General features: G+C 39.0%; 2 protein-coding genes across 2 annotated transcripts; one reads left to right on the forward strand and one right to left on the reverse strand.

Annotated features, from left to right (window-relative positions):
- Window positions 1-22946: 22946 nt before the first annotated feature.
- Window positions 22947-39891, forward strand: Zswim2 (zinc finger SWIM-type containing 2). The gene is made up of 9 exons (XM_027420046.1): window positions 22947-23111; window positions 24263-24339; window positions 25992-26032; window positions 30719-30929; window positions 32184-32435; window positions 34997-35081; window positions 36865-36974; window positions 37862-38015; window positions 39085-39891. Exons 1-9 carry the CDS (start codon window positions 22947-22949, stop codon window positions 39889-39891), a joined length of 1902 nt encoding a protein of 633 aa, XP_027275847.1.
- A 22483-nt stretch (window positions 39892-62374) lies between these two features.
- Window positions 62375-120147, reverse strand: Fam171b (family with sequence similarity 171 member B). The gene is made up of 8 exons (XM_027420063.2): window positions 119928-120147; window positions 78478-78711; window positions 76089-76181; window positions 73199-73357; window positions 70545-70715; window positions 67191-67307; window positions 64535-64658; window positions 62375-63722 (listed from the first exon to the last, which is right to left on the reverse strand). Exons 1-8 carry the CDS (start codon window positions 120145-120147, stop codon window positions 62375-62377), a joined length of 2466 nt encoding a protein of 821 aa, XP_027275864.1.
- Between the last annotated feature and the right edge of the window lie 1749 nt (window positions 120148-121896).

Raw genomic sequence — 121896 nt, forward strand, 5'->3', positions numbered from 1 at the left:
TCTATCTAGCCTGATTCAAGATGCTAGGAAGACCCTGCATGTTCTAGAGGCCTGAAAGCCACCGAGAACAACAGAGTTGGATGGCATGCCACTTCCTGAGGGTACCTGTGGTAAAGCAAACCAATGCAAGAGAAGAAGTCATTGAGAACATCTAAGAAAACCAGGCAGATAGCTCCAGTGAGCAATATACATGAGCAAATTCTGAGGGAGGGACAGAGATCTGAAGGCCATCTACACAAACTAGTAAAAGGCATTGTGTTTTCAAATGAACAAATGTCAACACAAAATTACAAGGAACATGAATAAAAAGGGTAAATGGCTGGTCAAAAATGTAGAATACTGTAAATATTCAGAAACAATATAAAAGATTTTGAGAATTTTAATTACCAGCAAACAATTCAAAAGAAGCTGGATAAGGCTGCTCAGTGAAGGCTGGTGACATAGCTCATCAGTGAAAAGCAATTGCCATGCCACACAGCCTGGGTGTGTTGGCCTGGATCTATACTATAAGAAGAGAACCTATTCCTGAAAACCATTCTCTAAGCTTCAGACATGAATGTGGCACTAGAGTAAAATACACACACCCACACCCACACCCACCCACCCACACACACACACACACACACACACACACACACACACACAGAGGCACATGCCCCAAAAGATTCTCAGTGAGAGCTGAACTCTGGAATCCAGTTGCAGAGGAGGAGGAGTGATGATCAAAGGGGTCAAGACCAGGCTGGAGAAACCCACAGAAACAGCTGGCCTGAACAAAGGGGAGCTCATGTACCCCAGACTGATAGCTGGAAAACCTGCATAGTATTGTTCCAGACCCTCTGAAGGAAGAAGTCAGTTTGGAGGTCTAGACAATCTACAGGGCCATGGTAGTGAATCAGTATTTATCCCTAGTATGCAAATGAACTTTGGGGGCCCTCTCTTTATAGAGGGATACTCTTACAGGCTAGACATACTGGGTAGGGTCCAGGGCCTGCTCCAAATGATATCCCCAAGGAAGGCCTCATCCTCCCTGGGGAGCAGAAAGGGGTTGGGATAGGGGGGTCTGTGGGAGGCAGGGGAGGAGGTGAGGGAGAGGGAACTGAGATTGACATGTAAAAGAAGCTTGTTTCTAATTTAAATTAAAAAAAGAAAAAAAGATTCTCAGTGAGATGAAGAAAATTAGTCAGACAAATGAGAATTTTAGCAGAGAAAATGTTTTTTGTTTGTTTGTTTCTCTGTGTAGCTTTGGAGCCTCTTCTGGCACTCTGTAGACTAGGCTGGCCTCGAACTCACAGAGGAGAATGCTTTATTTTTTAATAGGAGCAGCAGAATGTAGTAAATGAATAGGAATTTCTCTAAAGAATCCCAGCAGGAAACCTGGTAAAGCACTTTTTAAATAACAAACAAACAATAAATAAACAAAAATACAAGCAAATTCAGGATGAGCCATTTTAAATTACCCTGTCAATGAAACAAAGCAAAAACAAAACAGTGAAGAAGACCTAAGGGGATTATGAAAGTCCATCATATGGACAACATATGCACCACAGAGGTCGCAGAGGAAGAAAGAGAAAAAATGAGCATGAAGTTCTGTTTGTTTATTATTAATGCCTGAAAACTTTCCAAATCTAGGGGAAGGAATGATTATTCAAGTTCAATAAGCTCCCTGTGCCCACATTAAGATGACACAAACAGATTCACACCAAACCACACAATACCCGAACTGGAAAATCCAAAGATAAAGGGAACAGCAGTTTATCACGTGAAGTGAGAACTCAGATTGTGAGGGCATTTCTCTATGAAACCCCTGCAGAGCTGCCAGAGTGTAATGATTTATACAAGTGGAGGTGGGGGCTACCAGCTCATGTAGTATCTGCAGGATGAGTTCTAAGAACTAAAGGAGACATAAGAGACTTTCTCAGAAAAACAAAAGCAGAGCATACACAGTTGCATCAGATCTGCTTTGTAAGATGTGGTAAAAAAGAGTCCTTCAGGTGGAGATAGATGAAAATGATGAGAAAGCGTATGAAAGGGTGAAATCCAAAAAAAAAAAAAAAATCCAAAAAACATCCAAAATAAATAAATAAATAAATAAATAAATAAATAAAATAAAGGGTGAAATCCATCAACATGAAAAGCTTACTGGCATTTGCGAAGGACAGGAGAGCAGAGATCAATGCAGAGTTGCTACTTATGGATGCAAGTTTTCAGTCATGCAACATGGAAATGCTCTGGAAATCAACTTCCAACCAGAGTTGGATGTATACCGGAGAAGGTGAACATAGCTACAATGATAACATAGTACTTGTATCCAACAAGAGTTGAGTGTGTACTGGAGAGGATGAATACAGCTACAGTGGTTACACAACATGTGCATCACAACTTTCAACAAGAGTTGAGTGTGACTGGAGAAGGTGAACCCAACTACAATAGTTACATAGTACATACATCACAACTTCCAATGAGAGTTGAATATATACTGCGAAAATAAACACAAGCCACAGTGGTTACATAGCATGTGCATCACTTGGATGATTTAGTCACAAGGCCACAACATAATTTTAAAAAACTAATCTTTGGAACATTTGTGTGAACTGTCTAGTTTTCTTAGAGTCAGATAAAATGCTGTTCTTCCTGTGACATGTAACCTGTAGTACTTAATGTATTTTGACATCTTACACGCAACCAATTAGAAGACAGCACCTTTTTTTCCGGAATCTCCCAGCAACTGACACTCCACTCCCAACTCTTGGGTTCTAGAATAGCTTTAAAATTCTGAGCATAAATCTAGCACTATCTTCCAAATTTCTGGATTTATACATGATTGTACTTTTAGATCTCCATTCTCTGCCTTTTTTCATTTTTCCCCATAAACCATCTGTTCAATATCTAACAAAGTGCTACCCTGTCAGTTACTTCACAGCTTCAATAACCTGCTATAAAAACTTTTCTGCAGTCTCTACTCTTGGTACCAATATCCCAACCTTTAATAAAAATTCTTTTTGTTTAAAGAAAATACTTTTTAATATATTTTTATTCATTTTACATACTAACCACAGTCCCCCTGCCTCCTTCTACTCTTCCCACCTCTCCCCAACCCACCCCCATCCACTCCTCAGAAAGGGTAAGGTCAACAAAGCCTGGCACATTCGGTGGAAGCAGGACCAAGGCCCCCATCACCACCACTGCATCAAGGCTGAGAAGTGCATTCACCATATGGAATGGGCTTCAAAAAGCCAACATAAGGGAGAAGGGAACTGGAATTGTCATGTAAATCAATCTTGTTTCTAATTCAAATTAAAAAATGGTAAAAAAAAAAAAGCCAACATAAGACACATACTTAATTCATGCAAAAAGGTGCAGAGAGTCTATGGTAAACTACATAGAAACTACAAATACAAAAAATGTACTCTTCTAGAAAACCAAACCTAGATGCTGGCAGCTGGCAGCATTAGCCACTTCTCTTACTTTTAGGAGATATGAGTCCAGGTTTGACTACCAAAGTCCAAGTAAATTGTTATTTTATCCCTTTTGAACTATGCAACTTTATAAATTAACTGTTTAATTTAGCTAGGCTGTATTTTGCCCAAATGAAAAACATGACAAAATTTTACCTCCAAATAATGCTGTTAGGATATTGGAGACACAAAGCACTTATAAGGGTGTCTGTAAGTAGTAAGTATCCAAAGATATAAGCTACTGGAATGGCCTCTGCTTCTATTTTGTCTGTATACCCAGTCTCCAGCTGTACATGCCTTCCATCCCATATTTTAGGATCACAATTATTCAGCTCTCCTCCTTGAGAGGCTCCCGCTATTTGCACCATGAAAAAATAATAATATAGATGGCAATGGATTAGCTTTCCTTAATGGCAAAAATGATCAATGGCTGCAGCAAGGATTATGAGGCATAAGGTATGAACCACTTCTACATACTAGAACTTAGGAACACAAAGTTCTGAATCTATACACTAAATATTTGTGATCAGTTACTAGATGCAGTTACTGTCATTTCCTGCTGATGTTTCCAACAATTTGGTGGCAGAGACAGGGCTAGATACTCATTTCTGTTTGATAGCCCATTTTGCTTATACATCAATGCAACTAGATATTCTACATTAGGCATTGGTTTATCTCATCTGTAATGTAATATTATATAAATCAGTGTTTATCAAACAATTTCTTCATATACCAGACACATATACCAGAGACCCAGCAGACATTCTCTCGTGAACTGTAGAAAACAATAAGGACAAAAGAATATCTGAAAATTCCTTTTTTTGTTTGTTTCTGATTGATATGATCTGGAAGGCTTCTTTTATTCAGACAGAACTCAAGTTCTAGGGGAATCCTTCAGGTGTGTTTAACCTTTGACATTATAACACTTGGCCATATAAACAATGCATACTCAAGAACCTGCAATTATGTCACCAAAAAATGAAAAAAAATTCATCTTTTAAATAAGTTTATGATTTGGTATCATGCTAGCTATCTTCAGTCCCATGAGGTTGCATCTGTCATCTGGCTCTAGGTTGAATACTCCTGCTAGACAATCTAACCACAGGCATCTACTGCAATTCTCCAGTGAAAAAATACCCTTTCACATTGAGGAAGCAAAGATCTGGAATAAGTACTCTCAAGAATGAGCCTTTCATATATACTAGAAAGAAGCATGGTGACTGTCTTATGGGCTATTTGAAGGACTAACAATACAAAACTATTCCTTAGTTGTTTGCTGAATATGTTGACAAAGATATGTGGAGGTAATTACTCAATCCCAAACTCAATCCCAAATAGTGCTATATTTGCACTATTAACAATGGCAACTTTTAAAATACCGTGAATATCTCAATTATAGAACAAAAATTAATTTCTGAGAGCATTTAAGTTCACTTCGGGACAATAGCTGAATATGGACCCTTCTTGAATTAAAAAAAAAAAAAAGAAAGAAACACCTTTCAATCTCTCTACAATGATTTAGCATAAATCAGACTTAACTCTAAAGTTATTTTCAATCTAAACTATTAGGATAAAAATGTTTTTATTAACAAAAACATTCCATGTCTTATCTTATTCCAGTACTTTCATAGGGCCACTTGCCCCCCTGGACTATCCCCAGGGGACACATCCCTGCATTAATGGCAAAGAGTATGAATCTTTAAGCACAAGATTTCCTGCTGAGTGGCTGCAAAGTCACAAGGAGCTTGATCTGGAATAACTTTGAGCCAAATACCAAATAACAGGTAATAATAGCATATATTTGAAAGACTACAAATAAAAATGCAGGCCTACCTACAAAGAGTTTTCATTCATTTCTATTTGTTTTAAATGCATTCTCTTGTTTTTCCTGAGTTCTACAAAGTAAGCGATACATCATACTCTTTTTAAAGTGTATTTTCCTTGTATTTTCCTTCTTTCTTTCTTTCTTTCTTTCTTTCTTTTTTCTTTTCTTTCTTTCCCTTCCTTCCTTCCTTCCTTCCTTCCTTTCTTCCTTTCTTCTTTCAAGTATCAGGAACCAAATCTGGGGCCTTTTTCCCCACATAAGCATTTGTGATCAAATTTCTTGATGACAGCCTTTCTGACTGGGTGAGGTGGTATCTCCAACTAGCTTTAATTTGCATTTCTCTAGTGACTAAGAATGTTAAACACTTCTGTAAACATTCATCAACTATTTTTTGTGTTTATTCTTTTGAATTCAGTTCATTGGCCGATTTGTCAATTGGCAGTTTCGGGGATTTTGGTGTTGAATTTTAACAATTCTTGGTGAATTCTTATATTAGCCCCTCTGTATGAAGTACAGCTGGTAAAGATTCTCTCCCATCCCTTGGGAAAGAAATACCAAGGACAAAGAACACACATATGTATCAAAATACCTGAACACAAAATAAACTAGAGCTGTTGTGACAAAGACAACCTGGTGTTGGCCTAGAAACAGGCAGAAAAACCATTGAAACAGAATACAAGATCCAGAGATAAATCAACAGAGCTATGGCCATTTAATTTTATTTTTAAGTAGCAAAACCATATGGTGGAGCTTGAGAGATGATTTGGGGGCTAAGAACACTTGCTGCTCTTCCATAGTTCCTGAGTTAAGTTACCAGCAACCACATGATCATCTATATTGGGACCCAATGCTCCCTTCTGCAGATTTACACACAGAAAGAGCACTTATACATCAAAACAAAACCATATGATGGGGAAAAAAGACAGCCTACTTAATAAATAGTGCTGGCAAAACTGGATATCCACCTATAGAATAAAATTAGATCCATATCTTCCACCCTGTACAAAGTCAATATGAATAGATTGAAATCTTTAATTTAAAACTAGAGATTCTGAAGCTTCTAGAGGTGCATATATGGAATGCACTTAAAGATGTAGGCTTAGACAAGAACTTTCCCAGCAGAACCCAGCAGCACAAGAGCAGGCCATGGGGATCAACAGGTGTGAGTACATGAAGTTTAAAAAACGTTCTGCACAGCCAAAGAAACTATCCTTTGAGCAAACAAAGTGTGTGTGTGTGTGTGTGTGTGTGTGTGTGTGTGTGTGTGTGTGTGTGTGTGCATGTGCATGCTCATGTGTGTGCATGTGTTTGTGCATGTGTGTGCATGTGTGCTTGTGCGTGTACATACATGGAAGTCAAAGTACAGCTGATGGGAGTCAGCTTCTCCCTTCCATCATGTGGGTCTCAGGTCACCAAACTTGGCAGCAAAGGATTTTGACATAAACTTAACTCTAAAATAATTTTCAGTCTAAATTAGTAGAATATACTGCTTTATTAGCAAAGTATTCCCTGCTTTATCTTATTCCACTATTTGTGTCTGGCCAGTGGCCCTCTGAGGCTATCCCAGAGGGTGTATCCCAGCACTAGTGGCAAAGAGAACAAGTCTTTCGGTACAGGCTTCCCCTTGAGTATATGCTGAGCCATCCAGCTGGACTTCCATCATTCTCTTGACAGTTTCGGGGATTTTTCCTCTGTGGTTGCAATAGGGCATCCTTATTTCCAGATGCCACTCATTTAAAGGTAGGAATCTGGATGTGAGCAATTAGAGGGAACATAATTTGTGTCCACCTCCAGCCTCTCTACAGCAGACAAAAACCTCCTTGCTAAATATTCTCCAACAAAATCCCCTTTCCTTCATACTTGTTTGAACAAGTATGGCTATTTCTGGGTGTATAGGAATAAAAGAAATGGACTACTTGCCTAAGGAAAGTAACACTGCCCTGAGTGGCTCAGAACACTTTTAAGTCTGCACAAATGAATTTTGGGTCCTGTAAGCATTAAAAGAGTGATTCTCTGCAAAAAGGGGGAAAAACTACTAATACACACAATAACATGTATGATACTCAAAAGCACCATGCTATGTGAAAGAAGCTAGACATAAAGACCTCTGACTATATAATCCAAGTTAGGGCATTCAGAGAAAGGCAAATCTAGAGGTCTTGCTATCTGACAACCCACTGGGTTTGGGGAAGGAGGCTGACCTCAAGAGATGTGGAGGTGAATATTTCTGATTCTATAAGGGCCTTCCATCTTGATTAATCATAGTTACCTGCTACAAACTTCCCAACAGTCATAAAACTGCACCCCTAGAAAACTGTACCCTATATGTATGTCACACTTAAATATATTAAAACAACAATTGAGGTCTCTCTTGCTAAGTTAAGCAGCAGCATGTTATAGCTCCCTCTTTCTCCCTGGTAGCCTCACTTCATCTATTTTGAAACTCTGTATTGGGATCTAGAATGAAGTCTTTTGCTTAAAGACCCTCCCAGAAAAGTAGCCTCATTCTGGAAAATCATGTCAGCAGAGACCAGTTAGTTTAGAAGACATCCAGGTGCTCCAGAAAGCTCCTGGAATAATCTTAGCATTTGTGTCAGCCAAAATCTGTTTCCCATGGCCAGCAGCAAAGTGCAGAGCCAGAGTTGGCCAGAAAATGGTCCCCTGGCTGTGCTTTCTGTACAGAGCATCCAGAATCCTGTGTGCCTGTGGAGGATGGCTAATTAATACAAAATGATCTAATGTGTATAATAGCAGTCGTATTTCAGTAAGAAACCCTTCAGAAATGTTAGCCTTACATAATTGTACTGCATCGAAGTTTCTTGCATAAAATACTGTATTTTAATTCCAAGTTCTGAGCCTTTTTATGCTGCTTTAATTATATTAATATTCTAGATTCAGAAAGTAGAATACTGTGTTTTCTTGTAATGCAGACATCCCACTGCTTGCTCTCATTGACACAGAGATTTCCTTGTTGGTATAAAGAATGCCTCCTCATGGACACCTAAGACACTACTGGATAAGTTTTATGTGTATTTCTAGATGGGCATAGCCACTGGTCTAGTGTTTAAATGAAAGCCGTGTTGGCTAGATGAGAAATGTACAAAGTAATCACTGAAATCAGACCACGGTTGTATGGGCTGATGTATAAATGTCTCTGCAACATGGAATATTTGTTTTCTCATTTGGTTTCTTTTCATTTTTTTTTTATTTTAAAAAGCAAGTAACATGCTAGGAAGCCACTATAGCGAATCTGAACAGTCAGAACTTTAATCCTCTTTTCAATCTCAAAACTCTTAAACAATTGGTTTGTAAATTTTTTTCTTTGTTACTTTATCCAAATGGTTTGAAATGGTAGAGGGAAACTAGGGAGGAGAAATAATGAGACCAAAATAATCTGAGTGGAATTTTTATTTTAAGGCGATTTTGAGACAGTCATTAGACATTTGAATGAGTATTTGTCCTTATTGAAACAATGGACAATCTCCATATCTACTTCCACAATTTAAGTAGTGATTTGCTACTAGCATCCACCCGTTCTTTAAATGCAGTCAATCTTGAGAGGTCAGAGGGAGAGCACTCAGTGGGTGCTTTCTTGGAAGGTCAGATAGAGAGCACTCAGAGGGTGCTTTGACTTAAGAAGTGTGCAGCGGCTCCCATGTCTTACCAGCTTCCCTTGTGAAACTCCACATGGAACCCTGGGAAACATGAAACCCTGGTTGTTCTGCTGAGCAACCAAACTTCACCTCTCAAAACCAAGCATTTCTATTCAAATAACTTGTTTGGCACATCATTCGGGTTGTGCTATTATTAGTTTTAGCAAACAGATGTCTTCCTGGATAAAATCCAACCCAAGATTTTTTTTTTTTTTTTGGCAAGTGTGTAACATGTTAAATAATACTTTTTCCAGAACTTACTTTTTAGCAAAAAAAAAAAAAAAAAGTTACAAAGAGGTTAAAGAGACACATTTGCAGACAAAACAATTTCAGAAAAGTATTAAGCTTACTAATGTTACAAAAAACTATTAATCTATTAATATTTATGCTTATGCTTTTGATTTAAAAATACAATAAAAGTAATTTTAATCTAAAAAGAAATGCAACCTTGCAATTCCGTTGAAATCAAATTTTTCATATACCCCTTTGTAACAGAAGTCATTATAATTTAATTCTTCATAAAAGCAGGACGGAAAATAGCAACTTTTCTTAATAGTTAGACAAACTATTTATAATCATTTAATAACATTATTTTTATACTTTAAAAACTGACTAAATAAACTGGGTGGTAGTGGCTCGTGCCTTTAATCCCAGAACTGGGGAGGCAGAGCCAGGTGGATCTCTCTGAATTCAAGGCCAGCCTGATCTACAAAGCAAGTTCCAGGACATCCAGGACTATTACACAGAGAAATTCTGTCTCAAAAACAAACAAACAAACAAAAACTGGCAAATATATGTTCACAATTTAACATGTTTTCCAAAGTAAAAGTAATTTTCAACATTTACTTGTTAAATGTTTATGAAACTAAGGAAGTGTAGAGACTGCTGTACCCTCCTCCTCCTTCCTTTTGATAAGAGTGTTTCTAAGTTTACATCAATACCTGATTGCCCAAATAAATGTCATTTTCCCATCAGCAGCAGCCATGTGACCACACAACAGCCTGTGGAATACAAAAGGAAGGATGGGGGCACATTCTAGATCATTTCCTTAAATGGAATCAAAAAGATCCTCTGTTTCCCTTCCTTCCCCCAGGGCTCCTGCCCATGAGCCAGCTTTCCTTTGGCAGATAGGAAAGACAAAGTAGAAGGGACTTTAAATACTAATTGGCCTTAAAAAGAAGAGCCATTTAATTCCCCTAAACAGCTTGCCTACATCTAGAGAGTTCCTGTGGAGACAGACTAATCCCAGTCACTGTGAATTTTATTGCATTTTTTTAACATCTGCCTCATCTATATGATGCATCAGGTCTGACAGTGTGGTTAATTCACATACAGAGTATGTGAAATGCTTTGGATGTCATGTTATTTGCATATTAATCAACTGGGAAGGATTTTTAATCCATGTAGTTTAGCTACAAATACCTCTATCACCATGTCTATGGTTTAGAAGGGTGCACTCCATAATTCATGTTGTACCTTAATTCCCAAAACCATAGTAGTGAAGGGTACAGGCCTTGGGAGATAGCTATTTCATAAACTCCACTCTTGTGAGTAGGATCAGCATCTTTATAGAGGTTCAAGGTAGAAGAAATCATGGACTTGCAGTTTCCTCCCTTCTGAGAAATGAACACATACATTCTTCCCTTCCGGATGACACAGAAACTAAGAACTGTTTAGGAAGCATAGATAATGAGCAGTCCTTACAAGATAGCAAAACTGTCAACACTTGATCTTGGTCTTCCAGTCTCCATACCCATGAGACGTACTTCTATCACTTATAAGTTATTCTTCTGTAGGCATCGTATGGCAGTACCAATGGACTAGCACACTAAGCTTTTCCACAGAAATGAAAAGAATCTCATTATATCAACTTAGCAAGTCTATTTTGTGATTTGTGGTGTGTGTGTGTGTGTGTGTGTGTGTGTGTGTGTGTGTGTGTGTGTGTGTGTGTGTGTGTTACTTGGTATCAAATCCAATGCTCTACATATTTCATATAGAAGATTCTACCTCCAAACTGCACCCCAGCCCCTAAGCTTCTCGGCTAAAATAACTGTGAATTATAATCACTTAGAAAAAATATTAAACTAAAAATAGTTCTTTGCTTCAACATCGTCCCCATGTTTCCAAGGATAGCAACTGACTATTGATACTCTCATTATGGTACAGGATCTTTCAGGTCTACTCCAAAGGCTAAATCCATGACAATTTCATCTGTCATGCCAAGTCACATTAACACCTTTTAACATCTATGTTGTTATTCAAAAAAATACTTTTTTCTTTTATACATGGTTTAATTCCAGTGTATAAACATGTAATTCCACATATTATCAAAAAATAAAATTATAATTCAATTAATAATTTTATTTTTTGATAATATGTGGAAACTTTCAAATGAAATAATCCTCAACAAAAATTAGCCAGATGAGCTGAGGATGTATTTCAGGTTGGCAAAGTGCCTTCCTACTGCATTAGCCCCTGGGTTTGATCCCCAGCTCTTGATAAACAGGCATGGCAGTGCACACCTATAATCCAAAAAACTGCAGACACAAAAACAGGAGGATCAGAAGTTCAAGGTCATCCCCAACTATATGACAAGTTCTATGTCACCTGAGTTACATAAGACCCTGTTTCAAAAATAACAACAATAATTAGCCAACCTACTTCTACTAAGTGAAGACTTGGAAACCTTGTCTTCAGTCTACCTACTTCCATCACTGTCAATTCGTTCAACAGAAAACATTGAAGTACCCTGGGCCATTCAAAGTTCTCAGCAAAGATAATGATACATTGAAGAAATCAAACAAGATGGTATCCCCCAAGAATCATGTACTGATATCTGCCAACACTGCAACTCTGTAGTAGCAGGGTTCTGTAGGATCCATCTATCACATATATTATGACTTCCCTCAAGTTTTCATTCTTACAGGAAAACTAGTCACAGATATTTGGCCTCTCCGGACAGTTGACATCACCTGAGGACTCAATCTATCTATATCATTAGAGTTCTCAGTTCCTGAAGACATTAATTCCATTCTGTCATGATTTGACCATTTCAGCACAACAGTCTTGCTTCTTCTGTGTTCTCATTCTCATAACTCTCAACGCATTCAACTGCTTAGCTCTTCCTTTGCATTTTCCCTTGTACTCCATGGGATTCTTTTTCTCATCTGTTTTGTATTTATTTTATGTAAAAACGAATAATCCTTATAGTGTGTGGCCAGAATTTAATGACTAGACTAGACATGGTAATGCTTGCTCTATGAGTCAAATCCAGCCTAGTCTACTTTGAGAGTTCCAAGCCACCCATGTCTAAATAGTGAGACTCTTTTTTTTTTTCAAAACAATTGAATTAATTATTATTTTCTTGTTTTATGCAACTGAGGAAAGTGTAATAGTCTAGGATGGGACAGATGGGTATCAAAGTTTGGGCACTATCAACTGGGCACAATCCATCAGAGTGACAACATAGATTAATCATCACAACACCTAATTTCACTTTCAGAAAGACTTATTTTTGAATACTTGGTGGAATTCACTTTATTATAATTATTACAAGTTTTTCTTTTGATTGATGTCCCTGGAGTATATTGTACCAGTAACTTTTGAATCGTTGTGACAAAACACCAGCATTTGTGTAATATGGGGACAGATTTATTTGGCTCAAAGTTTCAGAGGCTTGGGTCAATAAGTTGCCTGGCTCTACTGTGTTTGGTCCCGTATAAGGAATAATATCACTGTGGATAGCTCGTGATGGACAAAGCTCCTCACCTCATGATGCTTGTAACGTGTCAAAGGATGGAAGAGATAGTGAGGTTCCCAGAGTGACCCCACTTCCCTCCACTAGGTCCCACATTCAAAGATTCCACCTGCTGTAAATAGTGTCTTCCATAATCTGGGAGCCAAGCTCTTAAACCCTGTGCAGAACTGAAAGTCCAAACTGTAAGAAATATGAAATCTAATTTTGCTTCATGAAATAATAGAACTGTGATGGCTAATCAAAGTGTGAGAAAAAATTAAAGTTTTTAACTTGAGTTCTCAGGCTGATTCGTTTTAGGAAGGAGTGTGTATGGAAGCTGAGGAGCTAGACCCTTAACCTTTCTATGTTAGTGAAGGTGGTGCATTTGGTAAAATCTTCCTGGACCTCAGCAGTGCACATATGCATGTAAGAGGGTTGCTGAGACATTATCCCATTAAATGCCAGTTTGAGCCACCTTGTTCCTCTGCTTCCCTTCTTTCACTACCCAGAATCCAACAAGTCATAATGCACAGTTTATATTCACTATCTTTGCTTTCTCAGCTCTACTTGGTTCTTCATCATCCCCTTAACTTCATAGAACCTGCTCATGTTTGTATCTCTGACAGTCTCTCAATTCAAAAATCCATTCATGTATTTATCTTGTAAGGCTGAGCTTCTTTGTGGCATAGGATGCTGGTGACCATTTCACTTTCCTTAAAACACTCTACTCTGCGGCTACTGCTTCACTCCTTCCTTTTGATTCTGTTTTCTAAGACCTTTTGTTTCACTTCTAAATGTTCTTTTGCCTTTATCCCTTTTCTCTCCTTACTGAAAAAACCCTGGGATTATGCTGTTTAAACTTCAGTGCCAACCTGACTATATTTAGAACCACCTACTACAATTCTGAGTGTATCTATGAAGGGGTTTCTAGGAAGGTTTAAGCAGGGTTGGCAGCACCCAGTTATTTCATCCACTGTCTTACTAAATTACTGTCTACTGTTGTGAAAGACACCATGGCCATGGCAACTCTTATAAAGGAAAACATTTAACTGAGGCTTGATTACAGGTTCAGAGGTTTAGTCCATTGTCATCATGGTAGGAAGCATGGCAGCCTGCTAGCAGCCATGGTGCTGGAGAACAGCCAACAGTTCCACATCTGGATCTGCAGGCAGCTGGAAGAAAGAGTGAGCCACTGGGCCTGGCCTGAACTTTTGGTACCTAAAAGCCCACCCCCAGTGACACACTTCCTCCAACAAGGCCACATGTCCTAATCCTTTCAAATAATGGCCCTCCCTGTGAACCACTTTCATTCAAACCACCACCATCACCATTTCCACCTCCACTTTCCCACTCAAAGCACGTGTTGGCAGTCAGCTCCTGTCAGAAAGTATGCTGTGTCCGTCTCTGTGCCACCTCACAATCCCCAAATCTGAATTTACTGTCTTTCCTGACAAAGTTGAATCTCTTCTTGAAGTTCCAACTGATTGCAAATATTACCACCAAGGCTTCTAAATTAGAAAGCACCAAAAGTTTTTCTCAATTCCTCAATTTTCTCCTATAATTTTTCTATAATTTTCTTATAGAAGTAATCAAATTTTACTAGCATTCAAATAAAATTTTCTCTTCAGGGGCCTTTGATTCATCCTTTTAGCTAATATTTATTTTCTCTAATCTATAAATTAATTTGATATTCCAAATTGCTGTGATTTCTGTTGGTTGATTTGTATTAAATATTGGCAATTATTATGCAATTATTATTGTGGGTATAATAAAATTCTTTTACTATGAAAAATATGGCATTGTACAGTAGATTTTTCTCACAATCTTAAGAAAATTTAAAAGAAAAATTGTAAACACATACCTAACAATCATTGTTTAAAGTACCTAATGAAAATAAGAATACTTATTTTAATTAAATATAGATATAAATATTAGATACTCATATCTCAAAACTTAGTAAAATGTTGACTACATTAAAAGAAAATACCCTAAACTGTACCTTTTAATGCATTTTTAAGTCTTGTTATTTGAAAAAAACTTATGCACGATTTTTTTTTATTTAAATACAGTGAGGTGAGCATGATGGTGTGCCCTTTAATCCCAGAACTTAGGAGGCAGAGATGGGTGGATCTCTGTGAGTTTAAAGCCAGTCTGGTCTATGTAGTGAGTTCAAAGACAGCCAGGGCTACATAGTGAGACCCTATCTCAAAATACGATTGTAATAAGAGTTATACCATCAAAACAACAAATCTCTTACACATGAAGAAGGTGGAAATAAAGGATTTTCACACATGTCCAGACCCTGAATTTCCACATATTTTCTGTACTTAATAGAAGATGAAGCTTTACATTGGGATGAGTCAGGGTCAAGCCAACACAAAACTAACACAAATGATGCTGCTTTAGTAGCCAGTGGGGGAAAAGTTAAATACATCTCTCTTATACAGTGTGTCTTCTAAGGAGCAAGTGGACCAACCCCCATGTCATTAAGTTACTCAATTATGGCCCATATCCTTTAAAGCATATTTATAAACCAGACAACAGAGAGAGGAAACGGTACGTGTTTGATCTTCCCATAGTTCAAATGTCTTTCATAACCTTCTGAAGAGAAAAGCCACCAACTGGAAACCCTGAGCGCAGAGACAGGAAGTGCAGGCATTACTGTCTTTCCCCGGCTGTGTTTTCTTTCCCAGTTAGTTCCCTTGTTGGGAATCGGCACCAAACTTTAATTTTCACAGCTGACTCTAATCGGAATGGTTTTAAAAAATTAGGCAAAGGATGATTACACTGCATAAGATAATGACATTGCTGAGTTTCAGTTTCATAACTCATCATTCAGGAGGTAAGAATTAAAAGCTGTTTACAGACAAGCAATGACTGATGACCTTTTGCCGAGACAACATTCAGTGCAGTGCTCTGCTACCACCTAGTGGAAAAAACACCGGATCCCAGTGCTGCCGAGAAATCTTTGTTTTCATCCTATGTTATCACAAAAACACATTCACATTCCCACATGAATATCTGCAAGGCAGCATCAATGTCGATTTAATTTAAATTACTGGGAAGAAATTGAAAACAGAGCCCACTGGATTTCAAACAATATGTCAACAAATTTCCTGCAAATGAAAAATTAAAATTAGCCTACTTAAAAAACAATTAGATTTTATTTTCATCAAAATTCTAGCCAAGACAAAATGGCCCCTTCTTTTCCATATAGTCATCTATTCTTCAAAAACACATGCCAATTAATTAGCTGTGTTTTATTTTCATGTCTGTACCCTATAATAACTCCTTAAATTGTTTTATTTGCTTCCCACCAGTAAGTTCAGGATTTAACTTTTTCTTTTCAGCCCTGTGACATATTGCTTCATATTTTTGGTACCTTGTCACTGACAAACATGTCAATAGTATTCGGAGAGTGCTATGTGGTAACCTGTAGTTCCATTTTGCACCTCTCAACAACATTCTATCTTATAGATCTATTGCTGTTGAAGACATAGTCTGTTTCCCTCTAAGCCCAGTTCTCTGGATAAGAGTCTAGAGTAAAACTTCAATGGCAATATTTTAGGGGAAGGTATATGTGTGTGGAATCCCAGGAAAGGGGAGTGAAGAAAGGGGAGGAGGGATGGAGGAGACAGAGAATGCAAGAAAACATAAGGGCATGCATTGATGAACTGATCTTTTGATATCAAGCAGGACTTGCACTTCATGCAGCAGGGCCATATTCAGAGCTGTATTCTGGGACAGTCGGGGTGGGGCATTAAGGCCACAACCCTTCAACTGTGCCCCAAATTAGTACTGAAAATTCTACTTCCTGGCTACCAGTTTCAGTCCAAAGACATTACAGTCATTGATCCTCTGAACCTCAGCCTTCTAGTAACTGGTTAGCCCAGAAAACAACAGCCCAGGGACATGACCAGATGTAAAATAAGGACCTGTTAGGTTGGGCTCTCACGAACTCCTTTGATCATACTGCTACTGAGTTGACACTATGACCCAAAGATCACCAAAAGAGTTGCATCCAACACAGGCCGAGCTGGTGTCCCACGCTTGGGCAGGAAGGAGTCACTACAATGAACAGGTATGTGGTGGAGAAATGGCAAAGTAGTAGAATCGGAGTGGTTCATGCACTGTGGAGAAAAGTGTAACTGAAGACAAAACAGCAGTGAGAAACAGGCTGATATGAGTGGCCCATGCTGCCATCTAGGGCCATATAATATCCGGGCCTGGGCTGCCACTGAGGGCCATGTCTGGGTCAGTCAGTGGCCCTACCAAAGTTGGGGTCTGTGGATCATGTTACCTTGAGGAGGGGTGATAGCATGGGACAGCTGGCCCCAGTGGCCTGGGCCCAGGAGAACTGGTCCTGCCACTTGCCAGCTGCCTCTGCAGGAGGGTTCCCTCACCCATTACCCCCAGTGGCATGGGAACAGGAGAGATGGCCCTGGCCCTGGGAGAAATGTCCCCTATCACTGGCCACTGCAATGGGAGAGATGGTCCCACCCCTTACCATACAAGTGGTAGAATTGACCCTATGGTATAGGTGCAGGAGAGATGGCCCTGACCCTCACCTGAGTGGAGCAGTCCCAGTGAGGCTCAGACTGGTCAGCTCAGCTATCACCCAAGCCCACATCCAGGGCTTTGAGTTGGCCCACTCCAACATCTACTCCATCTGTGATCTGCTGGAGCGTGTAAAGGGAGTAGTTCTGTGGAATCATAGCCTTGGGATCTCCATGACTCAGGGCAACAGCAGGATACTGGAGAAGACTTTCTGTGAGGGCCCGGTATTGATGATGTACTTGAAGCCAGAGGCCTTGAACCACACCAACAAGCCATTGCGATGGGCATTTGCAAGTAAAGCTGTTTGGGTAAATGGGTATATACTGTGTGACACACTACACCTCCCAAGGTCACTATGACAAAAGAATATATGATGGAGGGGTAGGAAAGATGGAAGAATGAAATGTTTTTCATTGTGGTTGTTTTTGTTTTGTATTGTATTGGTTTTGTTATTGTTTCCTTTGAGGGAGGCTATAGGGGTGAAGGTAGACATGGAAGGACTGGAAAATGAGTAGAATTGGGGTGCATGATGTGAAACTCCCAAAGAATGATAAAAACATTTTTTAAAAAAGCAACTGACCAAAAAAAAAAAAGTTTCATATAAGACCCCTCCATTTGTTTCTTAACTTTCTGTCTCTATTACTGTTTTAACAAGAAGCTCTGGAACTGTCTTAAAAGGAAGTCTACTCAATACTTTGGAGGCATCCTCTTTTCTACCAACATGTTCTACTTGAAAATAACAAGTCTAGAGATTTCTGAACTGTTTCAGTCTTAGACACTTGTGTACCAGACACCCTGGACACTGTTATCTTCCTGGATTCCTTGTGGCTGGGACACTCTCTTCATTTGTTTGCTTCTATGATTACAGCTATCGCATACTCTAGTAGCTTCCAGAGCAGAAACAAATACTAATAATAATAATAATGTAGGAGATACATAGTCAGAATTTATACATAGGGTACACCAATCAACACAGGGCAAGCCTGGAGGCACACCAATCCTGAGCCTGTGTGTACCCCTAGACACTCCTCTATAAGTTCACTATAAGAGCCAGTGCCCTTAACTTCTGACCCATCTCTCCAGCCCCCTCAGTGTGGCATCTTGAATTAAAAGTTCTAATAATACATTGAATTTCAAATTTATTTCTATTGTATCTTGATTGTGAAACATGGGAATAGATTTTACCCTATGAATGACTCAGTCACCTTTGCTAGCTTCCATTTGTAAGACCCCGGGAGGCTAGGGCCCCAGGGTCTTGGTTCAGGACTGAGGCCACCCCAATCACTGAGTGGAGGCGAAAGTTTGATGCAAACAGCATGAGGCTTTATTGTAGTTGTTTAAGGAGCTAACTCCATGTTAGCTAGGGCCTTTTACCCATCCACCATGGTGGATGGCTAGGAAAGATGCTGCAAATCCAATGCATATAAATCTTATAGGGCAACATAAGGGGAGTGTCTAGGGGTACACACAGGCTCAGGATTGGTGTGCCTCCAGGCTTGCCCTGTGTTGATTGGTCAACTGGTTGTTATGGCCCATAGGCCCTCCCAGGGCGATTGCTATGCTCTGCAATTCATTGCTGTGCACTTGCCTGTAAAGCACACCCAGAGCTGTAAAGCATAGCACCACCAGCTAACTTCTGATTGGTTCCTTGCCACGAGGCAGGCATCTGACCTCCTAGTGACCAAGGCAAGGTCAGGCAAGCACGTGCTAGGCTGTTATGGCTGCTGAAATGGGGAGCTGATCCCTTCACATTCTCCTTAATTACAACAAGAAGAAAAATCCTTGCTAAATGTAATTTAGTGATTAACAATTAAACAATCTTAGCTAAATAATATCAATTGTCAAAGAAAAATTGTGCTGGGTAGAGTTAAGTAGGCATATAAGACTTCATGAAATGCTATTTCAATAAGGAGAGAGACAAAACTCAATTGCACTGAGATAAAAAGGAATTTTTGACCATTTGGATGAGCTAGTGGAAAAGCCTCATTATGTGAGAAGAGGGAAGTTAGTCACTGGGACTCTGCTATTGTGGCTATTACTTGACATTTTAGTAAATAGGGATTGCACTGCCACAGAGGGTGGCGTTAGGAGTCTCTCTTTCTGGATAATCCTTTACTAAAAAGGTAGTGCCCATATTCTTCAGGAGAATTTTACTGGGTTTTGATACCATCAAGAGGCTAGAAGAATGCTTGCATCTCAAAGAAGTGAGGATTTTCCATTGGAAAACTTTTAAAGTATTGCTCCAAGGAAAGGCAAGGAAAATCAGGGACCTGAATCCAGCAGGGAAAATGGTCTAAGGTTTAGGTGAGTTAAGTGGAGTGCTAAGGCCATCTTAATCAATAGAGAAAAAAAGTTTAGAATTTATTTTTTTAATCCATTCTATTTTTCGTTTCTTTTGCCGTGATTAAAATACCCAGACAAAGAGCAATGAAAGAGAAAGCTATTTTAGGTCAGAATTCCAAATTAGATTCCATCATAGCAGGGACAGAAAGCTGTTAGTCACACCACATCTACCATCAAGGAAAGGGAATAGATGCATGCCTTATCACTCAGCTTGACTGTTTCACTTTCACTGGCATGTCTACAGGCCAACTTTATCTGGAAATTCCTTGTTGACATTCTCACTCCCTGTGATTATAGATTGTGTCAAGTTGACAGTTAAAACTATCAAACATGCCACTCTGTATTCTCCAAGAAGGTATAAAGGGCATAAGGAGATTAAAGTGGGTGGAAATTTGAGTCTAATAACTAAGTTAAGGGTCTTAAATTCATAAATGTCTTCTAGATCCTTACTAGTCACTTCTGCAGTGGGTGTTCCCTGTTGGTGTCCACTATGGTTACACAGTTACACGGTGTAACTTACACAGTTACACTGTAACAAACTATTTTACTTTTCTAAATATATCATGTGGGTACCTTCTATTGGAGTCCTTGGTTCTGCTGGTTCTGTCTTGAGCTTAATGAATTCTGTATCTCCTCTTTTCTTTTGTGCATATTTACTAGAGGAAAACAAACTCTAATAGTTTCTGTAAGCCTTTAATCATTCTAAGCTGGCCTTGTCAAGATTACTATTGTTGTAATGAAACACCATGATCAAAGCAGCTTGAGATGAAAAGGTTTCTTTGACTTACTATTCCACATCACTGTTCATCATTGGAGAAAGTCAGGACAGGAACTCAAACAGTGCAGGAAGCTGGAGGCAGGAGCTGATGCAGAGGCTTGCTTCCTATGGCTTGCTCAGCCTGCTTTCTTCTGAAACCCAGGACCACCAGTTGAGGGATAGCACTAACCACAGTGGGCTGGGCCCTCCTCTGTCAATCACTAATTAAGAAAATGCACTACAGCTGAATCTTATAGAAGCCTCTTTTCTATGATTGAGGTTCCCTCCTTTCAGAAGACTCTAGCTTATGTCAAGGTGACACAAAATCAGCCAGGACAGAAGCCAAGCATTATACCCAGTTCACTTACCTTTCTTCCTTCAATACCTCAGCATATTCCTATATGTAAGGCAAAGCAAAAAAAAATGAAGATTTTTAGTAGATTAGCCCCGCCAGCTCTGTTCCTAAAGTATTTCCCCACAAACATCAGTCCCAGGTGTGCTCAGTCATTGCCAACCTATCTCAGTGGTCATCACTCGTAGGCTATTTACACACATCCATGTTGAGATAGCAACTGCCTTCTCGCTCTGCCTTCAATTACTATTATTCCTTCTATGCTAACACTGCAAGTCTAGCTTTTTCCAGTCTCAATTGGAGATACAGAAATTTATTAACCTGTCTTCTATAGTCAATTGTATTAATAATTCATTCATTAAACAGATTTATCAATCCATGAAGCTCAAACAATTTCCCTGGGGGAAAATATGCCTTGACATATAACATAAAGGATAATAGTGTAAATTTAAGGAGAAAGTTTAATTGTCCAAGTTAAAACATTTGCAAAAATATTACTCCTGTCATCAAAATTTCAAAAGATGAAGAAAACATATGGGACCTGATTCTAAAGCTGTTTCTAAAGTTTTAACTGTCAGATACAAAAACAAATGTCATCCAGCTAGACTACAGTTCTGTTTAGCAATCTGTACTTTCTCTTTTTAACTCCCATGAGAACATGAATATTGTTACTTTTGCCATTCCTCAAAATGGAATTAAGGAACTATAGTCAATTTATACAATTTATAATTTAAACACGTGACCCTTTCAAAAATAGTATTTATCACATGTGAAACAAATATCATTCTAAATAAAATTCAACAGCTTAAATATTTATTGATGTTTGATTTTTAAATTCCTAAATAACTTTATACATACACACACATTCAGGCACATGGAGGATGATGGGTGAACAGTGACTACATAAACTATCTTCAATATGAAACCTGCCTCATTCTGTTACATAGAAAATATGAATTGACATTCATTTATTCTGAGTTTTTAAATAATAAATGCTATTATATAAAATGAATTTACAATTTATCTTGTTCTCTTAACAAACTTAAAAGGGTTTTCTTAATATATAATGTTTTTCTTTGCTGATGTGTTTGATGGATGCTAATGTTGCAAGTATGGTAGTGTAACTGTTAGTCCTTCATTACTTACTAAGAAAGCCTTAGACCTGAGGTCCCATGGTGTTTATGCAGACAGCTCACATCTTGTCAAGCAGCCCTAACCAGCATTTTTACACTGGGGTGGGATTTCTACCATTTTCTTTTGGGGGATTTGACTTGATCTAGTTGCTGTTTCCTCCCCTGATAAGACTGAGTTGATGCCTTCCTTGTTCCTGTAACCCAGCTACCAAGCAGAGCTCTCTCCTGCTTTCAGTTTCTTGAAGAGAATCCAGCAACATGGTTTCTCGTTCAGTAACCATGGCTCAAACTGTTGATTAATATCTCAACTCAGAAGATAGAAACAAAGTTCAGAAACAACTTGTAGATTGTTGGGTCAACCTTACATACCTTGAAATAACATCTTACACCTTAAAATAGAGATTTCTAAGTTTTAGAGGCTGTAGATACACATCAAATATCCAACCCCAACAAGTAACTTAAGTTTCTCCTAGCTTTAAGACCAACGCACCCACACACAGTCACACACACACACACACACACACACACACACACACACACAGAGTCACACACACACAGTCACACACACACACACGCACACACAGTCACACACAGTCACACACGCACACACAGTCACACACAGTCACACACACACACACACACACACACACACACACACACACACCCCTAGCTGAGCTGGCTAAGGCTAGCCCTATTTAGCCCTATTTTTTTTCAATCTTCCCTCAGCGACTTACTCATTGTATGCTGTTGTGAGCCACTGGAAAACGTTTGTGGAATTCTAAACGTCAGCCATCATGCTGATTTTTTTGGTTATGGATGAAAAACACGCTGAGTGTAACTTTCGCCTCGGGAGCCCACACTGTAACAGGGTTTGCGACGGCGCTAACGAACTTATCTCACCAGTTCTGTGAGCAAATCAGCAAAAAGAACAAGGGGTTTGCAACTGTGCCTGTGGCCCCAGGTGTTGAAAGTCTGTGGGTGGACTTCAGGAATTTCTCCCACCCCAACTACAGCAAGGCACACTGTGGCGCCTAGGACAGAGCTACCGTCACCAAGGCAACAACCCGCTGCACGCTGTTACCATAGAGACCCAAGGCGCCTTAGAAAGCCTAGCTCAGGGCGCCTCAGGCCAGGGATGCTTCGGAGAGGCTGTAAAGCCTCCGAAAGGCGAAGACACTTGAATGATAGCCTCAGCTGGCAGCAAGACCAAGCGCTGAGTAGCAGCATCTATCTCCTGAGACAGATCGGCCCCATCGGCTTTCTATTGAGGGAGGAGGAGCCAGAAAAGGGGGATTTCCGAGTAACGACCTCACCACCCATCTTCCTTGGGGACTTGGGGGATGGGGAGGAGGGGAGAGGCATAGAGGAGGCGAGTTAAGCCAACTTCCACAACCATGAACACACATGGGCCTCACCAGAGGACTCATTCCAACAAGTGCTCCCCAGACTTTAAAACTATGCAAAAGGAAATAGTATTTACCAGAAAAGATTTTTCTTAAGATTATTCTTGATAGTCCGGAGCTTGAATTGCCTCCAACTCCTGTAAGATGATGGACCTTGAATCTTGATTTCAAAAACAAATATAGGAGAGGGTTACATGAATATTTCGTTTGTAGTATATGCATTCCTGAAGCCTGTGAGTGGTCACTAGCCCTGTAAATCAAATGAAAATCCTACTATCTTTTAAAAATTAAAGTCAGATTCTCTCTAATACTCTTTTTACTCGCTTTTAAAACCCTAACAGTTCATCAAAGGGTAGTTTAAATGTTAATACTTTGAAAACCTGTGAATGAATAAGAGCTCCCTTTCATTTTGCGGAAAGGGAACACACGCTTCATATTTACATGTACTCTTGTCTGTCAAAGATGAGCCACTGAACACTTCCCAGTTGCTTTAGAAATTCGAACTCGTCTCATAATTGAGTACTGGATGCAGTTTGTCATTCTGTACTTTGTTCAAAGCGAGCTCTTTTACTTCGCTAATTACACAGTTTATTGAGTTTAACGAACAGTTTTTAGACTACATAGTCTTAATAAATCTAATATTCTCCAATGAAAATAAAGTTCAGATCCCCTTCCCCCCACCAGAGTGAGCAAACACCATCTTACAAGAGGCAAACGCCTTTAACTCTATCCCTTAAAGCGATGGTTTGGAGCGAAAGCTTTTCATTTTAGATTTAATATCACCTCAGTACAGATGTTCTTAAAAAAAAAGTGTTAATTCATAGTGCCAGTTGTTGACCAAGGTAAAGAATACAGAACTGGAAACCCAGGCTAGAATGTCAAGAAAGAGTGTTTCTCAGGTCCTAGTCAATCACAGATGCAGTTCGGAATTACTAAACCGAATTAATGCTTTAAATCTCTTTTAATCTAGTTATTTATCAACTTAGATTTATCCTAACTCTATATAATTAGCTGGGATATTTTTATTTTTCTGTCTTTTATTTTAAAGGTTTTGCTAGGGAACCCTCATGAATGCAACTGTCCGGCGTTTCTGAAGAGGGGGGAACTGTGTAAGCACATATGCTGGTGAGTGACTGCTAGCAACGGTCTTCCACAAAGAAACATGTCTTACCATTTTTCAGGGTTTGAATTCAGCAAGAATAAGGAAGTTTGGTATTGGGATTAAAAGTTAAAGTGGCCATACTTTACCAATGTGTTTCTTAATATTCCAAGTATTCCATTTCAGTCTGAAAAGTGAGTAAATCAATAAAGAAACCTTTAGTAATACAAAGTAGAGCAAATATTGATACATTTTATTGCACAAATGTGAGATCTGCTGATAAAAATCTAGATTACTCTTGAGATATTACTTTCTTCAACAACTTCCTGCCTCCTGAATACCACTATCATGAAAATCGTGTTGCTTTCTATACAACAGGTTTCAGGCAATTTTCACTTTCATTTTGAATACTTTGAGATAAAAATGAGGACTCTAATTGAAGGTTTTCTCTCAAATTTGAAACTTCTACAGTGTTAGGGAAAACTATGTATTGGGTAATCATTTTCCTCACGTAGAAGACAATCTCACCATTTAATAGACTCTACTTAAGTTTGATTTGCTTTCCTATATGAACAAATCAGTTAATACACCCTTTTAAAATTGTTTTTCAAATTTTAGATGGTTTTGTGTGTGTGTTTGTGTGTGTGTGTGTGTGTGTGTGTGTGTGTGTGTGTGTCCCCTATCTGTATGTATGTTTATGTACCACGTGTGTACCTGGTACCCACAGAGGTCAGAAGAGGATGTTGTATCCCCTGGAACTGAAGTTACAGATGGTTGTGAACTGTGATGTGGGTGTGGAGAACTGAACCTAGGTCTTCTGTAAGAATAAGTGTTAGTTACCACTGAGTTGTCTCTGCAGACCCAGGAAATACATTCTTATAACTTATAACCAGGCATGACAGCACACACCTGTACATCTTGTTTTCTAATGCCTTTAATTACCAGGTTTGGGACTGTTCCATTTTGGTCACCTATTATTGAACCTCTGTTATCACAGGTTATTGGCTGTATCTGAAAGAAAGATAAAGGTATTGTCCTTTCAAATATACAATGTTTCACTATAATACTCATGGTAGGTGTCTCTAATAACATTTTATGACAATGCAGCGTATGGTCATTCTTTTTCTGATTTTAATATGCCACAACTCATTCCATATAATATTTTAACCACAAACTAAACACAAATATTATCTAAGTATATAGTGCCTGTTAATATTAATGTAATTAATGCTGAAGCACATTTGTTATATATATTTTTAAATTATGTATTTCCTCCCTCTTCTAAAGTCATAATTTTAGTTAGTGAGAGTTGAAAGTTTTCTGCTGTGCACTAAAATGGTAGATGTGGAAATGCAATTACTTGGTACTCACTTGCTATGAAGTTAAAGTATTGTGAATATCTGGATTTCTTTACTATCGTTAGAAGGACTGTGTCGTGAGAAGTAAATGCATTGTCTCTCTCTCATCAAACTCTTTGGCACAGACATAATTTGCTTGTCAATTTCAGCATCAACTTATTTTCAAACACAACTATGATTAGCATAAAATTAATTTGTTTATTCCTAACATTTTTGCATTGCAAATCAAAGAAATCTCCTTATAGTCTACATGTTTAAGTAGTATGTATTAAGATCATATCAAAATAAATGTTTTAATTTTTTCTACTTGTGAATATTAGGGTGTTGTTGAAAAAATTCAAGCTTCCAAGGGATCATGAATGTAAGTTTTTCTGGCTTTTTATTTCTAATCCTTTACTAATTTGAAATTTTTTTAAAAGGGTTTATTACATAAGCATATTCTAAACTCAAATGCTTATTTTCCTAAAAAATCTAGTAACTATTTCTCCCCAAACTTCTTACACTTCAAGTTGAAACGGTTTCTTCTTAAATTAAAATGCAAACATATATCACATTAAAATTCAGTTTCTTAATAAAAACAAGGATGAGGACCACAGAGATGGCTCAGCAGGTAGAATTGCTTGCATTGCAAGCCCCAGGGCTTGAATTCAGTCCTTGAACCCACATGGTGAGAAGAAAGACAGGACTCCTGAAATGTCCTCTGGACCCCACATGTAAACTGTGGTACATGCTCACCTGAAGGCGCATGCACACATTAATAATGAAAGTTCACAAAAACTGACATGAAATAACAAATGTTTCCTGAAAGTTTGCACAAAATTTAAATTAGAAAAGCAGAGATGAAACAATGGCATTATCTGGAAGAAAATAATTTACCTTATCCTAAGCAAAGGTCTATAGTGGTTTCATATACAAATTTTTTGTAAAATAAATAGAATTTTTCAGATACCAGAATTACTATGACACATATTACATTTAAAACTACTTTGGCTAAACCAGGCATAGTGGTGCACTCCTTTAATCCCAGCAGTCAGGAGGGCACCTGGTGATGAAGCCTATGAGGACCATTCTTCTTTGAACACCACACATACTGACTTCCCCTGTGATTTCCTCTCTAAACCTAGAAATCATGCAAATCTTTATTTGTTCTCTCATACTCTTCTTCCATGTCTAGTCATTCTACAGATCCTGTTTCTTCCTACCTGTGGTGTTCCTACCGATGTTCAACCATCTTAAGTCCTTGTTCCTATTCTCCACAGCTTCACCGGTGTTCACAGCCTGCACTTTGTACCTCCTTGGTCATCATTTCAAATCCTTTCTTGCATGATAGCAAGGTTGTATGATCTCATACATATTTTCTTTTCTACTTCAACCTTAAGTTAAATGTTGATCCTCTGAAAGTTTCATTCTTAATATTGTTTTTCCTTATCATTTCACAAGCTTCCATATTTCAGTTGAAGAACAGAAATACAAGATGAGCCATATGTGCCATTTTGTAACTGCAGTTTTATAAAATTAATAAGTAACAGAAATAATTTTAACAACATATTTCAAGTTAGCCCCATACAGCAAAATAAAATGCCATTATGCAATTGGAATAGAAATTAGAAGCACTTATTCTTTCATTTTTGTTCTGTCTTCAAAATCTAGTATATGCGTTTTAACTTCTCAGGATCTGTACTGGAACACTATATTTCCATTGCTAACATTTGATTTGCCTGTAGTTTAGTGTATGAAAATGTCATTGCTTTGTATGCTAATTTAAAAATAAACAACAAAAAGAAAAATAGACCTACATAATACTCAAGTCATCACAAACATAGTCATAAAACTTTTGTTAACTACAGATCATCAGCTATAAAAGTAATTCACTTTTTTTTAGCCACATTGACTAAATCCAGGCATGTAACAGTTCCTATGGCCAGTGGCTAATATTCAACAGCATAGCTTTAAGTATGTGTGTTAAACACATATTATGAATTGAATCATGTGAATTGCTAATATTTCAATGTTTTCACTTCAAAACAGCATTTATATATGGATCATTCTAATAATTCATGTGGGCTTTTTTTTTTACTTCTTAAAGGTAGAAGCTATTGCTTTTCTAACTATTAATACAGAAAGTATAAGATTATTTAGATTGTCTATGTATTAATTTTGAAATTTTGTTCTTCCTAATGAAATAATTTTAAACATCAGACCTGTTTCTCCCAAAAGTATATTCCTAATCAAACTTAAATATATCATCTAGTGGTTTCTTTTGAATGAAATGATATATAAAGTCATCTGTTCTTTTATTAAATTATTTATAGATGAAATCAAAACCACATTAAAAAAGAAACTTTCAAATTACCACCATAAGAATATATAGAACCTTATTTTCTATGTTGCTTTTATAATTTTATAAAAGTATGCATAAACATAAATATATATGTGTATACATACAGAAACATGTTTTGTTGGAATTCTGTATTCTGCTTTTCTCACACAATTTCCTATTTTCAATTCTATGTATTTGTCATAAATTTACCAAATGACTAATATTCCACTGAATATGGCATATCAAAATTAACCTTCTATTATTCAATACTTAGTTCATTTCTACTTTGTATATTTTAGATGAAACTTTCTTGTTTCAACAGATCACTAATTTTTCAATAGACATGTTAAAATTTTTGCTAGCTTCTCATGCAAATTGCTCTTTCAAATACTTTTTCTGATTTACAATGAGTTCAGAAATGTATAAATGTTTTTCTGTGTTCATGTTTAATAGAATGTAAAGATACTAACTACATATTTAAATCTCTAGTACAAATAAGGATATGTAAAAACATTTTGATGTGTTAATATTACTAACTTTAGGACAAAGCAGACTAAGTCATGCAAAATGTAAAGAATGGCAGATGCAAGTTCATAGTCATTTATTCATGCCTACTAAATTAAGCAGGGGAATTGTTTCCACTCTTCCACATGGCAGACATTCGATACATAAATCCAAAATGCCTCCAATAACTTTTTAAATTTAGAAAGCTTATATGTTCATTTGTTATTATTTATTTAATAGATTTCATCTAATGTCTCTGCCTTATTCTTAGTTTAATTCACTTGAAGGAAGGATAAAATAATCTTTTCTCGATAATTTACTGAGGCAACTGTGTGGTGATGCAGAGATGATTAATTCAAGCCAAACACCGTCCTCCGACCTGAACCAACACAGACACATGTGGATGCCATCAAAACAACAGAAGAGCCAGCAATTTTTTTCAAAGACTATTACCATTATATAAAAAAGATAGGTTTGAAAGGATTGAAACAATCCACATGAAAAGAAAAAAGAAATAGAATTTAACAGTACCAACAAGCCATACGTTTAAAACAATTAATAGAGCCATGGAAGAAACATAAGGAACACATTTGTAAAGAAGTGTAGTCTCTGAAATGTTTTAAAAGAATTTTCAGTTTCATTCCAATAAACAGTCAAAGGATAATTTGAGGAAATCCAAATAACAAATGAGGATATGGGTGATAGCCTTGCAAGTAGGGAGACGCACACACTAAATAAAACTTAATAAATATGCAAATGTTCTGTTTGCCTCATGTTCACAAGAGCATAGGAACATTCAGTAAGTAATGCTTTATTTGTGTGATGGATTGAGGTTGTTTGACAAGGCTAGCTGCCTTGTTAGTATCCTGCAGAATATTCTCGTTGGTCTCATACATTACCTTTTCCATATGATCTCAAGTGCTTCTTGTACTTTCTAATTAATACTATACACACAGAACAGTTCCTGGACAGCTTCTTCTATGAAATTCCTTTTTTTTTTCTTTTTAAGAGGGCAGATGTTGCTGTTTCTTTATGACAAATAACCCTCCTCCTCCAAGTACTGGGTAATTAAAGTGTGATTTCCTCCCACAGTCCACCTGCACCTGACACGTAAACTCAGATAAGAAACAAAGCCTCCTTTATTGAAACGAAAATAACATTTTTTGTTTGCTGTTCCTTTTCAGTGTTTAGTTGGAAGGGAGACTTTCCAGGAAAACAGGGCTTTCACACTCTTGCATATAATATTTAACTTACATGTATTTAAAATATACAAAATAAACAGAACTCGGGGGAGTACTAACAACTAAAATTTAAATTATGCTGTGTCAGGGAGAGGGGGGTGAGCAGGGGAGGAGCCACGGATGGGGAGAAGTCTACAAACTACATACATCCAAAACTACATACAACCCAGTTGATTGTAAGAATAGCAGGATGGAGAAAATTCATAACTCGAGAATGTACAGCCCCAGGGGCAGGCAATTCGGTGCCTAATAGGCTGTCCTGTAAAACACTGTTCAAGTCTGACATGACCTAGATGACCAGAGCACTCTTCTCTATGGATACAAAGCTAAAACAGGAAAGTAGGCACAAATAATCTACCTCTGCATCATCCACCCATTTCACAAACACAGCCTTATGTACCTATTCACTCGCCCCTATTTCCCCTTTATGTCTTCTTACTTACGGTTTATTTTAATTCATTTAAATGTGTATGTGTCTCTGTGTGTATGCCCAAGATGGGGGTGTTCATGTAGTCCAGAAAAGGGTATTGGAATCCCTGGAGCTGTAATTGCAAGGGTGCTGGGAACCAAACCTGTGCCCTCTGCAAGTACAATATGTGCTCTTAATTAATGAGCCATTTTTCCAGCCCTTGTTTTAATACTGTTGTATATTGATGAGGTATTTGCCTACTGACACATGAAAAGACCAAAATGTTACCATGTCAAACCCAGGGTTAACATTATCACATCTCAAGCCTGTGATGGATGCATCCGGCCCTATTTTTAGTAACAAAATGGGAGAGGGGGGTGCATTATTTTTTATAAATCACTCTTTTCTAACCTTTTTCTTCCAAATAGAGTACAAAGCAGTGGTCAGTGTGACTCTAATAATCCAACCAGGACTATCTTTTTGATATTTGAAAGAAAATCATAACTCATCCTATTATATCTTCGTGTTTCCTTTCTTGCCACCACATTCTTAAGCTTTGATATCTTTCGCTAGCTGCTTTCCAGTTGGGTCTTGTGGAAGGAGAAATCAATGACTTGCTACGGGGGATACATCAGGTTCAAAGCCCCAAGCTTGGGGCAAGTGATAAGACTGCACATGTGAAAGAAGATGGCTGCCTTAAACAGAAAGCCATCAGTGCAGAGGACATCTGCCCTATCTGCCAAGAGGTGATGCTGGAGAAGAAACTCCCTGTCACCTTCTGCAGGTGATCAGTTTGTCTTTGGATTCTAAAGTCTTAAGAAAATTCTAGTCTAATATTCTTATTTTTAGAGATTTTTATTTATTTATCATGTATGCAGTGTTCTGCCTGCATAGATACCTGCAGGCCAAATGACCGATCCAGAGCTCATCAGAGATGGTTGTGAGCCACCATGTGGTTGCTGGGAATTGAACTCAGGGCCCCTGGAAGAGCAGCCAGTGCTCTTAACCACTGAGCCATCTCTCCAGCCCTGTGGTCTGATAATCTTCCAAAGTTACATTGTGAGATTACTTGAGAGACAAAATGAAAGCTTCCACTGTGTCTAATCCTATTTCTTTTGTGTTCTTTTGTTTCCTAATACGTGTCTTATGGGATGCCTTGTTCAGAGGACACCTTGTAGAGGTTTATTTTCTCCTCCTGCCTCAGGTGTTTCAGTGACCAGTGTGAACTCAGATCCATGGGTACCAAGAGCCTTTACTCACTTGGCCATTTCACCAGCCCTTGATTTTTCTTTATAGAGGGTGAAAATGATACGATTGCAACAATATTTTCTGAATGTAACGATTGTTTTAGTTTGAAGTTATAAACAATGTTTTCAATTTTTAAGAACTTCTATCTTCTAACTTAAATGGTTGAAATTTTTACTTAGTAAAAGTCCTCACTGAGAGAATCTCATTCATACTATTTTCCACGGCACTCAGAAGTTGGACTTTAAAAATTGGAGTAGCCATTTGCTGCTGGAATTCTCTTCATTTTCTCTCTTGTATACGTCCAAATAGTTGACTCCTATTTTGCAAGTTTCTATGTGTCTGCTTTTATTGAGTATTGAAAAACTACTAACTACTTCCCCAATGTAATTTTTCCCAGTAAATGATTTGATTGCTCAAATGATTAAGATGCTACATGATTTCTCAAAGAGAGAAAGGGGGGTAGGACTCACTCCACCCTCTATTTAAAGAATTGCCGTTTTCATTTTCCTTTGTGCTGAAGCTACTCTCATTCAGGCCTTATGAATGAAACATAATTTTATGATGAAATTTTTTTTACCATTTCCTTTAAATGGAGAGAATTTTATATTTGGAATTCTGGTAAAGATGGCAAAGTATATTTTGTTTATTTGTAATCCAGCTATATCTAGAAATGAGTTCACAGTGCATTTTCATAAGGAATAAAGATGGTCCCAAAGAGATTTTTAATTTAAATAAGCATTTCTAACAAATACATACAATGAGTGATAGACTTGAATTTTATTTCTGATAGATTTGGCTGTGGCAATAACGTTCATATAAAATGCATGAAGATCTTGTCTAGTTATCAAGCTACAGTGTCAAACAGCTCCATGGTGAAATGCCCACTGTGTAGGGAGGAGTTTGCACCATTGAAACTTATCTTGGAGGAATTCCGAAACTCTAACAAACTTATGACCATATCTGAGAAAGAACGACTAGACAAGCACCTCGGAATTCCCTGCAATAACTGCAAACAACTGCCGATCGAGGGGAGATGCTACAAGTAAGTCTCCCACAAAGTCCTAACTCTGCACAGCAGGGCATCTGGCTTTAAGCTGCCCTCTCTCGCCTTCATACTTGCTTTGTGTGATGGCAGCTTGTTTGGGATTTCTTTGTATTTTCCTCACTTTAGCAAGAGCATTAGCTTTGCATTCTCGTGTGGGCTGGCTGTGAAGCAGTATCTGGAAGCTCCGACATTAGGCTTACTTTGTGAGTTTCCATGTTCAGAGTCCTGCTAGAAATCTCACATCTTATAATACTGTGGACTATGGATGAGGGGTCATTGCCAAATTCTCCTACTAGTATTGAAATTGGCTGAATTTTTTACCCATTCCCAATCACCCCAGATTACAGACTGTGTTCCATCTACTTTGAGCATTGGTTTTGTTTTCATTCATATTTATCTCAGTGATAACAAAAGCAATACTATTAGTAGAGGAAACAGTTTGACTATTTTATGTGTAACCCCTACACCTACCTATGACTACCACAACTACACAAGTGCTATGCTTTGGTAACTACATTTTCTTAAGTAAAAATTTAATTTGCTTATATACTTTTAAATGTTTTGTTAAAATCTTCATTACAATTTTCTTGAAATATATCAATCTACTTTTCTGTTTTCTGAAGTTAGACTATGATGAGCCAAATTAAATATGTTTTGTAACTTTCTGATAAAACAAGAATGTTTTTTAAAAATTCCAATAGTACTTTATACCTGTGTTCTTCAATTTTAAGACTGCTTTCTGTGCTATACAGAAGAAAATATCATTAACAGAAATGGCTGGCCTGAGAGGATGCTAAGGAGCCATTTAACTCGAGCAAGACAGAAGTTGTACAGACATTTAGGATGAGGTAGGCTAGCTCAGGAATGTTGGTTCTAGAACGGTGGTCTTTCGGTAGCTGTTGTGTGGACAGTTTAATCATTTTCATGACAGTGGATTGGAACAGTTAAGCACCAAATACAATCTGTGAGAGAGAAGACTGGGAAGAGGAGCCATGGGACACAGCAGAAAATTCCTGGCCCTTTACTCGTGTATTTCTACAGGTTTAATGTGCATGCGGCTCAGCTGATTCAACGAGAGCTGGTCAACCACTGTTGGCTTGGATTTGTTGAGGATGGTCAGCTCCTTTGCAGAGTCTTGTCTGTTTTCTGTCTTCCAGAAATGGCTAAGTTGATTCTTTCTGTGCCATGCTCCCCTGCTCCAGGCTCAGTCTCGTCTTATTTTTCAATTACAAATCAAAGCTATATCTGTGACATTTGTGACTCCATCTTCCACTCTTTCCTTCAAGTATCAGACATTTCTGTAAGCCCCAAAAGCTGATTTGGCAGTTTCCTCTTCATTAGTGTGTCACGATGCACTGATTCATCTTTTAGGTTAGTTCATAAAACATCAGATGTATGTTAAAGTGCAGTTACTTAGGTTTTTATCCCAGCCTACTCTGATGTACCAAGAGAATTGCAGCACTGCTGGTTTGTGATATGAATTGCCAAGGATCCATACATATGGACAGTAGTAATAAATAAATTAATACTTGCATCTTCTGAGATGTCTGAGGACATATTTTTCTTATTTCTCAGGGGAATTGCTTTCTAAGCATTAGAAAATTTGAATTTAAAAATAAACTCATTTGACTAATGCTCACAATATTTATTTGGTGAATTTTGTGACAAGTAAACTAAAATCTTATATGGTAAAACTTTTGCTAATAACATAAGCTTGAAATGGGATTCTAAGAAAAGTTATATTTTAAGATTGTATTTGTACTTGTTGAGACTCCATACATTTATCTTTTGTGGGGAGGAAAAAAAGAATATGATTCTGTGGGCAAAGAACCTGCCAAGTGCAATCCTTCATGTGACAAATCATAAGTCTATGGGCTTAGGTCCCATGGAATGCTAGAGAAAGAAATCACTGGGGATTAAATAGACCTGGAAAAGCCTCACAGAAAGGACATGGAGGAGGCAAAATAACAACAGTCTCCAAATAAATCCACAAGCTTATTACAGAACCTGAATACCTGGTTCCAAGTTAAGGGGAAATAAGGTTGCAATAGAGTTAACGTTTCTTGTCAATTGACCTTTAAATAAGATGACTACAACCTAGATAAATCCAGAATGATTGCAAGGGCTCTTGAAAGTAGAAGAGGGAGGGGAAACAGACAAGGAAATATGGTTATGGAAGAAAGGCAGATAGTGCTGTTAATTACAATAAAGATGGGGTCTTACCACAAGCTAGGAAGTGTAAGCTGCCTTTAGAATGTGGTACAGCCAAGGAAACTGCTGTTCCTCTGCAGCCTCAGAAAGTGACACAGCCAGGACAACACCTTATTTTTAACCTTTTGAGACTCATCAAGCTGCCTTTGGGCAGAACTGTCTGATAACTGTGTGTTATTTTAGCTAACAAATTTATAGGAAATTCTGCAGAAGCAATAGAACACTAATTCACAATGCGGCCAGAGTGAGCTTTGCCATGTGTGGATCATTCATTAGAGGGATACTGAGTCAACACCAAGGCAATGATTGGATTTCTCTCTCCTGTGTTTTAATGTGTTGTGTTTCAGGTGCACTGAGTGTGTAGAGTATCACTTATGCCAGGAATGCTTTGACAGCTGTTGCCATCTTGCCCACACCTTTGCATTTCGTGAGGTAAGGTGCCCACCTTAAACTGAATGTGGCATCCGTCATGTTGTAAAATCAGTCAGCCTAAGAGCATGAAACGTAGACAGCACTCTGGAATAAACTAACTGATTTTTATTTTAAAAATTACTTCAGCAATTCTCCTACAAGTGTGTACAAAGCAACCAATTTTCACACTGGTGCTTTATAGGATCCATCACAATAACAAGCCCTGTGTATCACCAGGAAACTTTGAGAACAGGTACTGTAGTCCTCAGCCTGAAAATGAGTGATAGAGTCCCTAGCCGGTGGGCAAGCTTATTATAACATTTCTGACAATCATTATAGTTTTCTATTATAATTTTCTCTTGCCCGCAGTAATAATACCTAGAACTTTTAGGCATTCACTGAATTATGCTTTTTTTTCTTAGTTTTTTTGAGACAGGGTTTCTCTGTGTAGCTTTGGAGCCTATCCTTACACTCGCTCGGTAGACCAGGCTGTCCTCAAACTCACAGAGAGCCGCCTGCCTCTGCCTCCCAAGTGCTGAACTGTGCATTTTAAAAGTATCTCCTGAAACAGAAAGGGTATGGTATAGGTAGGGTGTTAGTTGAGGGGCAGGGGAGGAGGGGAAGGAGAGGGAATTGGAATTGACATGTAAAACAATCTTGTTTCTAATACAAATAAAAAAAATGGAGAAAAAAATAGTTGATAAAAAAGTATCTCCTGAAGCCAGATGTGGTGACAGAGACCTGTCATCTCAGCACTTGGGAGGCTAAGGCAGGACAGTCCCACATTTGAAGCCAGTCTGAGTTACTTAGTGAAACCTAGCATTAAATGTATAAATTTATATTATACATATACATCCTGAAGCTGAATAACCTTTTTCTTACCATAACAATCAAACGCCTATCATTATAATTAAAATATTCTTAACATTAAGAGGAACTGGACAAGCCAGCAAGACAGCTCAGTGGGTAAAGGTGTTTGTTGTTAAGCCTAGTGATCCAAGTTCAATTCCTGGGACCTACATGGTACAGAAAGGACCTATTCCTGTAATTTAATTTCTGTCTTCAATGCAAGTGCCATTGCATGTACACACATACTCCCAGAGAGCATGGGAGCAGGAGAGAGGAAGGGAGGGAAAAGAAGAGGGAGAGAGAAAGAGGGATGGGGAGACAGAACCAGAGAGAACACTAAATAAAATAATGGAAATAGGAGAGGAGAAATAGTAATGTTGGGCATAGTGGTACATGCCTATAATCCCAGCTGCTCAGAAGACTGGGGATTGCAAAGACAGTCTGGACAACTTAGGAAATCCTACCTCTGAGTTTACAAAAGAATAGGATAGAGAGATTTTTCATCTGGATATTTGCTGCTCTTCTGGAGGACCCACATGGTGACTCAGAACACTACTGTAACTCCAGTTCCAAGGGATCTGGTGTTGTCCTCTGTCCTCTGTAGGTACCAAGCATGCACGTGGTACACAGATACATATGTAGGAAAAACACTCATACACATAAAATAAGAAACATTTTTTAAAATAAAAAATAAATTAATGAATTCAAAGTAGTGGGTATAGCTCAGTCTGTTGATTAAACCCTCAGTGTTGATTCTAGCAGCCTCACAGTAGGACATGAGAGCCACTAGTAATTAATAATTTTAATGTCATAAAGTAGATACTCCTACAATGAGCATTTTACAATATTATATTACCTATATATAATATTACCTATATATAACCTTGATAATCTAATCAGAAATAATTTTTATGAATTACAAAATAACATCTGCTCATTTTTCCACCTATTTCAGAAGAGAAACCAAAGATGGCGATCAGTAGGAAAAAGATCAGATGTTGTAAAATATTTAGATATTAAAAACGAGGAAGAAACAAATACTCCATATCTTCAAGAAAAGCAAGGGTGAGGGTCTCAGCAAAGATTACACTTCTTGTGTTACAGGATCTTTGAATAATTTTGTACTTGCATGGGTTATATGTGTTCCTGGGTTTCATATTTATTGAAAAATTGTATATGTATGCCAAGTAATATTTCATATCCTGTGGAAGAGCAAGGGTATTGAGCAAGTCTACTCAAATCCAGTCCTGGTAAAGCATGGTCAAGTGGTTTGGGGATACAAACTTCACTTCTTTCTGCACATTTTCTCATCTTTGAAACAAGGAATAATTTTATACCATTATGGACATATATCTGTAGAATAACACAAAGTGTTAACTTTTCTGTGACTATATGAATATGATCCAAAATAGCTCCTTTAGCTAAGCTTGTATTTTTAAAATATATTTTGTCAGCATTAGCACTTGCTAATGGCACTGAATACCTTTATGTTAATCGTCAATGTTTAAAGTTATACTGTTACTCTAACAATATTGGAGTAAGTAAAATAAATTATCTCACAAATTGTCATCAACTAATTGACATCAATACCCTTGTGTGTTTGAGCTTACAATTGACAAGTAAATTAGTTTTTGTTTTATAAATGTATGTCTAACTACTTGCTCCAAGTGAAATAATTTCAGCTTGTGACTGAGAATTTTTCCTTTTACTGACTTTAAAGTATAAACAAAAATTTCATTAATATTCCTACTACTTGATGTGGCTAAATTGAAATGTGTTTCTTATGAAGTCATCTCTACCAGATTCAAGATCTGTACAACAGACTTATCTCTGACTCAAGAAAACCTCAGTTCCATTGTATTGTGTACGTAGAAATTTGTGCTTGCCCTGTGTTACTGTCTCATCTGTAATCCCACATGGGCACTCAGGTCTCTCTGTTTATCTTTATTCAGTGAGTTTTGCACACCAAAGCATGCTATAAAAGCCCTGCCTCTTCTGCTGATAACAAAGAACAGCAAGCTGCTTGCTCCGGGGTACCAGTGTCGACTTTGTTTGAAGTCATTTTGTCTTGGTCAATATACAAGACTGCTACCGTGTACTCACAAGGTAAAAGCCATGTCGTTTTCATCTCACTTTTTCTAAAGGACCACTTCTCATGAGTGAAATGGCAGTCGAAGTTTCCCCTTTCATTTTTGGTTGTGCTCCGTGCAGACGCTTGCTCACTGGCACTGCGTGTGTGGACAAGATGCTGCAGTGATCATAGCTTGCCCCTCATGACAAATTTACACTGAGGAGGACTTGCTTCTTTATACACTGTCTAGTTAGGATAAATGACACTTTAACTGAATTCTTTTATGTACTTTTGTTACCTGTGACATGACAAAAGCCTATAAAATTCTAGAGTTGTGGCATGTGTTTTTACAGTTCTCTAGGTGAGACAGAAATACATACCGTAATTGAAAATTATTCATAAGGACTCACTAGAAACAAAGTTCAATGTCACTTGTCAGCCATAGTTAATAATCATATTTTTTCCTGAAATAACATTACTTAGATAAACATGTCAAACTTTAAAGTCACACTTAAATGGTCTGATAGTATTTTTTTATGATAAAATGTATGTGAAATTTTACATCTCATGATTTGCTTTCAATTCTAGTTGATTATTACTTTTTGATTTTTATTTGTTTTCTTTCATTGGAAGTAATTAGTATGAAAATTACCTTTAATGGTAAGTTTCTAACCAAGTTTTGGAGGTGATGTATTTAAAGGGCTTAGCATTTCACTGTGGAAAATAGAAATCAGTCAGTATAGGCATAGTGTTTATAAGGGAACTTCTTCAAAATATTTTCATAAAACTTGATAAATTGACATTCTCATCCTGGGCTGGAGAGATGGCTCAGTGGTTAAGAGCACTAGGTGCTCTCTTCCAGAGGTTTGAGTCCAATTCCCAGCAACCACATGGTAGCTCACAACCCTCCTTAATGAGATCTGGAGCCCTCTTCAGGCATGCAGGCATATATGCAGACAGAACATGGTATACATAATAAATAAATAAATCTTAAAATAATTCCTTCTCCTATGCTCAATAGTTTCAATATACAACTAGGCTGGCAATTTTTAGGCAAGTTGTGTTACTGTAGGTCTGATTAACTTACAACATTTTTGTTTCAAGTTTCACAGGAAATGTATTGACAATTGGTTATTCCACGAGTGCAATGCATGCCCTATTGACAGACAAGTCATATACAACCCACTGCTCTGGAAAGGCACCACCTTGGATGGACAAACACATCAGTTGGCTTCAAACAAAGACATCACCCATTTGTCAAAGCAGCAAGAGCCAAAATTTTTTGTTCCCGGCACTGGGTTAGTTTTAAAACAAAATAGAACTGGAGTTTTACCTAGCGTTCCTCAGTGTAATTCTAAAACATTGACTACATTGCAAAATCCATCAGACGACTATCAGAATATCACAATAGATGACCTATGTTCAGTCAAATTAGATAATTCAGATTCAAGAAAATTAGTCTATGGGTATAAAGTTAGTCAGCACTTTCCCCCATATCTAGAGGATCCAGCCACTGGATCATTTGGGCAAACACCATCTCAAACATTCCTTCCCTCCCTTGTTCCTAAGAGTATTATTTGTCTTCCTGGAAGGGAAAGCCCACAAGTCTATGAAAAATACCACACTGGCCAGAGTCAAAAGACGAGAGGTTGTGACCATGTGAGCTCTAATGGAAAGAAATCTCTCGGTGCTAAAGAAAGACAAGACAAGAGATCAAGTACCTTACCTACAGAAGGTTTCAATCTTCCTATCAACTGGGGAACAGCAAGACTTAGTTTGTCTAAAAGACATCCCAATTCCACAGGGAAAGTTAGAAAAAAATATAGTCGTCCACCCAGACGACCTGCACACCCTGCTTCACAAACACAAAGTGCTGCTCTGTCTTTAATAATGGAAGGAATTCAATTATGAAAAAAGCCTTCTTATTACATCAGAAATTTTCAAATTTTTAATATACAAAATATTTTACTTGTAGAACATAAGAGTTGATGTATGCTCATGACAGATGTATATAAAATAATCTATTGTCATTTTTGCCTGCCTGTCTCTGAACATGTTACTGAGCTTACCGAGGTCACCTTGCTACATGGGAGACTAAGCCATAAGTGTTTTAATGAGAATACTCAAGATTTATGAATTGTGAATAAGTAATAGAGCATTCATATCTTATTTTATGATTACTAATTTTTTTCACTAAGAAATTAGATTTTTGCTTGCTTTGAGTCACTGAACTAGACATTGGATAACATTGCATGCAGGATTACTTCTGGGGAGCTACATAGATTTCTCATTTTTCTTGCACGAACAATCACTGAAAGCTATACAAAAATCCTAATAGTGATTTTTTATTATGTTTCCTTAGAGAACTTTTATTACATATGAAATGAAACATAATACAAAGCATAATGTAATAAACTATGACATTTATAGTGATTTTGCCATTTTTCCTTTAAGAAATATGCATTTTTATTTCTTTTTAAATCTGAGCTATTTTAAAATAATCATTACTTCTGAAAAAGATAACCCTTAGATGCTTATTTTATTTTTATGTTGCATGACTTGTTGGGTTTTCAAGTATTGTTGAAACTTCAGAATTGAGAGGGAGGGTACACATGTGGACAGCAGAGGCCAAGTCAGTAGACATTGACTTTATCTTTTTGGTCAGGGTCTCTCACTAGGACTGGGGCTCACCAATTCAATTACACTTGGCTGTCCACTGAGCCCCCAGGATTCCATGGTGCTGGGATTATGGCCAGTTTTTTTCTTTTTTCTTTTTTTTTTGTGTAGGTGCTGAGGTTCTAGCTTCAGTTCTTATACTGATGTGGCAAGCGCTTTGTTAACTGAGCCATCCACCCCCCCCCAGCCTCTCAAATAATATTCTTTATTTTATATGTATATGTATATGAATGCACACATACAATGCTGTGCTCATGGAGATCAGAACTTGTGGATGTTCTTTCCTTCCAGCATGTGGGTTCCAGGGATCTAACTTAAATCGTCAAATTTGTCAGCAAATGCTTTAACCCACCAGTCAACCTTGAAAGACCTCAAATACTACTTTTTTGTTTGTTTGTTTGTTTTCGTTTTTTGAGACAGGGTTTCTCTGTGGCTTTGGAGGATGCCCTGGAACTAGCTCTTGTAGACCAGGCTGGTCTCGAACTCACAGAGATCCATCTGCCTCTGCCTCCCAAGTGCTGGGACTAAAGGCGTGAGCCACCACTGCCCGGCTGAAATATTACTTTTTAGACATCATAATATCATTGATTTTTATTATCTGTATGATGGAGGGAAACCTCCCATATTTTTGTCATAATGGAACACATGGTTTTGTGAAATAGTTCTAAAAGTATGAATGTTCTTGAAAGTAGTGCTTGAAGACTAATATTTAATGTCATAAGTGAATAATTGTGCTTTCTTTAAAAAGTTTAGAATTAAAATCATTTTTTTGCACTCAAAAAGAAGAAAATGGCATGCTTTTATTGAAAATAGATTCTTCTCTCATACAATTTATCTTTACCACAGTTTCCCCTTCTTCCACTCCTCCCAACTCCCCACCCACAGCTCCCCTCTCCCCCAGATCCACTCCTCTTCCATTTCCTCTTCAGAAAAAAGCAGACCTCCAGGAGAAGACAAGCAAACACAACAAAACAAGACAAGGCAAAAGCCCTTATATCGAGGCTAGACAAGGCAACCCAATAAGAGAAGAGTTCCAAGAGCAGGCAAATGAGTCAAATATGACCTGTCTACAAGATGTGCTGGGGCATTCATTGGTGGTGCAGAACATGTGGGAGTAGACAAATAACTTGGTTTAACTTGAGGCCCATGGCAACAGAGGGAGCCCATGACCTATACTGCCTGCATGGCAAGGAAGCAAAGGCTGGAAAGCCCAGAGTCCTAGGGTAGACCCAAACACAACTGGAAAAAAAAATCAATGAAATGATTCCTAGTGATATTCTACTATACTCATTTATCAGTGCCTTGTCCAGTCATCAAAAAGAGGCTTCCTCTAGCAGCAGATAGGAGCAGATGCAGAGACCCACAGCCAAACATTATGCAGAGAGAGAGTCTAAATTGAAAGTCTCTGTTAGGTCCCTCTCTGGGAGACCAGGAAACCCTACTGGAAGAGGGAGAGGAAAGACTGTAGGAAGCATTTGAATTTTTTAAAAGGTATGAATTAACTTGAGACTAATCAAAAAGAGAAACTAATAACAAAAATGTAGCAACAATGAATTTAAGCATGAGCTGCATTTCAAAGCTGAATAAGTTTGTCTTGTTTCTGATATTCAAATGGATAGTCAGATCTATTTGTCTGCAAACCCAGAATTTATCAAACTAGTTGTTTGGAATGTAAGTTAAGGAAATGCCAAACTAATTTTTCAGTTAGCCAAAACTATTTATTTTACAACAAATATTTCAGTCTTTTCAAAATCATCCTTAAGTATAAGATGTTTTAGAAAGCATAACTGTGTAAGAGTTATGAAAGAACAAAATGACATCCAGATGCTAGTCAAGAGAAATGATGCTGGAAAAATAGTTTTGTAAGAAAAACAGAATCAAACTTGTTTATGAAGGTTATTATTATATATGACTTTGGGTTTTATTTTTGCAATAGTGTGCTACATATAAAATAACCCCTAATCTAATTCCATAACAAGCACAAGAATTAATCACAGTTTAGGATATGAATTTTGGTGGCTCAAAAAGAGTTAGCTAATTTTGTTGTTACTTTGTTAGACAAATTTCAAGCAGAGTATCTTCTTGCTTATTACAGGGAATGTCCCCATTAACAGAGTATAGTCTCATAGGCAGTGACTTTCCTACCAGACTGGCCAGGTCCAAGAAGAATAGATAAGCTAGGATGTAATGAAGGCATGTGAATGACACGTTGTTGAAGGCACTGCCTTAACTCCACCCACAGGCAGAAAAAATATCCCTTTTTGTTACCACTGCTAAGACCATAACTAGTAACGAGTCACCATCCACTTTCATTTTAACCTTCCTACTCACCTGACCCATTCAGAAACCAAGCACAGGGCTTTTGTTCCTCATAGTCAACTCACAGTTGTAAAGCTAAAGAATGGTCAGTGGTCCAAAACTGGAGGATAACATGGCACTCTGAGCTCTTTGCCCAAGCATTTATCTTTTGACATGGCTAATGGCCAACACTGTATGGGTCAAGTTCATGTTGTGATATATTGCAAATGATACCAACCCATTTCACAATTCTATAACAGGGAAGTGTAAGCCAAGTAAACCTTTTCATACCCAAGATGTTTTGGGTAATAATGTTCATCACAGCAACAGAAAGCAACACAGGATAAATGATCTCTTAAATCAGACATACATATTCTCTACCAACACCTAATAATACATAATAATAGAATTATTTCTTCTTGAAGATATTAGGCCATATGGGGGCCAGCACATTCCTGGCTGGGTGTATTAGTTAGGAGTTAGCTCTAATTATAAACCTACTGACCATAATAAAAGGAAAGAAAAATCCTGAGGGAGCATATGAAGTCTTATGGAGAAAAACTTTGCTCTTCAACAAGGAGATGATCTGCTTCTGCATTTTCAGAGAGAGTTGGGGCCAAAAAACTTAAAGGGAGATCATTAAGATAGTCTCTGTCCATGTGTCTGGGTGCTTTATTTTTCTTAGCCATGCTATGAGCATGGCATAACCTGCCTGCACTGGTTGAACATACAACCTTTTCTGGAGCTCGGCCACACCACTAAGGTTGTGTCTTCTGCCTTCCTGACACACAGGGGTGTTTATCAGAAAAGTCTTCTGGCTTCCACATTTGGTGTTCAGTCACCCGCAGCATTTCATTTATTGCTTTGCTTTCCAGGGTAGCTGTGAGCTTTACAGTACCCATCCATTCTCAATGCCATTAGAGTTCCTGTTTTTTGGTTTTTTTAGGACTCTCACCAATGAGTGAATACCAGTCTAATTCAACAGCTTACTTTCAGTGACTGACCAGTGAAGAGCTTCAATAACTGGTCACCTACCCGATATCAAATGATACCCACATTCCATTTACTAGAGACAGGGCCCTCACTGCCAATATGCTGAGAGAGATCCAGCTCACAAACCCTGAAGTCTCAACTGCTCTTCTCAGATCTCTCCCCATTATGTTTCCAAAAACAATTCTTTAAATAGAATTTGGTAGGCAGGCAAATGTGATCACCAGTAACACCAACAAAAGGAAAGTGTCTGATTTCTGCCTGTGGTGGTTAATTTTAATCGTCAACTTGAAACAACCTGAGATGATAGTCTCAGTGAGGGGCTGACTACATTGGGCTGACCTGTGGAGTTGGCTATGGAGATTGTCTTCATCGCTTTAATTGATATGGTAAGGTCTATCCTAAATATGTGTATCACCTTCTGGTAGTGGCCCAAAAGTATATGAAAGACATGGAAGGCTTTTGCTCTCTCTGGCAAGTTCATCTATGCTGTTGCTGCTGCTGCTCCTGCTAATTCCTTTGCTTCTGTAGACTCTGAACTTACTGATTTTATTTCAACTTGACACAAGCTAAAGTCATTTGGAAAGAGGGAAACTTAACTGAGAAAATATACCCACCATAGTAGCCTGTGGGCAAGCCAATGTTGCATTTTCTTGATGACTGATGTTGGAGGGCCCAGTTCACTGTTGACAGTGCCACGTTGGTTGGCGGTCCTTGGTGCTAAAAGCACACTGAGAAAGCTTTGTGACACAAATGGTAAGCAGCACTGCTCCGTGATGTCTTCTTCATTTCCTGCCTCCAGGTTCCTGTCTTGAGTTATGCCCTGACTTACCTTCAAGGTGGATTGTGATGGGGATATAAAAGCTGAAATAAACTCTTTCCTATTTTCTCTAAGTTGCTTTTGGCCAGAGTGTTCTATCATGGCTATAAAAACCCAACTAAGAGAGACTATAATGACCAGAATAAAGACCAGAGGCTCCACAGGAGCCCTCCAGGCCTTCAGTGCCAGACTGGGACTGCTAAGGCACCTAGCCTCATGGACTGAGTAACTACCAGAGTCTCAGCTCCTCCAAGGGTAAGTTAGCCATGGTTGGAGCAGTCCAACCCTTTTGGATAAGCCAATTTAATAAATCTGCTTTTAGTACATACATTCTATGAATTATGTTTCTCTGGAGAACCCTGACAAGCACAGAATCTACTTAAAATGTTGATACTTTGTTTATCTTTCTTCACCTTTTCACCTGTAAACAAGATTTGGCAGTGAGAAGAGTAATACTGTTAAGTCCTGACCATACCCTTCCACAATCAATTATGGGCTCACCACTGTTAGGTAGGCTCTTCACCTGAGACAGAGCCTGAATAAATAAAACCTTCCATTGATACCATTTTAAAAAAAATGCTCTACTATAAGCAGCAATGGAGAAAATTAGACCAAAATACAATTTAGGATATTTTTGATAAGTTTGGGAGAAGAAAGACCCACAGTAATATCTTTCTGCCGTATACAGTTTGTGCTCACTGATACCTGGCTCACTAGCTTCTTCCTTCCTGACTCCGCTGTAGTTACAGTCATGTAAGTAGCTCTGATCGATGCTAGAGGGAGAAGGTAAAAACTGTTTCTTCCTGTCACAGATGATACAAAGCTCCTGCGTGTTCCAGTCTTTCCTCTGCAGCCAGAGTAGCTAGGAAGCCATGTTTTCCAGACAGTACTGGAGCAAACAGCCTCTGTCAGCCTCATCCTTGAAGTTATCAAGTTTACAGCTTAAAATTGAGGTTTGAGATGTGAATTTAAAATTATGGGTAATGGGGATGCAGTATAAAATTATATAAATGGGTAATATCAACAAAGAGTAGGTATTGAGTAAACAGGGCTTTTGATAGTGCTCTCAAGAATACCAACATTTTAAAATCAGTAATTGATGCTTGCTAAAGAGGCTGAGAGACAGGAATATTCTAATTTGAAAGTGAAGAATGGATATTCCTACTGTGTGATAGGAAATACTAGAGGTTTTAGTGAGGACAGTTTAAGTGGACTGACGTGAGCAAAGGCCAAACTGAATAGGTTTGAAGAAAGAATGGCTGGTAGGGACTTGGAAACAGGGTATACACACAACTCAAGAGTGAAGATCATGGCTTAGAGGAGAAAAATAGTCCACCTGGAAGGGGGTATCTGGTTTCTTCAAGCTGAGACTTGGCAATGTTTACAAGTATATGAAGTCAAAGCTAACAGGTGTCATAACTGATGTCCTTACATTCCCGAGGGAGAAATCTAGAGGTGTGTCATACTGTCCTGTTGTCCTTTTAATTTTATATAGTCCAGGTTTCTCCCATCAGATTTGTAAAGCTTAATACTTAAGGAAACATCAGAGGTTCTTTTTTCTTTATAAGGGAAATAAGTATTTTAATGCCTCGTTTGAAATTGTAAGTTGAGAAAATGAAAAAAAAATAGTTCTATTCCCTTCCCTGTGGTGGGACAAGCTAAAGCATTCCTAACTTTTTCATTGGCAGAGTATTATCTCATTTATGAGTTTTGTTAAGAGTTTTGCTACAGTGCTCTCTGGGGCTCATATGAGAAAATCACTCTAGTAGGAGTAGATTAGCTTGTTTCTTACCTGTGATACAGTGAGCAAGTATCTTCAGGACTATTATAATTAGTAGTGTATATATGGCAAAAAATCTTTCTTCAAAGAAACCATTATAATGAAATATTCAGAAAAGTATATTGTAGGGAGACACCCTAGCTCTGCCCCAGGCAACCCAGACAGGTGCCAGGTGTACCGGGACTCACCCATGAGGGCAGGGTGAAGGGAAGTCGGGGTGACGTAAGGGAAGGTTCTTAAGGGCTGCACGTGGAGACCACGGCCCATCTCTCTGGCCGCGCTAGCTTGCTTCCTGTGAGCTTGCTCTGGCTTGCGTTTTTGGACTGGTGTTTACCTGAATAAAGAAGTCTTTCCATCACGGACTACAGTTCATCTTTGAGCGCACTCGGTAACCCTTAACAGTTGGCTCCCAATGTGGGGCTCTAACCCACGACCCTGAGATTAAGAGTTTCATGCTCTACCGACAATTCTCATTGTGCTTATGGATTTTACAGAACCTCTTAATATAGTTACTGATTCCCAATATGCAGAGAGAGTCGTCTTGCACATAGAGACTGCAGAATTTGTCCCTGATAATACTAAACTAACCTCGTTGTTCTTGCAGTTACAGGAAACAATCAGAAACAGAAGTAACCCACTGTACATTATGCATAACAGATCCCATATGGGTCTGCCAGGCCCACTGGCACAAGGCAATGACGAGATTGATCGTTTATTGATTGGCACTGTGCTAGAAGCCTCAGAATTTCATAAAAAGCATCATGTAAATAGCAAGGGTTTAAAGAAGGACTTCTCCATCACTTGGCAACAAGCCAAGGAGATAGTGAGAAACTGTCCTACTTGTTCCTTTTGTAACCAAACTCCGCTGCCAGTAGGATGTAATCCTAAAGGCCTTCGGAGGAATGAGATCTGGCAAATGGATGTCTTTCACTTTACCGAATTTGGAAATTTGAAATATGTGCATCATACCATTGACACATTCACAGGTTTCCAATGGGCTACTGCTCTCAACTCTGAAAAAGCTGATTCCATTATTACACACCTACTGGAGGTGATGGCAGTTATGGGAATACCAGCGCAGATAAAAACTGACAATGCTCCAGCATATGTCTCCACAAAAATGGAACAGTTCTTCAAATATTATAACATTAAGCATGTCACAGGTATACCACACAACCCTACAGGACCAACAGTTGTTGAAAGGTCTAATAGGACACTTAAGGAGATGCTCCACAGGCAAGCTGGTAAGTCGAAACTCCCCAAACATAGATTGCATAATGCTTTATTAACGCTAAACTTTCTTAATGACAGTGACAATGGACAAACAACTTCGGAAAGACACTGAACTATGGAAAAAACTGCTAAACTGAACCAACCAGTGTATTTCAAAGATGTACTGACCTCGGTATGGAAACCCGGACATGTGTTACGTTGGGGTAGGGGTTTTGCATTTGTTTCCACAGGAGAAGAAAATCTTTGGATACCATCAAAATTGATCAAGATTCGAGTTGAAAAAGACAACCCTCTCAACAAAGTTGACTGGCAGGTATTTACTGAGATATATCTCATGAACTAAATAAAAGCCTCCCAAAGGATGGGAAGTGCTTTGTTTTCATCCTCACAGGAAAACCCACCTCTGGAAGTCAAAGGACACTACATGTGTAGATACTTAAGGACAGAATGTAGCTATAACCATCGAACAAAAGGAATATGTCATATGGTAAAATTTACAGCTGTCTCTCAAATAACTATATTTCTCTTCATTTCCTAGTCCCTATTCAATTAAATCGATGCTGGATTTAGAGTTGGATTTGGCTTTTCTACCCTAAAATCCAAGCATGTTATTTAACAAAATTTTAAAGTTTCTGTGTTATATCAAGAAGCCAATTGCTGTAATACAGAATAAATGAAGAATAAGAGGACTATCTTTGTCTTTTCTTGGCTCTTTCTTTCAAGGCCTACACCCTCTCATAATTGTTGTTTTTCAAGGATTGCCTTTCCCAGTACACATACATGTACAAGAGAACATTTCTCTGATGACACTTATGTTTGAGTCCCATGCAGCCAATGAGAACCAGGCTGACAACAATTCTTGCATGCTTCGGAAAAAGAATTGGACTACACCTCCCCAGCTGCACTGGATTCAACTCACTCCGTTTTGACTGACACTCCAACCAGAACCTCAAGCAATTACTTCAATCAAGTTGAGGATTTCAACGTAGATCTTCAATCAAGCAAATCTCATCTAACATGGACTAGACATAACTCATTAGAGACTTTCCCTGTACTAGCATTTTTTTTTCCACAGGACCCCACATAGCTACCATCGTCCCATTTCAACTGTAAGTAACTTAGAAGATGCTACGCCCCCGTTCCCCATTATTGTTTATTAGGGTAGTGTAAGCCTAGTTAAGAATGACCTTCTTATTGTTTAGAGTTGGGATTGGTAGGAGGTGTTCAAGTTAGACACCCTTTCCACATGACTTTAAGACTTAGCTGGAATAGACATAGGAGGTACAATAGCAGATTATTGTATCTTCTTATACTTCACCTTAATGATTGCTAATTTTAGACGTTTTACACTATTAAGTTTTAATCCTCTTTTAGACTAAAAGGGGAATTGTAGGGAGACACCCTAGCCCCGCCCCAGGCAACCCGGACAGGTGCCAGGTGTACGGGGACTCACCCATGAGGACCAGGTGAAGGGAAGTCAGGGTGACGTAAGGGAAGGTTCTTAAAGGCTGCACATGGAGACCCCGACCCTTCTCCACCCTAGCTTGCTTTCTGTGAGCTTGCTCTGGCTTGCGTTTCGGACTAGTGTTTACCTGAATAAAGAAGTCTTTCCATCATGGACTACAGTTCATCTATAGAGTTACATGCTTGCAGGATTGAAGGGTCCAGTTGCCAATTAGAGTGTTAAAAAGTAAAGGTACCACCTTTAAAGTGGTAACTGTTGTGAAACAAGTTCTGTCTCTGCTTTCCTTTCATAAGATGACCTTTCCTTCATGGTTAAAATGTCATTAATGGATAAATAATAAGTTTGCTGGTGTTGCAGATTATTCAACCCCTGTCAGTTTTTAGATTAATTTATTTTTATTTTATGTGTATAAGTATATTGTCTGTATGTATGTAATTATGAGCATGCCTGGTGCTGGTGAGAGCCAGAAGAGGTCATCAGATTCCTTTGAACCAGAACTAAACTTAGGTCCTCTGCAAGAGCAACAAGGGTTCTTAACAGATGAACAATGTCTCCAGTCCCTTGTCATTCTTGTGGGTTGAAAAAACTCTTCTTCCAAGAAAATGGGTTTAGAGCAACTACTGGTAGGCTCTTACTCAGAATCCAGGGTTACTTCCTTCTCTTGCTGGACCTCAAACCCAGCTCAGTTGTCTCAGCAGCCTCCATTCCCAAGATGATTGCATCTCAAGTAGACAATATAAAAAAGATGTTGCAATTAAATTTGAAGGGTAATGAGAAAATCATGGAGTAACAGCAAGACATCCCCTCCCTATTCTTACAGCATGGCTGAGACATCCAGTTAGCAACCAGTAGTACTAATACTCTGGAGTCCATTCAATACTGCTGTTCAAAGTTGCTGGCAAATGACAACCATTGAGTGATTTCCAATGGGATGGCTGAGTCTGCAGCAACTGCCTATGAGCATGAAAAAAGTCTCTACTTCCAGGACCAGCTCTCTTTGAGCAAGAAGCTCTAAAGGCAGTCTATAGCTGAAATACTGAGTATAGAGCAGGCCACTGAAAACCTGATGGCTGCAACCCTAACAGGAGATACCTTCTCAAACCTAGTATCACCCCTAAACTGTCAAAATGCAATCATAGAGAGACAAACTCAGACTGGGCAAGAAGAGTGTTTATCTGAAATCCCTAAGCCACAAATATAGGTGGGTATGTGTGGTAGTTTGGAAGAAAATGGCCCCTAAAGGGAGTGGTGGTATTAGGAGTAAGTGTGGCCTTGCTGGAGGAAGTTTTTCATTGTGGTGGTGGGCTTCGATGTCTCTTTTGCTCAAGCTTTACTCAGTGTAACACACCACTTCCTGTTGCCTTCAAATCAAGATGTAGGACTCTCAGCTACTTTTCTAACACCATGTCTTGGTGGGGTCACAGACAAGAATCTTAGTTACCATCATGCTCTGCATTTGAGAAGATTCTAGTATTCATGCAATGTTTTAGTATGTGATTTTTTCCTCAATAATCTTCTATATATGCTATAGAAAGCTGTGTAATATGCTGCTGTTGGAAGCAATGATCCGTTTGTCAATGTTTATAACCATTTGGTCTATAATGTCATTAAGTCCACTGTTTCCATGTTGATCTAATTGTTTTTAGAGATACTGGTCTGTTTTACCTATGCATTATTGAGAATGAGTTATTGGTGTCTTTAAATATTTTTGTATTCATCTAAAATTTTCCATGCAGCTCTGTCAATATTTGGGGCATAGTAAATAGTCTAATATTCAGAACACACTTGTTTATAAATATTTAATTCTCTTGATAGACTCATTGTCAATGACTTTAACATTGTTACATAGTTACTAACTTGAAGGCTATCTTGTCTGATACCCTCCCAGGCAGTCCTGCTACAATGATCTCTTGTGTGAAACATATTTTTTTATTTTGAGATAATAGTAAAGCATGGTGATCATTTTAATTGAAGGCACTGTGCATCATTTGGTTAGAGAATTTATTATTTTGCATTTAAAGTAATGATTGATTTAAAGGACTTCTTGTTGAAATTTTAACTTGTTTACTGGTTATTTTGCAATTCCTTTGTTTTTTCCAACATTTCCATCTTTATGATTTGCTAAAAATTACAGTAAAATGTTTTGATGCTTTTGTTCTGATCTTTTGTGCATACTGGAGAAATTTTTTCCTTTAATCATAAGACTTACATAAGACACACTTATAACAGTCTATTTTAAGCAAATAATAATTTAAATTCAGGCACATGCAAAACTCCAGACTATACTTCCCTCCTCCAACATCTTTTATGCTCTAGATGTTATACATTACAGGCTTTTGTTTATAAATTAACATTATTTGAACCACATTTTTAAATAATTTTGCTTTTAACTTTTGTAATATAAGCAGGTAATTTATGTACTATTTCTGTATTAACCTGACTGTGTATTTACTTTAGCCAGTGAGCTTTATATTTTCACATCTTTTTCCCATCCATTTATTTAGCTCATAAATATAGTCATGCACAATTATGATACATAATACAGTATGTTCACAATGGCATGGCTAAATTAAACCAATTAACATGTTATATCACACATATTCATCAGTTTTGTTTTGAGAACACTTAAAGTATACTATCTCACAACCTTTAAAGTATAGCATATTGTTATCAACCATATTTATCATGCTCTCAGTAGACCTCAAGACATCACAGAGTCCATGCCTCTTGTCCAACTGCAGTTTTATATCCTTAAACCAATCATTTCCCACAATTCTGCTCTCTGCTCCCATAAGTTTATCATTTTTAGGTTACACATAAAATGTATTTTCACATCTTATGTTGCTTCACTCAGAGAATCCCTTGAACATTCCCCTTGAGGAAGATCTAATAGCAATGGATTCCATCAGCATTAGTTCATCTGGGAACATTTCTCTCATTTTAGGGGAGCAGCTTTTCTGTGTCGAGTAGTCCTTATAGTTGTAGAACTTATAAGCATTTTGAATATATTGTCCCACTCCCCTCTCAGCTCGAAAGGTTCTTTTGAGAAGCCCACTGATGGCACCATAGAAGCTCCTTGGTAGAGGTCATCATTTTTCTCTTATTGCTATAAAAATGTCTTTATCTTCTCTTGATCATTTATTTATCATTAAGTATAGTATGTTGTTTCAATGTTGCTTAAAATCCTTCTATTAATCTAGGTGTCTAGATTATCGCCCAATATTTGTGGATTTCTCACATAATATTTCTTTGGATAGAGTTCCCCTCCCAGTCTCTCCCTCCTTCTCTTTCCCTCTCGTCCTTGTTTCCCTTCTTCCCTCTCCTTTCATTTTCCCTGTCTTCCTGTATATTCCTTCTAAAATACCATAATTACTCATACATTCAATGTTATCACATCAGTCCTTTGCTTCTTCATTATTTTGTATTTCTTATCATTAATTAGTACACTAACCTTTAACACACTGTATTTGATCTCACTACTTACCTCTTCTACAAGATGGACTCTGTTGGTGAAGGTCCTTATTGGGTTTTTCAGTTCTGCTGTTTCCTTCTTCAGCTCTGGGATTTCAGTTTAGTTCTGTTGTACTCTTTCTATTTCTTTACTAATCTCTAGTTTCTTCATTCATTGTTATCCTTATCTTGTGAAGTTTTCTATTGGTATTTTCTTGCTATTTACTGAGCCTTAATGTAATTACTGTGAATGAATTTTCAAGAGCTTGGTGGGCCTCCTTTTCCTCTGGAGTTGTTCCTGAATCTTTAATTTCCTCTGGTGTTTCATGTTTGCTAAATAGTCCATACCTTTCAAAACCTTGAATGACAGCATTTGAAAGTGAAAACACTTCTTCTAGTAATTATTAACTGGTTTTATTAAGTCTTTGTCCTTTTTGGTCTCTGGATTTATAGAAATGCCTCCAGGATTATGGTTAAGTAGGGCTGAAACAAGGTCATGCTACCATGTCCATATTTGGTCTGAATGTTATTGCTAGGTGATGCATTCTTAGGAGTGGAGCTCTACTGGGACGAGGGCTTACATTAAGGTCCTCAGATAACAGATCAGTCACTGTATGTGCTAACTGGTGTGTGGCTTCCTCTGGGTCCCTAGGACAGCTCCCACTAGGCTCCTGGGTGAGTCTCTGGGCAAGAATATTGGTCCTTGTCCATAGATGAGATGTACTGGAACCAAAGTGAGTTCCACAGCTGAGACCATGGTCTGCAGTCCTGCCATTAGGAATTAACAAGTATGTTTCTACCCTCTGTGTTTCTAAAAGAGGACAACACTGCTTTCTATTGATAGCTAAGCTAGGTTGCAGTCACATATCAGAAGCACTCCAGGGTCAACAACTATGGTATGGTATGCCTGTTATCTGAGACTCGGCCATGACTCTTTCTTCCTGGTTCCCTTGTTTGATGTTTTTAAATATGAGATTTAAGTCAAACATATCAGTAGCCATTTCTGAACCTAAGGTGAGGTTGACATAGTCTTTCAGCCTAACATCTGAAACTAAACCCTTCCTCTCCAACATCCCTTTTCCTCTGCTTCTTGAAAAGCTATCACTCTCTGCATTCACCACTGTTTACTGTAGAGAAAAACCTCTCTGGTTATGGCTGAAAGCATCTTTTACCTACCAGCATGTGGTAGTTCGAATGAAAATGTCCCCACAGGCTCATAGGAACTAGCACCATTGGGAAGTATGACCTTTTGGAGTAGGTGTGACATTGTTGGAGTCACTGGGAATGCGCTTTGAGGTCTCAGAAGATCAACCCTGGCCTAATGTGTCTCAGCCTCTTGCTGCTGCCTTTGGATTCAGATGTAGAACGCTGAGCTCCTTCTCCAGCACCTTGTCTGCCTGTGTGCCATTGTGCTTCCCGCCATGATGATAATGGACTGAATTTCTGAAACTGTAAGCCAGCCCCAATTAGTTTTCCTTTATAAGAGTTTGCCATGGTCATGGTGTCCCTTCACAGCAATAGAAACCCCAAGACACAATCTATGCACAGATATTTAAGTTAAATATCAGTAGTAAATGACTGGCCTGAGTCTGTGACCTCACAAGCCCTCAGTTGTTAACTAGACTTAGAGTACCAAGCATGAGTCATGCAACTGATGATCTCTTCTGACCAGCCTCATGGACCCGGCCCCAACAAGACATTCATACACTGTCCTAAAGCTTGGGGAACATTGTGGAAGACAGAGCAGGAAGTATGTAAGAGTGAAAGATAGGATAAAGGCCTCAAAATGTCATTCTCTTGACTCATACAGCAATTATAGTCATTAACTAACAACAGTAGCTGTTCTGAGTCTACATAAGACCTAGTATTAAAGCAAGGATGGGTCGGTCCTATGCTGGTTTCCCAGCTATCAGTCTAGGGTCCATGAGCTCCCCATTGTTCAGGTCATTTGTTTCTGTGTGTTTCTCCAGCCTGGTCTTGACCCCTTTGTTCATCACTCCTCCCTCTCTGTAAGTGGATTTCCGAAGTTCAGTTCAGTGTTTAGCTGTGGGTCTCGGCTTCTGCTTCCATCAGCTACTCGTTGAAGACTCTAGGATGGCATATAAGGTAGTCATCAATCTCACTATAGGAGAAGGGCATTTAAGGTTGCCTCTCCACTATAGCTTAGATTCATAGTTGGTGTCATCCTTGTAGATCTCTGGATATTTCCCTAGTGCCATATTTCTCTTTAGACCTACAGTGGTGGATCTGTATTTACCCCTAGTGTACAAATGGACTTTGGGAGCCCATTCCACATAGAGGGATACTCTCTCAGCCTAGACACACAGGAGAGGGCCTAGGCCCTGCTCCAAATGATGTGATAGACTTTAAGGATCCCCCATGGAAGACCTCACTCTCCCTGGGGAGCAGAAAAGGGATGGGATAGGGAGGTAGGTGAGGAGCAGGGGAGGGAGAGGGAACTGGGACTGACATGTAATACAAGATTGTTTCTAATTTAAATAAAGATCATAAATAATAATAAAAAAGAAAAATATGAGGAAAAAAGATGGGCCAGGCAGTGGTGGTGCACACCTTTAATTCCAGCACTTGGGAGGCAGAGGCAGGTGGATCTCCGTGAGTTCAAAACCAGCCTTGTCTACAGAGCGAATGTCAGGAGAGGCTCCTAAGCTACACAGAGAAACCCTGTCTTGAAATAAAATAAAATAAAAATAAAACAAGGATGGGTGGTGCTCAAGGGAGCCTATTATTTATATCTGAAGTATGAAATATTGGTAGATTCTGGCAGGAGCACCACTGTCTTTAGCTTTATACCAACTGCTGAGTCTACCAGGCTCCAATGAATAGTTCCAGGAGATCATATAAAAAAAAAACTAGATACGTGAGGGAGATTTGTGGAGAGGATAGTGTGTGGCTAGAGGATAGTAAAGGGGACAGTATGTGTTGCATACATGTGTGAAATTGTCTAAAAACAACTTAATTTTTAAATATTAACAATAAAAATAGACCTTTAAAGTTTGGACCCTCAGCAGTGTTTTACAACCCCAAACCTATGTCGCAATGCTGCTATGAAGACTCTGGTTTGTGGAGAGGTACTAAGTTATTGCTGCTATAGCTGCAAGCGAGGAGGCTGTGTGTATATATGTGTGTGTTATACGCACATGTGTATGTCATACTCACATGTGTATGTCATATGCACATGGGTTGATGAGTGTTGCATGTACACATGTATATGTGGCATAGCACAAATGTGTGTCTGACTTATACACATGTCTCTGGGAACACACACAAAGGCCAAGGGAGTACATTGGGTATCCTGTTTTATGATTTTGTCTTATTCAATATAGGATCTCTTACTAAACCTGGGCCTAGGTGGCAGTCAGTGAGCACCTCTCACTTCTGGTTCCCTGCTACAGCACAGGGGTCTCAGGAACTGCCCCCAGCTTTTTATGTTAGTGCTGAAATTCAAACTCAGATCTTCATGCTTGTGCAGCAAGCACTGTGATCCCCTAGTCTGTCTCTCCAGACTACAGGAGCTCTCTTTCTTTCTTTCTTTCTTTTTCTTTTTTTCTGGTTTTTTGAGACAGGGTTTCTCTGTGTAGCTTTAGAGCCTATCCTGGCACTCGCTCTGGAGACTAGGCTGGCCTCGAACTCACAGAGATCCGCCTGCCTCTGCCTCCCGAGTGCTGGGATTAAAGGCATGCACCACCAACGCCCGGCCAGGAGCTCTTTTTCTACCATCTTGCTGATACTCTCCCTACTTCTCAAAGCACTTTAGATGTTTCCATTGAACAAAATCCATTATCATGTACTCACTAGTCAATATTTATTAAGTATATCACAAAAATATTATTGGAAGTTAAGGATATTAAAGCATAGTTCTCATCCATAGGGATCCTTTGATTGTAGCAGACAAACATAAGCAAAAGATAAATTATCAGTACAACGTAAGAATCTAGAACATCTCATACAGTGGGTATACATAATTAACATGCCAGCTTTCTTTTCTTTAGAAGTGAATTGAGGAGTATGTTTTAGACAGATGGGATTTTAGAAAATATCTGATTTACATTGAAATTGTTTTAAAAAATTGATTTTAATAGTATTAAATTTCACCTTGACTTCTAAAAGGAAGGAGGATGAGATATGTCTCAATAAGAAGAGGGACAACTACAGTTCTGTTGTAAATAATCCTCAACTTGTTCTTTAGTTGTAAAGGAAAGTAACAGACCACAAGCAGGAATATTTTTTGAGAAACGAGGGTTTAGAAAATGAGTATGTGTATTAGTAATCATAAGTATAAAACTGATTTTTAGAATCTTATTAAAATTAATTTACCATTCTTATCAACACACAAAGAAAGCAAAATATATAACTAGGCAAGTAATTGTTTGCCCTACTCTTCCTTTGTTATTATAGCTATAAGTGCTCTCTAGAAAAAAGAAAGTCTTGAGTTACAAACCTTATGGGCTCACCATTGGCATCTACCTTAACAGTTAGTATTCAAATAAATGACATTTATTAAATAGTTCAAAATACATCATATAAGTGTATAGAGTATTTAAAGAATAAATAAAATAGTTAATAAATCATTCATGGAATTAAAACATTTTAAAATTAGAGATAAACACTTAATGGGAAAAATGAGCAACAAGAAAAATTGTAGAGGTCCACATTAACAATTAAATTTTTTTCTATTTAATGAATACAACTATTGTAGAGATTATCTAAGTTAGAAAATAAGGTTTAAAAATCCTCTTAATACAAAGTGCTAATTAGTAGGGATGAATTTGAGTATAACTTTTTAACAAGCACTTTTGTATATGACAAAGATATATTTTCCAAGCTAAGATGGAAATATAAAATAAAAGTCTTCTAAGATGCTCTTTCACCTTTTCTGGTAGGCACAATTGTCCTCTCAGTGCCATAGTTTTGAAATGTTTTTAATGAAGTCATCAATGTATAACAAGCTGAGGGACTCCTGGGGCTGTAATTATCTGGTTTGTTTTGAATCACTGTCTGTAGTTACTCTAGTATTTTAATAAGGTCTACAAGGATTAGAAACAGTGAACACATGAGTTATGAAACCAACTGACAACCCAAACAAAAGAAGGAAAAGAGCCAACTCAAGAAAAAAATTAGGCTTTCCCTACAAAGTTATTAAATATTATGTAGCAAGACACCCACTTTAGCTATAAAGACCAGGAAAGGCAGGTTTTCAACTAAGAAAATTTCCATCAGCAGATACTTCATCATTTGCTATAGCTGGCAAAGAAGAGAGACATGCCATTGCAATATTTTGAAGTATTACAGGCAGTAAAAATGTGATCATTAAACATAGCTATTTCAGGAAGGAAAGTTATTCCCCCTCCCAGACATTTTCTATGCATGTATGTTAATGAATATTTATTAATATTACCAAAATATTTTACATTTAGCATTGTAAACTATTACTGAATTCTTGGCTACCTTTCTGGCACTTAACCATAAAGATGTCTTTAAGAATCTAAATTCAATAAAGATAAAAATATCAAGGGAAAAAAGAATCTTCATTTTGGTGGAGAGGAAATCCAAGTCTCATGTATACAGTAAAGACGTTTCCCCTACCCTTCCCTTGGTGTGACAGTGCACTCCTGAAAGTAAGCTATCTTGCTGTGTATCCTGACAAAGGACTCTCTTAAAGGTGCTAATTTTGGAGCCAAGGTAAAGCAACACTGAGGCCTAGTTTCATGTTTTCCAATATGTAGTCGAAGGGGCAGGGCCCTGGTTGTCTGTTCCAACTAATAAGTATATGGGAGAATTACTTTCCACAACATTGAAATATCCCTGTCTCTACCTAACTTCTTTTTCTGCAGCTCTTTACAGTTCCATCATTCTTCCCATACAATTTTTACTTCTGAGATCCTAGTGTCTTGACCAGCTGCTGTATCACATTGCTTTGGCATTGCTATACTTCTGGTCATGACTTAGCCACATCATTTCTTTGAATCCGACAGCCTTCAGGCCCATGCCCTGACACAAAGGCAGCCACACTCTGCTAAAACATGCAGGACCCCAGGTGGAAGGTTCCAGCACAGTGCCAGTGGAGTCAGTGTGTCTGCAATATTGTATGCCAAGTGGCTTCAGAGTCCACCACCCAATAGATCTACCTAAAAGTATGTCTGGTCACATGATGCATAAAAGGTATTGGGGAGGTCTAAAAATATGGCATCCAGGATAATTCCCAAAAACTATTCTAAAGCCCCTGACTACCTCCTGTCTGAACCTAAGTAGTGTTCAACTGGCTGAGCGAGGACTTTGGAGAGCAGAGTGTGAAGATCCTTTTCCTCATCACATCTTAGGTCAGAAGCCCAAAGAGTGTCTTGAAGAGAGGTATGGGGGCTTTATATCATTTTTTCACTTAGAATTTAAAATATAAATTTAAAATGACCATGAGATTAATGAATCCCATTCAATGGAAAACTAGTTGTCTATTCTCAGCTTCAATAGTAAAACTGAGAACTCTGGAGACCTAAAAATAATTATCAAGTTCATCATATATATGGGATTAATTTTACGTTGGAACATAATGAATAAAAAGTTATGATTATTTACTAGACAAAATATAACATAGGGAGATTTTGCTTGTTACTTCAAATTAAACACTGAAACAAGTATATATTCAGATTGATTTTTTTTATTATCCTTAAAGAACTGTTTGTAACATTTTACAAATCTTCAGACTGTTCAAGAAATACAGTAACATCAATAAATATACCAAAAACATGAGATTTCTCTGATGAAAGAATATGAAGAAGAGGAGTAGGAGGAGGGGGAGGAGGAGGAGGAGGAGGAAGAGGAGGAGGAGGAGGAGGAGGAGGAGGAGGAGGAGGAGGAGGAGGAAAAAAAAACACCTGAGAACATGAGGGCAAGACGTCAACTCTAGATCTGAAGTGGAAACCAAGTCAGGTCTGTCTGTGATGTCAGCACACAACAATGAGTAACTCAAGCCATAGAAATTAATATGTAGTTTTGAGCTTCACCTTTCTGGGAAGTTTGGAAGGACAATATTTGACCCCCAGATCTCTAAAACCCTATAATATATATGGATAGCAGAGTTTCCAAATATATAGAAAGTAGCCTGACAGCAATTACCAAAGCAAAGCAGGGCTCTTATTCCTCAGTATTTGTGATTTTTGTGGCATGCTGCAAACTATAAAAGGACATGATCCCTATTCAACAGCAGAAATTCATAAAAATGGATTTTTAGAAAGTTTCAAGGTCATATTATTCAAAACTGCACATAGCTGTGCTTTAGTAAATGGATCCATTGGTTAATTGATAGCTTTGCCTTCGAGATATACCCAAACTATATACAAAGGCTCCACAAATTTCAGCAATTTGTAACCAAAATTCTCTAGTTTACATATGCAAAATTCTGCACTGGCTTTCAATTTAAAAATTTAAGAAAGTAGTGAATAGTGTTAGCTTCTCACTTGGGTTAAAAAAAAGTAGATGGCTTAGGCTTTTTGAAAGGAAACTGTGAACAGCTCACAAATGAGAAGTCACATTCTTCTGATTAGAAAAGATAAATTGCCTAAAATTCCCAATCAAAAACAGCACACACAGTGCTCTTTTTGAAAAAAAATTATTTTGTGAAATTAAAGTTCTACAAAAGCCCTTAGGATACATCATCTCATTTCCCTTAGACAAAAATGAGTGAAGTCACTGGCATACTTGGGCAATATACTCACATGTTTATATGTGTATTTCATTGCCCAGTTGAGATACAAAACCTTTTTAAAGGCGAAGATATACACTTAAAGTGTTACGGAGGTGCAGCACTTTCTTATATAGCTCCTAGCCTCATTCCGATTTATCAATGTATTGTGGATTCAAAAAACAGCACACAAAAGAAAATGTAACATGCAAAATCCATTGTTCCAACGTGAAACACTAGGGCTATATAGTTTTTAATAACCGCACATCTGTTTAATTTGGCTAACAAAATGTACACTGAAGAAAGATGTTGTTTATCCTCCTAATGCAAGTCCGAGTCAAAGGCACTTCCACAGAGCACTAACTCCTTAAACTTCTCCAAGTCATTCCATGCTATTTATGATCTATTTCTGTGTGAGGCCAATAAAGAGCCCCCCCCCCTCTAAATGTGAGCCTTGTCACTCTACCCCCAATAGCAAGCCTATGTGTTACCCAAACACATATAAAGAGGAGTAATACACAAGAAACATAGGCAAAGGTCTTTGCATTCTTTGGGTTAAATTCACAAAGCCAGGAGAGTTCCAACAGGTAAGATATTTCAGAAGAGATTGCAGGAAAATCTGGCTGAAGTCTACTGTCTTGGGGTAGGGTACTGTTGTCTTCCATCATACAACTATCTACAATTTTACAAAGTTAGGGTGTCATAGTTTCCTTAAGCTTGTTTAGGTGGCTTGATTCTCCTCTGCTGCCCATGTATTGAATAGTAGAGGGTGAAAAGAAGAACCATTTCTGCCCATCAAAAGGAAAGGGAGAGCTACTGCACAAAGGTGTCCTTGTGAAAAATTTTAGGTAGAACAGGATGGGTTGATTGGATCAAAGAGATTTTATTTTACAAGAGTTGAGGACACATAACTGAAAACAGCTTCTGAGTTCACACTGAGGGAAGGACAGGGATAAATGCCTGAAACTGACAAGTGAGGCTGTATGGGCACAGGAGACAATGAAAGCTCTCTCTTGAAACCCAGAATGCTTTCCTCCATCATCTAAAAGAGTCAATATGAAGACATGTAACTCATACCCTGGAGATTTTTTAATATCAAAATGGCCTTTCCTCTCCTGCCAAATTACATGGAATATTCATTTTTTTATCTACATAGTCTATTCATTTTTTGGCCTTCACAAAAAATTGCTGTATTTTTAATTAAGTTTAATTGGGGTTATAACAAAAGAGTATTAAAAATAGACTTTAGCCTATATGGATAGTGAGCCTTAAAGCAAACCAGAGCCTCCTCTCACCTGGCAACTAAGGTCACTTCATTTGAAAATAAAAAGACAATATTAGAGTTTTCATTTTTCAAATGTCTACATAATAAGTCAATGTCTTATTTGCTCTATAAACCTATATCCCCAAATAACCAGAATTTGGTCTCCTCTAGTGAACCAGGGGCTTCCTGGCTGTATTATAGGGGCACAGGATTTACTATGGTGCTGACAATCCACAAGCCATCAATCTTAAGAAAGAAAGTGTCATTTGGTCTTTAACATCCACCCAAACATCTGTCAAGCTGTTTTTAAAGCATAGGCAGGAAAAGACGTCACAGTCACACTGCAGGAGGATGAGGCCGGAAGAAGACACCTGCCTTTGTGTTTCATGAGACCAAGGCAGAGGCAGTTGTAGCACACATTTCACTGTTGGATTCTTAAGAGTCAGTACAATTGGAAAACTGAGCAACATTTTCAGATAACATCTTTACATTATTTTACATTTTGAAAACTTGGATATCTTCATCACTCAAAAGCAGATGAAAAGAACAGGCCACAGAAAGCATTTCTAGTTTTTGAATTATTATTTTACCATCTACTTTGCTTGAGATGTGTTCAAGACCGGTGAGACTGCTGGGTCTCAGCTTCCCAAGAAGTTCATACTGCAATTTACAAGAAGCAAGAATACACACCATGAAACGACAGAGATACATGGCTCTCACAATTAGTTTATGGGAATCAGTGGACGTTCCTCCCGTTTCTTCCAGATGTTAGTCTTGCTATCTCTTTTGGCTAGTGGTGGTGGTCGACCTCTTTTTTTAGTGGGAGATGTGTTGGCTTCAAAATCTTCCACAGTGCTTTTCCTTCCTGGAGACTCTTCCCCGGGGTGCTCTATAATAACTCCGCTGCCTCCATCTAAGATGTGCCTCAATGCAGGATCCTCGGGGGAGCAGACTGTGGTGCCGCTCTCACTGCTGCTCAGGTCTAAATCTTCCAGGTAAAGGATCTTGGGCTGATGCATGCTTTTGATGAATGTTTTCTCCCTCTCCAGCTTTCTACTTGAATGGTGCTCATTCATATCCACCCCAGAGTCTAGACTTGTATCATTGCTCTGGGTTCTCTTGCCTTTTTTAAGGTCTATAAAGGAGTGTCTCACTTGTGCCACAGGCTTTCCATCAAGAGACACAAACCACGCCCTGGGATGGGGAGAGGGTTTGCCTTTGGACAACTCTAGGAGGGTCTGCTCGGAAATGCCTTGGAGTTCTGATGAAAAAGGAGTCATCACAACAGCTTCGTTTAGGGTTCCGGGAACAGACACGGACTCCAACAAGCTGTTGGAATAGCGGCTCCAATCTGAAGTCTGGGATGGCAAGCTCTGCTGACCTTCAAGTACAATGTCCTCTTCTCTGGCATCTGGGGCTTGGACGTGAGAATGCATTGGCATTTTGGGCAATGTTTGTGTAAAGTTCTCTCTGTTTACTGGTTCCATCAACTGGCCATAGACCAACTGTCCCTTTCGTGGCAAAGTGGCAGACTTAGCAGCATGTAACTGCTCTGGTGTGGAGAACAGGTCTGACGTCTGAAGGATGGCAATGGGCTGGCTGTAGATGTGCATAAGCTGCTCCGGAATGTGGGACCGCCCATAGACCTCCTCACTTCCTGTGAGATACCTCTTTTCCTCTTGAGCGCCACCTAGCGACGGAGAGAGGTTGTTGTTAATATGCTTAGGTTGTTTGCTTCCTAGACTTGGCTCCAACGACTGTGTTGGATTTCTTGAGTAGTTATTGTGATTGACTGACAGAAAGGAAACATCTTCATTGTAGATTTTAAAATTGTCCCGAGTTTTCACCATGGAAATTCTTTCTTCTGTTTCCATCTTTGTGGTTTCCTTTTTCTGGGGGCTGTAGGATGAGGTTTGGGCATTAAATAACTGTGCCTTGTCCTCAGCTTTTAATGCAACTTTGACTGAACTGATATGATTTATGTGTGTTGTTGATGTTGTCTGGTCTCTCTTGAGGATCTCAAGTTTAGTGATATTTCTTTCTCTTTTCTGTGGTGTTCCACACTTACCCCTAGAATAGAAAAAGCAATACTTAAAGTTACAATCTATAATATTCACCAAAGAAAAGTATACCAAAACATACAAATACAATTATAATGATGCTTCTAGAATGCATTTGTTTTGATTTCCAATCTACATATATTAAAAGATAAATGATTCTTTGTATTTTGTAACTTTTCACTTATGTGTATGGATGTGCATGTCAGAGCTCCTAGAGCTGGAGTTAAAGGCCTAGCACAGAACTCAGATTCTTTGGAAGAGCAAGTGTTTTCTTTCTTTCTTTTGTTTGTTTGTTTTTAAAATAGATTCTTCTTGCATACAGTACACTTCACCACAGTTTCCCCTCTTTCCACTCCTCCTATCTTCTCCCGATTCCCCTCTCCCTCAGATCTATTATTCCCTTTCTCTTTCCCTTCATAACAGAGCAGGCCTCCAAGACACAACAACCAAACAAAACAAAACAAAAAAAGATACAATAAGACAAGACAAAAGACCTCATTCAGAGGTGGGACAAGGCAACCCAATGGAGGAAAAAAAATCCCAAGAGTAGGCAAAAGAAAGAGACACACCCACTTCCACTGTTAGGAGTTCCACAAAAACACCAAGCTAACAGCTGTAACATATATGCAGAGGGTGTGGTAAGGACCCTTGAGAGCCCCATGCTTGCTGTTTCAGTGAAAGCAGGTGTTGTTAACCACCAAGCCATCTCTCCAGCCCCTAATAATGATTTCTATTAATGAACTTTATAGTACACACAATATACTGAAGTTATACTACAATATGACAACTCTGACTATACATATAGATTAGTGCTGTTCTTACCTGCAATAACAAAGCAGTACAGCAAAAAATCCAATGATGATAACTATTGTTCCCCCTAATATGGCTGTAAGGAACACTGTGTGGTAGGCAGTTATGTCTTTGGAATCTTCATTTATACCTGAACCTGCATGATTCAATGTAAACACAGAAAAACGTATCATTTGGGGTTAGACTTTTAGATTTGTTTTATCCTGGATGAGGTAAACTGAATATGTATGTCTGCTCCTGTTAGTTTACATCCTTCCTGTGGTAACTTCCATGGTTGAATGACAACTTTCATGCCCTGTGGGACTTATCAACCGACTTGCTTTGATCATTGAATTTGGAATATTTTAAATGAGGTTGCATGACTAAGGGAATAGCTTTTTTCAAAATACCACTTACCTTCAGAAACTGAACATTTTGCCTAATATTGCATCCTACTTCATATAACAAGCATTCAGATCACTTAAAAGTATGTATTCAATCTGTTTCCCTGCTGTGTGTTTAGCCTATTTATTTTAACTTACCTTTAAGAAAGCAATGTAACCTCACTATGCTTTGGAATTCCCACCTAATTCACTGCTACAAAATAAACTGAACGCATAGCTTTAATCTCACATCATTTTCCCCTCTCTCCTTTGTGGCTTTTCCATGCCCCTGACCCAGAGTAATATACATGCATTGTGGTATTCTTTTTCAGAAAGTAGTCAGTATGCTGAAAGAAACCTTTCATAATGTTAGAAGTAACAGGTGGATGTAGGTTGAATGAATCTATTTGCAGTTTTGAGTGCTACTTGGGGTCCAGTAAATTCTTCCCTTGTAAATGCTGGTTAAAAAAAAAATAAGAGAAGAAATTCCTAGTTAACTTCCCATACCATATTTTCTATGCTATTCAGTAAATATAGTACAAAGCCCTTTGTTAGAAGTAGACGGAAGACACAGGAGAGAAGTGCAGAATCCATATTTGGGAACACTTTTTGGTTTAAAAAGGAAGAGCCTCTTTCTTTAGTGTGGCACCAATGCATGTGATATGGCTTGGGCGTCTTGCTAAGGCACTCTGACATGGGAAGAGTATGTCCCGGAATGTCACTATGCCTTCAACCTGAGTTCTGAAATAAGAAAACATAAGTTGAACCATGGCCACCTGGTGAAGAGTTGACCAAGCTCTGGTCAGATCTGCCCAAAAGCAGAGCAGCCAACCCAAACACACATACTTAAAAAGTAAATAAGTAACATAGCGCCTAAAACAGTTGATTGCTGCACAATAGCTTGAGCTTACAGAAGCAATGCCTGGCTGTTGAGCTACTGAGAAAACCAAACCCTAAAACATGGGGCCCTGGCTTCCAAGCGTTAAAGTGAACTTTGAAGGGAATAGTTTAAGGAAGTTGTGATAATGGAAACTCAAATTATGTGGGAGCAAAATATGGAATGATGGGGTTCTTACTCAATTTGAATTAGAGTGATACCCAGGCTGACAAAACCCACCCAGTCTCCAGCATGTGAAAGGATGTTTCTGTATTCAGGAAGGTTTTGGGGTGTTTTGTTTGGTTTTGTTTTTTGTTGGGGGGTTGTTTGTTTGTTTGTTTGGTATTTGCTGTTTTGTTTCATCTTTATCGAGATGTGGTCTTACTATGTAACTCAGGCTGTTCTGGAACTCTCTATGTAGATCAGGCTGGCCTCAAACTCAGAGATCTGCCTGCCTCTGCCTCCTGAGTTCTGGGACTAAAGGTATTCATCGTTATGACCAGTTCTATTCAGGAAAACTTAGTAGCTTAAATAAATAACTTTTTAAATTTTTGATACATGTACTGGTATGTGATAAATGTGGGGTTTTGTTAGGTTCAGATCCCCACATAATTTGATGCCATGTTAAATACTTTGTGTTAGAACAGCATGGATCATCCCCAGTGAAGAATCCTTGTGTGGCCACCAGCTTCCAGCCACCATCTGTTCAAACTGTCAGGTCAATAATCATCCTGTACACCATCTATCTGATCTTTCAAAACAATCTGGAGACATAATTATTCAACAGTCTTTCCTCTCACATTCCCCAGAGTCTTCCTCCTCAGAAGGACCAGGCACTATGTGAGGAAAGACTGGAAAGGATAAGAGTCAGTGGTGGCCACCTGGTGAAGAGTTGACCAAGCTCTGGTCAGGTCTCTGAGTTGCAGAGATGTCTGGCTTCCCCAGGATCCTGTAAACTATATTCTTCACTTTTTATAAAATTACCATAATGTCCCTGTTTCTTGTAGCCAGAGGCTTTAACTGTTCTGGGTAGAATTCATTCATGAAAACATAAAATTAGAAAATAATGGAACACTCAGGAAATGGTGAAGTACACCTTTAATGCTAGCACTCCCAAGGCAGAGGCAGGTGAATATCGGTGAGTTCAAGAACAGCTAGGGAGGGTTGTGACACAGAGAAAGCCTGTCTTGAAAAAAAGAAAGGAAAATACTGGAACAAACTTCAGTCTTCACAAATTCACTAGATGTGACAGTAAGAGAGTTCATGAAGCTTAATCCTTTGGTTTTGTACAAGATAAAAGGGGGGGTTGTCTAGTTTTGTTCACCTGCCCCATGGCAATGCTTAGCCTAAGCTGGAGGCCAGCTGATATCAACTCCAGCATGCTATGTGCATTATTCTTTAAAATTACTTCGTTTCATTTTTACAGTACCTCTAGCTCCTGGGAATGGAGCTGCAATCCAGTAGCCCAAATGTGGTGCATCATAGGTCCAAATCAAATGACTGTTGTGCTCCTTAACTATTCCCCAGCCATGATGTACCCAAGCACCTAAAACATGTGGTAAGTGAAAAACAAGTTAGGTATAGTTCTAAATCTTAGAGCTAAGGTATAAAAACAAAGTTTTCTGGTAGTCATGCAAAGAATTTCGAACAATTCAGAAATTATAAATACCGTGAGAGTAAATATCTAGGATGATAAATACTAAATGTTACATCATACTCAATATCATACATGCATAATAACATAATGTAAATGAGTTGTCATGACTAAAGAAGATAAATTCATTATAACAAAACTCAATTTAGGTACCCCAAGAGGATGAAGAATAAAATTCTAATTGAAAGGCTACCTAAGATGTAAATGTAAAGTTCTTGAATCCCAGAGTTCAGTCTCTAACACCAGACATGTAACAAGAGAGAAATAAATCCCAATTCATCAACAGGTAGTCATTTTGTCACTTGTCCTGAGATTGTGATTAAACACAGACGCCATATGCTGTGTGGCCTTATCACTTTAAGAACCATTGTTCTAATGCTACTGATAGTTTTTCCAGAACTCTTTCTTATCTATCCCAGAGCTGCATTCATGAATAAGTCAGGCTTCACATGCAGTTTTCATCTGAGGTGCCAGAACTTAAACCAGTTCATCGCAGGCATGGTACCATAACTGGGAAGCAAGCCCTGACCTGGTCTTCTTTGCCACTGAGAATGGAGTTGAGAGATCCAGGAGGAATTGATTACATGACCAGAGTAGAACCCAGACCACTGCAGCACCTGCAACTAGTAGTTGACAGGCCCCCCTCAAGTCCCATTTGGAGACCAGTGTCTCCCCACAAAATGTACCTCATCCAGCCCACTAAAGGCATACACAGCCTCATGCTCAAATTTGGAAAGCTCAAACTGTCTCTTAACTTTAAAAAAGGTTGTCTACTCCAGTGAAGTTGTGTCATCTATAGTAAAATATATTCAGTAAAAACCTAAACCTTTGATGAAATTTTATGCACAAATAGCTCACAGAGGTATGTAAAGCTTGGTATATATTGGTTTTTTGGCTTATTATCTATGAAATGTAAAATGGGCTATATTATTTTTTATCCTTAATTTACACATTTGTACATATTTATGGCAAACAGTAGAATTTCACAGATATTCACAATGTGTATTTGTGAATTTCCTTCGGCTTATACACACATCAATCTCATACATAGGATGTGACCTCTGAGCCCATCTACTTATCTTGAAACATATCAGAGCTTATTTCAGATAATTTACCTCACTATGCTATAGAACACTAAAACTAATCCCTCCTGACGTTTTTGTATCCCTCAGCCCTGTGTTTACTGGAATATCGTTTACAATAGCCAAGATAGGAACCAACCAAAATGTCTGCCAGTGTATGAATGGGTAAATAAAATGTATCTGTGCAATATTAATTTGGTCAGTCATACAAAAGTGAATAAATCCAATAATTTTCAGCAATATTGATTAAACAGTTAATAATAAAGTAGAGAAACTTGAGGTGACAGAATGGCTCAATGTATCTCTTTTAGTTGAAGTTAAATTTAGCATAGTGTATATGATAAATTAAAATTTTTAAAAAACTTAAAACATTATTATTATTTGTATGTGATGGTGGGGGTGTGTGATGTGTGGGTGCATGCGCCATAATACACACATGGAGGTCAAAGAACAAATTGTAAAATAGACTCTCCTGTTCTATCATGCATTCTATGAAGCCAACTCAAGTTGGCAGGCTTATGTAAACACCTTTTCCTGTCTAGACATCTCAACAACCCTCAATTTAAAAAATGTTACTCAAAAGAATATTCAAGAAAGGCCTTTTCTAGGAATAATGATCAAAAACCAGAACTCAAATAGCTCATTCTTCCTTAAAATAATTTGAAAACACTGAGTCCCAAATCACTTAAAAGGCTTGTCCCACATGGCACTGCCGGTAAGCGGACTAGACCCCAGATCTCATCTGAACTGACCCAAAACTCTCAGTAGTGGATTACCACTCTTAGTTGCATAGCTTCCACTAATTGAAAGAGCACGGACATATGCAGCTTATCTTTCACAGTGGACGTTTATATGGATTTGGCCTTACAATCCACCCTTCCATTCCCAGTGGCATCAGATCACAAATCTCCCTTGACTTTCTTTCCATTCCCTGTTTTCAGATGGCATGGTGAGTTCAGGATTCCACACCACATCAATGTGTGAGCTAATCCTATATAAAATGTGTACATTCTTCTTGCACAAACTCTATTCTTCAACACAGTGTAGATTCTTCTGTGACTACCAAACAAACCATATCTACCTTTCTGCTAGTCTTCAACCTGACAAAGACAGAAGCTACAGCCCCAACCACCTTCCATTGGACATTTCAAAATCCTACTTTAGGAAGGTGCTAACACAGAGGAAATGGGTGAGAAAGGAGAAAAAGCAAGTTCTGAAAGACCATCCAGGCTCTGTAGCATGCTCTGCACCAGGCCACGCGACTGGACACACCACCCTATTTATTTACTTTTAGAAATCTTTACTACTACTTTATTTATATGGAAACAAACAAAACTAGAGAAAGGGCTTCACAGTTGCCATCTGGGAAGCAAAATGCAATGAATAAAATTGGGACCTCACTTGTGTTATTTATTGTCAAGACAATACAAGACAACACAAAACAATGTGGGTGAATAATGTCCAAATTTTTGTTTGTCTTTACATAATGTGTATGATAGTTAACCTCAATTGTCGGCTTGGTGAGATCTAGAATCACCATGGGAAATGGGCCTTCTTTGGCATGCCTGTGGAGAATTATCTTGAGAAGGCCAGCTGAAATAGGAAGACACAGCCACTGTGAGTGGCACCAATCACTGGGCTATGATCCTGAATGCTGTTAAAGGAAGAAGCCAGCTGAGCACCAGCCTCCATCGTGTTCCACTTCTGGACTGCAGATGCAAAGTGACCAGCTGCCTCAGCCATTCCCCTACTATAGCTTCCCCAACATGATGGACTATAACCATCATGGTTATAAATCAAAGTCAATCCTCTCTCTCTTAAGTTCCTTTTGTCAGGGCATTTTACTATAGCAACTGGAAAAGCAACCAAGATGATGAATTAGTATCATTTCCCCTCACAAACACATGTAACAGTGAGGCCAATTATGGTCCTTAACAAAGTATACAAAATGGTAATGTTAGTGAAAACCTAAATATGTATAATGCTCTAAGGTGAAATACCCAAATATCCAAAAGAAAAATATTCTATTTTCTCTTAGCTACCCTACCTGTGTTCATATCAAATGTCCAAGCAGGTATTCGATCTCCCATGTTTATGTTATTTGTATGTAAAAGAGGAAGATTTACATGAATAGAGCCATCCACCTTCAATTCTTTTCCTCCAGAATATATTTTCACACATATTGCAGCAAGAGGAGACAACTCAATATTTTCCAAACCTAAAAGACAGTATAATTTGTTAAGATTATACTCAGAAGTTGCATATACATAAATTGCTATGGCTCCAAAATTCATTTTTCTCTATTATTTTGTCATTATTATCCATTCTAATACATATTCTATTGGCTGTACAATAAATATTTAAAATATGATTTCAAAATATTTCATAAATAAATGTTGGCTAATAATGTAACATTGACCAATCAGGGTAAGCTTCGGTTAATCTAATTCTCTCTGAGTCATCTGACTTAAGACACTTGAATCCACTTGAATCCAGCTGATTGTCTTTGAAGCCCTAACACCAGTCTAGTGGGTAAAGTTACTTGCTGTACAAGCCTGATAATGTGAGTTTGATTCCTACTGCTCACTAGAAGTTGGAAAGCGAGTACTGGCTCCCAGAAGTTGTCTTCTGGACTCTACTGGCATGCTGCATTGAGTGCACACACTCTATGCCCTAAGTGCTAACCCTAACTTTCAGTTTTAAAAAAAACAAAAGACCAGTAGACTCACAGGGCTCTAGAACTGTATAAATCCAATAGGAGGAAATGATTAAATGGCCAAAGTAGAACCAAGACCACTACAGCACCTGTAACTAGTAGTTGGCAGGCCCCCTTGAGTCCCATAAAGACCAGAGTCTTCCCATAAAATGAACCTCATCCAGCCCACACAAGACATACATAGCCTCGTGCTCAATTTTGAAAAGCTCAAACTGCCTCTTAACTTCAAAAAAAATTAGTCTACTACAATGAAGTTTTGTCATGTATAGTAAAATGAATTCAGTAAAAACCTAAACCTTTTGTAAAATTTTATGAACAAATAGCTAACAAGACTACTTAAAGCTTGGTGTGTGTTGGTATTTTGGCTTATTATCTACAAAATGTAAATGCTACCAGCTGCACGTGACTTTCATATAAAATCTAGACCTTTGGTGCACGGATGACATCTCAAATTCAGTAAGCAGTGTGACCAGTGGCCCCAGACTGGACAAAGCAAAGAAGTCCCCTTACAAGACTCAACATGTTTAAAGCAGGGATTTTGAGAGGAAGCTCATTGTGACCCTGCCGGAGTCTCACATCCTCCAGCACAGCATGAGCTCTCCTGTGGCAGCCAGTTTGTAGCATTCATGCAAATGCCTTTATTTTGCACATCCTCTAACTTACATCTAGAAAAACTTAGTAGGACGTCTCAGAACAACTTCCTCAAGAATCAGGCTTTGGAATAGTGTGAGCTGGAACTGACCAAGAAAGTAGTCCCCAGAAACAACCACTGATGGAGTGGAAACTTAATACACAAGGAAAGATGCCAACAGGGCACATAGGAATGAAAGACAATCATCGAGATAATTCCAGTCCAAGCCTACCAGCCAAAGCCAGGACATGGGAATATTAATGTGTTAACTCCTGTATGCCCCATGTAAGGACAAAACCTGCTTCATAAACCAGGCAGTGCCCTCAGGCAGTGACTTCCATGTGCAGTAGGAAACAGGCTTGTGACAGAAGAGTGGGCTTCTTCTGGCTACAACTATTTATAATTTATAATATATATTATTTCCATAATATGCTCTCCTTTCTAGATTTACCCAAATGAACCAAAAATTTGACACAACTAAAATACTCAAAATTATAAATTGTCTGAGGTAATTTTTAAACAGTGGAGTTTCAGTTAGATTTATAAAGGATAGCAGAAATGGTGTGGCAAATGGGGCTGTGTTTTTAATTTTTTTTTAAAAGCAAAGATCCATTCATCCCTTCACTTTCAAATTATGAGCCTAACATCAGAGCTGTGGACTAGTTTCTTTTTTAGCTAAGATAGATCAAGTAGAAATTATGATAGCTTGCTTAACTCTGTCAAGGTGGTAAATATAACTCTGAGATCACAGCACACTTCCGCTGGCTATTTAACTGACATTTCTCATCAGTTTGCTAAGACTGCCTAGAAAGTCAAACTGGGATACGCATTTAAGTCAAAGTTTCTACATGTATTATTTTTTGCAATAATCACAACTTTTTCTATATTTTGCTTACTTACTTTGGTTCAAATGAATTTAATGAATTAAAATGAAAGGACATTTTGATTAAGTTGGCATAATATATGCCAAGGACAAAGGTACAATTATTCCTTTTTGTTTTGTTTATCTGTTTGTTTTTGGAGACAGGGTTTCTCTGTGTGGCCTAGCTGCCCTAGAACTTGGTTTGTACCCAGGCTGGTCTCGAACTCACAGAAATATGCCTGCCTCTGTCTCTTAAGTGCTGGAATTAAAGATGTGGGCCACCATGCCTGGCTTCTGTATTCTTTTTTTAATGAAAAGCTATTGCTTATAAACAATTTAATACCAGATATTTTTAAAGAAACATGTATTTTGTAAAGCTTCAATGAAAATCAAATATGTAATATTATGTACATAAATAAAAGGTACTTGATGGAATAGTTTTGTGCTGATATTTTTAGACACATGACTACATATTTAAAAACTAGGAAATACCTGGTTTGTTAAGAGTGATTCCAGTCGTATACAGAAAATTGTCCACCTTTAAAAACTGCTGTAGAACTGTTAGGTAGCCAGTCACGTTGCTAATATGATGGTTGTCAGGAAGTTTAATGAAGGCTTTTGAGAACTGAACACTTGGTTGAGATTTGGCATCTGGACAAAGGAAATCCCATTAACAAATGAACAAAAACATATGTATATTAGAAACAGCCTCACTGGTCAGGACATTTTCTTCTACAGGATGTGGTTATAATGAGTTCTGAGTGTTGCCAACATCTCCTATAATTTCTTTAAATTCAGAACTAAGAAGTTTCTTTTTTTCTATATTCATATAATGAGTACTTTTATCCCACAATAGAATCAATCTGTGAACCACAAATGAGCCACTGATGCTTATATGGATACATGTAAGAAACTTGAGTGTAAAGCACAAGTTGTGGGGAAAGATGTCAGTGTAGTATAGTTAATGTAAAGTTCTGGAACATACAAAGGTAACATACAGCATTAGTATTACGTATGTTTCTTTTAGATAACAAAGTACCTCCAGACTAGAACTGTGTGACGCTACCCAGAATTTCTTCATGGCTCTTTCAGATCTCCCTTTAATGAGCCTTACATTGACCATCCTCAGTCTGCATGGTTCTACAGCAGGAGTGAGGTTGATGGTATGTGTCAGAATGGGCCAAGCCCAATCAAGCATCTTGTTCATCTTTAACAATGAGTCTAGTCCCAAGCCTGGATGCAAAATGGAAGGCTTTTTTTGTCTCCCAAGGTCCCATCTTGTAACCCAAAATGAGAGTTTGTTTAAAAATGGAGGCAATGTTCACATGGTAGAATTGAGAAATGGAGAAAGGAAAAACTATTTTTCAGTTATTCCAACTTGACTGCTTCAGATTAAGTCTTGCCTGAAGTTGACCCTGCTTTGTAAAAGATAAATGGTTCCTTTGGAATTATGCTAGTTTAGGATAGGTTTTCAACAATTTTCAATAACTGTCCTTCAGCACATTCAGCCACATACTGAAATGAGTATGTTTCCCAATCAGATAGGCACACAGTAATTTTAAAGTCTTCTAAATGCCAGATTCCAGGCATATACATATTACCTCATTTCAGTGGTGTTGAATTGACTCTCTTCAGATGTTTATCAGTTGAAAACTCAATGACATATTGGTATGTCTATAACCAATGCAATTTAACAAGCCAAGGATAAATTCCAAAATTAAAGTTGTAAGTTATCAGATACATTACCTTTGGCTTTGGACTTTAATAAGATCACCAATAAAGGTAGAAGAAATCATTTAAGTTGTAACGATGAAAAATGCATCAAATTTTAAAAATTTGTGTGATAATAAAAGAATAATGTCAGATGATTCTTAAAATCAGTTTCTATGATTTTTCCAAAAGGGAGAAAAAGAACTCCTATAAAACACTGGAGTGAAACAGCACAGTTATATCTTCATTATTATTTGGTTAAGATATTTGAGGAAACACTTGGGTATTTTCAGATCACTCAAACTATTATCTAATACAGTCACTTTTAAAATATGTGACTTTTATATATGAAGATATCACAATGAAATACACTATTTTGTATGTTAACCTAAATAATAAAATTTTTAAAATGTGGCTTAATAATGCAGAATATACACATTTCTTCCAAGTAAAGATAAGCATCCTAAATAAATTACCGGCATTTCCTAAGAAAAGTTTTCATTTTTTCTATTCCCATCCACAAACACATTCACATATACTAAACACACCCTATTACATACACCAAATGCTTTCTTGATGAAGTACTTTATGAGCATTAAGAAGAGAAGTGGGTACTTTATGGAGAGATGTAACAACATCAGAAACATCTGTACCTAGTTTCATTAAAACCCCAGCAGCATGAAACCAGGACCTCTGTAGCCATGGTGCCACACAAAACTCATCGTAGTCCGCCACATGCTTGCAAAATAAGTAACAAATGCTCTAACATCTAGGGTAAGAGGGTCTAAAGCCCTACTTAGTAAGTCACTCCATAATTAATCAAGTCCAAGTTCTAGTTCTAATGAGTACTATTAAGTGTCCCTATTTAGTACTTCAGAGATGCTTACATTAGCTTCTAAATGTGGATTTTCACAAGCAGTTCTTTAGGCCATGCCTCTCTTGGTTGACTCATTCATGAAGATTTCCTGCCTTTTAGTCATTTCCATTGTTTCAGCACTGAACATTAATTGACCAACACAAATCAAACAGATAGTTTAATTCATGAAGGCATTATGTATTATCTATCAAAGAGAAACAAAATGTCTAGTTTTCTCCTAAGCATCAAATAAGGGGTACATGGAGGTACAGAAAAGGTCCAAGTGTCATCTTCATAGTTGGTAAAGCAGGGAAGAAACACTCTGAACCAATACCCCCAAAAGAGGTTTTTTGACCTCCTTCTTGTGGACATGCAAGTAGCAAGTACCACCAGTGAAGGCTGCCTAGAAGATGGGTACTGCCCAGTCACAGGCCTCTCCTGTATTAGCAGCCAGATTCACACTAAACACACAGGAGGAAATAGTAACAGCTAGGGAGCGCAGAGGTCTGGGAAACTTGTCTGTCCTTGTCACAGTTTCACCAGACGTACAGTCCCCACTGAGAGATGAGACAGTGAGGACAGACAGAAATTTCTACTACTTCCTCCTCACATCATAGATTCCCAGGTGCAGTGGATCCTGAAGATAATTATGTTTAATACCCAAAAATATAATTTTATAGTAAGATAAAAACTGGTACAGATCATCTTACTACCATCAATACCCAACGTGGACTTTTGTCAAGTTACAATCAATGCTGATTCTCTTATAAAACAGTCACTCAAAGAACTTCCTTAGTAAAAACGTAGTAGACTTACCAGCTAATTTTCCGGTAATCAAAACAGTGTCTTCAAAGAGCCATATATTTGCTTGGCTTTGCGGGAAGAGTGAAAGTGTAACTGAAGAATATACTGTGAAATACAATACAATAAAAATGTTTAACAAAGGGGAAACTGAGGCAGGTATAGTTCTGTCACAGTGTGCCCCAAAAGCTTCTTTATATATACCCAAAGGGCTCTACACTTGCTCATCCATGTTCATGGCTTTATTCATGATAGCCAGAAACTGGAAATAGTTTAGATGTCCATCAGCCAATGAATGGATAATGAAAAAGTGGTAAATTTACACAATGGAATATGATTCAGCTGTTAAGGAACATGAAATTTTCAGGTAAGTTGATGGAGGGAGCTAGAAACAAGCATTACAAGTAAGGTAACCCAGAGCCCAAAAGACAAATATTGTATGTTTTTTCATATATATGGATGTTAGCTTTAAAGCTTTAGATGTGTGTGTGTTTCAATTAAAACAATCACAAAGGCTAGGTACCTAGTAAGGGTCCAAGGCAGAGGATGGGTCCTTCCAAGGAAAGTGAAATAGAATGTCATTATAAAGAAATAACGGGAAAACTGGAATAGGAAAATTAAAGGGAGAGGGGTAGGAGAGCAGAGTAAAGAAGGGAACATGGGGAGGGACATTAGCACTAAAGGCCATCTCAAAGCTGTATGGAAACTTACTACTGTAGGAGCTTCCTAAAATATATATACATTTGAGAAACTTAAGTTAAATCATCATACAATGGGGAAGACAATGCCCTTACCTAGACATCTCATGCTACTAAGTAAATCCCTCAGTGCCAGGAATGGGTTACAACTTGTTGAGTCATTGGACAAAGAGGTACCATAGATTCTCACCCTCAAGCATCACAGACAATTGCCAAGGTTACTAGTTACCCTCATCTCCTAATGGTAAGGACCCTATTGCTGAAGACATTGCATACTTACATCATTGAACATGTAGAAACCTAGTGAAGACCAACTGGAAGCTTCACCCCTACTGACTATCATCTATGGTGCCGGAAAGTACTCTATACACTACCAGAAGAGACGGGTAATCATCAATATCACCCAGCCACAAACCCTGAGGCCTACAACAGTGACTTCTCTGGAAGGTAGACAGGTATAATAGTGGCACAAATATTATGGAACTAGCCAACCACTTTATTGAACTTAAAACTCACTCTGTGATATGGAACCCATACCTTACATTACTAAAGCAACTAAAACTTGAGACTAAATAGGTCATGGGCTCTAAGAGAAACTTAGTATGATCATTCTGTTAATGGAGCACAGCAATAAAATGACTGCTAATGATATATTGCTACACACAAAGATCAGTGCCTCATTCGACTCTCATTAGAGAATTTTCTTTGCAGGTAAGGATAATTGCCACAGGCATCCACAACTGGGCAATGCCCAAGCCTCCATGGAGGATGAAGTGCCTTCATGATTGCTGTGATCCCACAAAAGAAAGCTGTGGTGTTAAAATGTAGAGCTTTCATTGGTTAAGAGCACTGACTGTTCTTCCAGAGGTCCTGAGTTCAATTCCCAGCAACCACATGGTGGCTCACAACCACCTTGAATGAGACCCGGTGCCCTCTGCTGGAGTGCAGGCAGAAGACTGTATACATAATAAATAAAAAAATAAATAAAATCTAAAAAAAAAAAAGAACAATACTGTTCAAAATAATGTGGAGCTTTTGGAGTAATTAAGAGAACAGAGGCTTTGTCAATGGAATTAAATTGCCTTTAAAAAAAAATAGCACCACTCTCTTAGCCTAGACACACAGGAGAGGAGGGCCTAGGCCCTGCCCCAAATGACTTGACAGATTTTAATGATCCTTCATGGAAGGCCTTACCCTCCCTAGGAAGTGGATAGGGGATAGAATGGAGGGGGGAGCGTTGAGGGGTAAGGGGGGATAGGAGGGAGAGGGAACTGGGATTGATATGTAAAATAAGATTGTTTCTAATTTAAATGAAATTTATATATTAAAAAAAAGAAAAATTAGCACCAAAGACTCTTCCATGTGAGGACAAAGTGAGAAGTTGACATCTATAAAATGGAAAGTAGTTACATAAATCAGAAAGCAGGCCTTCACCAGACAGTAAACCCATTGCCATTTCAACCTTGGTCTTCCTCACCTCCAGAAGTGTGTGAAATATCTTTGTTGTTTACAAGCTACCTAGTTTGTGGTGTTTTGTTTTAGTGTTCCAAACAGACAAAGACTATTTTCTACAAATTTTCCTTTCCTTCTAAACATATTTTATGGGATTCTTGTAGGTATTGTCATTTTCAGCTCAACAGATTCTCCTCCAACAGAGGAAGAAATCGTTTACATTTGTGAGTCCAAAATACCACTGTAGTACTTACTTGGCATCCTTCCAGTTTTCCAAGGCAGAGGTGTCAAGACATAGCCATCTTTGTAAGCAATGATGGTTAAGCTGAGTCCTAATTGGTAGGGTACTTTTATCAATACTGCTCCATTGTTTCTAGTTACCATAGAATTTGTCTTTGTGTAGTTAACAAATACCTCCACAACTGCTTGATTCAGGTATTGGCGACTGATGATGTCATTCACCTGGACTTTTAGCATAAATACAGACACTGGAAGAAAAAATAAAGCCAGAAACTGAATCCAGTCAAACCCTAGAATGTACGGCATTGCACATTCAATACTTCTGAAGAACAAGACAAAGCTTTTTTTTTTTTTTTTTAATTTAGGAGGTATACATTAATGGCTGTACCAAAAGGTAAAAACCATTCCAACCAATTCAATATTCTTTGTAAAACAAAATAAATTAGTATATTTATTATTAATAAGTCACAGTATTATTATAATTTTGTCATTTAAAAGGATAGCAGTGAACTGCTCTTGAGGAAAATATATTTTTAACTTGCCTTCAACTTACAGAATTTTAACACTAATTGAATACACCCATTCATAGCAAGCTCCTTCATTTTCTGATGGCTAGTAGTCAGGGAATGTGTTACTGTTTCAACTACATGAAATATCACACAGAAATGATTCTCCAAAATCTGAAAGCCATTCTTCCTTGCCCACACAAGATGTCGCACTAATCTAAAGTGAAGACAATGAGATGAGAATTAAAGCCAGCTCTACTGGACCCTCTCTGTCTTATTGCTCATGTGCAGACCCTGACTGTATGTTCACTGGGGTTTACCCCTCGTGATTTCTGGCAAAAACAAAGAACATGCACCATGGAGACGCCTTGGGGAGGAAGTACCACAGCACCCTGGAAGTGGGCTCTGGAGTGAGTCAAGATCTACTATTCTATCCCTTAGATTCGTGACCACAGGTCTGTCACCCTTATGTCCAAATGCTAGTCTGAAACACTGGGAGAATGGCCATTGCTTAAGGAAACAAAATGAAGTTAATGCAAATATATTTGGTTGTTAACATGATTAGTAATAATGTTTTTTTCTAAAGTTGGAAAACCATTAAGGACTGATGATGATGCTCTGTATTTGAAAAAAAAAATTTTCCTTAATATTTTATCAAGAAAAGCATGTGAGGTAAAAAGAGAAATCCTACTTCATGTTGGCTAAGCCACAGTACTGCTAACAAATCACTATCAGACCTGTTTATTCCAACTTTGTTAACCACACCCAAATTGTTTTGCGATCGTTTTAAATATAAATAGAACTAATTAACAATCACTCCATCCTTGGGAAGGCACATTTCAGCAGACTGGAAAACAAAATAGTTCTGATCCACTCAAGAGCCTAAAGATGAGGATAAATGTCACATGAATGTATCTCAAAGAATACATCATTGCAATCATTGTTGAGAACTTTAATTCTTAACACCAACTAAAAAGAAAAAATTATGCCGAAACCCTGTGTGTGTATGCATACACATATACACACACCCGAATTCAAGGCATCAAACTTTTTTAAAAAATAAATTTTTGATATTATAATATTATTACATTATTTCTCCTTTCCCTTTCCTCCCTCTAAACCTTCAGATATACCCTTCCTCTCTTTCAACTCCATGACCCTTTTTTCTTTTTTCTTTCTCTCTATTTTTTATTTAAATTAGAAACAAGATTATTTTTTATTCTTTAATTACTACTCATATTTACATATCATTCCCCCCATTCCCTTGTCTTCCCATCCTCCCAAGTTCCTCACCAACCCCTCCAACCCATCCCCCAACTCCTCCCCAGGGATAGTGAGGCCCTCCACGGGGGATCTTCAAAGTCCGTCATATCATTTGGGGGAAGGGCATGGGCTGCAATAGTATCCCTCCATAGGGAATGAGCTCCCAAAGTTCATTTGTGCTCTAGGGATAAAGACTGGCTCCACTGTTAGAGGTCCCATAAACTGTCTTGGCCTCCTGGCTGGCACCCACATTCAGAGGGCTTGGTTCAGTCCAATGCTGTTTCCCCAGCTTTATGACTAGGATCTCCAGGTAGGTCAGGTCCAGTTTCTGTTTGTTTCTCCAAGAATATTTAACATGTCAATCCCAGTTCCATCTCCCTCCTCTCCTCCCCTGCCACCCCCAAATAATACCCTACCTATCTCATACCCTTTCTGCTCCCCAGGGAGGCTGAGGCCTTTCATAAGGGGTCTTCAGAGTCTGTCCTATCCTTTGGGATAGGACCTAGGCCCACCCCCTTATGTCTAGGCTCAGGAAGCATCCCTCAATGTGGAATGGGTTCCCAAAGTCTATTCCTATACTAGGGATAAGTACTGATCTACTACAAAAAGCCCCATAAATTTCAGAGGTCTCCTCACTGGCACCTACATTCATGGGGTCTGGATCAGTCCCATGGTGGTTTTCCAGCGATCAGTCTGGGAATCAAGAGTTCCCCTTTGTTCAGCTGTTTCTGTGGGTTTCACCAGTCTGGCCACACACACACACACACACACACACACACACACACGCATGTATGTGTGTATATTCCTAAGTACAACCCACTCTGTGTGTATAATGTTACTTGCATATGTTTTCAGGGATAACCATTTGCTATTAAATAACCAATCAGTGTGCCTTTTCCTGAGGAAGACTAATTCCTCACACTTGGAGCATTATTCAGTTGCCTGTAGTTCTTTGAGGTTTGAGGCCCTCTGGGCTGATGCCTTCTAGCTTAATGGGAACAATAACTCTTGCATAAGCAAAATATTGTAATGTACACGACACAATGGATTTCTATGCTAAATGTAGTTCAATGGGTCCAGCTACTCAGTCAGCCACCTCAACCACGGGAGTCAAGCCTCCAGCACTTTGAGAGGAAATGAAGATGCAGAGGCTCACAGCCCTAGAACTGAACTAGCCTAGAAAACCTATGAGCCCTAAGTCGTGTGATTTCAGCACTGTCCCCAAGTTTCCTTTCAGACTACAAGCATCTTCATAATCCCTCTCTGAGCTCCCTGAATTTATTATAGCCAGAGGTTGTGTTGCTTGTCTCTGAAACACAAACCATAAATGCTACAGGGTACAAGTATAAATATATGTGCTTAGTTGATAGGCCACTCTATTTTGTATAAGAGAAAGTAAAGGAAGAAAGAATAATATTAAGTACCAAAAAAAATGGAGAGAGAGAGAAAAAGATGAATCAAAACCTGGATGAAACCAAAAGTTAAATGAATTTTCTATTTAAATTTTATAAAGTACCTGTAGCAACAAACTGTACTTAGTTCCTTCTAGATTGTACTAAGAAATAAGATGCAAAGAGGGTTTTATTAATTCATGCACTTCAAATATCAGTTTAAAAAAAATCTCAGAGCTTTTCAATTAAAAAAAAAAACCCAATGGGTGGATAAGATCCTAAAGGAAATTCACAAAATAATTGAAAATCCCATTTGCTCTAAGCTTATGAAAGAACAGAGAACAAAATAAAGAACTGTGGCTCCAGATGACCCAAAGCTGGGCTTGATTGATAAAATAATTTAAAACAATCCCTCCCTCAGAAGTGCTACAAATTTGATCAGAAAACCTACATAGGGGGAAAAAAGATTATCAACACTACAGTGTCACTCCCTGGTGATGATCCTGCAGCTACACTTTCAATCACCTAATAAGCTTAGGGAACAAGGAGGCCTGACTAGCAAACTCTTCTCTAGCTCAGCTTGGAAAAACACTAATCATCTTTGCTCTTGTAGTTTTTTCCTCCCTGACTCCACCTGATGAAGCTGGCATCCTAAATATGAGCATTCTCTCTCTTTCTCTCTCTCTCTCTCTCTCTCTCTCTCTCTCTCTCTCTCTCTCTCTCTCACACACACACACACACACACACACACACACACACACACACACGCTTCTGTGCACAAGCACACTGGGTTCATTGCTGGAACTACATGTTATCCTATTCAACAAACCTACAAATCATCTCCTAATGTTAAGGCAAGGAGAAATGAAGCCAGTAAGTCCCTCTGATACCACCACCCAAGCTCTTTGTCCTATATTATCCCTTAGCTGTGACCCTCATCATATTTACTGGTCTATTTCCTCCTCAACAATCCTTAGAGGCAAACACTCATTTGTTATTTTTGGGCCTCTTTCCCCAATCCTTGAACATGGTTTGTCTCTCACCCAGTAAACAGCAAAAGTATTTTGAAAAGAAAAAGGAGCAAAACATCGGCTGAAAGCTTGAAGGTCTGGTCAAAACAATTTAAAGGGCGTAAGTTATAAAGAATTGCCTGTTCATGGCTTAAAGAGAATGCTCTGACTTCTACATGGCAGCTGATGAAGCAGGCAGCATTGGCAGCCACAAGCACTCCGTATCTACTGCACCCCCTTCCCCATTCCCTCTAAACAAAAACACTTTGTCATTACATGAAGCAGATACCACGATTAAATATATATAATTTTCAACCAGCAATGCAATTGTCTCCATGATCTACCTACTTTTCTCCATTGTTTAGTCAGCTTTCTGTGAGCATATTATTTTCTCTGTCACTTAATTATAACCATTATTTCATGGTCACATAATCTTCTTTTCAATATGTCACCACTGGTTTAAAAATGGTCGGATAACAAATAATTACAACTGCACTAAGAAACATATAATTTAAATGCTGAAAAAAAAAACCTAAAATAAAACACATTTTGATGAGATTCATCCTTCGATTACTGATTAACACTTATTATGTGTATTAAGTGGTGTGAAACACCAAAATTCAATGAATATTAAATCAGCTTAAAGAAATGTCCTTTTCATAGGCCCTGTCCTGGATGATATGACAGACTTCGGGGATCCCCCTTGGAGGGCCTCACCCCTCCCTGGAGAGCAGAGGGGGGACGGGGGAGGAGAGAGGGAGAGGGAGCTGGGATTGACATGTGAAGCAGGCTTGTCTCTGATTTAAATTACAAATGTTATAAAAAATGAAATGTCCTTTTAAGAGGACAGTTTCCCATTGTATAGGGTGGGTAAGTCAAGTTCTGGAAAGGGTTTTTTAAAATACTTATAGGTATATAATTGGGTGACACCAACATCTTGATGTGGGATGGGTGAAAAAATTACAAGCCTGCTTCTTCCTGAATCTGGCAACATTTCATTGTGTTGTATCCAATATGTAGGTTACAACTGTGCGAAGACGACACCACTGAAGGCACAGATTTCTCTGGTGTAAAATCCAGCCTACATTTTCCCCAGTGTGCTGGAAGCAACTACAATAATTTCATTTACTAGACTGCAACGTCTTCCTAGAATTATAATGCTGAAATAAAAGCCTTTATAAACTGAGTGGTACATACTTTAAGGAAATAAATCCAAAAGACTTTAGGAGAATATGTAATCCTCAGTGAAAAATAGGCAGCAATGAGCTCATAGAAATATAGTTTTAAAGATGTTTGTTATGAATACAGACAAATGTTTACCACTATGAATTCATTCAGCAAATGGTCAGTAACTGCCGACTTCAGGTCACATCAGCACTAGGGCAGTGTTGGGGATGAGTACTTTAATAGAGTCTTGGGGAAGGTTAGCTAGAGGGGAAACAACATATGAGTGGGGGAAAAGACTGCAAAATTTCCGATGATAGTGGAAGTGAAAGTGATACTGAAACAGACAAAAGCACTTTCTATAATACATAATGTAATGTTCAATGAAATTAAACAGAAGTTACTTCAGAGCTAATATGCTAAAAATTCGTATAAAAGCCAAGATATGGATTCAATATCTACTTTGGAGTCAATATCTACACTGGCATTTTAAACAAGGGGCTTTTTGACATTTTTGTGTAGAGAGCCTAGTGGGCCTGGCCAAGCCTTCTCTGGTTTTCTCTATGATCTGACTTTTGGTCCCTTCCTACAGAGCAGTCACACTGACAACTCTAAAGATGCCACATTTCTGCTTCTGACCCAAATCAGACTTTAGTGGGGACATTCAAAGGCCACTTTTGCTCTCCATAAACCACTTTATACATTTAATATTCAGTCACAGATATGTCTTAATTTATATCTGGGCATACAGCTATCTTAAAGCTATAAATAGAAAATATCTGGTTCTAATTTAGATGGCTGTGTATTTAAAGCTTTGAGGTGAGATATACCAGGCTTGGTTTCATTAAAGAGGATATCGATTCACAGCTAAAGGCTAGCATCCAAAATCCTCTGGCACCTGCCTCCACTTTCCTATGTAACCTATTTCCCTCTAATTCCGCTCTTCCATCATGTTCTGGCAAACCACAACCTGCACACCAACTCTGACCCAGTGACTGATTTTATACAATTTTCTTGTAACACAGTCAAACTCATTCATCCATGAATCTATGGCTAGTTTTCCTACACTGGCAAAGTTGACAGTTCTATCAGTGACCATATGGCCTATGAAGACTAGGGTCTGCTAAGACTAACATATCTACTATCAAGAAAATAAAAGTTTGCAGAACCGTTCTCTGTGTTTGTACATAAATGGATCACTAGTCACTATGGAAGACCAACCCACTTGTTGGCTCTAATATAACTATTCATTTCTTTCTTCTATTTCAAATACATAACATCCTGGCTAGTTTTATGTAAACTTGGCACAAGCTGAGTCATTGGAGAAGAGAGAGCCTTGACTGAGAAAATGCCTCCAAAATATAGGGCTGCAGACCAGCCTGTAGGATATTTTCTTAATTATTGATGGGGGATGGTCCAGTCCATTGTTGGTGGGGCTGCCCTGAGCTGATGGTCCTGGGTTCTATAAGAAAGCAAGCTACTTTTCCAGAGACCCCAGGTTCAATTTACAGCAGGTCACAACTGTAACTCCAGTTCCAAGGAATCCAACACCCTCACACAGACACATATTAAGGTCATACACCAATGCACATAAAGAGTAATTAATTAATTAATTAATTAATTAAAGTCTGGCCAGGCAGTGGTAGTGCAAGTCTTTAATCCCAGCACTCGGGAGGAGGAGGCAGAGGCAGGCAGATTGCTGTGAATTCGAGGTTGTCCTGGTCTACAGAGCTAGTTCTAGGACAGCCAGAACTGTTATATAGAGAATCCTTGTCTTGGGAAATAAGTCACAGAGAGAAAGACAGTAAGCAGCACCCTTCCCACAGCCTCTCCATCAGCTCCTGCCTCCAGGTTCCTGACCAGTTTGAGTTCCTGTCGACATTTCCTTCAATGATAAATAGTGATGTCGAAGAATAAGTCAAATAAAACCTTTCTTCCTCAACTTGCTTTGGTTATGGTATTTTACCACAGCAATAGTAACCTTAACTAAGACAAGAAACTTTTAAAAGACCTCTGCTATGCAAATCTCAATTCACTCTTTGGTTTAAGTCAAACTCTCCCTTTTCAAATATATATCTCCATGACATCTAGATTCTATTCTGACAGGTCCCAGAGCTCATGAATCTGCTGGTATTTGCTTGGCAATCCTACATATCAGGCTTCTCGATCTACAAGGCAACTTAATAACCAAAAATTTCCCACTCTGCCTGGTGTTCTTATAGAGCTTGATAAGGGTTGCCATGTGGACATACACTGGTTGGAAAAGGATGGAGCTTGGAAAGGACAGGTGAGGTAAAAAAAAAAAAAAAAAAAAAGGTGTAGAGCAACGAGGAGAATGGAGAAGACCAAATTCAGCCACGTTCCCGGGAGAAGCAGGTAGCTCTCCTGAAATCACTGCCTGATTCTAACTTCAGTACTTAGCACAAAGATTTGAGGCCACTCCCATAGTCTCAAGTGAAGAATACATTGCTACAATAACAGCAATAAACATTAAGAGTCCTTTTGGTTGGGAAGCTAAGATGATGTTGCATGAAAACATTTAACCTGGAAAGTTCACTACAGAATTCATAAGGGCAGAGCTTCCTAAATGTAAGACACTGTGCCACAGAAAAAAAATTAAACCTTTTATTATCACAGTTATAAACAAGGACCAAGAGGGTGTTTTTGTAAGCCTTTCTTCCAAGATATGAGCTATTTCCCTATTTAATTGAAACAAGAGTTGAAGGCTTAGAAAGGAGCCAAGGATAGCAAAGGAGCTTAGAAAGAGAAAGGATATATAATTATGCACTCTATAAGGCAGAGCGGAGAGGACTTACACAGCTTAATCTTTGCAAGCATTTCAAACAGACACACTAACCACCTTCCTTCAAAGGCACAAAATGGCACTGAATTAAAAAAAAAAAAAAAAAAACTCAGTAAAAGTAGAAAAGCCACCTTCTCATTGCTTAAGCCCCAGAATTGGATGCAAAAATATTATTGGTTGTTGAGAAGAAAGGGAATGGAAGGGAGGGGAGGGGAGGAGAGAGGAGGGGAGAGAAAGAAAAGAAGGAAAGAAAGAAAAAGAAAATACTGTTTATCTTGGAAACAAATTCATTTGCAATTAACTGTAAACTAGTGTTTATTACAGAGAAAATGTCAAATCTAAGAAATTAAAGAGATACCCAAGGACACAGTCTTCAAAGGGTTAAAAAAAATGGTATAGAACAAATAAAATCCTGGCTGTTCCCAGTAGGCTTAAAAGGTTAAAGTGTGGTTCACCAAAGCTAAGAAAATAGATCACACGAAGAGTCTTTCTGAACAAGCAACTCAGTTGGGGAGGAATTGAGAGCCCCTAAGCTATTGGGATTTGACTCAGCTCCTTCTACCCACAGAGCCCTTTTCCTCCGTGGAAATGAATTAGCTTTACCCAAGCTCCTAAACACACTACCCAAGCTTACTCCATGGGCATTTATTATCCTAACATTTTTTTCTTTTGTTTCAATTTTTTATACTGCCTGTCTTAGTTAAGGTTTTTATTGCTGTGAAGAGCCAATATGACCATGACCACTCTTATAAATGAAAACATTTAATTGGAGTGGCCTGCTTATGGTTTCAGAGGTTCAGTCCATTATCATGGCAGAGAGCATGACAGCATAAGAGTCCTACATCTTGCAGGCAATAGGAAGTCAACTGAGACACTGGGCTGTATCCTGAGCATAGGAAACCTCCAAGTCTACCCCCACAGTGACACACTTCCTCCAACAAGGCCGTTCTAACTACAAAAAGCCACACCTCCTAATGGTGACACTCCCTATGAGATGATGGGATTATGGGGGCCAATAACACTCACACTACCACACTATCTTAGAATCATTCATAAAATCACTCCCTTACTCAAAATTACATGTAATACAGACTTACTGTGTGGGATATCTGTGAAGACATGGAGTATAGAGAACCTACAGCCCACTGGGAGCACGTTACTAATTTAGGGGTTTAAAAACTATTTGTTTTACCCACCATGGGATGACTTATCTGTGGTGATATTTTGCGTGTACAAATAAAGCTTGTCTGAGGGTCAGAGAATGGAGCTTGCCACTAGCTAACCATAGAGGTCTAGAGGTCTGTACAGACAGTTAGGAAGTGAGATGACTGGGAGAAACAAGAAATAGCTCTCTTGTCTGCTGAGACAATAAGGAGGTAAGTTGTGCTGTGGTTCGCTCCTTCTCTCTGATCTCTCGGTATTTTGTTGTATAAAAAAAAAAAAAAAAAAACCATTGGCTGCCATGGAAGCGCCATGGAAGGACTGGGCATCCAGCTCAGGGTGAGGTCAGGAGGAATCTCTTGTGTAGGGGCCAACCCAGAAAAGAGTGTCAAAGGTGCATCAGGAGAACATGTTTTATCCCCCAGAAAGTGTGAATACTTCCTCAAAATTCAGCTCAGACATCGGTGTTCAGAGACATTCTGCCGGGTATGTGGGGACACTGGGAAGAACAATTTTGTCCTCATTTGCACAAATAGAGTTTGACTGGAGATGAGTGATCACCTAAGTCCTGAGTCATACTTGTCATCAGAGACAAAGGAAGTAAAGCTTTTCTGAAGTTAACAAAAAGTTTTAAAGGACTGAGAAAAAGAAAACTATAAAGAAGATATGAAGAACCTAAAAAAATAGAAATAAGTGCACTAAACAAACAAGCAAACAAATATAGAAATAAGCACAGCTTTTCTTCAGTAGAGAGAAGATGAAACACAGTGCTTTACCTAGCATGCACTTGCTGATGTCATCAAGAATGTCTTTGTCACGCTGGGCGTTGGTGGCGCATGCATTTAATCCCAGCACTCGGGAGGCAGAGGCAGGCGGATCTCTGTGAGTTCAAGGCCAGCCTGGTCTCCAGAGCAAGTGCCAGGATAGGCTCCAAAGCTACACAGAGAAACCCTGTCTCGAAAAAGAAAAAAAAAAAAAAAAAAATGTCTTTGTCTGATGGCATGTTCTGCTGTTTCTCTTCTCTGGGCAAAATCCCTCGTCTAATTCCTAGCTCACAGAAGCTTCCTTATACTTCTTGAACACACCATACATGGTCACATCTCCCAGATATCCAAGTGACATATGCCATAAACTCTTTTAAAGCTTCATCAAAATGACACTCTTCATTCATGATCCAATCTTCCTCAAGTTTGGTGACTCACCAAAATGACTCTCAGAGCTAACTGACAGGTTATACTCATTGTAAAGATCAATTACAGCAGGGGACAATGAAAATCAAAAGGAAAAGTAGACCCGAGGCACAGTCCATACCTGTGCACAGGGTTCTCAGGCCTATGTCTTCTGGGGCTGGCTCTAGTGATGAGTTAGACAGAGAAAAATGTGAACTATCTCTGTGTAGGAAAGGCCCATCAAGCCTTCGAACCCAAGGCTATCATAGAGACACTGGTTACAAGAATACACCCCTATTACATGACAAGTCAGGGTAGCAAGCCACAGTACCCCAGCATAAACACACATCGAGAACTTACTGAACACTCCTGGGAAGTCTTGACAAGCTAGAATTATAGCTTCTGATACAAAAGGCATCATTACCAGTCAGTAACAAAGGAACATTTTAAGGACCACACTCCAGAAGCTGACCAAGAGCAATTAGGATTCCAAGACACATTACACATAAACATTAAGCAACCTGACTTGCTGTCTTAACACTATTTCAAATCCTGGTTTGATTTTTTTACTGAAATATTTTCTTTCTTGTGGGTATGCATACATGTGTTTGTAAAAAGCTGTGGCATATGTATGTGGGGGGGGGATGTTTTGTCATTTGGGATATGGCTATTGTGCTGTGGGAAGAATTGAACTGTCTCCCAGGAGCTTATGTGTTTGGATACTTGGTCCACGGCTTAGGGAGCTCTTTGAGGAGCTCATTTCTATGAGGTTTCTACCTCTTGGGTTAGGGTCTGCCTGGTGAAGTTGAGTCAGTCTCGGCAATCTTTGAGGGTTATTGTCCATACCAGCTTCAATCTGGTTCTCTGAAACCTTCCCACCAGTTTGCAAAAGACTGCTGCCATGCACTCCTGTCCACACAGCTGTTCCTGCCACTGCACCTGCTCTCCCATGACGGATTCTACCCTCAAACTGTGAGCCCAAAGAAATTCTGCCTCCCTTACGTTACTTCTGTTGAATGTTTTGTCCCAGCTGTGAGAAAGGTCACTAACACAACCACTTTTAAAATGAGCTTTTCTTTTTTATTCAACATGAGCCCTTGAGATTCAAATTGTATCAACAGTTCTTTTGTTTTTACAGCTCAGTATTTCATGGTGGTGATGTACCAGAGTCAGGTTTAATCACTTACTAATTGTAGGATGTGTTTATTTGTAGGTGGTAGCTTCTTAATATAAATAAACCAGGTGTGAACATTTCTGTTATTAAAAAAAAAAAAAAAGAGTCACCCACTAAGGATGTTTCCGCTAGGTCTTTCAAATATGTTGGTGGGAATAGATACGGGAAAGACAAAAATGCCTTCCAGGAAACCACAATTCCTCAGTGTTCTGTCTCATAAATGAACAGTGGAAATCAGGTTAGATTCATTAGCTAGGGCACAATGTCCGCTTGGGGACTGATTAAGTGTGAATTATTTGAGAAAGATACAGAGTGCTCTAGCGTTTCTTGAAATTTAATGATGTGACATTCTTAAGCAGTCCCAGTTTTGTATAACTGATGGACAAAGACCAGATGAGAAGATGTGTTTCCCAGGCCAATGGGTGAACTGTCCATTGATAGACATATGGTTGACATTCTGAGAAGGACTGTATCTGAGACTGAAAATGTGCCCCCCCCAAAAAAAAAGTCACTCACAAATTTTCACTCCAAGTTTCTTAAAAGAGAGGCCTGGGAGGACAGCCTGTGGCACCAGGTGACCAGGCACCATTATGGTGAGAGAGGATATGGTGGGGAAATGACAGAGAAAGGCAGAACAGTTCATGTGCTATGAAGAGAGGCAGAAGATCTGGGGAGGCCATGGCAGTGAGGAGCAGGTTGACATGGGTGGCCTGCGTGCCTCCCAGGGGCATGGTGATGTCAGGGCCAGGATTGCTACCAAGGGCCATGTCTTGGCCCTCGGTCTTAACATGACTGTGTCCATGGTTCCTGTTACCATGAGGGTCCTGTGCACTCCTGGAGTCTGGGTTACCACCTATGACCATGTGTCCGAGTGATGTGCCCCCAGAGGGCAATGCCAATCTAAGAGGCCTATGCTGCCACCCAGAACCATAGTGACTTCTGGGCCCAGACTGCTGCCAAGAGCCATGTCTGGGACTATGAAACATGGCCCTGATGCTGTCGGACTCTATGTTAATCTCTGTGGCTACTGTTGCCACCAAGGGCTGTGCAGCCCCTAGTGTGGGCTGAAACCTAAAGTCATGTTGATATTTGAGACCCAAGATTCTTCCAGGGCCATACAGATCTAGGTGGCCTATGAGACACCCAGGGCCATGGTGAGATCCATACCCAAACTGCAGCTGGAGCCATATCTGGGTCTGTGGCACTGCCCAGACCACTGCCTATGTGGTCTGCATTGAAACCCAAGGCTCCTGTTGCTATTGAGGGCTATGTGGATACCTGGAATCTGGGCTGCCACATAGGGCCATGTTGGTGTTAGAGGAGAACAGGCCCAGCAGGAGAAACTGCCCAGCTCCTTGCTGCCTGCTACATTGTGTCAGCTAGCTGGAGCAGTGCTGGAAAGCTCACCCTGGTGGTAAAGATGAGGGAAAGCTACTACCCAAGCCCATAGTCAGGGCTATGAGTTAGCCCCAACACCCACCTCATCTATGATATGACAGATTCAAAGCTGCAGAACCTCCATGACACAGGACAACAACAGGATATCCAAGAGGAGTCCCAGTGAGGACCCAGTTTTGATAGTGAAGTAAAAACCAGAGACCTCCGACCAGACCAATACTCATTGCAATGAACACTTGCAAGTAAAGATGTATGAACTGAAAGGTATATTGTATGATTCACTGTGTCACACTACAGCTCCCACAATGAGAGATTCTTTTCTTTAATTTTACTTTTTTTAAATTTTACTTTATTCTTTTGGGGGAGATTGCAAGGGCAGAGGGCAGATGTGAAGGGATGGAGAGATGAGTGGGATTGGGATACATGATGTGAAATTCACAAACAATCAATAAAAAGTTAAAAGTTTCTTAAAAGGACCTAAAATAGCAGCTGTCAACTGTTACTATTTTGATTTATACAACTCTAAGCTTAGAGTGAGACAGAACCAGTTTCTGGCGTTTGAATTTATCCATTCCCAAAGTAAGGCAGACCTCCCTGTGGGAAGTCAGGGGCCTCCATCTCCTGCCAAAAGAACTGTCCAACACTGCCCAGTTGTCATCATCTCTAGCCCTTAGTACTTTGCATCTTGCAAAGAGAACAATGGTATAAAGCGCACACAAATTCCCAATACTGGTGTTTTAAAACACTGAAGTGTAAAACAATGTTGATCTCAGAATCAAAGACCATGGTCTTTTCAGAATCCATTTAGCACAGTGCCTTGAGTTTGTCTAAATGCTACTTTTGTAAACTCCCAATTTTTCATTGCTTCACAACTTAATGTTAAAAAGGAAGGGTATGACCAGGTTTCTCTCTTAAAATGCTTGCAAAAACATAGCAATTAAATATTGAAAGGGAATTGCATAGAATACAGCCTGTAATGTTCCTAAAGCAAAACCCCTAGCAACTGAAATCTGAAGCAATAGCTCCCAAATAATGCACAAAACTTAGCAAAATGATAAAATATTTGTAGGCATTCCAGAAGATATTTTTTGGTTCATATAAGCACAGCCACACTAACACCTATTGGGTGCCACAAACTAGGAGTTTGCAGTCTCTACCTCCATCCTCTTACCACTCAGTTCAATTCAGTTATATTACTCTTCTGTGAAACTCAGTTTCCAGTGACTGCCCTGATAGACAGCAAACATTGCATTCAAATGAAATTGAGTGATGGCTAGGTTACATCACCATAAAACAAGCTAATGTCATTTCAAAGAGGGAGCTTCAATTGAGAAAACACCCCTACATGGCTATACCTGTAGGGCATTTTCTTGGTCAATGCCCAGCTCACTGTAGTTTCTGCCAACCCTGGGTAGGCAACCCTGAGTTGTGTAAGAAAGCAAACTGAACAAGTCAGGAGGAGCAAGTCAGTAAACAGCATCCACCCATGGTCTCTGCTCCAGTTCCTACCTCCAGGTTCCTGCCCTGACTTCCCTCGGTGACTGAGTATAGCCTGAGAATTGTGATGAAGTACGACCTGAGAATTTTAAGGTGACATAAGCCTTTTCCTCCCAAGTTGTTTATATCACAGTATTATATGACAGCAATAGAAACCCCAACTAAGACAAACTGTGAGCAAGAAATGAGGGTGGTGGTGTTCAGTCTTATCACAAAGTATGTAAAGCTGTCTGGTGCCTGACACCTCCATCTTATCACATAATTAGCAAACATGTACTTTTCCAATTGATAACTGTTACTGTTAAGTTATAGGGCCACAAAAATGAACTTTTACTAAGGTTTCAAGTGAGCTATGAATCAAGAAAGTTTAAAAGCCTCTGTCCATGCCACCTTCATGTTCCATGCTATATTCTACTCACTGAAAAAGACAAAGAAATTGTTATTTTTAAATATGTACACTTAATATTTAGAGAGAACAATAATATGGAGGAAAGTGTAGATAAAAATGTTTCGGAGTTCAGTGACCTGCACAATTTCAGTAAAAAATGTTAAACCAAATCACTGACTCTGGTCTGACAAATGGGGAACCTGCATAAGACCAAACTAGACTCCCTTAATATGGGTGACAATGGTGTGACTGGGACAATATATGAGGCCACTGGCAGTGAGTCCAAGATCTAACACTAATGTACAAACTGACTTAGTGGAGCCCATTCTATATGGAGAGATATCCTGCTCAGCCTAGACAACGGGGTGGGGGTGGGATGGGGATGGGGTGGGGGTGCCTTGGTCCTGCCTCAACTAGATGATGGGACAGACTTAAACTTTCTACCGGAGGCTTTGCCCTCTCCAAGGAGCAGATGGAAGGTGGGAAGGGGGATTTATAGGGGGTCAGGAAGAGAGGAGGGAGGGGGAACTGGGATTAGAAGATAAAAAAATAAATTTAAAAAAACAATGTTAAGCAAGAAATCCATCATGTACAAACTTTTTTCCATAATTTTTTATTGATTCTTTGGGAATTTCATATCATGTACGCCGATCCCGCTCATTTTCTGGTCCTTCCATGTCTTCCCTCTACTCTTGTAACCTCCCCACTGCCACAAAAGGAAATTTTTAAAAATTAAAATTAAAGAAAAACAAGACAAAAACATCTTGCCAACCCCTCTGGGCAGCGACCTGCTCTCTGTTTTCCTCAGTGTTCCTCACACCTGTAACAGCTGTCTCCTCTTCAGTTCCAATGTGCATGCCACTCCACTCCTCCTTTCCCACCTCGCCATCACATCTTTTCATGGTACAGCATTGGGAGCTGCAGTGTGACACGCAGTATACCCTGTCCCAAACAGCTTTGCTCGAAAATGTTCACTGTAATGAGTCTTGGTCTGGTTCAAGGCCTCTGGCTTCTGCTACACCATCAATAGTGGACCCTCACTGAGACTCCTCTCAGATATCCTGCTGTTGCCCTGAGTCAAGGAGATCCTGTGGTTACGGTTCTGCCAGCTCTCCTATGCCCATGCCACCGCCAGCTCCCCCTCTTTTCATGCCACCAGGGCTGGCTCTCTCACACCCACACTATCACTGTGTGGTGGGCATTGAGGGGGCGGAGCCAGTTCTCCCAAGTGAGGTGGTTCGAGAGGGGCGTGGCCTACTTTCTTGCGCCCATTGCTTTGCTGCCCTTTGGTGGTTGGTGACTCTCCCACCACTGGTGAGAGGCAGGGCCAAATCAGCACTGCCCTTGGACATCAACATGGCTTCACGCGGCAGTCCAGACCACAGGCATCTCACGGCTTTTGATGGTAATATGGGTCACGGACATCAACACAGACCCTGGCTGTGGTAAGACCACAGACTCAGACAGGGCCCACAGCTGCAGCATGGGCCTAAACATCACCATGACCCTTGGACACCATCATGGCCCCTGACAGCTGCCCAGACTATTGAAATCCTCATGGCTCTTGGTGATAACAAGGGTCATGAACATAAAAATAGACCCAGACATGGACCTCAGAGGCAGTGTGGGCCAGGACATCATGTGGCCTCAGGTGGCTCTGTGGACCACTCACATCAGCCTGCTCCTCACCACTGTCATGACTCCACTTCCGTCTCTCTCCACAGCACATGAACAGCTCCATCTCTTTTTCTCTTCCATCTTTCCACCACGCACTTGCTTATCATAATGGTGCCTGCCAGGCCTGCGGCCACACGCTGCATGCCAGGACTCTGGCTGTCCTTCCACCGAGATCCATGTACAAACTCTTAACACACATCTTACTAAAAACATTTGAGGAACATACCTTTTACTTGAAAAAGACCCTGTACTACATATGCATGTGCCAATTTCTTTTCTGAATACACGATTGATGGCTTGAGTATACAAGATGTTAAACAAGAATCTTGCAAGATCACATCAATTTATGAGGCTGAAGGAATGGATCAGTCAGGAAAGTACTTGCTGTGCACCACAAGAAGCTGTTTGACCCCAGCACTGGTGTAAGAGCTGTGTGTAGTGTCGAATGACTATAATTCCAGTGCTGGGGAGACAGCAGATGGACAGGGTGACACCTGAGGGCCTGGTGACCAGTCAGTCTAGCCTAGTTGGTGAGCTCCAAGTTCAGCGTGAGACTCCACGAGAGCACTATAATATATGCATGTGTGTGCTTGTATAAGCATGGAGCAGACTGGAAGGAAACCCACTGACCTATTCCCATTGACCATCTCAACAACCTCAGAAGATCAGGGTCTGACTCCCCATACCTCATGTTTAAGGTAGGAGGAATAAAAGGAAAATCAACTAATAACCAGTGTGATTGTGCTGTTTCTAAGAGCGTGTCATAAGCCTAAGTCCATGGTATCCAATTTTCTTCAAAATTAGCATTAATTATTAAAGAAAACTCCACAAGTTATTGGAACACCCTATTACAGTAAGGATAGTTGTGTCCAATTTGTCACATTGGCAAACAATGCTTTAATTAAAATCTAAGTGCCTTGTCTGAGCCTTTGATTACTTCCTGGGGAGGAGAAGAAATAGGTCAAAGGTATGGATGTTTCAAAGCTGCTTGATGTGAATTCTTACCACGCTTTCCAGAATGAGAAACCAATTCATTTTTCAGCAGGAGAACATTCCTATTTTACTTCACTATAGTCAATGTATCAATGTAATTGCGCACATCTCCCTGGGGAGCTAGCATGAGAGAATGTTCAATACAGCTTTAAAATCGGTATGCTTCCTGGTAACTTATCCTTCCCTCCCTATGCTGTTGTTTGCTTTTGTTTTTTCACAATACCCCTTTTGTGGGTTGAGAGAACCCTTACCAGGAAAACTAAAGGCACAAACAATAGAGAACAAGAGCTTCGTTAGTGTCCTTTCGTTGCTTTGCAGCTCCACTGGTGGGTTCACACCCTTTACTCACAGTAAAATAAAGTGGGGACGGCTTAATAAGACCCAGTTCCCTTTACAAGAAAACTCCAAGCCAAGTATGTCTAAATTAGCAAAGAGAAAATGGAACTTACTTATAAAAGGCCAGGAGTGCCCTTCATTCAGCATGTCTTCTAGAAATGCTTTGAAACCTCCTGTAAGCATTCCATTTACCCAGATGAGACCACCCAGCTGGAAGAGTGGTTAGGTTTAAATGGAATGAGCCCCAGCATTTTCTCTAAGGCTCCTTGAATACCTTAGAAAAATGCAGGATTTCCCTGCAATTTGATGTCTGAAAGGAGTGCCGTATTGGAAAAAAAAAATAGTCAAGTACCAGGAGAATATGGTCTGCCTAAAACCTTAGCCAATATGAACTCCCAGCATGAATGGAAGATGGTGCGAAATTTATAGACGGTGCCAGTCCTGAAAATTGCAGGCAATGTAACTTCATTAATTTACTCTTTCCAGAGAAAAATAAATCAAAAGATTGTAAAGGACAAAACAGACATAACACAATGCAAATGCAATATATATGTTGCATAAAAGTAAAAGTCCACACATAGCATTCCAGTGTTGGATGCCAATTAAACTCACCCTGGGAAACCTTACTGGATGCTAACCAAAAATTGTGAAGGTATCAAGTCCAGTATGAGCAACATGTCATACTACTCTCTGTTTAGTCAATGCACTGTATGCCGGTACCTATGTTAAATTTTATGAGTGCTATCTGATTTTCCTCAACTTCAAACTCAAGGCAGCTAAACTCTAGTGGGAGAAGCATATAAAAATGGTATGGATAAAAAATTATTGGTATACAGAAAAGGGAATATGAATTCTAGTCCAGGACATCGAATGTTTTCATTTAAGAATTGGTGATACTAAAACTAAAAGAGTACATAAACTCTAAAATTTGAGGTAAAGACACATCTGGAAGAAAGGAAAGCATAAGGGAGATGTCACCAAGGTCTTCTTTCAAAGGGAAGAAATGCAGTGTTAAAGGGGATGATGGAATGGCAGTCAGTCACAGCAAGAAAAGTGAACCACAGAGCAATGGGAAAACTGAATATTGCCTGTGGAAGGAAGGTCCAGTCACTCATAGCAAGAGATTTGGGGTATTAAAAAGACCTCTCTGGGAGCAATTTGTAAAACAAGCTGCATAGTGAGAAACTGGAGACAGCTACTGAAGCACCAGTATCAAAGAAATAAAAATCAAAACTAGAACAAAAGCCGTAGCAAGGATCCAAAGCAAAAGCAAGCTGGCAGTCATGAGTGCAGTGGAGGGGTTTTTAATGTACTGAGATTTTTGTCCTTTGAAGGGAATATTTACTTAACAATTATTTATTAAGCAATAAGTGTCAATTGGGGTGCTGGGCTGTCACTGATGACCAGCCTAGCAGAACAAAATAACATTGATCCACATTCTAGAAGCAGAAAGTCTGGGCAAGGCTGCAGACAGATCAATAGGCCGTTTCAGTTGAGTGCAGGGAGCTTGAGTGAGGCGAACTGCAAGGAAATGCATAGCCAGGACACAAAGACAGATCAAAGTCCACAACAGTTCCTGACAGAAAAAGGAAGCTGTGTCAGCAAGTATCTCCTCACTTTAGCAAGCAGAGGTATCTAGATGGGAGGGAACTGTAGGCAGGTCAGCAAAGACACCAATCCCAACAAAGGCCAGGCTTCAGCAGGGAGTGAATTGAAAGGGAACAATGAGCCCCAATAAAACTTTTGTATAAAGACAATTCACATAGCAGTCATGGAGATACTTACTAAATACTACAGCAAACGCTGATACATTATCCATATTTGTGACTGACCAAAACACTTGATTTGTTTTCATTGCTTCTGTTAAGAATATAAAATGAGTTGTTCATTCAAACATTCTTTGAATTAATCTAGGATGAAATGGACAGGAAAAGTCTAATTTAAAGTAAAGTTTTATTTAGTCAAACATTGGCTAAGCAAGAAGCACCAATACTGGAAGTGCTCTGGGCAACTCGGGTTATTAGACCATTTGAAGTCTCACAAACATTTTAGATATTATTTCCAATTTTAACGTGACAAAAAAAAACTGTCAGTACTGTAGTTCAGTATCTCATCACTACAAAATTATTTAAAGCTGTGTGGTGGTGGGACACACCTTTAATTCCAGCACTCAGGAGGCAGACGCAGGCAGACCTCTGTGAGTTTGGGGCCAGCTTGGACTACACAGTGATAATTCCAGGATAGCCAGAACTATATATATAAAGAGACCCTGTCTTGAAAAACCAATAACTTAATAAAATCTTATTTTTACTCAAACAAACAACTGAAGCATCAAATGATATGATAATAACTAATAGTGAGATTACAGAATACTATATGAACTTAAATGTAATTACCACCAACTCAAGCCACGCCAAAAGCTATATAGAGGCAAATCCACCCAGACACACTGCATTTTACTACCCCCAAATATAAATAATAGTTTCTCAGCAGAAAATATACAATAGTCAAATTTATGGATCTGTCAATTCTGGAAACAAATTGTGCTACATAAAAGAAATCTTCACAGTACTAAGACAGAATGTTCTGTAACCATGGTAATAGGTAGGCACAAGAAGAAGCATTAAACATTAATCAGTATGCCAGTTCTGAGTTTAGAATCACAGCACTGGCCTGAAACTTAGTTAACAGCCCACTATGTGCATTGGCAAGGGAACTGAGCATCAGGTCAGGAATGGCCCCACCCTGACAGCAGGCCTCTGACTACCCAGCCAAATTGACAGAGAGGCCTCTGCTGCTCACATCATACTTCCACCCCTCCAATAGACATCCAATCCCAGAATACTCCTTCTCAAGGGGAGGGGGACAAACACAGGATGGCAATACTGTAAAGTCTGTTTCTTAACTGGCAAGAAAGACTGTGTGGGGTCAGCATTGCACTCCACATCAGTAAATAAGCAAATTTAGGGGTCTTGCTTGTCTTTCTGGCATTAAATGGTGATCTATCTGTTCATTTAACAGACATTGTCTTCTTTCCAGTCTTAGAAGATACTGCACACAGCATCCTTCCATTAATAAATGCATTACTAACCTTCTCTTGAGCTGCATATTGCATCTCTCACACTAATGTGATATATGGCATGCAATCGTTTGCCTCTGATAATATTCATGTTGAAGGCTTCTAAAGCAAAAATTACTTCATAAATAATTTAAGAGAATAGAATATATTTAAATAAAAAATATTGACATACCAGGAAGAAATAATTAAAATTCTGAAGAATTAAATGGATGGATACTTTTTTAAACTTTTCGCTGTTTCTTGAGGCTCACTGAGAATCAGAAATACAATATATAGAGGTTTAAAGGTGTTTATGAACTTAAATCATTTCACTTTATTTCTACCTCATGCCTTGCACAAAATAAGCTCTGGATTGGCTAAGTCTTACTTATTATGAACTTATATGAACAGAAAATTTTATAAGATTAAATTCAGGGTTAAGTTTTTTGGAGGGTGTTATTAAATGACATTATGGAAGGAATTACTAAGCAAGAATATAGTGATTAATAAATGTGACTCAAGTAAAATGCAAAAGAAGGCTAAAAAAACATTCTAAAACTCACTATTGAAAGCCTGATCAAACACTGAAAACCAATGTGCGAAACAAAATGTGACACTACAAAAGATTACTGCTACAAAGAACAACACAGTCAGGAAGAAAAGGGAAAAGTCCCCAGGAGGAACAGACAAGCACACAAAGAATGCAGAAGGACAACTCACTACAAAGGACAGAATGAAAGAAAGCAGGAAAAGCAGGGTATGTGGCTACTTTTCTATTACTATAATGCAGGGTGACAAAGGCCATTTTCATGATCTACAACTTCTTTTGAGAATTAGTAAAAAACACAAAAATTACATAGACTACATGAGTCAGTAATTCCATTGCTTTGATAGTCTTAGCTGGCCAGTGGTGGTGCACAACTTTAATCCCAGCACTCGGGAGGCAGAGGCAGGCGGATCAATGTGAGTTCAAGGCCAACCTGGTCTACACAGTGAATTCTAGGAAAGGCTCCAAAGCTACAGAGAAACCCTGTCTGAAAAAAACAACAAAGAAAAAAGATAGTCTTAACACATTTGTTCACATCTAAAAGGCACCCTGTGTGACAATAAACCAGAAAAAAAAATCCTTACTATCCATCAGAATGGTTTATTTTTACAAATTAATATTATAGTTATTCAAATGAATTAATGAGATATAAATGTATCAAAAGGGAAGCCCACCAAATATGATGCTGAGTTAAAAAAATCAAATTTCAGAAGGCTATACCTAACATGTACATATATTTCAGTTTTCAAACACAAAATGATTGGCACAAGTTTCATAATGTGACTAATTCTGGGGAAGGGGAAAATGAAGTAAGAATGGAGCTTGACTCCATTGTTAAACTCTATTTCTTTTTTTTATAATTTTTTTATTAGTTCAAATTAGGAACAAGCTTGCTTCACATGTCAATCACTCCTCCCTCTCCCTCCCCCCAACCTCCCACCTCCCACCTGCCTCCCATCCCAACCACCCTCCACTCCCCAGGCTGGGAAGGGCCCTCAACGGGGGCTCCCCAAAGTCTACCACATCATCCTAGGCCAGGCCTATGCCCTCCCCCATGTGTCCAGGCAAAGACGTGGGATGGGCCTTCAAATTCCCTTCTTTGTTTTTTGGGGTTTTTTTTGTTGTTGTTGGTTTTTTTGGGGGGGTTGGTTTTTTTGTGACAGTGTTTCTCTGTGTAGCTTTGGAGCCTATCCTGGCACTCGCTCTGGAGACCAGGCTGGCCTCGAACTCACAGAGATCCGCCTGCCTCTGCCTCCTGAGTGCTGGGATTAAAGGCGTGGGCCACCAACGCCCGCCTCAAAGTCCCTTATACCAGGGAAAAATACTAATTCACTACCAGGGAACCCCCTAGAGTGCAGAGGCCTCCTCATTGACATCCATGTTCAGGGATCTGGATCAGTCCAGTGCTGGCCTCTCAGACAGCAGCCTGGGGTCGATGTGCTCTCCCTTGTTCAGGCCAGCTGTTTCTGTGGGTTTCACCAGCCTGGTACCAACCCCTTTGATCTTCATTCCTCTCTCTCTGCAACTAGGTTCCAGAGTTCAGCTTAGTGTATATTTGTGGGTGTCTGCCTTGCTTCCACCAGCCACTGGAGGAGGGCTCTAGGATGGCATAAAAAGTAGTCATCACTTTCATCACAGGGGAAAGGCCTTTAGGTTATTCTCTCCACCATTGCCTAGATTGTCAGTTCGTGTTATCCTTGTAGATCTCTGGAAATCTCCCTAGTGCCAGATCTCTCCTCGGACCTATAATGGCTCCCTCTGGTATGGTATCTCTCATCCTGCTCTCCTCTATTCTTCCCCCAACTCAACATTTCTTCTACTCCATTTCCTCCTCTCCCCTCTTTAAACTCCATTTCTTAACAGATAGAGGAATGTAAGCCAATACAGCACAAAGCAAAGACTTGACAGATGCCCATGGTGAGTACAGGGTGTCCATCATATAGAGATTGCATGTCTGAACTCTTTCATAGTTAAGCTAAATTTTAAATGCAAGCAGAGGTAGGAGAAATCACTCTCATGGTGAACAATGCATAAAATACAAAACATGGCTGAGTCATTTATTTTCACTTGTAACCAAAATGGACTGGAAACACAGATACCCCCATTTGGTTTTGTTCTACCAACTTTCTAAGCTCACACTGGATTTATTCCTATAATTTGGAAAAACCGTATCACAAACAGCAATGTTTAAGAAAACTCCTGATGAATTCTATTTGGCCTTAATAACCCATGGCTTTCCTTTGCTTCCTACTTATAGAGATGGGATGGACAAAGGGTAGTCATTTCTGAACACTTTTAATATGTGATTTTTCATTTCAAGGAAAGTACATTAGCATGTTGCTTTGCTTGTGAATTTTGTTTAAAAAAATGACATGTTTAAATTTTTTAAATGTACCTGCCATAACAATTTTTGGATTCAATCGGCCTTAAATTTCACAGAACACAGTCTTCTCCATCTAATCAATATAGGAATCAATTGGCTGCCTCCATTAGGATGCTAATGTCCTTCTCAGTTGTGGAGTGACTACATTACTGGAGAGAAACATAATTTACTACTCCTCTGAGGTTATGTATTTGGGAGGGGGTGGGGGAAGATTTCATCCACTTTCCAGAAGAATTGCTTTCTAAAGACAGTGTTTCGAGACGCACATTTTAGTGGACAAGTGAACCTGTCCAACAATGCCAAACTCAGGGAGACAAAGGAACACTGTCCAGCACTGTGGTTTTTTTATTTAAAACACCATCTTTTTCAACAAGTTTTCCAAAGGACCAGGGCAGCTTTAATTGGCTTATTTGTATGCTGAGAATATTGTTAGCTCAAGCTAAGATTTCCTGGACAGGAAAAAAAAAAAGAAAGACAGAAGCTACCATTGTTTGATTCAGTCTTTCTTGTGAGCCAATTTATCCTCTCAGTAAAACAAAAGGGATCAATGGAATACTGAAAAACTGAAGCTCTCAGACAAATATCTCACTAACATTTTACTTTTCAATGTATTTCCCTTGTTTGTTTTAGCTGATGTTTCAAAGACAATACTGTTTCTAGGTTGTTTTAAAAAGAAAATCAGAAATGATTTCATCTCGTAAAATGCCTTAGCCCTTCTTAGCAGAAGCAAATATACACTTTTAGAATAGAAAAATAAAACCACAAAAACCAAATCTAGTATCACATAAGATGGGATACATTTCCTTCTCAGTTTATTCAACCCTTTCTAACAAAATATTATAGAATAAAAATCAGTAGGATAAAAATGGTCATATTTCTACAATGTATAATTTCTTAAAAAAGAAAAATCATCCTTAGTATGTCGAGTAACAATTGTGAAAGGTCATTCCTATAATCCCAGAAAGGGAAGAGCACTGCCACGAATTCAAAGTCAGCCTGGGCTATAGCATGAACTCTCTCTCAAAAAAGAAAAAAAATGGTAGCAGTAATCATTTGATGAGTGTTATACATACCATCTCCACCACAATTCTGCCTACTAACTATCATTATCCTTTATCTCCAACTGAAAGAACTGTATTTGTAGTCCACCTAAAAACATTCTATGCATGGGAACAGATAAGAATTTGACTTTCCCATTCCTGTATCTTAGCACCAAAAATGCATGTTTGACAACTAAATCCAACAGCCCTGAATGATTTCTCAGACAGCTCCATCAAAACAGAAGCTTGAGTGAGTGTGCAAAGCCCAAGGTTGACTCTGACCTTAGTGAAGCCCAGCCTCTTCACACCGGGAGCCCAGAGACAGACCTTTCATCCAGCTCTTCCCATGCTCAAATTCCTTCAAAGCTCAGATCCACCCATCCCATCCCTACCCAACCTGAAAGTGTTACATAACTAGTTACTCAGTTCCATAAAGAGCTCAAAAATAGCATAACTTTGACATGCTTCTGTGATACATACCCAAATATAAGCCTTGCACTTGGTGACTATCAAGGACAAGTTAGTTCACTGATTTGCAGTGGATGTTTGCAAATGTGTCTTAGGTGTCAGAGGCCCCTGAGCAGTATTTTGAGAAGAGAGGAAAATGCAAAGATTCCTGTTTAGAAGAAAGAATCATAAGGACATCTAAATTAATCCTGTAGAGTGAGGAAAACCTGAAGGTGAGAAAAAGGAGGGAAGTGGGAGTGAGGAGGTATGAGGTCATAGCTTGGACCAAGAGGTGACAAGCCAAGTGCTAATAAGAATTAAAAGGAAACAGAAGTGAAAAGAAACAAAAATATAGAACAGGGAAAAATCTTTCTCAAGAAGAGCTCTAGGCTTGAGAATAGTACTTTGAGATATTGATATCAAAGGGAGTGGCAATTCTAGATCTCAAAGTGTATCCTGGGATCAGTGAACTCATCATTTCTCAGTTCATCATAATGCCATCAGCATTTGCCCTAAACTCATAAATCTGGAATAAACCCTTCTAATTAAAAAGCATTTTGGAGCCATTGTTGTGCTTCTCGTGTAGCAGAAGACCATGGAAATACAGTCCAGAGCCTCACACTAACAATTACCAATAAATCCCACTCAGAATATTTCTCACCTCTTAATGTTAAACACTGTGGCATACAAAATGGATGAATAAATATAATTACGATCTAAAGGAATCTAGAGGAAGAATAATGAAATACTAGGAACGGAGACTAAAACAACAAATTTCAGATACAGATGTATTCAATAAATGGTCTAAGTGGTTTGCTGAGAGATAATGGTGAGTCAGCAAATGTGATGAATTAGATGGACTTCTGCTGGAGTCAGAGATAAGAAGGAAGCAGGATAGTGCCGAAAGCAAGAGAAAGTCAACAGATTGTCAATCTTCCTGGCATTAAGACAGTGTGGGGAATAACACAGAGCTAGTTAAGACTTTTTCGCCAACAGCTATACAAATCCAGGATTTGCTGATGAAAACATGAGAATTATTCTCATGTGGAATCCAAGAAGGTGTTTAAACTCAGCAAACCACAAAGATGGAAGTCATTAACTGATACGAGATAACCACTTCTGTGTCTGAGCTTCCTCTTTTCTGCTCACAGAATACCTGACTCTTTCAGGGTAAAGACCAAGGACAGGCTCATCATCTTCATCACAAAGATGAAAGGATAGGGACAGCATAGACAGAGGGTAGGAAGGAAAAGAATTGGATAAATATGTATACACCCACCATGAGAGCTATACCTAAGGTAGGGGAAATGGCCAGAGACTGGTGAAATGGGAACTGAAGAAGGAAACAAATGGGAAGCATGACAGAGAGTAACACAGCCTGGATGCTACCTTAAATAACACTGTCCTATCATACTGAGTGGGCATGCAGATGTAAATGTGCTATCTGTACCAACGTAACGATCAAAGAGAATCTTAAGAATCCTCCATGCCCACAGTCTGTAAGACTCACTTATTCATTTGTTGTAATTTTTCACTGACTTACATAGTTCTTTTTCAAAGTTTTTGTTTGTTTGGTTGGTTGGTTTGGTTTGGTTTGGTTTCTTTGTGGCTTTGGAGGCTTTCCTGAAACTAGCTCTTGTAGACCAGGCTGGTCTCAAACTCACAGAGCTCCACCTGTCTCTGCTTCCCAAGTGCTGGGATTAAAGGTGTGCACCGCCAATGCCCGGCTCAAAGTTTTTAATAATTGTTCTATTTAACAATTTACTTATCTGCTGAAAGTTAACTAGATATAAAGAAAGGCAAGCTAAAGATTTTCAGAATGAAACTTAGATGTGCTTTTCAGATGGTCTTGCAAAGCTGTGCTAGTCTGTGCTTGTGCATGTGTGTGTGTGTGTGTGTGTGTGTGTAAGGATATGCAGTAAGAGAGATAAGCAAATATGGTAACATTTTAAAATGTGCTCTACCGTGTTAGTGTATGTGAATATACATTACTCTGTTTCAATTTTCCCTCGTATTTGCAAATATTCATTATAAACAATCATGAGGGGTGGGTAGATGAGAGGTTAGGTAAATGGGAACCTTTAGCATACTATCAGTATGGTGAGATTTTGTTTTTTATATTAGAAATTATATCCTTCAAGAAAAGAAAGCCAGGAAGATTCATGGCACTAGGTTGTTTGAATTAAAAGGAAGAGACACAGAGAGACCTAATATGTTACTACCAGAGTCCAAACAAATGGAACAGGATTTGTCCAGGGGAAATGGCTGAGCAAATAAAATAGCAGGAACAGACACAAAACCACTGTGACTTTATATTTAAAATCAGGGGAGAACCCAAACTCCATGATGATTTCTGGGTGTCTGAGTAGGATGATGGATGAGACAGTAGAAATAGCAATCTCAGGGGGTTAGGATGAATCTTTTCATTGCATAGAGTTATAACTGATTCACTTCTATAAACAATAGTTCTTGTCACTGGGGTGATGTGGTATAACCTTCCCCTCAGCCTCTGAAAGCCCCAAAAGACAGCATGCTGTACATGTGCCCTGAGTTTCCTGGGCCCCAGCCTGAGGGAGAACAGCCACAATCCACCCATATGCTTCCCAAGGAAGCCACCTGCTTCATGTCTCAGCTCTCCCAGCCTGGAAGATTTACAGAATTTAATGGACTTTTTTTTATGTAGAAACTGCTTTATCGGGGGGCTGAAGTGTTAAAAGAAATACTATATAACCTTTCTCTTCCTTTCTGAACTGTAAACTTCATAATAACAGAGCTTACCTGCCATATTTTATCACCCAGATCCCAGGTATTTTTAAATGGATAACTGAATAAATGCATGCTATATCTAGAAATATATATATCAATGTATACAGCTTACTGTCAGTTTGGTAACTTTTCTTCAGCACTGAAAATTTCCAGCTATGTGGTCTCTTGCTGTACACACATTTCTAGCCTAACCTGATACCAAACTTCATGAATTGAATTCTGGATGCATCACAGGTCTCGAAAGCTTCAGCAGAAAGAGGCAACTGCTGTGTAGAGAACTATACTTTGTCTCCATTCAGATACCATAACAACAACAAGTAATCAAATCTGGGGCTGTCGACGAGGAAAGAAGGCAAGTTACATGTTTTCATGAGGGTCAGCAGGCCGGCACATGGCACAGAGGAGCAAGAGAGGAATGTTTTGATAGACATGAAGACACACTGTCAGGTGATGTGGAGAGCTGATGCTAAGTAAGAATGGAACAATGCTGCCGGGTGTTGGTGGGCACACCTCTAATCCCAGCACTCGGAGGCAGAGGCAAGCGGATCTCTGTGAGTTCGAGGCCATCCTGCTCTCCAGAGCGAGTGCCAGGATAGGCTCCAAAACTACACAGAGAAACCTGTCTCGGGAAAAAAAAAAAAAGAATGGAACAATGTCTGGTCAAGGCCACGACACCCCCATGCTTCTAACAGCAAAGGAAAGCTTTCTACCATGCTAATATGCTGGCCAGTTTTATGTCAACTTGACACAGCTAGAGTCATTTTGTAAAAAAAGGGACCCTTGATTTTCTCATTTGAGGTTCACCCTGCTTCTAGCTCATTGTCTTTCCTCCCTGGTCTGCCCGAACACGAATAGGCAGGCTGTGCTGCAAGGTCCTGTCACCAAGAACTGGGAATCAGAACCAGCCCTTCTCTCCATATACTGTATCTGTTATGACAAGACAAGTAAGTAATACAGGTAGCATTCCCCATACATGGCAAATAGTAGCAACTTGTGTTTCAAAGCAAAAACAGTAGGTCTGGGGATGTATCTCAATGTAGAGTACATATCCAGCATGCCTTAAGGGTATAGATTTGATCTCCAATACAGATTTTAATCTTCGGTTCGGAGGTTGGTTGGTTGGTTGGTTGGTTGGCTGGGATTTTTGTTTGGTTTTGAGAAAAAGACCTCATGTAGTTCAGACTATGCTCAAACTTTTCTTCCTCCTGCCTGTACCACCCAAATGCTGTAATTACAGGCCAGCTTCAGCACTGTTTTCTGTTTTAAGAAATGTAAGGGAGATGTTGATTCTGCATGGTGCGGTGGGAAACATAAACTCCACTCCTAGACATGATGAAGCAGAAATGCTCATCCTATCTCTGCATGAAGAGCTCAGGGAATCTCAGCAGACAGTTGGCACCTAAGGACCCTGCAGTAGATGAGGGCGCCTCATGAGAGAAAAACTGAGAGCCAAAAACATAGGAAATAAAATAGAAAAAATGCTGATTTTGTTGTTGAATATAAATATATTTAGCAAGCATATATTATAATACCCAGCAGCCTTTCATGGTAATATTAATATGTAAATGCAGTTTTCAATTTAATCATTAGATTGCAAGTTTTTTTAAGAGTTACAGATTTTCTACTGCAATTCTGGTAAGGGGTGCTGATATAGAGAAAAGGGAAAAAAGTGAGTCCAGATGTTTTCCTCTGCTTTTGTCAAACCTGAGTCTGAGCCGAGCTGACATGAGCACAGTCCCTGCAGGAGTCCTTACATACAGGAACCACAGGAAGTGAAGTGGCCACAAGCTCCTGGATTTGTCGGGGTATCTCCATCCTTGTGTCCTTTATGTCTGTCCCCCACATTTCCTCTGTAGCCACAGTCTGAGGGGGTCTCATCACACACTATTGCTTATCTCGTAGCTCCCTGTCTAGATTTTCAAATGCAAGAATAATTTCTACAAGACAGGCAGCCTGCAGAGCCCCTTTCATTCTTCACACCATTAGCTTTTCCAAGACCATTACTTATTCTTGAGAGCAGAGGAGGCCGTAATGAAAAAAAAGTAAGAAAAATATGTTCCACTGAATTTAAAGATGGCATTAATTACGACTGAGCTATCCAGGCTCTTAAAGGTGGTATTAATTCCAAAGCCTGGTATAGTGTTGGCAATGAAAACTTCTAGTTAAGTCACAGATTTAAATCTATGCTTGCTGAAGTTACTACTTTGCTCTGCAAATTGTTTAAAGACCAAAATTTAAAGCATATTAAGTTTCATAAAGGCCTTCTTTGGGGATTTCTAATTCCCAGGGTCAGGCCTTTTTCGATAGAACTGCCAGAGGCTTCGACTCAGGCCTGGCAGGACCCCAAGAGCAGAGAGAGTTCTCATCACAGACTAGATGAAGGACATTCCCTCTGTCTCAGTGACTCCATCCTCCCATGAAACAGCCAAGTGATGGAGTTTATAACTGCCTGCCAAAGCAACAGGCTTGGGGCTGTAGGGTTCTCTGTCAACTTACTACATAGCAGAACCTATATGTAGAACAATTCAAAGTCGTGTGACTTATCAGAATGGTATTATATATTGGTAGCCATTGTGCAAACAGAATTGAAAAGCCGATTCTGAAGGAACTGACCACAGGGCTACATCCTAAGAAATTGATGTTTTGAAGCCTTTGGGAAGAATTGCTTATATTTCTGTCAAGCATCGTAATTTTACCCACCACATGTACAAAAATAAGAGAAAAATTCACGTTAAGAAAACACACACACACACACACACACACACACACACACACACACACACACACACACACACACAAAATGAGTCCAAATGGTTCCTTTGTTCTTTTCCCAAGGAGTCCATTTGGAAATGTTTAGCTAACTAGAGCAGGTTTTCTTAACCTTTGGGAACAAGGACTTTTCTAGCTGATGATAATGTGTCCCTCTTAGGATTCTCAGGAGCCCTCCATGTCTTTCCACTGGCTCCCTGGGACCCCTGCATGACAAGGTAGGAGGGACAAGGACTCCTTCACATATCCAAGGATTCCTCATGGAGGGTGCTCTGGGAGGCCACTGAAGTCACAAAAGGGTCACAGTGCATTGCATGACCTCTCTACAACCACTCAGACGCACACTTCCCATTTCAGCTTACTTCCTACATTTGACAAGTTTCTTTTTTTTTATTGTATTGTTTTTATCCCACATGGCAGGAGGATAACACTGGCTTTGTAAAGAGCTTGGCAGTATTGCTTCCTTTCCAATTTTACAGAATAGTTTGAGCAGCATGATGTAGATTCTTTTTAGAAGGCCTGTTAGAATTCAGCTGTGGATCCATCTCGACCTGAACATTATTAGGCAGAGCTTTAAATTAACGCTTTGATCTTACTGCTTGTATAGATTCATTTGAATTATACATTTCATCTTCTTTTTTTCATTTTGGTAGTGTCATGCATCTAGAAATTCATGTTTCTTTAATATTTTCCAAGTTAGAGAAATGCATGTTTTTAGGATATAGGATCCATTTTTACCTCTAACTTAATTATTTTTCCCCTCTCTCTTTTTGTTAGGTGGATAACAGTTTGCTGATCTTATTTATATTTTTAATGATCTATCCCTTTGTTTCACTGATTCTTTGCGTTGTTTCTCATTCCTGTTACATTAATTTGTTTTGATATTTTTCCCATCTACTGATTTTGAGTTTGTCTTGTTAGTTCATATATTTTCTAAGGCTATTCTGTTATTTATTTGAAATTCTCTGATTTCTTTGTATACAGTTAGAACTATAAAATCCCATCTTAGCACTGCTTTCATTGTATCCCATAGATTTTGGTATTCTATGTATTTTAATTTTTATTTAATTAAATGATTTAAAATAATTTCTTTCTTGGTTTCTTCAATGACCCATTCATAATTCAATAGTCTGTTTAATTCCCAAGTGGTTGTGTATGATATGGTTTTTCTTACTTTGATTTGTAATCTTACTCCATTGTGAGCAGATAGGATGCAAGGAATTATTTAAATTATTCTACTTTTGCTAAGACATGCCATGTCCTTAATATATAATGTATTTTAGAGAAAGTGTGTGGGCTGCTGAGAAAGTACATTTGTCAGTTTAGATGGATGTAGTTAAATATCTGTTGTCAGTTTGATCTAAGCTTGTCATTTAATTCAGATGTCCCTCAGCTTAGTTTTTGTAACAATGATCTGTCAGTTAACAGAGTAGGGTATTGAAGTCACCCACTACTCTCACTGTGGGGGCAATCTCTGACTACTGATTCCACAGTATTTGTTTTATGAAAGTGCACCCATGTTTGTGTCTGAGTTTGGAACTGTAATCTCATATTGGTGGACTATTTAAATAAACTCAAATCAGGCTGAATTGACATTGTCATCTCTTCTCATTAGTTTATTTGGATGTCTAGTTTGTCAGATATTAAACACCTGCTTTTATCCTGAGTCTTTCCCCATGGAGCAAATCTTTTTGTTTTTGTTTGTTTGTTTGTTTTTCAATCATTTCACCATGAAGTAGTTTCCTTTATGAGATTAATTTCTTGATACAAAAATTAGATGATTCTTGTCTTTTGATTGGGGAATTGAGTTTTTATTTATTTATTCAGAGCTATTATTGCAAATTGTATATTATTTCCTGTCACTTTAAAAAAATTGTAGTGCTTGGTGTTTTCTTATTCTTTTCTTGTTTACCTATTATCCAAGTATGGCTTATTATTTCCTGTGGCCTCATGGGTGTGTTTGTCTTTTTCTTCATTGTAAAGGATTCCTTCAATTATTGTCTGTAGAGTTGGCTTAGCGATTGTGAATTCTTTTATTTTTTTTTCTTATAACTGAGGACAAATTTATTATTAGCAGGGGGATATTATGTGCACTAATCAGTTTCTTTCAATGTATTTTCATATTGTTTTCTTACAAGACTGTATGAACTTTTACCACAACTTAACTAGCATTAGGTTTTTGGGTTTTTTTCACATTTTTTTATTTACTTAGAAACAAGATTGTTTTGCGTGACAATCCCAGGTCCCTTCTCCCTCCCATCCTCCCCTACCACCACCACCCCCAACTAAAACCCTACTTATCACATATCCATTCTGCTCCCCCTAGATGGTTAGGCCTTCCATAGGGTGTCATCAGAGTCTATCTTATCCTTTGGGATAGGGCCTGGGCTAACCCCTGTGTGGGCCCCCTCTATGTGGAATGGGCTCCCAAAGTCCACACCTATGCTAGGGATAAGTTCCGAACTACTTACTGTAGGAGGTCCTGTAGATATCCAAGGTTTCCTCAATGAAATCCATGTTCCTGGTGTCTGGATCAGTCCTATGCTGGTATTCCAGCTATCAGTCTGGGGAGCAAGAGTTCCCCGATGTTCAGGTCAGTTGTTTCTGTGGGTTTCACCCGCCTGGTCTGGACACTTTTAAAACCCATGTTCTTTTGATTCATAAACTTGAACCAGTGGTAATGATGTTTTAAATTACAATAAAAACTCATTCTCTCATATTAACTAAGAACGAAATGAAATTATCATTAACTAACAGCTTTATTGGATTTGATAAATACAAGGTGATACAATTTCTTTGAAGGGTCTGTTTTAGCTCATATTGCTCATTTTTCAGACATCTCCAGAAAAAAATCTCTTAAGACCATTTTCATTCTAGTCCCAGAGGCCCTGATTCCCAAAACAGTTGTAAAGCAGGTACCATCTGCAATGGGAACACTTCCAATTTTTTAATTATGTATTTTAAAATTTAGATATTACATCGCTGTAAATGGAATTTTTAAAAGATTATTTCATGAATTACTATAGTTTTCTCATATATAATTATAATAAAAGTTGAACTCCAATTAATACAAAGAACCATTGAGCCAGACATACTAGCCTATAACTATAATCCCAGCTACTCAGGAGCCTAACGCAGGAAGATTATAAATTCAAGGCAGGCCACTATAGCTTAGTAGTAGCACTCTGTCTCTGACTAAACTAAATACGGGTTGGTGTAGTTTATGTACTTGCCTAGAATGCTCAACCTTTGGACCACAAAATAAAGGAAAGAGGAGATATAAAGGAAGGCAAGGAGACAGGAAGCAAGGAGAAGGAAAAAGTTATATAAATCATAGTTTTTTTTTTTACTAAACTTCCAGAATCTAACACCACAAATATATTATAAAGTATAATTTGAAGCCAGGTATGACCACAAATTATGCCTTTAATCCTAGCACTCACGAGGCTAGGAAAAAGGTAGATCTCTGTGAATTTGAGACCATCCTTATCCATCTAATGTATGAGGCCAGACAAAGTTACATAATGAAACCCTGTCTCAATGCAAAACAGAAAACAAACAAACAAACAAAAAACCTACAGAGGGCCAAGGGAGGAGGTGGCTCATGCCTTTAATCCTAACATTTAGGAGACAGAGGCCAGCCTGATCTACAGAGCAAGTTCCAGGCAAGCCGGGGATATGCAGAGAAAACTATGTCTCAAAAATCAAACTAATCAATTAATTAATTTAAAAAATTTAGGGGGGCAAGTTTTCTTTAAATACATATAACTTTGTAAATGCACATTCATCTAAATAAAAATGAGTAAACATAGTTTTGACTTCAGGGACACATACTTAATCACTCATAATTTCTATTTGCAGCATGTGTTTTATCATTAACCCATAAACAGTTTATTTTCTTTAGCTGAATGTGCTTGCCATTTGGGCTGCTATTTCCTCCTTTGCATGTCGCTTCTCTATCTCACTTTTTATAGTAAATGGATACTCATTTGATAACCCTGCCCACCCTGCCTTGGTCAACCAGACATTTACAAACCAATCCTATTCATGCAAATGCAGAAGATTTAGAGCATGTGTTTATGTTTTTAAAGGGACATAACCCATTTAACCATACTGAGCCACATTCAGATAACTTAATTTGGACTGTTTTCCAAGAAACAAGGGTGGGCAGAAGTGGCACACATCACAACAGCCAGGGTATCTGCATTCTCTAGACAATCTACATGGTAAGGAGAATAAATCATCTGTTTAGCCCTCTGATTTGTTAGTGTCACATCCTTATAACAATACCAATGGACAAACAGTCGCAGCAACAGATCTGTTGGAACAACACCACCAAAAGATTGAAACACGGAAGTCTGTGACACACCTCGAGCAGGACCCTCGGACATAAGCCAGGCTTTCTCACCCTGAGCCCTGAGTTGAAGTTAGACATGTCTACAGGTTTCCAGCTAGCCAGGTGATTACCTAGCTGTAGGGTCCATGAATAGGAATGATAATTGGCTTGACCCAATAAGTAATCTAAATTTCAGCAGAAGAAATAAATTTAAAATATGTCCATTAAGTCAACAGTAGTGGTGCATGCACTAATAATCCCAGCACTAAAGAGGCTGAAGCAGGAAAATCATAAATCCAAAGCCAGCCTGGGGTTCATAAACAGATACAATCTTTTTTTTACAAAAGGAAAAAATAAAAATAATAAAACATAAACAGCATTTTTTTTTACTGAAGTCTAAAGCATAAACATTGCTACTGACAAAAGTGTATTTAAATTTTAAGTGATGCCCTCAAGGACTATAAAACTTAGAAATTTACTTGAAGGGACATGTTAAAAAGAAACTGAAATCTCATTTGTAAATGAAATTAGTTTCAAGTCTGTGTAAGGTATAAGAGCTAACACAGAGAGCTGGTTCATGAACTTGAGATTCTGAGAGGCATTATGCATTACTGAGGCTAGATTTGGTTCATTAGGTACTGAGACGAGTTTGACACGTTGGAAATGATGGAAAGTGACTGCCACTTCCTCAGCATCCAATGCTCTCCATGAAACAGCATTTTATGCCCAAGTGAATGTGCTTATATTCTCAGGCAACATCAAGCAGGATTTAAAATACAGTTTAATAATAATATGGGCAGTCATAGAAACCACTTAATATGTACAGAAATCTAATGTTTCAGACATATTGATTATGTCTTCCCAAAAGGTCAATTAAAAAGGCATCCCCAAACAGAATCTTTTGTTTTGTTTTGTGTTTTTGAAACAGAGTTTTTCTGTGTAAACCTGGCTGTCCTGGAACTCCTCTATAGACCACGCTAGCTGAACTCAAAGATCTACCTGCCTCTGCATCCAGAGTGCTGGGATCAAAGGCTTGAGCCACAACCATCTGGCTCCAAACAGAAGCTGTTTGTCTAGCTTATGTTTCAATTAAACACTTAAATGGTGAGCTTTCCTAGTTTTAGAATCTTCTAGGTAAGTAAGTGTTCCAAAACACATGTTCTATTGATGGAAAACATTGCACTCGTTTTTTTTAGCTAAGGCGATTTGTACAAAAGAAAATTAAACATTACACTAGGCCAAGCAGATGAATGACAATAATACTGTGGCTGACCCATTCAGACAGAACTTTGAAAGAGAATCAAGTTCAATATTTATATTCTTGAAGGAATAGTTTTGTTTCAGAAACATATTTGGTACAGTTTCTACTGAGTCTGAGTCACATTAAGAACATTGTGAAAACCACCACAAAACCAACTGGACTCAAATGCAACACAATGACATGTGTTTTTTCAACCTGTAATCAGCATGCACTAAATGTTCCCTTTGGTTATTAAAATCCTGGAAAGAAATCATAATTACCCATCTGGGAATATGGCCTCTAAAGCATGAGGACTTCCAAACGGAATAATTTCTAACTTACTTTTCCTACTGATTTTTCAAATTCCTTGATCACAAAAAGTAAACAAACACATTTCACAGATGGGAGATTTAAATGGGAAGGAAATTAATGACTACCGGGACAAAAGAAAGGCACAGGACAAGGGCACAAAGTTGCAAATATATAGACTGAGTAAGTAAATCAAATGTAGGAAATGAGGAAGAGAGTTACAATGTTGAATTGTATATCGGAAATTTGCTAAGAATACATTTTGGTAACTACAAGATGAAGATGGACATGTTACTGTGCTTTACTTTATTGTAACTGTCTCATTGTGTGTATCAGAACATCATCCCTGAGTCCTGGAGATAGGCACTGTGCCTTTTTCATACAAAACATTTCAAGTCACGAGAAAGCATAAGTAATTCTGTAATTCTGTAATCATTAGATTAAGGGATATTGGTCCCACCTACATAGAACATTGGATAATACTCAGATATTAAGTATACCACCTGACCCAGGAATTCCACTCCTAGGCATTTATTCAGGATACATAAAAAGCATGTTCACACAAAGACTCCATCACCAAAGAAAATCTAAATAATCATAACAACAGAAGCAATAAACAAAACACTAAAGTAGTGTTCGAAAAGTGGAACACTACTCATCAGTAAAGAGAAGTAAACTACTAATGTGCTAGGAAGTTAATAAAAACAACACAAAAGGTCAAATGATATGGGAATCCACATGTGAGGGTCTAGAAGATGTATAACTAGGCTGGAATGTAAACAGCACAGAACTCTGGGTGAAAGGCAGGGAAAATGTGGGAAGGGGGGTGAAGGAGAACTTCCTACCATGATATAAACATTGCATGTCCATAGAGGTACTGCTTAGATGTAAACACCTACCTATCAAAATAATGTAGTAGCATGTACGTTTACATATGTGTACATAACACCACAAAAAAGAACTGTACCAAAAAAAAAAGTCATGAATTAAAAATGGTTGAATGTGTGAGTGAAGAAATAATGGCAGAATTGTGAAACTAAGTGACTGGTATCTTTTATCATGCTTTTTATTTTACATATATTCAACATTTTTCAAAATTATATATATACATATATATGCACATGATTAAAATTTTTCAGACCTTAAAAATTATGCTTTTCAGAATTCTATGTGTAAAAGATGTTTGTAAAAAGGCATGGAGAACCCTGCATCTGTGCTTCTCATGGGGAATTTTAATGCCACTCATTATTTTTTCAGCTCCCTTTGCCTCCAGCTCCACATGTCTCCTACCTAATGGGCCATCAGAGTGAATATGATATGGCTGATTCAACTACAACCAGCTCCCAAATTAATTCTTTGCTAGCCCCTCAAATATCTATTTCTAGCAACGACCGGCACAGATGGGGAGATCAGGACTTCTGCACGTGCTAGAGAAACAAAGGGGCCCGACAGATCCCAAATTTTGTCTTTCTTCTCAGCACTCTCTAAAGGCAATATTCCATAGGTTAATGAGAAAATAGAAGCATGTTCTTTTAAATCCTGATTTTTTAAAGTCATGTATTTCTGGTTTCTTTTTTAGCCTTACTTTCTTCTCAACAACACAGAGAAATTTTCAGAAGAATGAACTGCAGAGAATAACTACCAAGTCTGATGGTCAATTTCTTTCCTCAGTCATACATCACTCACTGTGTCACAGTTTTCTAAACCATGCCTAACGAAAATTCCATAGTTTTCCCCCTCCATGTCCAAGGCATGAGAAGTACCACACAAAGGCGAGAGCAGATCAGGCTCAGCCACGACTATTTAAAGGTGTAATACATTAATACTTGCTTAGGTCACAAGGGGATTATAATTGCACTGAGGTTAAGAATCTTCTTGACAGAACCTAGAAATTGCCTCAAGTATCAGTATCAACTAGTTCTATATAGACAACCTAAAATGAACACCAAAATTAGCTGACATGAAAGATCCAAGATACTTTATCATCTATACTTACAAGTCTCTTCATATAACATTTTATTTTTATACAAATTCTAATGAAGAATTTCACAAGATGTTAAATATTTAACAAACACTTGGGAAATGAGTGTTCCCTGGTGCCAGCATCTTCATCCACCTCTTCACCCACTCATCCAACAAACAGATGAGTATCTAGACATACCAAGTGATCTCTATGTGACAGAAGTACAGTAGTGACCCCAACAAAGTCTATGCCCTTATGGGCTTAATGAGGAAGGCCTGTGAGATGGCACTGCAAGTCAAGAGATTTCTACCAAGCATGATGACTGGAGTACAAGCACCAGGGCCTATGTGGTGGAAGGAAAACCAGCTCCTGCAAATTGGCCCCTTACCTCCCTATGCATGACACCTACATCCCCACACTTACAGACATGCATGCAAAACACAAATAAATAAATGCTTTATTTAAAAAAGTAGGTGTTGGGTTGGGGGTCAACCAAGGCAGAAGAGGTTACAGATTAGGAGTTAGCATGCACGCCCAGCCACTCAAGTTTCAGAACTCCACGCACAGAAAATAAGCACAGAAGTCTGGCACCGGAACCCACTGCAAACGAAAAAACATTTCGGCTACCAAGGGGAGAGCCAGGACAAGTGCTGCAAGAGGTAGAAACCAGAGGGGCCAGATCCCTCCACACAATTGTATGATCTGAGCATAGGCCATCCTCCCACTTAATATTTTTATAGAAATGTCTATCTGGGTAAGGAACCAAGGTTGAAATGAGACCCATTCACTGTGGAGATCATAATGAGTTCAGGGGACATTTTAACTTCATTTGTTTATAGGCTGTATCAATACTATCTAACAGACGGTAATCTACTGGGTTGTGCTTGTTTACTGCTGGACTGGGGTTAGAGTGTTTGAGAAAGACACATGAGCCATGTTCCTCTTCAGGGCTTAGTGTGAACTTCTGGACAGCAGGTCCTTTATCTCAATTAAGATAAATAAAGCAGGGATGGCTAGATTTCTAAGTAATCATCCGTTTCCAAATATCCCTCATAAATACCAGAAAACAAATAGTTTAACTTTCACTCTAAATACAAAGGTTTCAAATTATTACAGTTATTCATAACCCCAGCAGACCCCATTTTACTATGGTAGTCAAACCCATTTCACTAATATTCCTGAAAGACCGAAATATCAGAAACCACAAAACTGACCAGCACTATCCCAGACCCCTATTGCTCTGCTAATGCCAGAAATGTCTCAGTAATGAAAACACTACCTCCAACTTCTCCAGATTTACCCTAACATCAGCTTCGTGCACAGCAAGGTGTTAGCTTTGGTTCAGGTACCAAAGCCTGAGTAAGATCCAAACACACTGCATACGGTTCCATTTTAGCCACCTCTGAGTGCTATTAATCGGTTTAAGAGGGTGTGAGGAACACAGGCTTTTCCTGCGCACTGTTGTGATTTCATCCTATGCTCAAAGCCCTCCAAGAAATTAAATCATCGGCGCTGTGTCATGAATCACAGCTGGCATGCCTCCGAACTGCTTTCTGATGATGAGCAAGCAAGATAAACTAAGATGCTGATTCCACTCTACACAATTTCACTTTCAGCGTCTTCTATAATGTCACTAGGCAGATTTTAAATAAAAAAATCAGAGTTATAACAACTCTCATCTGTGGTTTGTGAAACCTCAGCCCACTAGCCAGAAAATTGGTGGCTTAAAAAAAAAAAATCCCCTTTCCTTCCCAAAGCCCAGGCAGAATCTACAGTGTGGAAGGTAACTAATTGGCTTGTGGGGCGGGGTAAAGGCTATTTAAATGGATAACCTAGCTCTTTGCTTACTCAGGAGCTTGAACTGGGGGGGGAGAGAAAATGGGGAACTGAAATGGTCATGTATACTACACCCATATTTCATCACTCCTACCTAATATGTCAAGAGAAGGCTCATTTAAGTTCCACTACAAGGAGATTCCCCTGGGGGGGGGGGGAGCAGGCGATGCTACCTAAGCGTCACTCCGTGCTTACCCATCTGTCTCTCTTCCTAGTCCCTTCCTTCAACTACAAACTCCTCTCTCATTGTTTTCTTTCATCTTATTGTACCAAATGCATTTTTCTCTTTTTTGCAAGCCGCCTTAAACCTTTCCTGGGATAAAAAGAGAAATATAATGAAATAAATCGAGACTTCTTTCTCCAGTTCTAAATTTAAATACAGCAGGCAGGGAGAAACAGTGCAAAAGCTGTGTGGGTGTATATGGCAAAACTGCTCAGTATCTAGGAGAGGATAGAGACCATAATGCTAAAGGGATTTGAGAGCCCGTGTGTGTGTGTGTGTGTGTGTGTGTGTGTGTGTGTGTGTGTGTGTGTGTGTGTGTGTGTAGACGGGAGGGAAAATAAAAAAATAAATAAAAAGAAGAGTGGAAGCAGGAACCTTGACTCCCCGTCTCCCCCTTAAGGTCCCCAACCCTTCTCAAGCCCACTGCAGTGCTCTGCGGGGAAGATTTCCCACCCTAGCAAAGAACCTAAGGCCGAACCGGCAACCTAGGAAGACGCAGAGGAATAGGGACCAGCATGGATAAGCAAGGGGTAGATGGGGAAGGAGCTAAGAATCCCTAGAAGCCAGACGAGATCTCTGGCACCGATGCCCAGCAGGCCCGGGCTGCTGGAACCTACCTGGAACCGCCAAAGTAGAGGATGCCCCAGGCACCTCTGGCCTCTCCTCCGCCGCCTCCTCCCGCTGTTTTTGCTGTTGTTGCTGCTGCTGCTGGATGAGGCTGAGGTCGGAGCGGCTGAGTTCGGCTCTGGTGGCCGCGGGGACCAGCCGAGCCTTCAGCAGCACCGCGGCCAGGCCGAGGAGCAGAGCGCAGGGGATGCGCCGGCAGAGCCTCGCCATGGCCGAGAGCCAGCGGGCCACGGAGGCATATTGCGGGGCTGCGGGCGGCGGCGGGCGCCAGGGCTGCGGAACCCGGCCGCGCCCGCTCGCTCGCTCCCCCTCGCGCCGTCTGTGGTGCACAGCCTCGGCGGGAGGAGGAGGAGTGGGTCGGCGGGAGGATGGCGAGCGGGCTTCGCATCCTCGCGCACGTGACCGCCGGGAGGGGCGAGCAAGCGGGGATTGGGCCCAGCCACCATCCGGCAAGGTGATGCTGGTGCACCGCGCTTAGCTAGGTGGACACTAACAGGAGAGGCTTTCTTTCGGACCCTCAGTCTTTATCGAGGCAACAGGAAAATGGGCAAAGTGAAATAAAAAATTTCCCCACCTGACCCCGATGTAGAAAAGAAGGTGACACATTGGTTACCATCTAGAAACCATCAATGGTTCAAAGGCAAGGCTCCTTTAACCAAATACTCTTATCTGCTGAGCCATGGCCTATTTATTACAAGATCAACTGATACTCTCCGGACTTCGAATAAACTTACCTTTTCTGCTTAAATGAGAATTTCTTTCTTTGTCATAAAATACTCCTAATTATACTTTTACCCGTTGTAATTTATACTTTCCATGTGTTTGGGGAGTTTTCGTTTGTTTTTTAAAGTCTTGCCAGATATGGCAGAGCACACCTTTAATTTTAGCTCTCCGGAGACAGGGGCAGGGGCACCGGGGTATCTGTGAGTTTGAAGCTAGCTTGTTGTACATACTGAGTTCCAGGACATCCAGGGCTAATATAGAAAGACCCTGTCTAAAACAAAACAAAACAACAAAAGACCTACTTAACAAATACTTAAGGAGGTGCTCTCTGTGCCTTTAGTCAGGAGCTTGGAATAAGTGAAATAGAATCCCTTCATTCGACAAGTTTACCACCTGTTAGGGCGAAGCAATATTTAAGCAAAATGCAGTCCACTGTGACGGTTGCAACTGAAGAAGCAGTGCAGGCATTTAGAGCTTACACAGAGTTGAACAAAATTAAGAATGGTCTGTGGAAGACACTGGGCTTACATAATAGGAATTCACACAGAAATGGGAGCAACCAGGTCATCTAAAAACTGGAAGAGTGTGGTGTGGTGTGTGTGTGTGTGTGTGTGTGTGTTGTCACATAAAAGCACAATGTGCTTGGGAAAGTATGAGAACAGTTACCAGAGGACTGACCCTTTCCTACAGTGAGCTTTTCCTAAGCTGTTTAAAAATAACTAGCAGACACTTGTGCATGCTTACAGTATAGAGCACTGTTCTATCATTTAACAGATGGCTACTCCAGCAATTGTGGATGCTATATAAGCAAGCAGAGTTCTACACTCAAGACCGTTTTTGAGAGAGACTAAACAGGAAAGAGATGCCCTATCAGGCAGCCATGCATTTTTAGGATCACTCTATCAGCATGATCAGATTAGAGGGGGGAAAGACTGGGAAGAGGGACAACCACATTTAGGCATTTGTTATAAAACAAAATCAGACAAATAACAGCAACAAAAAAATGGGAAGCAGACAAAGATGCATGAGCCTGAAAGCAAGCAGAAAGGAAGGGGAAATTGGTATTTGGGGTTAGAATCAACAGAGATGGTTAATTGGAGTTGATGGGGACAGGTAGAGTGTGTCTAATTTAAGGTCTAAGCTGACAAATTGAGACCCTGGGTGGCTGCTTATGACATTATCAAGATCAGCTGGTGGAACTAAGTAAAGCCTAGATCTTCAGTGAAGGAGCCCAGC

The sequence above is a fragment of the Cricetulus griseus genome, chromosome 6 (assembly GCF_003668045.3).
Source record: "Cricetulus griseus strain 17A/GY chromosome 6, alternate assembly CriGri-PICRH-1.0, whole genome shotgun sequence".
NCBI lineage: Eukaryota > Metazoa > Chordata > Mammalia > Rodentia > Cricetidae > Cricetulus > Cricetulus griseus.

Coding starts and splice junctions, on each gene's coding strand:
- Zswim2 (XM_027420046.1), top strand. CDS start 22,947: ATGCTTCGGAGAGGCTGTAAAGCCTCCGAAAGGCGAAGACACTTGAAT. Junction 30,930..32,183: donor CTCCCTGTCACCTTCTGCAG/GTGATCAGTTTG, acceptor TATTTCTGATAG/ATTTGGCTGTGGCAATAACG. Junction 35,082..36,864: donor ACACCTTTGCATTTCGTGAG/GTAAGGTGCCCA, acceptor CACCTATTTCAG/AAGAGAAACCAAAGATGGCG.
- Fam171b (XM_027420063.2), bottom strand. CDS start 120,147: ATGGCGAGGCTCTGCCGGCGCATCCCCTGCGCTCTGCTCCTCGGCCTG. Junction 76,182..78,477: donor GAAAACTGGAAGGATGCCAA/GTAAGTACTACA, acceptor TGTATTTCACAG/TATATTCTTCAGTTACACTT. Junction 70,716..73,198: donor AATCACTCTTAACAAACCAG/GTATTTCCTAGT, acceptor ACTGTCTTTTAG/GTTTGGAAAATATTGAGTTG.